Here is a 121,773-nt window from a genome sequence, read left to right as displayed (position 1 = left end):
ATAAAAGAAAATGGGAACTGCTCACCTTTGCAAGTACTGGCAATTAGGATCTACTAATTTTTATAACGTAATGTCAATTGAAACCCAGAAACAATGTGCCATATTTATATCAGCCATGTATACAATTAGTGATAAAAGCAAGCCTTATCTTGGCCACCTCTTTGGCATGGCCTTCTGATGCTACCACAGTTAGTAAAGCAAGCAGTCAAATTCCTTTGGAGTTTAAGGTTGTGATCCAGACAGCCTATTAATAGGCTCTTAACACCTAAGCACACACAATGTAGTTTCTTCCTTTTTTCCTTAGAGCAACTTCTCACAACTGTCAGAGCAGCTTGTGAAGTTCCCTCAACTTCTGAGGGTAATTTGGGGTGAGGGGCTAGAAATAGTAAAGCTGGATTTTGGAAGGAGGATACCCAGTAGCTTCTGTGTGCGTAGTGATAATCCTATGGCCTTTTTTATCAGCACCTATTTCGCATAAAACACATGATGACACTAGAGAAAATTATTGAAGGTTACTGAAATCTGCACTGCTAAGAAACCTGCTTTCTCTGGCTTGACCACAATACACATTCCTAGATATGCACTTTTTCATAACATCCTTTGTTTACAGGCTCTGGAGCTTCAGACTCAGCAACTGACCCACTCTGGCGTGCCTGAGTGGGGGGGAAACCAGCAAGTTTGCCTGCTGGTTGCCATGTTACCAAGGCTAAGCTCAGCGCCTGTGTAGATAACCACTACAGCTCTCCAAAATGGCATGAGGGCTGCACTGTATATCTGACACAGTGTTAGAAACACTGACACGGGGCCAGAAAATAAATAATAAATGTATGGAGAACCACCATGCTGAGAGTTTGAATACAAATAAATGGGTGGGGAGGAAGGAAGAGGGGCACATAAGGCAAAATTGGCTTGTACAGGAAGATGGGGGAATGGATTTTGAAAAACATTAAGCAACCTCTGATGCAAATCATAATTTGCCTCATAAAGTATATCTTTAACATAGACATTCACTTTATATTTATATTCCAGATCTCCCAGCATTGTGTAAATCTTATTCAGCCACTAGATATGCTGAATGTAATGCAATGTAGTGGAATAATTACATTACTGTACAGCACATTCATTCAGCACCTCTAGTGACGGAATGCAGTATATACCCAGAAGTGTGTCTTGGGAGATATTTTTAACTCCCAAGAAAAGCTGGGGGGACCCAGAGAGCCAGATGTTGCTCCTGGGGCAAGGTTTGGAGACCTCTGCTGTAAACCAGTGACCTTGTGCTACTGGTTTCTAAAGAACACCTTGCAAATTTTTCTTGGTGGAATGGTTTTACATCTGTGCTAACCTTTTGCATCCTGTCTTGTATTCTGCCTAATCATAAATGGCTGGTTATTGCACACAAACTGCTATCTGGCAAAGTAGGGAAAATATTGGTGTACAATATTCCTTAGATGGTAAAACTCATTTCCATGAACCATTATGGATTGTTTCACTTAGTTCATGTGTTTACATATTTTATACTGTGTGATTTTGTACTCCTTTGCATGAGACACCCATTAGTTTAATCTTACATTGGAGATGTTATCCACTTCTATTGAAACTGTTGGGCTCCAAATTAGGCAAAAGATGTGAAAGTTATAGCCCCAAATTCTTATACTGACCATGGAAAAATTGGATGGAAATGCATATTTTTACACCTGCAGATGAAAAAAAGAAACATCTGTAGAAAATGTTCAAAGTTTGGTCCAAGGTCTGTAGTGCTAGTGGCTTCCTCAATCCACCATGGAAGAAGAACCCAGATGGAGGAACAAAAATTACTTGAAGCATGTCTTTTCCTGTTTTCCCAATGGCCTGTTGCTGAAGATTGCTTTTGTTCTGTTTAAGAATGATGATTTTAACACAGAATACAAAATCCTTTTGAGACAAATAAAGTCCTTTAATGTCACATTCCATCTAAGCTTTTGCTTAAGGAAGCAATTTGCCTACCTGCTGCTCTGCAGCATCAGCCAACAAAAGGCTCAAACTCAGAATTTTCCCTGTTCATCACTTGGTGCTTCAAAAACTAACTTGGGTCAATGAGTAACCACAGCAACAGGAAACATGTTGTAGCTCCTTATCTAGTGTTAAAGCAGTATGTGTGAGTACTGTGTTGAGCTCAAAATGGTCCCTTATCCTATGGACTACAATATATTATATTAAAAATGCTATTTGGGGTTTATTTAGGAATCAATGTTTGTATTCATTGAAAAAAAATACCTACTTAGGTGGAAATACCTACTTAGGAAAAATTTCTGCCAGGTAAAAGATCTTTTAAAGCCACTGCTTCACCCTTTATAATTTCATGATAGTACTTACAATTTAACATCTGACACACCCATCCCCCTCCACCAATTACTGGGGAGAACACAGGTATTTTTAAACATTCCAACACTGGCTTACGTAGATCAACTACAGGGGTTAGAGACTGCTTTCCCATTTGCATTGAGAACTGTAGAGTCCCTAATTCTCCCTTATTTAGCCTGTTCAATGCTTTTGCTGGTAAAGCAATGTCCTGGACTTTATGATCTTGAAAAACTTTACTCCCACTCTCTGGACATGAAGGTACACCCTCCCATCCTGCAACTGCCTCTTGGGCTAGTTCAGCAGATCTCAGTCCTTCTGGCAATAATACAGTTTCAGTCATTTCATAACTGTAAGGGAACAGTTCTTTTGAAAAGGCTTTTACTTCAGTTTGCCACAAAACAGACTCCAATGGACCATCCACACCTGGAAAAAGTTCTTCTGAGGAGTCCTTTGCTTCAGATTGTGTTAAGGAAAGTCCAGACAAATCATCAGTATCCTGGAATAGATCTTCTTCCACAACTTGCTTTACAAAAGACAAACAAGCAGTTGGGATACATGTCTCTATCTCCTTTAACTCACTGAGCCCTTGAGAGGTACCTTTGTGCCTAGCAGAAGTAGAAGAGAATACTAATAGCTCAACAGCTGCAGCCACTTCCACAGACTCCTTCTCTCCTGCACCCAGCACAATCTGTTTAACCTCTTCTTTCCTGGAAGCCTCCTTCCCACTTTCACTTATGTTCTCTTGGGCCACAACTTGGATCTTAGACACAACCATTCTATTTCTGTAAAAGTTCTTATAGTCAAATTCCAGTTGCATCTCAGGCAGACTTGCCATCTTTTCTGTAAAAACTGCACTCAGTTGCCAACATTTGGTATAGTCTAAACCAGACTTACACATTCTCTCCTTTGCCAACTCCATGGCATGCAGCTTCTTCACTGGTTCCGATTCCCCCTGCTCCACTGGTTGCCTCCAGTTTGCAGAATCAGACACATCCATTCCAGATGCCACTTTTGGTAACTCCAATATATCATTAATTGGTTCCATCTCTCTTTCTTGCCATTGCAACTGTGAGAAAGTAGCTTTGGCAAATTTCCACCACTGGACTAGCATTTGAATTTGATTTTTCAACATCTGCCGCAGAATTTGTACTCTGGCCTCTGACCCTTGCAAACTAGTAGTAGGCATCAAACTGTCCACTGCTGACATCATTACACCACCTTCTTGCTTCTGGGACAGACAAAACTCCAAGCACTCCATTTTGGGTGTAGGAAAATTCCACAACAACTCCCGATCACTGACAGGAAGCTACACTGCTTCTGGGACTACTTCAGCAGCTCCCTTATCTGTCCTAATCTCTTGTTGCATTCCTCACTCCACAAAACAAAAAACAGCTACTGTAAAATGCATGTTAACCAGTGCAAATTGACCAAGGACCATATATCATTGGTTAGCACCACCCAGTTCTATTCCAAGTGACCAGCACCACTATTCCTTCTGTTAGGTACAGGTGTGCATCACCAAACACCGTGACTCACCACACCCACCTAACAACTCACCACTGGAGGTACCCACCACTAATTACCATGCCAGACACTTAGCAGAGTCCACTACTATTTACCATGTCAGGCACTTAAGAACCCTGGCTACCACCTTGTAACAAACATTGCCCTTGGGGTAGGGAAGGACCAGGGGAGACCCCCAAACCAGCCAGGACTCAACCCTCCTCCGCCTACACCACCTTCCACAACCCCCAAGAGCAATGCTTATTTATTTTTGCTCACTCCAAGCCCCAGGTCCCATCATACATGTCCCTGGTCAATCACGGCACCCAATGCTTTATATAAAAGATTTTTATTAAAGCTTAAGGGAGCTTCAATTGCTCCAAAAAGACATAACTACATGCATCACAATAGCTTTAAAAACAAGAAAGATCTTACCTAAATAGAGGCTAAAACTACCATCTTACAGGTATCAGTATTGCTTCCAATATAAAAGCTGTTAACACCCTTCCCCCTGCTCTCTGTTTTCAGGCACCCAAGCCCAGGTTTTATTCTTTAAGTTATTAATACCCTACACCTGGTTAACCAACACCCAGCCTAAACCATCTTAAAGGGAAAGGGACTTGCCCCACCCCGTGACACCTGCTACTTGGGGCAGGGCCTATGAGAGGAATTTTGTCAGGGGGTACAAAATTTCTTCTGGGCCTCTTCTCAAAGGGGGAGGAGGGCAATGGGGACAGTTAAAATGGGGGTTGAGGCAAAATAAAGCAGGGGGAGGTTGCTGACAGCCACAATAGTCTTTGGAACCCAGGTCTACTAGGCTTCTTGATGAAGAGCCCAGGTTTACCTGATCATGCAGCACTGGCAGCTATACAAAGTGATATGGAAAACCAAACACACTCCCAAGTCTCTCTAAAATGTTTGAAATATAGAAAATCAATTGCAGAAAATTAGCATAGTTGTGTTTAGGCTCACACTAGAATGGACCAAAACAAACTTCTGCAGCAGCAGTAGCCCCGCACCTGGGTCACTGAGCTTCTATACACTCCTTCATGTTTATGGGATCCACAAGCCAAAGAGCTCCTGTAGCAAGCCAGCTTCCTTCCAGAAAAGACACTGTGTCCAGGACGGTCATGGATGCATTCCTGAGCCCAGTGTGCATGGCTTGCAGCAGCAGTTAATACTGCATGCACAGCGTTGTGCCCAAGCATCATGCGCAGACAGTGAGTTCAGGCGAGACAGGAAAATGTCTGGTCCCAGGAACTTTCTGGGCCCCCTCTTTTGGCTCCTTGGCCCCCTTTCTGACCCTGTGCCTGGGTACAAATTACCCCCTTTACCCCCCTCTCCTAAGCCCTGACTTGGGGGGGGAGCACTGCTGCCCAGCCACAACTATAGCCACAGAGTCTTGAGTGCCTGATAAAGTGAAACTTTTTGAGGGGTGGGTCCTGATGCCAAAATGTTTGGGAACCACTGGGCCCTAAGCCATTCCAGATGTGGACACACTTAGATATAAGAGGGGTAATATATACTGAACTGCTGCGTGAGTATCCCCTTCTGCTTGCTCTCTGGTTTACTTTTTCCCCTGGTAGCACCAACATCTGGCAAGAGAACGCTCAGAGTTTCCTTGAGGACTACATTTCCCAGAAGGCTACGCGGCAGTGGTTCCAGACGCGCGAGCAGCGGGAGACCATCTTTCAAACCCACCGGCTCTATGGTGGGGCGACTGCCCTTCTAGGCTGCCACTGGCGACTGCCCTTCTTTCAGTAGTCCTCCGGGAGGGACAGCCTGTTGGAGCAGCGCGGTGAGCAGATGCCGGCTGGGTTGGGCTCTGGGGTCGCGATGCAAGGGGGAAAAGGGGGGGTGCTGGTGGCTGGGCGGATCGACTGTTTATGGGGGGGGGCATGAGCACTCCCTTGGCTACAGAGCCCAGGTCAACCTGCTGGGTAGACCTGGGCTCCCATTCTGACTGCCCTCTGGAACCACCTCTTCTAGGTAGGTAGACCTGGGCTCTAGCCTGGACTTGGAGCCCAGATCTACCTGCTGGGTAGACCTGGGCTCCCATTCTGACTGGAGCCATCTCTTCCAGGTGGGTAAACCTGGGCTCTAGCCTGGACTTGAAGCCCAGACCGATCTGCTGGGTAGACCTGGACTCCCGCCTGGACTTGGAGCCCTGACCTGCCTGCTGGGTAGACCAGGACTTCCATTCCAACTCAGCTCCCTCGGCCACCAATGCCCTGCCCAGTGGGCATTCCCCTGTCTCCCGCTGGTGTGACAGTTGGGGGGGGCACAGTTTGGAGCGGCACGGGGGTACCCATGGTTGGTGGTCAGGGTGGTTCCCTAATAATGGAACAACAGCTGCAGTTTGTGGGTGACCCACCCATGTTAGGTATTTTACTAACACCCCCCTACCCCACCCCAACAAGCTTGGGATCCCCTCTGTGGAGAAAGACATTTTCTCCACCTCAGCTGTAAATGTGGCCACAAGTTTTGTCTGTTTGTCTGTGTTCAATTTGTACATTGTGGTGCAACGTGGTTGAAAATCCTGTACAATCCTATTCCCTGTTGTCATAATCAGTTTGGAAATACTCCAACTTATATAGCACGTTAAGTAGAAATTGATCAATTGGATTGTTTTTGGGGAGACCAACTTCTCATTGAAACAAAACCTTGTGCTACAATCTATCTAACAGTGGTTCCCACTGGTCTGTCTCAGTCTAATTTTTGGTGGGTCTTCAAATGGTGTGATGGAGAAATCGGATAACTGTCTCAAACCCTGAGGCTGTTCAAAAATCAGATACTGTAACCAGTACTTACTTTGCAAAGAGCTCAGCTCCTACAGTTTGCAAGTATGTGTCTATATAAGGAAATAAATGTCTGAGGGTTTTTTTTTCCTGGTTATTATTACTTAAATAAATAAAATATTATTTCTTTCTAGATCTCCTTTTTTAAAAGACTGGTAAACCTAGGTGGGTCCTAATAGAGCAGCCATTTTCAACCACTGTGCCGTGGCACATTGGTATGCTATGAGTGGTCCACACATGTGTCACAGGAATTTGGGGGAAGGTCATTTATTAGTAGGGTCAATGGGGATGTGAGCCCCCCACTGTCAGCATGGTATGCCTTGTCAGTTGTCAAAAACCTGATGATGTGCCTTGTCAGTTGTCAAAAACCTGATGATGTGTCTTGACAATTTTAGTGCCTTATCAGTATGCCGTGAGATCACTGAGATAGTGTCATTTTTAAAAGTGGGTCCCAGTGCTAAAAAGTTTGGGAACCACTGGTCTAAAACAATGCAGAGAGTGTCTGAATCTTCGCTTAAGTCTCATAGCCCATTTACATATACTTATGGGTATGACGAGAACTACTCCAATTTGACAGCTGAGCTCCCCTAGGTTACACACATCTTAAATGGTATCTATTCATAGGCCTGGTTTGTGCAAACCTTACCCCTCAGAACATGTGTGTATAAACATCACGTGGTCTCTATAATTGGCGTTTATACATGTAAATCCTAGATGAACTTTCCATCCAGTGCGTTGACATGAAGCATGGCTGAGGGTGATTGCCATTGTTTGTAGACCCTGCACTCCTTAAGCAATAAATCAAGTTTTCTGGAAAAACTTTCTTTTCTGGAAATATTTCACTTTCTGGAAGTATTTAGTAAACAAAACATTTTTTTGATTGATTGATTGATTGATTGGACTTGTAATCCCTCTTTCTCCCCGAAGGGCACCCAAGGCGGCTAACAGCTCTTAAAAACCATAAAATACATAAAATTATAAAATACAGTAATAAAATAAATAATAAAACAGCAAGGCCAGCAGTGTTAAAACAGGCAGAATAAAAGCATAGTTTAACATTCAAAGCATAGCTTGTTAAGATGTACATATTGTACTAAGTACCTCCAGGTTCTCCAGTAACCAAGCATTGATGAACTGAAATAGAAACACATACACTCTGCACAGCAAATCACACAATTTGGTTCCAAAGTTATATCGAAACAAATTCAAAACTGTGCTTGGAAAATTATTGGGGGGGGGGCACCTGAAAATGCTTTAGGACAGTGGTTCTCAAACTTTTAGCACCGGGACACACTTTATAGAATGAGAATCTGTTGGGACCCACTGGAAGTGATGTCATGACTGGAAGTGACATCATCAAGCTGGGAGAATTTTAACAATCCTCGGCTGCAATCCTACCCACACTTGCCCAGGAGTAAGTTCCATTGTCTACCATTGTTAAAAGTATATACATAGTAACCTGTTAGAAGTACATATCTGTATGTAACATTTCCCCAAATACTGTCACATACAGTGGTAGCATCTAGTCTATTATAATAAAATTAAAAAGCTGAATTGACTGGGGACCCACTGAAATTGGCTCACAACCCACCTAGTGCATCCCAACTCACAGTTTGAGAAACACTGTTTTAGGATATAAATTCAGTAGCCCACATTCCTGAGGATAATCACCCGAAATAAGTTAATTGTAAGTTTGGAACTGCACAATGTGACTAGTATTGTATCCATTTAGAAAGGGAAGCTATTCTGCTCCTCATCACTCTTGAAGCCTTTCCATCTGATCTAAAGAAGTCTTCTCCTCTTGCCCTCAACATCGGTGTATTTTAATAGGAGTGGATGGCTATCAAAATTGCCTGTGGGCCCCGAAGGAATGGTTGGCTATGACCCAGAGTCTGAGTGCATATCCCTTTCAGCAGTGGAAATAGCAGCGTCGGGATCTGCATCTGGGTTGGTCACTCGGGCAATGATCAGCCCCTTGGATGTCTTAAAGATTCGTTTTCAGGTACAGTAATACCTCTTATAACGCTGCTTCCTGGAACACTCTGTTATAGCACTGTTTGTAATTTTTATAGTATTATAAAAAGGAAAAAGGCTAAAATCCAAAAACCATTCAAAAGTTAAGTGTGGAGAAGTATAGCTGCATGTGCTGTGCTTTCAGCCAACAGAAGGTGAATATTCTGGCTAGCACTGCTCCATGAGAGCAATATATTCTGTCTAGCTCAGGGCCAGTTGCTTGCTATCATGAAATTTTCCTCCTGGAGAGGAAGAGCGGGAAAGGCTGTTTACCCTTCAGCAAGAAGCCTCAAGTTCCCAAGTATGAGTTACAATCCGGCTTATCCTCCTGGAAGTATCTCTTCCCATCATCTTCCACCGCTGCCAAATAGAAAGAGTGACACCAGCAGTGGTCAGTTACATAGCAGAGTCTGACCTAATGCACTAGTATGGTTCTCAAATGTTTTAGCATCAGGATCCACCTAAAACTTTACCAGCCACTCAAGCCTCTGTGGATGTAATGGAAATTGGGCAGCAGCATTCCCTCCAAGTAGCAGGTTGTTTAACCCTTGATGCACATAACCTTTACCCTTTCAGTTTCATGAACCATCAAAAATTGGTGGTGGGCCACAGACCCACAGTGTGAGAACCACTGCGCTACTATAGATCAACATTAGAACAGTGCTATAATTACCTCCTGTAGTGCTGTCTGCTTTCCAGAAACTTATCCACAGAGTTATAGGCATATAGTAATATCTCCTTTAACACTTTAATATGTTCTGAAAAGCAGAGTGCACTACAGGAAGCACTGCTACTACTTTCTGCAGTTCATATGACATTGGTGTACAGTGGACAAACAAAGGAAGTGTAGGAGGAAAGAAAGTTATCCTACACTATGTAACTAAGATCAAAAGCTATGTTTTTACATTATGTTTTGTTTTACATTATTAATCACTATGGGTGGGCCTGATTTGGTTCGCAGGGAGGTGATATTTAACACCTGTCTCACTGCAGTCCTAACAAAAGCTGCATTGGCCCCAGGAGGTAGGCTTCCCTTGGCTTCAATGGAAGTATCTTATTTTGCTAATGAATTTTTAAATAAAAATGTATTCTTTTTACTTTTGTTGCCTAGCATTTTGAAGGCGACAGGCTAAAAATCTAAATACATGCGTGCTCTGGTATCCACAGGGGTTCTGAACCCCCCCTTGCAGTTATCTGAAACCACGGATACCAGCGAATGCCCCCCCTTCCAGAGGCAACGGGAGTTCCCCTCGCCTCTGGGTGGGTGCGTGGGGGGGGCGCAGATCCAATCATCAAATAATAATAATAATAATAATAATAATAATAATAGGTATTTATATACCGCCTTTCTTGGTCTTTATTCAAGACTTTATTCAAGGCGGTTTACATAGGCAGGCTTTATTTAAATCCCTTATTAAATAGGGATTTTTACAATTTGAAAGAAGGTTCTATCTTTCAAGAACCACAACATTCAGGTGTTTCATTCCGATCTGGCTTCACATTCTGGCCTCCATCCTCCCACGTTCAGAGCAGATGGAATAGCTCGGCTTCAGCTTGTCAGCTGCTTCAAGGTCGCACAGTGCCGGTGGCCTCGAACTGGCGACCTTGTGGATGTTATCTTCAGGCAGACGGAGGCTCTACCCTCTAGACCAGACCTCTTGCCTGGTCAGCGAATTGAATTCGCTGATACAGGCCACCCCCCATATCTAACTTTTGCTGACCAGCACAAACCTTTGCTATCTTATAACCCAGGTGTGCTCAAGACGTCGATCGCGATCGACCGGTCGATTGCGAAGCAAAATCCAGTCGATCGCGCGCCGAGCCTCCCGTCCGCCATGTTGAAAGGGGCAGGAAAGAGCCCCGGAGCTTCCCGATTGGCCCGCCATGTTGAAAGGGGCGGGAATGAGCCCTGGAGTTTCCCGATTGGGTGGCGGGCCTTGCTGGTAGATCTCTGGGCCTTGCTGGGTTTCAAAGTAGCTCTCGAGCCAAAAAAGTGTGAGCACCCCTGTTATAGCCCAATCCAACTCTCAGTTTGTTTCTGAGCTATTTCTAGGCATTTAGCCCTGCATAGTGTGAACAGCAGTGACCTAGCCTAGTGCTATGTGCATAATAGAGCAGCACAATCCTATGCATCTTTACTGGCAAATGGGGAATGATGCAAATGTTTATAGCGTTGCAGTCTTCTATTCATCTGAAATATCATGACCCTAAATCTTTGTGGGTCTTAGGGCGCAATCCTAACCCCTTATGTCAGTATTTTCCAGCACTGGCATAGCAGTACCAATGGGACGTGTGCTGCATCCTGCAGTTGGGGGGCACTCACGGAGGCCTCCTCAATGTAAGGGAATGTTTGTTCCCTTACCTCAGAGCTGCATTGTCCTTATGTCAGTGCTGGAAAGCACTGACAGAAGGGGTTAGGATTGTGCCCTTAGTCTTGCACAAGCTCTGAAACTGTTTGTTGTGCAAATATTAACACTGAAAACTAATTTGTGTCCTGTTTCAGCTTCAGATAGAGCAACTTTCTCCCAAAAACCCACAGGCCAAGTATCATGGTATCCGGCAGGCCGTTGTCAAGATTTTTCAGGAGGAAGGGTCAAAGGCTTTCTGGAAAGGCCACATCCCAGCTCAGCTCCTTTCCGTCACATATGGGGGTGTCCAGGTAAGACTTTGGGAATATTTTGAGTTGACTCTTTACCCTGAAATGTTATAACTTCCACAGCAACCCTTTTTTTCATAGCTGTCTGTCAACAAAGGCTGCCTTCATTTTTTTTGTCAGTTGGTTTTCAGTTGACACAATATTGTTTACTCTTTTGAACAGGGATTGTACTTTGCAAAAGCAGAGTTCTGTTGTCATCTGGGACTATTCATGTTCTTTCTGGCAAATTACTTGGAACTCTTCTCTTTGTAAAACTTAAGGATCAGTTCATTACCATCCCTCCCATGCAGACATGTTTGACACTGAGCCCTCATCTGGCCAGTGACGTCCCTCAGGGGGCACGGGGAGTTCGGGTTGCACCAGGTGACGTGCACAGGTGACACCACTACTGGCCAACATTTGTTAAAATCTTGGTATTTTTTAATAATACCATCATGTTATATATCATTAGGTGTGTAATTTCATGCATAATGCAATGAAACAAACCACATTGAAATATCTCTATTCTATCAAAAGTTATAGCCAAAAAACCTATGGGGGCAGGGCAATGGTGCACTCCCATGCCCAGTGCCCAGGGTGTTGCCCCACCCACTGCATGGGAGGAGGTCCATCATGAGCGTCACGCACTAGCCTCCCACACCGAGTGACACAAACCTTAGTGAGACCACTGCATCTGGCCATGGTGTTGTGATGATCTTTCCATCATTCTCTTTTGGCCTTCTGTGCTGTGGAAAGAGGAGCATCGCTGACCCATAGGATTATCTTGATAATGTACTGATGAACCTACTCCTGGGCTCTAGAATTCCTCTGTGCTATATGATGATGAAAAAGAGGTGTGAAACTCCATCAGGTTGGCCTGGTGTAAGAAGGAAGCTGACATGGAAAGATTACAGTAGAGAGCTTGTGAGAAACACAAGCAGAGCAAGCCAAAGCATGTTTGCTCATAAGTAAATTTAATATTTACTGATATTTCACAGGTGAGTATCTTCTTTATCAAAACATAAAATGAAGTATCCATGTAAGAACCCTTTCCCAAAATTGCCCACTCTGTTCCATAAGGAAGAATTGAGAGACCAAGATCTGTTCAAAAACACATTAAGCAAAGTTTAGAATTATGGGAGCAAGAACCCAATCCTATGCATGTTTAGCTGCAGTTATCTACACTTGGGAGAAAGTCCTGCTTAACAGAGTGGGATTTCCTTCTAAGTAAATGTGCATAAGAGGTTGTGTCTTCATGGATTCTTAAGACCAGTGTCCCAGCTTCGTTTGTTAATAGATCACAGCATCAACACAATATGTATAGCTCTTTGTAATATTTAAAGGGTTTCACATGTGTTGCAGTATCACCCTGTGAGGTGAATGTCATTGTTCCTCTATCATTGATAGGGGGCTGTTCAAATTGGGAACCTGCAGATAGCTCTTTATGCTACTTATGCTTATGCTTATGCTTATGCATATGCTCCTTATGGTCCCTTATGCTACTCCATCCTAGGTGTGATTGCTTCCTTCCCATTGTTTCAAGCTTGCCTTTCAAAAGTCTTCTTGTGTGTGGTGGGAGTTTCATGTGATAGTTTTCATTCTCCACACAACTGAGAGGCTATGAGCCATGGTTATGTTTTCTCAGTTGTTGCCCAGTTGTATCCATTTCTGATGGGTTCTTTTTTCCCCCCATGTAAGTTTCTCAGCTTTGAATTTCTGACCAAGTTGGCGCATTATGACACACCCTACGATGCCCGTGACTTTGCCGTGCAGTTTGTCTGTGGGGGCCTGTCCGCTTGTGCTGCCACTGTAACAGTTCAGCCCCTTGACACACTCCGAACCCGCTTGGCTGCCCAAGGTGAGCCGAAGGTAAGATATGTGTGAGAGGGTTTGTCAGTCTCTCTCTTCTGCTCTGTGGCTATGTGGTTCCATCAGGTAGCGATCTCAGCTACATCTATTTACAGAAGTTCCACTCCTTGGCTCTGCGGTATTGCTGGAATTGTACATTTGCATTTGTCTGCTAGGCCGAGCATGCTCATCCTTGACTTGTCTTAGATTTACAGGAATCTCCGCCATGCTGTGGTCAGCATGTACCAAAATGAAGGGCTGCTGACTTTTTATAAGGGGCTTAGCCCTACCATCATTGCTATTGTCCCCTATGCTGGCCTCCAGTTTTCCTTCTATGGCTTGCTGAAGAGACTATATGACTGGATCATTCCCGGTGAAGGAAAGAAAACAGGTTAGTCCTTGTTTCGCACAAGTTAGTAGCTTTGAGCAAGCAGGGTGGAAAGAAGTGGCAGGTGAGCTCTCTGTGTTATACGGAAAGCTCCTACTAGTACATTCTGTGATGAAGCAGTACACAGGCTGTCCTAGCAATTAAAATAGTAAATCTCTGCATGGAAAGGTACTTTGCGACTAAGTAAAAATGATACAGTGTGAAGGCTTTAATAATTATAAGAGAATCCATAATTCATTACTGTTGTATGTTACCCAGTCGTCTGCTCTTCTCTTTCCAAGTTTTGTGATAGCTTTTCTAATTGTCAATTATTCTCTTTGTGACATAATAAAGTATATAGTTCTGAGGCACATATTCTTCCCCTCCCAACTTCTTTGCTTTTCAGGGAATGTTAAAAACCTGGTGTGCGGCAGTTGCGCTGGAGTCATTAGCAAAACCCTCACTTATCCTTTTGACCTGTTCAAGAAGCGATTGCAAGTGGGCGGCTTTGAGCAAGCCCGGGCAGCGTTTGGGCAGGTGAGAGATGATGCGGATTGCAGGAAGCCTTTTTCCCCCACCTCCCTTTTTGTATACCTAATATACTGGTAAATCCAAAATGATCTACTCTACCATGCGAGTAAGATGTAATTTTCACTTACAGCCCAATCATCCACCCCCTCCCCCCGCTGGTGCAGCTGCTCTGAAAAGGCATGTGCTATATCTGGGCGGGGGAGGCTTTGTTGGGGAAAGGGTTGTTTAAACCCCCATGAGCTTCCTGCTCTGCACTGAGTCTCCTCAGACCTACACACAAGTCCAAGATGGGAAAGGGACAAGGAGGCTCTTGCCAAAGGGGATTGAATCCAGTGTGTGTCATTGCCACCAGCCTTCCTGTCTTCCTTCCTCCCCCCTCCCTGCCATCTTACCTACCTTGGCAGATCATTCTGATATGCTGATGCCTGCAGTCAGGCAGTGAACTACTCAGCATGCTGCTAGAGTGTGCTTTACAGCTGCTTTTCAGCAACCATCATCTGGCAGCTTATTGGAATAGAATTGAGCTGTAAGTGTAGAAAAATAACTTGGCATTTGCAATAAAAAATAACCCATAACAATCTTCTAAAATAATCTACATGCAGTGTAGTTTAAAGTATTTTCCACCATTTATTTGAAACAATGAGATGGCAGAAGGGGTTCACTGAGATCTTACTGGAAAGCTGGTTTTGTGCCTACAACTCAAACAAGTGCCTGGCCAGCTGCACTTCCAGTAGAATGTATTACTTTAAAAAGAGCAGTTTCTCTCTTTCCACCTCTACCCCTGATTGGCAGTTTCTTCAGTCCCTTTGCAGATGTGGTGCATGTGTTGGTCCAGGAGAACCAGGGTGGTGTTGTGGTTTGGGAGGTGGACTTAGACCTGGAAGATCCAGGTTCGAATGCCCCCTCAGCCACGAAGCTTCCTGGGTGACCTTGGGCCAGTCACTTTCTCTCAGCTTCACCTACCTCACAGGGTTGTTGTGAGGACAAAAAGGAGAGGAGCAGCTGTGTACACCGCCCCGAGCTCTTTGGAGGAAGGGTGATATAAAAATGTGAAAAATAAATAAAAATAAAATAAATAAGTTGCTCTGCCTCCACACCATCTTCCCACATAGTTTGATTGCTATCCCTCACTGCAGGAATCTCCAAACCCCAGGGGGCTAGATGCAGCCCGCAGCCAGCCTTTGGCCCCTTGCAAGCCTCTGGCTCACTCAGCTGAACACAACTGGAGCTGTGCTCTGGTTGCATCTGGAGGGTGTTCTGTGTGCAGCCTCCCTGGCTCTCAGAACTCCTAAAACATCTTGATTTTCCTGAAAAACCAGAAGTAACTTTTTGTGCCCTCTGAAGACCTTGGAAGGCTTTCTGAGGGTTGGGGAGGCCTTCCCACACCCCAGAACATGCTCCAGGTATTTCCTGTGATGTGCTGGTTCTGAGGTATTTATTCTTGTATATCTGCTTGGGAGGTGGGGGAATGGGCGTCCATTTGAGTGTGTGCCTTATTTCTGTGTTGTGTGTTGGTGCATGGAGAAATCCTGGAAATTTGAGTCCACTCATTCATTTATTCATTTATCCAAGTTCCATCTCTAATTCATTTATTTAAATTTTATATTTAAAATTTACTTTTTTTCTGGCCCTCATCACCATGCTAGATATTTGATGTGGCCCTCTGGCTGAAACATTTGGAGACCCCTGCTTCCTTCAGAGGGGATGATAGCACCCCGGAGGCCTTTGCAACAAGCCACATTATGTACACTGTGCGTTATGTTGCATTCTTGGCCACATCTCCCAATAATGCCTCTTCAGTGTTCTTTCTGGTTCACATAGGTGTTTTCCCTTTGCGGACAAAAGTACCAAGGGCTTTCTGCAGGGGCTGAAGGTGTGCCATTGCTCACTCCACTTTCCTCTTCCTCAGGTGCAGACGTACAGTAGTTTGGCAGACTGTGCGCAGCAGATTGCCCAGCTCGAGGGAGCCAGAGGATTCTTCAAGGGCCTCTCTCCAAGCCTGCTGAAGGCTGCATTAGCGACAGGCTTCACCTTCTTCTGGTATGAGCTCTTCTGCAGTCTCCTGCGGGCCATGAAAGACTCCAGTGGCTCTACAAAGCAGGAAGGCTGATGTAAGCAAGAGCTATTATCCCAAGCGAACATTGCTGAACCAAAATTCTGTCAGCCTTGCCATTCTGTTGGGGGAGGAGGGAAGCGTGGAGGGGTGTGCAGAATAGAGAAAATTGTATCTTTGCCAAAGCATGGAAGCACATTGCTACTTCACTTGCCCCAAACAGAAGTTGGCTGCCTGCAGCTTCTGTCAAAGGCATTGTGCTCAGTTCTCTCTGTCTGCAACGATTGCACTGAGTGTTTCTTGCCCTGTCTCCCATGGAACAGGCCTTGACTTTGGGAGAAGTTTTACATATATCCCCACTGAATCAGAGGCCCTCTGACAGCAGAGTTTGTTCAGATTTCAGAGGATTTTCCCATTTGCAAAGCTATCTCTGTTCTTTCCAACCGGTGCTATTCTGGTTGCTTTGTCTCAGCACCTAGGTGACGTGTTGACACCCTCTTTAGTTCTCCAGGGACACAGTCTCTCTCTGATAAGCCTCTGCAGTTCATTTAGCTGCTGGCCAGGCTTTCCCGACATTGCCCTTTTTCAGTGTCTGTTGTAAGGCAAAGCTGTAGGTTTCTTGCTACAGGCCCTTTTTTAATGTTGCTGACAGAATATCTGTCTGGTAGGCAGTTGTCTGTATTGGTGGCTCTTCACAGCCTTTGCAGCTGTCCTGGGGCACCTCTAGAGGTCGTTTTGAAGACCACGTTTTGCATCTACTGCCCATCAATATGTCCTCCCCCCACATATATTTTACTGCATAAGTACAACCAGTATTGTAACGGCACAAACCACGGTACCTACGTTTTCTGAATACCGACTTTTGCGCTTCTCCTTGAATGCACAAGCACTGAATCCAAACTGTAGGAAGTTACCTTCTGGACACATCAGAGTCTTTTAATTTTGAATTATTGTAATTAGAGAAGAAAATGCCTATTGATACTAATATATAGTAAAAGTTTTATAATTGAAGATTTATATTAATGCAGTATTTCAGTTACTGCTCTAAAACTGAATGCTATTCCTCTGGCAGCTCCTCTCAGGGCAAAGGTTTCAGCACAGGTGATAACAGACCATTTAGTCCAGTTGAATTTGGCCAATCTATTATGAGGAAATCTGCTCAGAAAACCTGCTTGGAAACTAGTCATTTGTTTGGGCCCCAGTCCTATCCCCTGCCACCAGTGCTGATGCAGCCACACCAAAAGGACACTTGCTGCATCTTTTGGTGGGGTTGATGATCCAAAGGCTAATGGGAGGTCAGTAAAAATATTTATCTCCACATAAGCCCTCGGGATGCCTATGGGTCTCCTCAGATAAAACCACCTTGGTGGCATGTGTCCAAGGAAAGAAACTGGGAAGGAGGGGTTTGAAAGAGGGGATAAGATCCAGCATGCACCACTGCCACCAAATCTGCCCCCTCTCTACCCCTAGTTCCTCCCGTAGAATGTCTGCCTCCACGCCTTCTTGCCCATGAGCCCCCACTGGCTTATCTGCCTTGGAGCAGGTCACAGTCTGTTGCAGTGGGCTACCACCACTGCTGCCATTGGTGATGGTGGCTCCAAAATGGACATGCTGTATACACTGTCACATGGCCTGTTACAACAGTAGAACTCTTTTCCACTATCTTAAAAAGCCCAATAGGATTGGGCTGCTAGTGTGTGTTCAGGATTCTACTATGTTCTTGAAGGAGAAAACTCGTCTTCTGGTAGTTTTAATGAAGAATATATAATATAATAATATTTAGGCACATAGGTTTGCTTTAAGGCTGCATCCAAATAAATTGGATGTATTGGTGCTAATTAAGTCTGCCTGCTATAAGTAGTTCTGATTCCCACTTCAGAGGAAAGATTTTTGTTTTTGCTACGTAGCTTAGGCAGCTGTCTGTTACAAAACGTATGCTGATGAACATTTATCACAGGACATCATCGCTTAAATGGAGGTAGCACTGTAGTAATGCATCCCTGTAGTTTGGTGCAGGAGGAGAATGAAGTTCCTGCACCCTCCCAAGCTGAAGAGGTGCCTGGGTGGGGGATGTAATGCAAGTCACCTAACTGTTAAACAAGGCAGGTTGGTCTACCTTTCACTCTGTGATCTCCCCTTACACTGGACAATACGCATTCATCTACTCAGTTTCAGCCCAAGAAGGAAAGCAGGTGGAAATGTGTTCATGTTCCTTCATCACAAGAGAGATGCAAATGTATGCAGGCAAGGACATTATTTCTGCCATTGTATTAAAGAGATTCTTGTGCGATCTTCAGAGCAAGGAGGATGGATTTTATTTTCAAGATGGATTATGCTGGATCAGGAGAGCAGCATTAGGAGCTACATTAGGAGCTGAGCTACATTAGGAGCAAAGAAATTTGAAGTGGAAGAATATTGCTGGTGGCCTTGGACTTCTTTTCTGCAGGACAGGGTTCTTCCTCATACACTTAGCTGTATTGTTTCTTGTTGGCATAGGCAATGTCATCAGAGATTCATATTCCAGCTACAGTATCTGGTTGTAAGAAAGTTTATTTGTGCATCCCTGTACACCAAGAATGACAATGGTTTGTTCTTCTGAAATGTTTACATTGGTGGACTGGGTCTTTTGCTGGTGGTGTTCCCTTCCTTCTTTTACTCTCAAAGATCTTGACTGACAAGTTAATACTGACTCCTTTGTAGCATTTGCTCAGGGTCGAATGGCATATTACAAGGAAAATGCAGGTTCCCAAATTCAAAATGTTAATATGTGAGGGGTACGTATTCATGGGGAGAACTGGATAGTAGAACATACTTAACTATTTTCCACCTGCTAATTCTGCCTCTCAGTCTCCTTCTGTTTTTTGCCCTTTTTTCTTCCCTGACAAGTTCTGAGACCAGAAACAAGGCTGGCACAGGTTAAAAATGGCCTGGTGTTGCAGGCAGGAAATAGTCGAAGAAGGGTTAATCTCCGACATACATACTCATTCTGCCCTGCAAATGCCTTTGCCCCTCACTTGCATTCATGTTGCCAGGGTAAAATGTCGTTCTACTATCTGAGCTGCTTTATAAGTTAAAAAGCCAACCAGAAGTGCAGCCATGGGTGCAATCGGCAGGTGGCCTTTCTTGTAATGCTCAAAGGACAACATGCACATCTTCCCCATAGTCAAATGCAGAAGCTTCCGAATGTGGAAATAACGTGTATCACCACACATGCTACCTTTACCTCAGCAGTTTTGCATACCTGACCACAAGGCACACCTTCAGTAACCTTCCACACCATCCTCATTTATGGTTCTGCAGTGATAAGACCTATGCAAGGAAGGTCTGAAGAGACGGAGACATTTGGTTCACTGGCTGCTGTGTATCTCTAGGCTTAATGAATATGAGGGTTTTATCTTGATGCAATCCTATTCCCTGCAGCTCTTTCTCCATACTGTGTTTATTTTAATCTTGTGCCTTATGCCACTTCTATATCAAAATGCACTTTATTAAGCGGAGATGTAGGTTCTAGAAGTTTACTCTGGTACTGAACATCAATAGCTCTGCAACCTCTCTCCCACAAAACTGTGGGAAGCTGGAGTCTTTGGAGCCTGCACTGTTGCATCTCAATTCCAGGATCTCTGATGCATTTGTTATTTTTTTAAATAGCTTATTATAACCTGAGTTGCACATTGAGGATTGTGCATCTCCTGATGCTTGCTGGAAGCATTGTATGTGCATGCACACAGAACAAATGTTTCAGGATTGATTATTGAAATGGTTTTGTTTTTCAGCTTATATCAGAATTTTAGCCATTACAACTTTTGTGTTGTATTTTGTATTTGTTCAGAAAAAGACATCTTTTTCAAGTATAGGACCCTTTTAAGGATTTGGACCAGCCTCCATTTTTAACCCTGTATGGAACATATGAGTCTCTTGGAAAAAGCAGAATAAATATATTTAACATAGATCAGCCTAGTGCCTGGTTTTTATTTTCTTCTTTCTTTCTGGACCTATAATCCCTTGCCCCAATGGAGAAACACCTTGCAAGTTCCTTTTTTTTCTCTCTTTTCCCCATATGCAAACAATGGCTTAGAAAAAGTTCAGGTCACAGATTTTCTTATAGGAGAAGTTTATTTACACACTGAGATTTTCTTTTCATTGGCACTCTGTGGGGAGGGGGAGTATTTGGGACTCCACTATTGTGTACAAAATTCTGTGTGTGAAACAGCCCTTGGTAATTGAGAATTTAGGTTGTGGGTTATAAAGCATTGCCAAATGATTCTGCTCTTGAGTAGCATCTTGATGTGAAAAGTTATCTGCTGATTTTTGCGCAGCAAGGATATTAACATGGTCCCTCCCTTATGGTTGCAGTTAATTGTACAGGAGCAGAGAATGGTTGAAAAGTTGGCAACCCTCAGGTTGGTGTGAAAGAAGAACATTTGCTGGGGTGGTAGATTTCAACAGAAATAAGAACTCGCCCCCAGCCCCAGTGAGATTATTTTTCTTGCCTCTGAAGTTCACAATTGAATCACAAGGGGGTGCTATGGCCACTACTCTGGTCACGTTGTCTACAAACACTGGCATCTAATTAGATCAGTCTGAGCTAGATCAGTCCAGGAGACTTGAAAGGACTATTAAAGCAACAGATGGCTGACCTAATTGGCACATCCAGGGCAGCCAGTAGTGCTAGGTGAAATTTTTCCCTCAAAAACAAGTCCAAAGGACTATATAGGAGGATGGTTTTCATGTTTGCTGATAAGGTGAATGCCAAAAGAGTAAACTAGATCACACCCCATGTAATATTGAGAACCAGCAAACTGCCCCTTAGAGGAAGGGTGAAGAGTATGGCACTGATCTGGGTGAATGCATGAAGGATCCTGGCTCATGTGTACAGGGAAGCAAAGTACTTGCTGCTGAAGTTAGTGTGAAAATAGAACTCTGCTGTTTCCCAAAGGTAAGTGTGAATACCCCTGTTTCAATTGTTCTGTGTCCATTTGGAAGCGGCCTCATGCTGACATGCCACGGTATTGGACCAGTTAGCAAAATGGCAGGTGCTTTGAATGGTGATGGCTCTCTATGCCCTTAGGCCACATAATTGTCCAGATTCTTTTGGGTGGAGATGCTGGGGACTTCTGTTTGCCAGGGATATGATCTGTCACCATGCTATTGCCCTCCTCTCCTCCTTTTTAATACTGCCTCTAGTTTCCACTTCCATTCATACTCTCGAGAGATGACTTTTGATGGATGGTTTCACCATAGAGTCACCAATGGATACTTGATATTCCTAGCTTCAGAGCCTCACTGGCAGTTCCAGGCACAGCCAGTTGCTCTTAGGCTGTGTCCTCACCCACAAGACCATCCATTGAGTATCCAGGTTGTGACAAAGCATAGATGAGAAGCAGCCAAAGTGTGTGTGTTGGGGGGAGGGGGGGAATTTAAAGGCTTTTAAATATGTAACAATGGAGGAATGGCCCCAAGATAATATTCAAACACTTGGTACTTGGTACTTATTCAAAAGGGGATTCTTGACAGACATATCCCTCAGTCTCCAATGGCAAGGAGAGAGGAAATCTTGCAGGTGTAATATTTGCTATGTTGAGTGGAAAATGCTTGTGTAGCAGTGATATTTTTGGTCATATTGTGCTCTTCCCTATGTCATACTTATTTTTAATCTGTTGTACTTATTATTGTGCTTGCTTGTTGATGAGTACTGAATTTTGCTGAATGATAAGTATCCTTAACTAAGAAATGTGACAAGGGACGTACCAGTTTTCTCCATTACATAATCTGTCAATGTTGCTATTTCATATCAAATAGCAACATTAATGTTTTTAGCAGCTACAGCCGTTATGACACACACACACACATTGTAGTGCAGAATGTTACATTTTGAAGTTGTGACTTTGTCAGGGTGGCCTCAGTTACCTGGTCCCTAGTGAGAGCCTTCTCTTTTCAGTGTTGTCCCATCAGCACTCTCAAAAGCTAATCTGCCATATTGTGTCAAGCATACTGTTCTGTGGACAAATGTTGAAGGGGATGGAATAAGTTGAAAAGGAACAGTATGGGCATGCAGGGAAGAGAGGAGGTATCTCTCCTACTCATTTACACTCTTTATCTGTCCCTTGTTTTCTTTTAGATCACCTACATCTTGAGCCAGCCAGTTTTACATACAGAGCTAGTATAGTTTAGTGTTGAAGTAGGACCAGTAGACTCAGGTCCAAATGCCCGCACAGCCATGAATGGTCACTGAATAACTTTGGCCTAGTCACTCACCTCTCAGGCGTGTGGTGAGGAGAAAATGCTGGAGGAAAAACCATAAATGCTGCTCTGAGCTACTCAGAGCAAGAAGGAAGAATATGTGATAAATACACATATTCTTGTACAGTACAATAAGACAATCACGGTTATCCTTAAAACATCCCTGTAAGCACTAGTGGTCTCAATCGGGGCCATATTAACCCAAGGCTGGACCCTTACTTAGGCTTTTAGGTACTTCGGGACCCTCTTCAGCACTTCAGTCTTTCACTCCACTACAGCTGACAATGAAATGCCAATAAATGCCTACTGCTACTACTACAGCTGACAGTATATATGTCACTATATATGATATATATGGATAAGCATATATGTACACATATTGCTACGGTGCAGAAGTGCCTTTAACCACTGAAGGCCCAGGCCATGTTAACTATCCTGGGACTTCTTGATTTGCAGTTCAAATTCTTAGCCATCAATCTCCAGGAGCATGACATTCACGGGATGATCTTGTGCCAGTTACTATGGGATCAGTCAGCCTAGTTTACTTTCCAGAGATATTTGGGGTGGGGAGGCGTATGTGCTCTCCTGAGCTCATAAAGGGAAGGCAGGACATCAGTGAAAATGTAGTTTAGGGATGCAGGCTCAAGTCACAGGATGCTTTTCTTTAAAAGGGTGACTAATACTGGGAGCATCCTTATAGTTGTGCTTTATTGATCTTAAAATCCACCGGGGGTCTTTTTGCCATTTAATCTGGATTACTGGGGCTTTACACGTGAGTGAGAGAAACTTCTCCCCGCTAGGGCATTGTCAGTCTTCCGTGTCCTGGCCGACGTGGGAGTTGGCACCATCGGGTGTGCTGGTTTGGTGAACTCTGCCCAAGGTGGGGAAGACTAAAACGTCAGAGCGCTTCACCCATTCGTCCAGCAGGTGGCGCTGCTGCTGCCGCTTTCCCCGTGGCTGCGCACTCACGATCTCCTCCTCCTTCGCCCAGCCTGCTAGGAAATGACCTAAGAGGAAACCCTGGCGGTTGGTAAGCCATGGAAAGAAAGGATCCCTCTTGCAAGAGTCGCTGCCTGACACCAGAAGCCTTCAAGTAGGAGCAGCAGCTGGAAGGTCTGGTCTGCTGTGCCTAGCTGGGTGCTTTTGCTGCTGCTGGTGGTGGTGGAGGAGCCAGGAGACCAAGGATGCCCATCCTGCATTTGCATTCCATGCTTGAGCTGCTGCCTTTCCTGCTCCTGCTCCTGCTGTTCTGGGCTGTGGGTTTTTTCCTGATCTACCGCCAACAGCCCCAACCAGAAACCAAAAAGCATTAGGAGAGAGAGAAGGGTGTGGAGGTTGGTTGGGAGCAGCTATTTCTCTCCCACCTAAAGATGCAAGTGCTCCAGTCCTGAAAGAGAGGAAAGGGAAAGTGGAGGCAGAGGAGCCAAAGCAGGTTGGTGACCTTTGAACATCTCTCTTTCTCAGGGCTGCCTGGTAGTCAGGCTCAAAAAGGACCTTGTGGCTCTGATGGTGGTAGAGCAGTCCGTCCCCCCCTTACTGACATGACTGGACTTCTCCTGGCACAGTCTCGCCTGTGCATGGCACACTGCATTCTGCAGATGTGTCAGCAAAACCAAGCAACCAGATGTGGTGTGCAAAATACATTCCCCTTCCCATCTACAAGGTAGTTTGTAGCTTCAGCAGCTGGCAATCCAGTACATGCTGTGGGGCATCCTAACCATGCATGGTCCTCTCTCAGTAATGGGTGACCTCAGGCATATATAGACACTGCTCATCTTGGCAGTCAGTCCCCAAAAAAGGGAGGATCACAGAAACTGGGCAGGCACATAAAGATGGATCTTGTACACGTGGCAAGGGCCCTGTGCAAAATTTGAATACACCACTGCATATACAGGCTTTGCAGCCAGCATAAGTATCAACCAGGCCTATGTAACAGTATTTAAAACAGCAATAGCAGCAATACCCTTAGATTGTTGTCCTAGGAGCCTAATGGATTTGTGCTGGTGGAAAGGCTGGTGGTTGGAATCTGCCACAATTAACACATCCTAATGAAATTGCCCAAGAGTCAAAACATGGCATGAACTGTAAAACCAAAAAGTAACACTCAAGCCTGCTATCTCCAAAGTCCAGCATAACTATCCTTAAGACCTGTACAGAGATCTCGTATGAAACTGGCTTATGCTAAGTCAGACCATTGGTCCACCTGGCCCAGTACTGGCAGTAGATCTCCAATGGTCCAGGTGTGACCTTTACTAGTTGAGATCATTTTTAATCAAGGTGCTTGGGATGTCCTAGGAAGATCTGTCTGCAAAGCATGTGCTCCGTCAGTGAACCATGGATCAAACTGACACCCCTGCCAACTGGGCTAAAGTCAGCACACCACTGATCAATCCCCTTTGATCAGTGTAAGAGAAGTCGAAATCCACTCTGTGATTGTCAGCGAAATCGAACAGCCACTTCTGTACATGGTGAATGATAGGTACTGTGCACATTAGTGAATCTAGTGATCCTAAAGCTTGATCACATTTATTTTATACATGTAAGTGGAGTCATTTACCATGTACAGACTTACTCATGTGATCACTCTAGTAAGTGCAGAAACTGGATTGGGCTGATTTGGAACCTGGTGTCATATAAACATGCTTGTGTTTCTTTTTTCATTGTGCAGTAGCCACAAAGAGGAAGAGCCATTAATGTCGGGGTCCTCCCCTACCTGGCTTTCATTTAGGAATTTCACTTAGGAATGATCCTGTTCATTTAGGAAACGTTTCTCCCACCTTGTTGTTCAAAGAAGTATCAAAACAGTTTTCCTAAAATCACAAACCAGCAACAGTTATCAAAATTAAAGCAAATACCCTTTCCCCTGCACATGCCTAATCTCGTCTGATCTTAGAAGCTAAGCAGGGTCAGGCCTGGTTAGGACTTGGAAGGGAGACCGCCTGGGAATACCGGGTGCTGTAGGCTTATACCATAGTCTTTCAAGACTGAAGGTTGCCAACCAGTTCAACTTAAAAAATACAAGAGCAGGGAGAAGAAACCAAATACAGCAACCAAGAGCCAGCTAGGAACAAAAATCCGGAACAATAATAATCCTACTTAACATTTGTATAGCTGGGTGTTCTGCTTGTATACTCTGGTGTGCAAAGGTGCTTTGCGTGTGTTGTCTTGATATCCCTGCAACAACCCTGTAATGTGAGTTTTGTATTATTATTCCCGTATTGTAGATGGGAAGCCGGATGCTGTAAGGCTACCTAGTAGAAATTCATGGTAGAGGTAAGATTAATTTATAACCTGTTGAATCGGTCAGGTCTTTACTGAAAGCAGACTGGGAGCAAAACTGAGCTCTCAGGGCAGGGTGTTCCACGTCTGGGGGCTACCATAGAGAAGACTGTCTCCCGTATCACTGCTGGCCAAACACAGGAGATCTGCATCATGTCATTGTATATTTCTGGCCAGCTTGCTGGCTCAGCACAAACAGTCTGTATTGATGATATACCAGCAGCCAACTTTCACAAAAGGGGGAAAAAAAACCCCTAACAATCCTGCTCACATGATCTGTCTTCTCACTGTGATCCCATGTGAGACTGTGAATTCTCTTTTGTTATCACAAAAATGGAAGCTTGTGATTTCTAGTTGAGAGCAATCACAACAGAGTGGATTTGCCCATGTGAGCGTCTCTGTTCACGTAAATAGACCATGTTTGTGAGCGGATTGTTGTTGTTTTTTTGCACAAGTCTGCAGCAGACATATCATAGGAACTTAGTTGTATGTGTACCCTAGACACCAATCCCTTTGCTCAAAAAAAAAGATGCATGTTGCATTGTGATAACATTGATATGCCTGTTGTGAAGTCCTGAGAGTAATTGTTAAAATTACTCTTAAAAATTGTTTTTTTGTGCATTAACCTGAAAGGTATCTATAAGAGCTGGCCTTGGAACTGTGCTGAATTGTTTTCCAGCTTGTTTATTAAGTTATTTGTGCGCCTTTCCACTGAAATTAGGCTCCTGATTGGAAGCTTGTTGCTCCTGATTGTGGTCAAACCCTGCCAGAAGGTTTATGTGCTGTGTTGTGTAAATGCAAGGGAGAGGGAGGAATATCACGGGCTGATATGTAGAGTTGGGGACACATAGGTGATGGTCAGGAGTGCTGAAGATGCAGACAAGAGGACTGAGGAAAAGTATTACTGAAGACTGGAATTTTAAAGGAAAGACTGCAGTCCAAGTAAGGAGATAGCTTGATAAATGAAGAGAAAGCAGCAGTTGGTAATGTGGGAAAGGAGTGACAAACAGATGAGCTTGAATGTGAGCTTGAAGGGGGCATGGGAGATGGAGGGAACTAAGAACCTGAAGTGAGACTCAAGAACTCTTGTGTAGCTGTAGCTAAGACTTAAATATAGTTCTTCTCTTTTGAGTGCACATTCTCTTTATTTTGAGTGGATCCCAGGTTATTACACATTCTCCCTGGATTGACGCCTTTTTTTGTCAGCCTGCCTTTGGCCGATTTCAGTGAAATGTGTGTCAAAGCTGTGGAATTCTGATGAGTGAGCAATGTGTTTGGCCACTTGTCAATTCAGTGTTTTTAGAGACTGTGCAACAATCATTTGGTCTGGCACCAAACAGACTAGACAGGTAGGGCTGGATTTTTGTGCAAAACACGAGCACCCCCTCAATTTTCACAAGAGTGCAAAGTAACAATTTCCTTGTAGAACTGGTAGGATCCAGAGAGGAATGTGACTCAGAAAGTGATGTCCTCAACTGAAGGGACTTTGCTCCCTGGTTTCCTTTGTTACGCGTGTTCAGTTTCATTTCTGTAGCTCCAGTGTGACTGGCAATGCTGCATCCTGTTTGGTGAAGAAACAGAGTGTCTGAAAACCAGGATTAATACTACCTCCTTCCCTTTCCTGAATAACCTCTGCACTCCCCACAGGTACCACTAACCCAGCCTGACACCACTGAAGCAGGGAAAGAGATGGGAGAGGCTGGCAAAGAAGAGTATAAAATACACTTGTTTGATACCGAGATTCAGCAGTTGTTGAAAACAGCCCTCAAAGGTCAGCACCTTTCTCTTTCTCTCCATTGCTTTCCTCCTGCGTGATCCAACAGTGAGACTGCCGAATGTGGAGCCCGCTAATGTGATAAAGGGCCATCGGCTCCCAAGGTAACCTGCCCATTCTAAAGCTTCTTGAGTGTTCCCATCCTTGGAAGGCAGGTGGGTAGAAATGGAGACAGGATCTTTCCTGTGGTTGCATCCTGGTTGCAGAATACTGAATTCCTACTGAAAGATTAATTTACTTCATTTGGATGCCAAATTAAGACAGATTTGTTTTCCTGGGCTTTTAAGAAGTTTCTTATTAAAAATAAGGGGGGGGGGGAGAAAGAAAAAACTTATTATTTCTGATTCTTCTTTTTGTCTGCTACTACTATTTTAGTATAGTGTTTTAGATATTGGTTATTATCAACTGATGTTTGTAGGTGAAAGTTTATAACTGAAAACATTTGGAATAAATAAATCAGTGTAAATGAATTCAAAACAAGTAGCTGTTATAGCCTGCTATCCCTGCTAACTAGGCTCTTGAAAGTGGTGCTCCTCTTATATTTAGCAAGGGAAGAATAGCTGTCCCTTTTCACCCTAGCACAGTGTCTTTTCTAGTGGCTGTTTGCTGGCATTTCTTCAGCAACTTTTTAGATTGTGAGCCCTTTTAGTTAGTTAGTACAGGGGGCCATTTAGTTATTTGGTTTTATCTGTAAACCGCTTTGTGAACTTTTTGGTGAAAAGCAATATATAAATATTCTTAATAGTCCTTATTAATAATATTAGTTCTCCCCTCATTTGCACAAAGAACCCAAATTGTGTGCTTTGTTTGAATTCCTTATCACTTCATAGAATTTCACTTCCCAGGAGTCCTGGAAGTTCAACCACTATGCAACTGGATTAAATTTGTGGTGCTGATTTAACACTTTTTAAAAAATGACACATTTGTGCAGCCTTATGCTTATCACTTATGCTTATTTGGCTTCATGTACTCCCCATCCTTAAACTTGGAATAATGAACTGTTTTCCTCGCAGATTTGCAATGAGGTAAGGTTTTTTGAATACCATTCCCTCCAGATAGTTTTGATCTGTAAATTAAACCTCCAGCAACAATTAAGGAATCCAGGCATAAAGGCAATGTTTGCTGCACAATTTTAAACATATAGAAAGCTACAAGTGTGTATTTGTTGTGGCCAGTACTGATAGTGTCTTGACTTCTGTAGATCCCAGCAGTGTGGACCTGGAAAAAGTGGCCAATGTAATTGTGGACCAGTCCCTCAAGGACTGTGTGTTCAGCAAAGAGGCAGGGCGCATCTGCTACAGCATCATCCAGGTGAGAAACTGAATATACTATGTTCCTACAACTTGCAACCTTTTCCGAATGCTCAAGCAGATAGCAGTTTTGTGGATTCCGTTTGCATTTACTCTAGATAAATAATCTTCAGAATGTACCTGTAAGTGATCAAAATAAATCATACCTTACCACAAGTCTTCTAGCTACCTAAGTGACCCCTGGTATTACTAGTTCCGCATTTGGGGTGGGGTGGGGGGCTGGTACAGACTCATTAAAATCCTGAGGTGGGGGTTATAAATCCTAAGATCTGAAAACAAAATATCATAGTTCTCCTATGGTTTGCTTCTAGCTATAGAGGCTTTTCAGTGTGATACCTCCATTATAATTCAAAAATTAGACTCGTTTACCATGAGGACTACAACCTTTTTTTACAACATAAACTGATAAATATAGTTGATGGAGGGATGGGAGGTGGTATTGTTTATTTCATTAAAAAGCTCAAATAACCTAAAAACAATTGAATTTAATGAATCTGAGTCTGTGGGTTGTATAAAACCCCTTCTGTGTGTGTGTGTGTTCATCTTGGCTCTACCACCAGCCATGGTTCCTTTCCTGCTGAATATTTGGGGTATCCTGCCCAGCTGAGAGGATATAAGGTAAATCCTATCCCTTCAGCTACTACCCAGACTTGGTGATCAAAGCTCATTCATTAGGGACCCATCTCAGTTTTGCTGTCTCACTTGCACCTTTATGCACCTATAGGTACCTCATTCAGCCAGATCTTTTTCTGGGGCTTGAACAATGGAGAGATTTGAATAGTGCACTAGAGAAATGCACCACTGCTACAGTTAAGTTCATGTACAGTGTCCTCCTTGGCTCCACATTTTTAATTTTTTTTACAGACAGAGAGCAAACAGGTTGGCCAGAGTGTCTTCCGCCGGGGCCTTCTCAACCGACTTCAGCAGGAGTACAAGGACCGGGATGAATTGCGAGCCCGCTCCCTCCAGGCCTGGATCTGCTACGTCACGTTTATCTGCAACATCTTTGATTATCTTCGGGTAAGGGCTGAGAACAGCTTGGCCCTCTTTCACCATGTCTACAAACCAAACTCCTAGTGTTGGTATTGTTTCTGGAGCTGGGGCTGATCTATGTATTACCATCCTTGTGAAGGAATACGTGCATTTGAGTCTGCCCCCATCCATCCTGCAATGCGGGAAGAGGGAGCAGTCTCCAGGCAGACACAGCTAGGGAGGCCTGCATGGCTGGCTTACTGTGTCTTGCCCTCTGCTCCCAGGCATGACAGTGGAGTCCTGACAGGAACAGCAGTAGCAGCCCCTGGCTTTGTTGAAAGTGACTGTATGTCACTAAATCTGGCAGAAGCTGCCTCTGCCTACTGAAAGAGAGAATTTGCTGCCAGCATGACAGATTGTAGCTTAAAATCATGCTTGGGCGCTGGAGGAGACTTCTCTTTCCCTCTAGGAACACAGAATGTTTCTGGTGGTTTCTTTAACTTGAATGGCGAGCCAATCTAGATGTTGTAGTAGTAGAGTGGAGAGTCACCTTGCACCTTGCCTTGGGGATATGTTGATATGTCATTGGCCCTTTCTAGGATCCAAGCTCATTATTTACCATTTGGGTGGTGTTGGGGACAACCTCCTTCCATCCAATCCAACCCAATCTCTCAGGTTATTAGAGGGGCCCTTCTACTTATGTTGCCACCAGCAGAGGTGAGGGAGATGGCGGCAAGAAATAGGACCTTCTTGGTGGTGGTGCCCCACCTGTGGAATTCTCTCCACCTGGAACTGAGAACAGCTTCCTCTCTGGAGTCCTTTCAGCAGGGTCTTAAAACCTTTTTATTCAGGGAAGCTTTTATATGCTGACACCAGGGGGCTGGGGCTTTTTTATGAAATGTATTTTAATTGCGATCCAAGTTTATTGTGTTTTATTGTTTTTAGTCTATATATCAATGTTTTAATATTGTTTTATCTGTAAACCACCTACAGTGCCCTGAGTGGGGTAGAAAGGCAGGGCATAAATTCTATAAATAAATAAATCAGCACTGGCTGAGGGCTTTTGCTCATCTATTCCAGCAAACCAACCTCTGACCCTTCATTACTGGTGGAGGGGCACTGAAAGCACCACAAAGGAGCTGGCAGGGGGCACCACAGGGGCTCAGTGCAGGGCTTTTCCCCAGAACCCCCAGCAACCAGATGCCAGTATGTGGAATATGGCTTGGATCAAAAAGACCATGAATGGAAAGAGAAAATGTACAAGTGAATATCTTTTCACAGTAGGCTTCTGAGTATAAGAAGCACAGTGAATAAGGAGGATTCCCACTGTGGCATGTTTTAATATTGTTTTATTTGTAAACCACCTTGAGTGGATTCCAACTGTGGCTAGAAAGAAGCATAGAAAAGAGCTGGTACAAAGGAAAGAGCTCCCCGGACTTGGGGGCCAGGCCACAGTCTTCTGCTCAGTTGGAAATAGCCATTTAGTGAATGGAAGAGGCTTTCCATCTTTTTTGGATCCATGTGGAAGAGTTTCCTTTTCTCCTTCTAGGCTATACAAACAGATCAAAAACAATACAAGAGTATTCTGTTGGATTAATACGTGTTATGGCATGAGGATTTATAGGCAAAAACCTACTAGGCTGTAATCCTATATGCATTTACCTGGGACTAAGTTTCACTGGCTTCTGAGTAGACATGTACAGGGATGCATTGCTAGCCTATAAAGGCTCAATGCCACAAGCCATGTGTTGTCCTTCAGGTAGCCACAGAACTCTTAGTTGCTTGTTGCAACATACAGGTACTTAGTGCGGCTACTTTTTCTAGAATTGTTGCAAAAAGTCAGGTATATAAATTCCAAAAATTATTCTAAACAGTTTTTGACAAGTTGACCGTGCATGTTAACAGGTAAACAACATGCCCATGATGGCGCTGGTGAACCCAGTTTATGATTGCCTATTCCAACTGGCCCAACCAGATAGCCTGAAGAAAGAGGAAGAGGTGAGTGCTCTGGGGACCTGACAGTGGGGCAAAGAGCAGTCTGCAGAGTGAAAGTGCCGTTGGGGACACAGGTGACCTGGTACAAAAGGTGTATTACACTTTTGTGACTTTGGGGGAGAGTGTCAAGGAACTTGGGTTGTCCTGTAGGACAGCATAGGACCAAGATGGTTAGGAGAGATTGTTACTGAAAGTGTGGGAATCTGACTCATGAAATGACTGCTTTTGTGATGGCTTCTCCTGGGACAAATAGCAGCCATGGGATGTGTGTGTGTGTGTGTGTGTGTGTGTGTGTGTGTGGAATTAGGACCACAGGGGGCCAAAGGGTTAAGAGAGCCAGAATGGTGTAGTGGCTCTGGAAGATCCAGGTTCAAATCCTCACTCAGCCATGAGGCATCCTGGGTGACTGTGGACCAATAATTATCTACCTTTACCAGCCTAACTGATATCTACCAGCCTAACTTACCTCACAGAGTGGTTGTGAAGACAAAACTATGTACACCACCCTAAGATCCTTGGAGGAAGGGTGGTATAAAAATGTGAAAAATAAATAATTCCCCTTTTCCCTCATAGTCCCAATCTAGATTGGGGTCCCCGTGGCTGCTATTTACAGAAAGACAAACAGAAGTTCAGAATTGTAGGTTGAAGCAAGTCTGGTCTTTAGTCACAAATCCTGGAGACACCCCTGGCATATAGAGGTCTCTGGGCTGGAAGTGCCCCTGGTCCTATCACCAGTTGCCACAGACTGTAATTGCTTCTGGCTTCTAGAGCTCAACCAGTAAGGCTACAGGTGTGGTTCCCTTTCAGGAATTTTGCAGAGCATGTTCCCAGGATCTGTTCTGTCTTCCAAATGAATGAATGTTACCTTCTGGGTTTATTCTCATACTCTTTAAGATGGGGTGATAGCACTCATAGAAAGGAGCATGTATCTTTTCATGGCATTTCAGTACCTCCCTTTTCCCCCCTCCTTGGGCTTAGTGCCAAAATGCCAGCCTGAGGAGTGTTTATGCAGCAGAAACACCTTCACAACCCCTGGACTTTTTCCTCTGATAGATGATGTCCTCATTTCCTTCTGTTAAGGTGGACTGCCTAGTGCTGCAGCTGCACCGCATTGGGGAACAGCTTGAGAAGATGAACTCACAGAGGATGGATGAGCTCTTCTCTCTCCTGAGAGACGGCTTCCTTTTGCAAGAGGGCCTCAGCTCCCTTTCCCAGCTGCTGCTGCTCGAGATCATTGAGTTCCGGGCTGCTGACTGGAAGATGACGGATGCGGCCCAGAAATACTATTACAGCGAGGTCACAGATTGAATGGGGGATTTGCTTTCACCACCTGATGCTGGTGAGGGCCAGAGATTGCTGTCCGCACCCCTTTCACCAGCCAACTTCATACAAAACAAAGCAAAGCTGCCACTATTTTTCTTAATGCTTTTTCTAGCACTTTTTTGGTACAGTATATAGATTCTACAGTGTGTGCTCCCTTCGCTGTGCTGCGTTAACCACAGGCTGAAACAGGGAGCTGATGGCAGTTTGATTTGGGAGCAGAAGGAGGCTATTTGGAAACCGCTGCTCCTGTTGTGTTGCACTAAAAAGGGACTTGCAATCACTATCACAAGCTGGCATCTTGCGCAAGGCTGTAATGCTGCTCCTAGGGGCTGATTTGCATACAGTCATTTCAGTGTATGTACATTAAAAGCAATGGCAATAGTTTGAAACCAACCACATCCTAATTTTACTCACCCTGAAACACAGGCACTGAGAGCTTGTCTCTCACCAGTCTCTTTGATAAATTCTTGACCAGATGAAGCTGCCTTATTCCCAGGTCGAGCCTTTGGTCCAGCTTAGCGCAGTATCATTCCCTTGTCTGGCAGCAGCTCTCCAGGGTCATTGCATCACCTGATCTTTTCACTGCAGGCGCCCAGGATTGACCTTTGGGTCTCTCCATGTAGAACATAGACTCTACCACCAATCTATGGCATCTCCTGTTTTTATGGTCTTGGAACCTTCCATAGCTGCCATTACTTTGCCCCTTTGGTCAGATGATTCTGTCACTGATGCACAAGCATCAAAGGTCAATTTGCTTCTTTGTAAGCCACTTTGTGCCCAGTCCCAATTACCGTTCCAGCACCAGTGCAGCTGTACCAACAGGACACATGCTGCATCTTGCAGTGGCGGGGGGGGGGGGCAGAGTCATGGAGACCTCCTCAGAGCTGCATTGGCTCTGAAAAGTTGGCTAGAATTGGGTCTTTTGAGTGCTTTCTGGAATCATGTTTGCTCCCTATCAGTCAGTATAAGGCATGTGGTGTCTGGTCAACTTGAATACTGTTCTGAAATCAAAAGATGCTTTTGATTTCAGATGCCAATTTTTCTTCCATCATTCAATAACCTCCAATGGCAGATGAGAGAGTTGCATATTTTTACCACACTTCCTATTTCTGGTTCTCCAATAATGAGAAAAATATATACTTTCTAGACCTCCTTGTCACTTCTAGCTTGCATACAGAGGTAGAAATATCTTTGTTGCAGATTAGCATTAGATTAAAAATCACTCTTGCCACAAACAAATGGCATTCTTAGACTGGCAGGGTGTGCTGTCTGTCTTTTTGTGAAAGGAGAGCAAGAAGGCCTAAAGATTTTGTGCATGCTTATAGTTTCAGAAACACAGGGTACATACCTTCCCACACCGTGCTACTTCTGCAAGAATTATGTGCAGGTTTGAATGTTTGTTGATGCAAAAACAGAAAAGAGAACCACTCCAAAACCAACCTTCCCTAAATGATGAAAACTAGCATGGCAGGGGCTTTATTCTACCATGCTTACTTTGCACAAGCAGGGTGTTTTAGATAGTAAGCATTCAATTATGTTATCTTCCACTGGCAGTCTGAAGTTGTCCAGTCCTAGGAAGGCTGTACCATGCCACATTTCTGAATACCTATTTTCATTTATTACTTTCCTGGAAGTAACTTCCATTGAAATCAAGGGGCCTTATTTTCAAGAAAATATATTAAGGATTGGAGGTTAGGCAGTGTCCCTGTTTCCTATTGGGAGGGCATGGCCACACAACCTTGTTAAATTTCTTAGGGCTTTGCATTCCTAAGGGGCTGCAGAACACTCACCCAAGTTTCAGGGACAAAAACCTCATGACTGTAGTGTAATTTATAGTCCCAGAGCATGGAGGGTTTGTAAAAAGTGCTGCCAAGCTATTGGCTCCATGAGTGGTGCTCTGTGCTTCTGGAAAGGCATACTGGAGTTCATAGACTCCACCCGTAGCAGGTTAGGATGCCATCATGAATACACTGGCCCTGCCACTGCTGCAGGAAGGTGCTATATACATGATTTCAATTGCAGTTGTCAGTATGTTCTTCCCCAGACCTAGCTGGGATTCAGCAAACAGTAAAGGCAGTCTGTTCTATGCGTTGGAGGTATGATGCCAGCAGGCCTGTTTCAAAACCTCATTCTGCACCAGGACTATTCCTTAAGAGAACATAAAGCTAGAAACCAATTTTGTATCTTTTGGACAATAACAACTTTCAACTACAGTATTGTATATTGCTTAATGACTGGTTCTCTTTGGACCTTTTTTTTAAAAATAAATGTTTTACACTTCTGCACATGCTTAGCCTTTACTTCCTCACTGATCAAGGAGCTATACTGTTACCCTGCACATGTCCAATCTTGTCTGATCTCAGAAGCTAAGCAGGGTCAGGCCTGGTTAGTACTTGGATGGGAGACAACCTGGGAATACTGGGTGCTGTAGGCTTATACCATAGTCTTTCGAGACTGAAGGTTGCCAACCAACCAACCACTAGTCAAAACATTCCTTTATGGCAGTTAGTATACAGTAATTCAGCTGGTCACATGTAATGAAGAACATCTGGCTCCATGTGACAATACAAGAAAACTTTTACAAAAGCTTATTCTTTGTTTTCTTTTAGCCCACAAATGAGTACCAGGTATATGAAGGCAGAGGAGCTAGTAAAATAAAGTTGGAGGTTACTAAGACCGCAATCCTATACACTCTTACCTGGGAGTAAGTTCCATTGAAGTCAGTGGGCCTTACTTCTGAGTAGACATGCATAGGATTGTGCTGTAAGAACTGGAGAAAAGCAGGAGACAGTTTTCACCTATGACAACTTTAGCTATAAATGCATGTGTAAGTATAAATGTAAATGACCCAGAAAACTGAACCATATCTACTTGTGATAATCATTCATATAGCTATAGAGCTCTGTTGCAACAGTCCTGCAATCCTATCTTATCATGCACCAGAACAAATGTAGGCAAGTCATTCTCACCTCATTTTAGAGATGGAGGTATTGAGCTAAGAGAGAAGTGAAGCCACAGCTGAGGTGCAACATGAACCTATTCATCATGGCCCACTAGGCTACACTGGCTCTCAGGTGGCTAATATATTTGCATAGATAAGAAAGCTGCAGTTCTGGGGTTAAGAAAGCTGCAGTTCTGTGGTGGTAGCTTTCCATAAGGGTGATTTCACAAAAGTATGTATATAACTTGACAACTGCAACATCAACTGACGGATTGCAAGAGTGAATTTCCATCTTTATTCCCATTGATGCTCAGGTCTTATCAGTTTTGAAATGGGATGTTTCAAGACGTGTCTGCACAACCATTACAAAAGCCTAATATGACCCTTTTACAGCCACTCTAAAGATTAAGATAGCCTGCATCACAAACCTCCTGACTGAAACAGTACAGAGAATGAGATGCAAAGCAGCAGAAGCTTGTACTGATTGAAGTCATTTAGGAATTGCAGGATCAAGAAATATACCTTATGACAGTCAGAAAATTACCCAATATTTTCTTTAGGTCATTCGTTTGGAAAACAAACTAAGAAGCTAGCCATAGTCCTCTCAGGTTGGTGATGTGTTAAGAAAGGCATATGAAACCATGTTCTTTTCCCATCTTGCAGCAGAGTCTCAGTCATATGCTCCGCTTGCCACAGCGGTGTACTCTCTACCACCACCGAAAGTGAGCAAAGGCCCGATTAGCCTCGGCTGTCTTGTGCATTTCGTGTTTTTTCTTTATGACAGGGCCCTGGTTGTTGAAGGCCTCCAGCAGCTCTTGGGAGAGCTTTTCTGGCATATGTGTCCGCCTGTGTTTGTGTTCCCTGCACTCCGTGATCATCCATTTCATGGCTAGAAAGCGCCGGTAACTATCCTTCAGAGGGGTTGGGACCTAGAAGAGAAAAAGATCAAGGCTAGCTGTACATTGCAAAAAATATATTATACCCTGATTCTACCCTAGAGAAAGTTAAAATACCCTGAAAAGGTTTATTTGAAATTTTTAATTCTATGTTCAAGATTTGGTTTCCAAAAGTGTTGGCTCTTTTTTGGGCAATGATTGTAATGGAAAAGTCAAACTGTTGAGACTGGTACACTGTCCAGCCAACATTTTCCCCTCAGCAACTTCATGGGCTTCTTCAGACTAAAAGCTGAAGTTTTCAGGATGTTTCAAGTTTGTGTGTAGAATATTTATTACATATTTATTCATATAGAGAGGGCCCAAGATCATCCACTACCATTCAATACAACTTCAAAGTAACTCACAAGAAAAAATTACTCAAATCATTCTGCTTATAGAAAGCTGTCATCCTAATATGAATACAGGAAACTGCCTTGTACTCAGTCAGAGCACTGGTCTGCCTAGCCCAGGGTGGGCAACCATCCAATGTTAGGGCTCCTGGACCTTTAACAATTGTACAGAAGAGGGAATTTCAGCAGGTGCAGCTTGTCATCTCACAGATGCTGAAATTCCCTTCTCTTCTCTAAACAATTATTAAAGACCCAGGAGCCCCAACGTTGACTGGTTGGCCACCCCTGGCCTAGCCAGTATTGTTAACACTGGCTGACAGCATCTCTCCAGGGTTTCAGGGAGGGGTCCTTCTCTGGGATTGAACCTGAGGCCTTCTGCATGCAAAGTGTGCACTCTAGCACTGAGCTACAAGTCCGTCTTGTCTCACTCCAGTTACAGCCAAATCCTGATCTGCAACTACATAGAAGGAAACTGAAGTGGCACCTCTTCCAATGTTGCTCTGATAGGCTGAAATAGAACTGCAGAATGCATCATCCCAATGATGATGACAAATGACAATTTGGATAGAGGGAAGACAATGACAGTGACATTACTGTTTTATAATTCTTGAATGAGTTGGTCCTCCCTTTTATAAGGGGGTTTACCTGGTAGGTTCGACCTCCTCTCGGGATATTCACAAGTCCAATGGCGGGTTCACAGTTCTTCAGGGCCTGGTGAAAGATGGTGTAAGGGTTGCACTCAATGCTTTCCTTTTCCTTCTCATTGGCTTTATGGTACTTCTCAAGCTGCTTTCTTTTGATGGTTTCTAAAGTCTTAATGACAAAACAAAAATCAAAGTACAGACTCCAGCAACAGAATTTGCCTTGGTCCAAAAGACAGTCACTGTTACCCATACACATTGCCTTGACTGCCTTTGAGCAGAAAGCAATTAATAAATGCAGACCATGATATTTGACAACCCTTCACCCTATGCAGACTCTCTACTCCTCAGTTTCCTTCCTGGTTACTAACTGGGAGCCTAGCCTAAATCCACCCATGTAGAAATGGGTGGATTAGCATTAGCAGGCCTGGCCTTCCGCTTTAAAATGATCTTAGCTTAGCAACAGTCAGGGCTCTTTAAAAAGTTGCAGGATTTCCCAGCCTCCACCAGACTGAATGCTTAAAACCAGATTCCTTGATTTGATGCATGATGCAAACATGCACTCTCTCTCCCTCCCACAGAGATAAATTAAAAAACCTATATACCATTTGTGATATTTGCATAATATGGCACTTTTGTTTGCAAGGACTCTACTGGGAAGGCGATGACAAGAAAAACAGGATGCAGAAAAACTGGGGTGCATGCTGGAGCTTCTAACAACCTAATCATATCCAGGACTGGGCTGGAATTCCACTGACAGCCATTTTGTACGTGCTGCTGCAACTGGTGGCAACGTGCGAGACCGGCTGCCAGACTGTGAAAAGTGAATCTAGCAAAATGGGGTGGGAGAGTTCCTGGGTGGGGCAGAAGGCAGGGAGGGAGGTGGGACAGGGGCAGGATTGGTGGCTCTCATGTTTTCCCATATCATAGCCCCTTCCCACCACTGTTACATGCCTCAGACCTACATCTGTGAAATAGCAGGGATAGATCCGAGGAGTCTCATGGTGACAGTGGAAGCTTTCCCTGGGATAAGTGAACAACACTTACCCCAAACCTCTCCAACCCCCAACCCACCGCGGATGCAGCACACACACTTTATTGGCACAGCTGCATCTGCAGAGAGGATTTAGGTAAATTTGCATTAAGAGATAGGCAATTTGCATTAAAACAATAAACAGGAATATACTTCCCTCTGCCATACTAGTAATAAAGAAAAGCATCAAAAATCCAAAGCAATGCATTTCTTACCTTATTCATGATGGAGCGTGACAAAATTTTATCCCCTCCCTTCATCATCATGCTAGTGAATTTGCTGAAATTACAAAACACAAGCATGATCTTACTGGCATTTTGGTTTTACTGGCACTCCCAGGATTCTCATGACAAGCTCTGCCATTATATTCTTATATACATTATAATGACATATTTTGTGCCATTCTTACATTACATTCTAAATCAGGCACAAGACAATTTAGCAACATATTAAAAATTGCATCAATTTTTATTAATGTATATCTCCTCACAATTGTGGATGACACACATTTTCCTCAGGATTAGAAGAGGTGCGGTATGGGTGTTGAGCCACTTCTTTCCTCTGCTTTGCACCCAGCCATCCTCATCTAAGGCTGCAGCTGAGGTTTCAAACTCTTGGTTGCATTCCACTCATGACCCTTTTGCAGCTCCACCCCGTCCTTCCTATTTGGCATCCTTGTTGCTATGGAAGCAGGGACGCCATTTTCTGCATTGCTAAGCTGCTCCAGGAGTCCCTGAGTGGCTCCTGGCACTTGAGCCTGGCTTGGCTTCAACACATTAGGCAGGCAAGGTAAACCTGTGGCTTTGGGGACTCTCAATTGGAGAAGACAAATCACCCACAGGCTGAATCTGGCCCATGGGCCATAGTTTGGAGACTCTGTTCCAGAGCCAAGCCTGGAAAAGAGAAGTGAAAGACTTCTATTGCTCCAGTGTTTTTGGATCTATCCTCAGGTTTTGAAGGACACTTATGAAAAACTATGGGGGATTGAGTCAAGTAACCACAAATAAATATCAACAAAACCTGGAGATGTGGAAATTTCCTGCCAACAATGTTGTACTTCCCAGCTATTTTTCAACTAATAGTTGCTATTTCTATCTAATATACACCAAGGGCCATCTAAATTACTCTGGGAAATCAGTGAGATGTTTCTTTGTTAAGCAGTAGACAAAGCTTCAAGGACTACATTTACAACAGACCTGATCAAAGGATCGTAGAACACAGAACTGGTGACATTAGCAGGTGTGGCTTTTATGGGTTGGACTAGTTTGAGCTCCCGTTCAACATTTTCTTTCTCCGACAGTTGCTCTGGAGTTTTTTTGTACACTTCTTTGTCTACTTCTGGCTCAAGATAAAAGGGATTGTACCGGCTCCACCTGACCTGGATATACCTGCAAAGAAGTACATGAACAGTAATACACAATTTCAGTTCCACATTTTCAGTTCCAGGAAACCTTACAGAACTTTAGGTGCAAATGCCTTTCCTGCATCTAGTCTGTGACCCGATTCCATGAGGGTAATTTTTCCCACTTTCAACACAATTCTATGTAGTGAAACATGCCAAACATGATTTGTAGAATGCATTTCAGTTCCTAGCCTATCCTGCACATGTCACTATACAAAACTGAAAGAACAATCATAATACAGCTAGATTATCCCTTATCCAGTCATCTGAAATTCAGACTATTCAAAATCCAGACATTTTTGTCAAAGACTTTTTTTTTAAGTGCAGAAAGCACCAAAGTGCAGAGCCAAGCAGGCAGCACATTGTGGACTGCAGAAAGAATGCTTGTGAAGTGTGAACAGAGGAAATGTGAATGCAGTGTAAATACAAGAAGCACTTGTGTAGTGTTTTCTGTAGTGTGAACACTACAGAAGGTCTTGTGTTCATTCCCATGTACAATGCAGGTACAGGCTGCAAGTTCTGTTCTATGCTTTGTGGTGTGTACCTGGACAGAGATTGTTGGAATATGTCAAAGAGGCCAGCAGACATCCATATGGGTAACAGTGAAAAGACCAAGAGCAAGCGTTTCTCCCTCCCAAACAGAGTTTACAAATGTTGACAAGTTTCAGTTGGCAACCTTCAGCCTCGAAAGACTATGGTATCGCACTAAAAATGGTGGTTCTGGAACAGCATCTAGTGTGACTGAAAAGGCCGATTTGGGAGGCTTTTTACAAATGAGGGATGCTTTAATAACCACTTAATGAACTCCCCATGTGGCATCCGCTCAACTTGTGGCACACTGCTTTCCAGATAGCATATGTTGATCGCAGTGAGTCTGATCAATCATCCTTCCTTTTTGGCAGGGGGTAAACGTAATGGCTTTGCCATTTTTTTCTTATTTTGGAAACACTGATAGAACAGTTACAAAACCAAAAATTGCTGTATCAATCCTAAGGAACACCCCAGAATTGTAGTGCCTAAATCCATTGTGCCATGCAGCACAAATACTGAGGCTGCAACCCCTAACCACGCTTACCTGGGAGTAAGACTCAATGACTACAATAGGACTTACTTCTGAGTAGACATGCATAGAATTGGGCTGTAAGGCAGCAATCCTATTCACACTTGCCTGGGAGTAAACCCCATTGACCAAAATGGGACTTACTTCCGAGTAGACTTGCCTAGGCTTGGGCTATATGGCTGCAATTCTGTCCACATGTATCTGAGAGTAAGACCCATTGACCACAATGGGACTTACTTCTGAGTAGACAGGCATGGGATTGGGCAGTACAGATCAGGTCTGCCTGATCGCTGCAAGTCCCTCCGTGAAGCCCCCCTGCTTACTCACCCAGGCAGCCAGGCCTTGCAGGGGCCACATACCCGCTGCCCCACTGCCCCGACCTGCTCCACTAAGGAGGCGGCCATCTTGATTCCGTCCTCAGGCCCCCGTCGAGGGCTGCCCGAGGAGGCCGCCTGAGCAATTGTGCGGGGCTTTCTTCTGCTTGTGCCGCTAACAGGCGTCTGCGCAGCCACCTTTGGCTTGCCAGCGGAGAGCAGGGAGACGACTCTCTCAAGACGGAGAAGAGCTAGGGCCAGGCTCACAGGCGGAGTTGATTGCACAGACGGATGGGGCGAGCACTACCTCACCGCAGCAAAATGCGCAGAACAAATGCAGACCCTCACCACTGCCAGAAACGACTCCCGCCCCAGGCACAGACTGGGCAGACAATGTGACACTGACATGCTCTACCTTCGAGCCCAAGCCTATGCATGCCTACTCAGAAGCCAGTCCCATTAGAGTCAATGGGGCTTACTCCCAGGAAAGCGTGGAGAGGATTGGGCTGTAAGCTGCTTGTAATTACCTAATTTAAAATTAATTATTGTTGACAATTATCATGATTAACCAGATTTTTCACTGCCATTCAGTTTTTGAGTAGGCTTTTAAAATACAACCTTCAGCTATCAGCATTCTAGTTCGAGTGAACAAATTAGCAATCAAAACAACATTTTCACTCTATTTCACTATATTCTAAATTTCACTGTAATGTCACTATAATTCACTAAATTTCACTATAATTCTAAAGGATCATATTTGGGGATTGTATATTACTGCAGTAGTTTGATTGCACAACTCAAAATCTCCCCTCTACTCAGTATGCTTACTCCCTGGTAAGTGTGAAGAAGACAAATTCATGTTAGTTAGTAAATGGAAAGGACATTACAATAAAACCACCAGTGTTGTAATGTAGATTATGTGCAGTAGACATATGAATACATGGTGCCGCATTTGGAATACTGTGTACAGTTCTGGCCACCCCATCTTAAAAAGGATTTCATAAAGCCAAAAAAGGTGCAGAAAAGAGCAACCAGAATGATTAAGGGGTTGGAATACTGCCCCATAAGGAAAGGCTAAAATGCTTGGAAATACTCAGCTTAGATAAAAAGGTAACAAGGGGGGATATGCTAGAAGTTTGTAAAATTATTGTAGTATGAAAAAGTGGATAGAGCAGTTTTAGGCTGCAATCCTAACCTCACTTTCCTGGCAGTAAGTTTCCATTGAACACAATAGGACTTACTTCTGAGTAGACCTGGTTAGGCTAATGCCCTTAATTGACTGGCAATAGATATAAGACAGACTTCTATTCTACTTCTGATGCTGGGACTATATACATGGTTGGCACAAGACCTTCTGTCGTCTGAGGCAGTGTGCCAAATGATGATCTGTCCTTACCAGGTGATGTGTTCACCTCTCTTCCTCCAACATCCTTGTCTGAAAAAGGAAAAGGAAGAGGAAGACGGAGTGGAAGAAGAAGTGTGGAGGACACCAGGGCTGGTCCATCCATGAGGCCAACTGAAGCTATTGCCTCAGGTAGCAGACTATCAGGGGGTGCCTGCAGAGCCAGGCCTCTTACTGCTGTTTGTCATGTTGCATTGCTGGTCTCACTTCTGGGCAGCAGATGTCCAGGGGTCCCACGTGTACCACTTGTGGTCCCCACACCACTGGTTGAGAAACACTAGTCTAGAAATCACCAGCCCTTTGCACTAGTACCAGGACAGTGATCTGACAGGCACATGCCCAACCTAAAAGGAAATTTAGTAACAGGATAATGAGCTGGCTGTGTATAGTTGGGAAGTTCTCCCCCCCCCTTCTGAGTAGACATGCACAGGATTGGGCTCTAAGGCTGCAATCCTAGCCACACTTTCCTGGGAGTCTGCCCCATTGAATCCAGTGGGACTTACTTCTGAGTAGACATGCCTAGGAGGAGGACTGCAGCCTGACATCGTAGTCCCGGCTTGGCTGCTCCTCCTTGCCGAGCAGCGCTCAGGCGCCTCCTCTCCTCTCTGCAAGCCGCGAGGGGGAGGCAGCGGCCGCAGAAGCCGGCCTGGGAGACGCTGGACTTCTGGACGCCCTTCCTTCACCCTGCCAGCCCGCCCATCCTTCGGATGCAGAAGGGTGGAAGCTGCTCAGCAGGCGGGTGCAGCACAGAAGCGAGCAGGGCGCCTGCGATCACCTCTGGAGTGGAAGGAAGACGGGAAACGGAGGTCGCGGCGCCAGGCTGTCCCCCCAAGCGTGGAGCCCGTGCAGTTGATGCCCGCGGGCCCCCCTTAGTGATCTAGCACTTTATTGGTCCGCTTCCAGTCTCCTCTCACCCGAGCCGTCAAGTGGCAGGCCGTTCCGTATGTGCATTCCGTACCTGCAGGAATTTGTGTGTGTGCAAAGCCTCCCCCTGATGCAGGGGCTGCTCGGAAGCTGGTTTAGGGTGCCTGTGTGCGTGTCAGGGGGTGGAAGCTCAGCCCAGGCCAGGCCCACGTGGGCACCTGGGGGATGCCCAGTCGAGGGCAGGCGGGCGGGCTGGCGGAGGATGGAAGGGGCGGTGCGTGTGCCTAAATGGGGCAGGCAGGCAAAACGGGGGTGGCGGACTCCCGGGGTCCTGGCTCCTGGCGCTTCTTGCCTGGGGGGCCAGTGGCTCCCTCCCGAGACAGCCCAAGGTGCTTGCCTGCTGGCAGCCAGCGTCACACTCCCGCTGGTCTTGCGCTGCCTTGGCGGCCACCAAGGGTCGCGCTGCTGTGCCCTCTGCCTGCCCAGGCGGCCAGGGCAGCGAGACAACGCCGCCCGCCGTTCCTCCAGCCTCTGCGGACTCCCCTTTACCTGTGGCGGAGGGCGGGGCCTCCATCCTCCAATGGGCTCTGCGCATGCTAATGAGGGCGCTGCCTGCCTGCATCCCCACCAGCATACCTGCTGCTGCGCCCTCATCCCTCTGGCCGTGCATCCCCAGGACCCCTGGCTGGGCAGCAAGTGAAAGGTTGGGGGCTTCACGCTCTTTCCTTTGTTGCCATGAGAAGGGAGGGGGGTCTGGACTCTGCTCCGCCTGCATGTCCTGGAGTTGGTGCCTTAATCCATTGGCGTGAAGGGGAACCATGTGGCTTCAATAACAGTAGAACCCAAGTTGCCTCCAGGTTGCCCCAACAGGCAACTAAAGTGGCCCCTCCCCCTTGCCTTCAGAGCCATTTGGGCAGAGAGAGCAACAGGGAGCTGTGGTGGTGAGCGGGAGGGGGCACTTTTGCCTGAAAAACTTAGCAGCGTATTGACCACCCTCTAGCTATGCAGCTGAAGAGGAGCACCACTTGAAAAGGTGCCTCTTTGCCTGGTTGGCAGTACTAACTGCTAACTAAACCACTAAATAATCAGTGAACAGAGCAAGGCAAATATTTAAAGTGTTGGCAGCCTTCAGTCTTGGAAGACTATGGTATCGCGCTCTGAAAGGTGGTTCTGGCACAGCGTCTAGTGTGGCTGAAAAGGCCGATTCGGGAGTGACAATCCCTTCCACACTGGGAGCAAGTGCAGTCTGTCCCTGGTCTGTCTCCCTGGCTGTGGGCCTTCCTTCTTTGCCTCTTTGCCTCAGCCTGTTGGCCAAGTGTCTCTTCAAACTGGGAAAGGCCCCAAAGAAAGGGGAAGGAAAGAAAATCAGGAAGAAGTGGACAGAATGAATCTTTGGAGAACTATTCTCAAATACTGTACAGCAGTGTTTCTCAGACTGTGGGTCGCAAGCCCATTTCAGGTGGGTCCCCATTCATTTCAATATTTTATTTTTAATCTGTTAAGACTTGATGCTCCCATGGTATGTGACTGCATCTGGGGAAACGTTACAGAACTGTACTTTTAACAAGCTACTCTGTGTATTCTTTTGACAATGTTAGTAAATGGATTTACTCCTGAGTAAGTGTGGGTAAGATTGCAGTCTAAGAGTTTCCTGCTTGATGTTGTCACTTTCGGTCATGACATCACTTCTGGTGGGTCCTGACAGATTCTTCTTCTAAAAAGTGGGTCCCTGTGCTAAATGTGTAAGAACCACTGCTGTAGTGTTGAAATTGGATGCAGTTATGGAAAATGTCCAGCAGAGGGAGCCAAGGGAGCTAGTTAAAAGAAAAGGGAGAGAAACAACACAGACCAAAAACCAATGGATTTAGGCAAGAAAACAAAAATGTTCCGTGAAAGTGAAGATGAGGTCTCAGATTCTAGCTATTGGTCTTACTACAGAATTACAGCAATGAACCTTGCGAGAACCATTCTGCCTCCTGATCAGGGGATCTTGCAGCTCTCCAGTTCTCCCACACTCCCTCCTTTAGGGCCCAGGAGAGGAGGTGCAGAAGGTACATCATACTTGGGCCCCAGGATCAAAAAGGGGGCCCAGGAGCCAAAGGAGGGAAGCCAGAGATTTCCTGGGATCTCAGAAAAGGTTTGCATATATTGGGTGAAGACTAGCATTCATATTTTGCTAAAGTCTACATGGTTTTATATGCTGCAAGAAATTATGATCCACTGGAAAAGGGAAGGGGCCCCAAAAGAAACTGTGTACCTCAAAAACATTGCACCCCCCCCAAAGGGGCCCAAAAGAAACTGTGTACCCCCTGATAAAATTCCTTTCAGAGGCCCTGCTGGGGTGGCTCAGAACTGTGGCTATGACCATAGCCCTTTCCAGTCGCCTGAAGACAGAGGCCCTCAGGAGAATTGTTGTTGGCAACCTTCAGTCACTCAGGACTGAAGTCCCTTCAGACCTTCAGGCCCTCAGGAGAAGAACAGCCCAATCCTCTGCATGTCTGCTCAGAAGTCAGTCCCATCAGAGTCAATGGGGCTTCCTCCCAGGAGAGTGTGGCTGGGACTGCAGCCCCAGAGCCCCCTCCTCTGCATGTCTGCTCAGAAGTCAGTCCCATCACAGCCTATGGGGCTGGGGAGGGCCTGCAGGAGGAGCGGCTGCCCCTTCGCGCTCCCTCCCCCGGGGCGGGCCTGGCTCAGCGGGGCGCTGGCGTCGCCCGAGCGGGGGCGGGGGGCGGAGTCTCCAGGCCGGCCGGCAACATGGCGGAGGCGGAAGGGGAAAGCCTGGAGTCCTGGCTGAGTGAGTAACCCCGGCCCGTCCTCCCCTTTTCCGCCGAGCACGGGGGGCGGCAGCGAGACGCGACCCTCCCTTCGCGGGGTGGGGGCAAGGAAAGGGGCCGGGGAGGCGCGCAGGGCCCGGAGGGGCGTGAGTGGGGCTGGGCTGGAGGCAGCGAGCGGGGCTCAGCCCGCAGACAAAGCCTGGGCTGCAGCTGCCCGGGAGGCGGCCCGGTGACAGGCGCAGCCTCTCTCGGCGCGCTGGACCGGCCGACCTCCCTTCGCTGTGCGGCTGCTGGAGGCGGAGGTGCCTGCCCACTGCAGCCCTACCTGTGGCTGCCCCCCGCCTCTGCCCGGGCCGTGCCCTTCCCTCTCACCTGAGCGACTCCAGCCCGCCCTGAGTAGGCTCACCCCTCGCTTGGGGCTCCAAGGCTAGGCTTGCTGCTCACCTGTGCAGCATGTAGCCCAACCATTTTCAACCGCTGTGCCTTGGCACACTGGTGTGCCGCCAGTGGTCCACAGGTGTGCCACAGGAGTTTGGGGGAAGGTCATTGATTAGTATGGCAGATGTGAGCCCCTCACTGGCAGCAGCGTGTGCCTTGTTGGTTTTCCAAAACCTGATGGTGTGCCCTGACCATTTTAGTGCCTTGTCAGTGTGCTGTGAAAGGCGAATGAAAGAGGCTAAAGATCACTGTAGTCTCTTGCCTCTCTTTAGGCCGGGCAGATAATTCTCCTTGCCCCAATCACTGATGCACCCAGTGAACCTCCCTCTTCTTCATGGGGGATGGAAATCCACATTTTACTCCCCCTCTCTCTTGTCACTCTCTGCCCTTACCTACTTTTAGATAGCTATTTAGAAAGACTTGGCATCTTTTCCGCAAGCTGACCCATTATTTCCTCTTCCTCCTGCTTTTTCCAATTTCCCTTTTAAGGTTAGTACTCCTTTTTAGGAAATCAAAGGACGGCAGAGGGCAAAGTATTACCTATGAGCCAGGAAGGCCCTGCTTCTGATCTCATGTCAGCTGTGAACTCATCAAATAACCTTAGGCAAGTTATTGTCTCTCAACCTTAGGACCACCTCTATAAGATAGGGATAACAATGCTCACCTTTCTCACAGGGCTGTTTGTGACAGTACTGTGAGAATATTTGGGATATCTTCTGAAGAACTGAATTGTACCAGTATCACTACCACTGATTGTGTCCCTCTGTGTGACCATCATCATTTCTGTATTTCCAATATATGTCAATGTCCCTTCTAGCACTTCCTCTACCCTTGCATTGCTCTGATGATGTTAAAATATTTCACAATTAGCAATTAGTAATACAAGCACAACCTGTAATGAGTAATACACATTTCCTGTTTGTAAATAGGATGCTGCCTCTCCAGTCTGGTAACTTGCGCAGAGTACTTGTTTTGTGCTACATCTCAGTTGTCAGTATGGCCCATCCTGCTGTTCCTGAAAGGCTTCTTCACATTATGATGCCAACTGTGCTAATTTCATTGGCTCCTGATCATGTCCAGGTTACATTTCCTCCGTTTGCAGTGCCTGTTTTCTCAAGAGTACCATTGTGTTCAATGGGGTTAAGCCTCTAGGAAGTGTGTTGAGGACTGTAGTCTTGGTTTGTGTGGGAAAAATTTGCCAGTTGCTGAAAGAAGTACCTGACTTACACTCACCTTATTTTTTCCTTGCTCTCTGCATCTGCCCAGTAAGCTGCTTGCCTTGCTGCTTGACTAGTCTACATCACTGTTCTGTTTTATTTCCTGTCTACCTTCCTCTTTTACTGTGCAGTCTACAGCTCCTAAATGCTACTAGTGAAAATGAATACAGTTATTTCCTTGGTTGCTTTTAAATAGAGATGGGAGTTAGACCATGTTCTTTGCCATTTGCAAATGGGTGAGCTCTTTCTCTAATGTGGATCTAGCAAAACTCCATGCATTTCGCTTGACCTATCTAAGCAGAAACTTGGAGCTGCAGTTGCAATGGATGCAAACAGCCTAAAGTCTGGCACCTTTACCAAGCAATTCATTTCTAAAAAGAGGAAGGTCATGAAATTCTAAGCATATCCTTTTCATATTGGATGAACTGAATTGATGTCTGGAGTTACTGAGGAGCTGGATGAGGGTGAACAGACTGAAATTAAATCTGGATGAGACAGAGGTTTTTCTGGGCTGGCGATGGTATGGCAACTTGTTCTTGATGGGTCAGCAGATCAGGTGTGCAGCTTAGGGTGCAATCCTAACTTGCGCTGGAAGCAGGCAGGCCAGTAGGTCTTCATTGTATCCCACATAAGTTTGAGGCCAAAAGCAGCGTAGCCCGAGGCGATGGGAAATGTTTCCCCTTACCCTGTGTTGCGCTGCAGCGGCCTCAGTGGGTCTACTTGGTTCTGTGCCACCTGACAATGTGATGCAATCTGAGCAGCCCAGGTCTGCCCTGGGCCTCCTGGGAACAGGGTCAGGATTCAGCATAACTGCGGGGTCCTGGTCCCACCTCCCACTCCTGATTGCCCCCAGGAACACCCACTGCACATCCTCCCCCTGCCCCAAAATCTCCCTCTCACTTACTCCCTGCCCCTCCATGCACCTCCATACCCTTGCGTTGGCCGAGCTCATCCAATGCAACTCACCTTGACCTGGGGTTTGCAGCAGTGCACTCCCCTTTGAGTGGTGCAAAAGTACTTTATGGCACTTTTGTGATACTCCCGGACCATTGCAGGGGACTTGCATTGAACCAAGTACAAGTCTGGATTGGGCCCTTAGGGGGTATTTCTAGACCTGACTTTACTCCTGGATTGCTATATCCTGGGGTACCAACTGGGACTCCAGCTGCACCCATTTCTGTCGCAGTGAGACCTAGTCACAGTTACCCATGCCCTAGTTACCTTGGGCAGAAATTACTGCAGTGTTCTCATGGAAGAACTTCCCATGAAAGACCCCCATCAGAAATTTCAGCTGATGCAAAGTGCAGTTGCTTGGCTGCAGATGGGTTCCTGTTTGCATGACCATGTAGTACCATTGTTGATGCACCTGCTTTGGTTACTTCTGTAGAAGGCCTCCAGGAGTGATTCAAGGTGCTGGTTATTACTTTTAGATCTAGGCCATGTAGGGCTTAAAAGAGTCCCAGACACTGCCTCCCCCCCATGCAAAGCTGCTCGGTAATGTCTTTTAGAGAGGTCTTTTTATATGGTCTGTCTCCTTCAGAGTTATGGTTGGCAGTAACCCTGCCCTGTGAGCTGTGATGGGCTCCCTCACTGCCAGTCGTCCAGTGGCAATGAGTTATCTTTTGCAGCTAGCCTTTGCTACTCTTTAATGAGCTACACTAGATAGTTTTTATCTATTTTTTGATTTGTCGTTTCTGCTGTTGTTGTTGGTGGTTCCCCCCCCCCTTAAATTGTATTATTTTTACAGTGTAAGCTGCTTAAATCTCTGGAGAAGAGGAGACATAAATCTTTTACCTACTGGTCAGAACTTCCCCTGCCTCTCGTCCCTAGTTTTACCAATGGTTTGCATTCTGGTCTTACATTCTTCAATTTCCCTAGTAAATTACATTCTGGTTGTTCAGCCTATACCAAACATATAAGATTTGATAATCAATGTTTTGGGTTATAGAATGCATTACAAAGGGAGGAAATAATATCACAAGTTTTATTTTTGCTAAAATAAATTGGTTTAAAGTGAGTTTGCTTTATTATTTATACAGTTCTTTGAGTACTTCACATATATTATAGAAAGACTATCTAGCAGTGCATGGTAGAGGTAAGATTTGAATCAAGGGCTTCTTAGTATAGTACAGGGGTGCCCAAACTCCAGCCCTGGGACCACTTGCATCCCTTGAGGCCTCTCAGTGTGGCCCTCAGAGAGCCCCCAGTCTCCAAGGAGCCTCTGGCCCTCCGGAGATTTGTTGGAGCCCGCACTGGCCGATGCAACTGCTCTCAGTGTGAGGGCAATTGTTTGACCGCTCACATGAGCTGTGGGATGAGGGCTCCCTCCACTGCTTGTTGTTTCACGTCTGTGATGCTGTTGCGGCAGCAAAGGAAAGGCCAGCCTTGCTTTGTGCAAGGCCTTTTATGGGCCTTGAGCTATTGCAAGACTTTCATTAATTCATATAAGTTCATCTTTAATACATTCATTTATGTAAACTTATGTAAATTTATTCAAATTTTAAAAGTGAATTAATTCTTTTTTCCCCGGCCGCCAACCCTCTGAGAGACGGTGGCCCTCCTGCCAAAAACTTTGGCCACCCCTGGTATGGTATATAGTTCAGCCTGTTAGCCATTGCACTGTAGCAGCTTTTTAAGACATTGTTTCAAGGGCAAGGTGATAAATGTTTTTAATGTACCTTTGTTAAAATTATGTTGCTGTGTTGGACATAACACCAAAGGCATTAAGTAGAACAGTGTTACCGTTTGCTGGACAATTGTGTTGTGGTGAGAACAATGCAAGTAAACCTCAAGTTTCAAAGGACTTCTCTTAGGGAAAACTCTTTGGAATTCAGAAGCTGGTGAAAGCCTCTTTCCATCAACAGAAGTGCAAGAAATGGGGCTAATAACTGGTAAAACCGAACCAAACTACTGTTAAAAATAACATATGCCACACTAACCAAGTTGCAGAAGTCCAATGTGGAAAGGATATCGAGGGTCTAGTCAACTGAAATATGTTTCCCAATATTGTGTGTTTAGCAACCCTGCTTGAGCTATTTTCTGTAGGTTAGGGAAGCAGGGCATAATTTAATCAACAGAATGGGGAACAGCAAGTAATGTTGCTAGTAATTTTCCTGTTTTTACGTCTATGCTACAGTATGAATGTATTGGATATCAGGTTAGGCCTAGTGAGCACGTAGCACCTTATATGAACCCTTGTGAAAGTGCTGATACAGTATACTATACTCATAGTTATTAGGCTTTTGAAGATGTTCTTCAGACAAAGACCTTCATTTGCAATTGAATTTGAGCAATGAATATTAAAGCCTGCAAACAACATATTGCCAAAGGAAAATAAACTGATTTGCATGCATGTGGGACCGTTATGGTGTATTTTTGACTACCCAAAGACTTTCTGTAGTTATTTTTTTCAAAATAATGAATCAAAATCATGAAGCTTTCCGAGATATCATGAAGCATGGAAATTTGCACTTAGGGCTAGTTCATGTTTACTTATTCATCACCTGATGATTGCAACACGCAAGTTGTGACTTCAGTGTGTGAATGAGCTATTACAGATCAAATGACACACATAGACTGTTCATAGCACCTCAAGCACAATTCTTCTTGGTGGAATCTGTTCATATACATTCAGCGGTGACTCATCCAGTGTTGAGTGATCAAGCCCTGCATTAGAGGAACTAGAGTTTGCTGCTTTAGGCTCTGTTATTTTGTTTTCTTTCTATTTTACTCAGTTTCTAATTAAGTTTTTAACCCCTTTGAATTGTTACAGAGGTGGAGTAGATTTTAAAAATAGTTTATAAGGTAGGAACCAAGCATTCTTCCATAAATATGCCAGCTGAACCCTTTATTTTTATGTTTATTTTTTTGATGGTAAAAATGGAGACTTTTGAGTTTCAACAAGCATCTCTAGGGTTTACCAAAGTGCATTATGCTCTGATCACAACTGGGCACAACCTTTTCTTGTACCAGGTGCAGCACCAGGGTGGGATCTCCCTAGCCCTAGTTTTTCCCTTTGCCACATGGACACAAATAGTCAGTGTGCTAGGCTGCTCTGCTCCAAGGTCTGTGTGCATCACCTAGATCTTGCGTTCCCCATAAAGGTTGACACACTTGTGGTCCTGATGTGTGTGCTGACATGGAAAGGGGAAAACAGTTATGTGGAAACCTGGTGACACTGCATTTCTTTGGGAAAGGATCATGCCCATTGTGGAGACATCATTTCATTGAAACAGTGGAATGCACTTTCAAGTAATGTATGAGAGGTCATATTGTAGGCCATCTTTGTTTTAGGGAAAGTACCATGCATGGATGCATTTTCTAATTTTCTAGCTTCTTAACTTTCCTTTTTCTTGTTTGAATCTCCAACTGATACCTCTATAGAGGTCCATACTATTAGTTCTTTGAAACTGTTATACAGATTTCAACTTGCCACTAAGAGGTCTAGTGGCTACGGCTTGATGTGTCTTGAATTCAGCTTCTATAACAGCAATGGGGCTTGCTTGTAAGCACTGTGAGTATGGTTTGTGTAGGTGGTGTACTTCTGAAATAAATTGTTGCCACTAAGTAAGTATTGTACTTGCAGTACTGAATCAAGCATGGGCAAAAGCATTTCCAGAATCAAAACTTTCAGTATATCACATTCTTATTCATGTGGAATGCTATCATATATTGCCATAATTTCCACTTGGCCAAATAAATATTAAAATGTTCTTAAGCTTTTCATACTTGCTTTGATCATCTTCTTGCTTTTAAAACATTCTTTCCCATTTCTGTATATAATTTCGTAGTAATGTATTCAATACGTGCAGACCTCCTTTCTATCTGTCCCTGAGGCAGTCATTCACTGAATATCACCCATGCATGAAGGAAATTTCTAGCTGAAGAGCAGAGAAGTATTCTTGGCTCTGAGATGCTGAAAGTTTAATTGGAAGGTCATTTGAAACTAGAAAATATAAATATACTCAGGGAACAACTCTGTAGAGACTCTACTATTATGTAGATCCTGAACATACAAGGATTATCATTGTTTAGTAAAAGTATGAAAATCATTCATTTCCCCCCCCCCCCCCAGATAGTTCAGAAAGGATTTATCTTCCAGGGGTTTGGTAAGTCTATAATCCTATAATGCATTTACCTGAGAGTAAATCTTATTGAATACAGTGGACTTTCTTCTGAGCAACACATATAGGATTGCCCTGTAACTCTTCTGTAGTCTGCTTTCCAAGTATAATGTAGCAAATACATCAACTTCTTTCTCCTTCTTGCTTTTGATTGCTGTGAGGTACACAAATACTGTACCTCTCTGCTAGAGCTTCCATTTCTACCTTTTAACCAAAAAATCAATGGCTGAAAATGGAATACTCAGTTGTTCCCACACAGTCAACTATTCGTACAGTTTCATGTTACATGCAAAACATTGCAAAAAGATACATAATATGTTGTCAGTTATTCTCGCACATATCACTGGGACCCACTTTTTAGAATGAGAATCTGTCAGGACCCACTGGAAGTGATGTCGTGACTGGAAGTGACATCATCAGGCAAGAAAATTTTTAACAATTCTAGGCTGCAATCCTACCCACACTTGCCAGGAATAAGTCCCATTTATTGTCATTATTACAAGAATAAACATAGTAGCTTGTTAAAAGTATAGGTCTGTAACATTTCCCCAGATGCAGTCACATACTATGGTAGCATCTAATATATTAAAAATAAAATATTGAAATGAATGGGGACCCACCTGAAATTGGCTCACAACCCACCTAGTGGGTCCCGACCCACAGTTTGAGAAACACTGCATTATCTTCATTTCTTCCAAATTGATGGAGTATTTGGTAAGGCCCCCAGGGTCCACAAAAGTGCTTGGGGTGGACTGGGGGATATCTGGCCATAGGCCACTAGCTGGGCCTTCCTGACATATATGCAAGCTATTACACTGGCTGCTTTAAAAAGGTCTTGAAGGCATTTTTATTCTGCCTAGCCTCTGATTGTTGATCTTTTAGGGATTTGAATGCTGGTTTTAATTCCTGATGTGTTTGTGGAAATTCTTATTCTCCTATTTGTGAGAATTGCTTTGTGAAAGAACCTCTTTGTGAACTTTTAGTTGAAAAGCAGTATATAAATACTGTTAATAATTAATAATTAATTTGTTTCACATTTATTTTATCACATTTATCTTTTTACTCTGGTTTTATGTTTGTTTTCATAAACTACTTTGTGAAGACTTGATCCTTGGATGTGGTGTATAAATAAATAATGTCTGTTTATGATTTGGCATTCTGTTTGCTCCACACAAGTGTGAAGAACCACTTCTTGATCTGGATGTGCAATCCAGTATTTGGTCTCTGTGTTTTGTATTTGGATGTTTATCACTTTTTTCTCTTTCATTGAAGAGGCTGCTATATTATCCCATCAGTTAGTGTCTCTTAAAGATCAAAAGGATGAATGAAAGCCACTCTTGGTTTATATGAAAGATATATCTGAATGTTGCCTCATTAATGTTTCAGAACTGGAGGTAACAAAGGGATGTTACACTGTATATATGATGCTGTGTAAGTCTACTACAGGATGTGGCCAAGATGTTTTGGTGTCCAGTGTCCTGGAGCTGTGTTCTGACAGGATAGTGAATGTGTTATAAAGCATCAGCCGCTATTTTCTGGTTCATGTCACTCAAAGTCTCTTTTGTGCTCCTGGAGAATGAACTGGCAAGCTTCCATCCCTGAGGATAAGATCTCTGGGAATAAGAACATAGTAACTGCAATTAGACCTGCTGGCAGTGTAATCTGTCCACTTTGAGAATGAATATTATGATAAGGAAAAGAGGAATGTCCACCTCTACAGTTTTTCTTCTTCTTCTTAGGCTATGAGATCATACTCATGATAATGAGTATACAGTATTAGATTCTTTAGTGTTAAGAGACAGTACAGCTTCATTGTTCTGCATGAGTGCAGAATTCAAACGATTTGGGTGGTCAGAAGCATTGTTTACCCAGGATTATACTGCTCTGTCATTATCGTATATGGGGCTCAGTGGACTTGTATCTGCAGAATCCATAGTCACCATGGACCTGTTTTAGAATTCAGCATCCTGAGAGATTTTCAGAGGCTACAGAGTTCTGCTACATTGATAAGCATGAAAGCATGTGGGTAATGCCATTGGACCATTCCAGTGACGTGGAGAGGGGGGATTTGCTGCATGGGTAACAGCATATCCTCCATACCTTCTTTACCCAGGCTTCACGCACTGGAGAGGACACTCCAACTTCGCCATACGGCGTCGGCACAACACGGGAAGCAGCAGTTTACCGGTTATAAGTCTTCGCTCGATTGGCGTAGAGCGTGACGCCAGGGGCTGCTTCCGACGGTGGGAGAGATCATTGCATCTCATTGGGCAGCTACTGCCCGCCTTAAGCTGGGCAGTCCCCAGCCAGTAAGGTGTTGCCTCGCCACGGTCCGTTAACCTCATGGGGTGCATGGGGTTTAGGGTGAAAACCGACAAGCGGATCGACAACTCTGCACCATGCAACAGAAAACAGAAAACTCCTGCCCTAAAAGTGGGCACCTGGAACGTAAGGACAATGACACCTGGCTTCTCTGACGACCTGCAAGAAATAGACGATGCACGCAAAACAGCTGTCATCGACATGGAGCTGAGCAGACTGCAGATGGACATCGTCGCCCTTCAAGAGACAAGTCTGCCAGATTCCGGATCTGTCAAGGAGAGAAATTTCTCATTTTTCTGGCAGGGAAAACCACCAAACGAAACCAGGGAACATGGCGTTGGCTTTGCGGTCAGAAATACCCTGCTGGAATCCATCATCCCACCTACTGTGGGAAGTGAAAGAATTTTGTCCCTGCAGCTCCAGTCATCAGCAGGACCTGTCACACTCATCAGTGCTTATGCACCGACTCTGTCGTCTCCAGCAGAAGCCAAAGACAAATTCTGCGATGACCTGGCCACCACTATCAAGAAGATCCCTGTAAAAGAGCTATTGTTCATCCTCGGCGATTTCAATGCTAGAGTTGGTGCTGATCACAGTTCGTGGCCCACTTGCTTAGGTCAGTTCGGCACTGGAAAGATGAATGAAAATGGCCAACGCCTGCTAGAGTTTTGCTGTCATCACGGTCTCTGTGTCAGCAACACATTCTTCAACATGAAGCCCCAACATAGAGTCTCTTGGAGACACCCAAGATCAAAGCACTGGCACCAGCTCGACCTGATTCTCTCCAGACGCTCCAGCCTTCCCAGCATCAAGATCACACGCAGTTATCACGGTGCTGCCTGCGACACTGACCACTCTCTGGTGTGCAGCAGAGTGAAACTGCAAGCAAAGTGACTGTATCACACGAAAAAGGAAGGAAGACCTCGCATTGATACCAGCAAGATCTGGGATCAGAGGAAAGTGGAGGAATTTGCACGAGCACTTGAGGAATCTCTTCCAGGCCCGGCCGATGCAAACGCATCCAACAGATGGGAACATTTCAAGAATACCATTTACAACACCGCCTTGTCCATATTTGGCAAGAAGACCAACAAGACGGCAGACTGGTTTGAAGCCCACTCTGAGGAGTTGACACCACTCATTGAGGAAAAGACGAGAGCTCAAGCAGCATACAAGGCCTGTCCCAGTGAGCGTAACCTGCAGGTCCTCCGAGCTGCTCGCAGCAAAGTCCAGCAGGCTGCCAGGAGATGTGCTAACGACTACTGGCTCCAGCTCTGTTCCGAGATACAGATAGCAGCTGACACGGGCAACATCAAGGGGATGTATGATGGTATCAAGCAGGCCCTAGGTCCAACACAGAAGAAAATTGCCCCTCTGAAGTCTGCCACAGGCGAGGTCATCCAGGATCGGGCGCAGCAGATGGAACGCTGGGTGCAGCACTACTCTGAGCTATATTCCAGAGAAAATGTAGTCACCGAAGAAGCGCTGAACAACATTGAGTGCCTGCCTGTGTTGGAGGAGCTTGACAGTGAACCAACCCTAGAAGAACTTCACGTGGCCCTGGACTCCCTTGCCTTTGGCAAGGCACCAGAAAAGACAGCATCCCTGCTGAAGTCCTAAAGTGCTGCAAAAAGATCATTGTCACTGAGCTGCATGAAATCCTCTGTCTTTGCTGGAGAGAAGGTGGAGTACCTCAAGACATGAGGGATGCAAACATCATCACGCTGTACAAGAACAAAGGCGACAGGGGTGACTGCAACAACTACCGCGGCATCTCTCTCCTTAGCGTAGTAGGAAAGCTGTTTGCCCGAGTTGCACTAAAGAGGCTCCAGGTACTTGCAGAGAGCGTCTATCCGGAATCGCAGTGCGGATTCCGAGCCAACAGGTCCACCACTGATATGGTATTCTCCCTTAGACAACTGCAGGAGAAATGCAGGGAACAACGACAGCCACTCTTTATAGCCTTCATAGATCTCATGAAGGCTTTCGACCTGGTCAGCAGGGATGGCCTCTTCAAGATTCTCCCCAAGATTGGATGTCCACCCAGGCTCCTCAGCATCATCAGATCTTTCCACAAGGACATGAAAGGCACTGTTGTCTTCGATGGCTCCACATCAGACCCCTTTGACATCCGAAGCGGAGTGAAGCAGGGCTGTGTTCTTGCGCCAACCTTGTTTGGGATTTTCTTCAGCTGTCCTGCTGAAGCATGCCTTTGGAACTGCAACAGAAGGCATCTATCTCCGGACCAGATCAGACGGAAAGCTCTTCAACCTCTCCAGACTGAGAGCAAAGTCCAAAGTCCAGCTGAAATGTCTGCGTGACTTCCTCTTTGCCGACGATGCAGCTGTCACTACCCACTCTGCCAAAGATCTCCAGCAGCTCATGGATTGTTTTAGCAAGGCCTGCCAAGATTTTGGACTGACAATCAGCCTGAAGAAAACACAGGTTCAGGATGTGAACTCACCTCCCTGCATTACAATCTCTGCGCATGAACTGGAGGTTGTCCATGACTTTGTGTACCTTGGCTCAACGATCTCCAACACTCTTTCTCTCTATACCGAGCTAAACAAACGCATCGGTAAAGCAGCTACCACGTTTTCCAGACTCACAAAGAGAGTCTGGTCCAACAAGAAGCTGACGGAACATACCAACATCCAGGTCTACAGAGCTTGCGTCCTGAGTACACTTCTGTACTGCAGCGAGTCATGGACTCTTCGCTCACAACAGGAGAGGAAACTGAACGCATTCCACATGCGCTGCCTCAGACGCATCCTCGGCATCACCTGGCAGGACAAAGTTCCAAACAACACAGTCCTGGAACGAGCTGGAATCCCTAGCATGTATGCACTGCTGAAACAGACGCCTGCGATGGCTTGGTCATGTTGTGAGAATGGATGATGGCCGGATCCCAAAGGATCTCCTCTATGGAGAACTCGAGCAAGGAAAGCGCCCTACAGGTAGACCACAGCTGCAATACAAGGACATCTGCAAGAGGGATCTGAAGGCCTTAGGAGTGGACCTCAACAAGTGGGAAACCCTGGCCTCTGAGCGGCCTGCTTGGAGGCAGGCTGTGCAGCATGGCCTTTCCCAGTTTGAAGAGACACTTTGCCAACAGTCTGAGGCAAAGAGGCAAAGAAGGAAGGCCCATAGCCAGGGAGACAGACCAGGGACACACTACACTTGCTCCCAGTGTGGAAGGGATTGTCACTCCCGAATCGGCCTTTTCAGCCACACTAGACGCTGTTCCAGAACCACCATCCAGAGCGCGATACCATAGTCTTCCGAGACTGAAGGTTGCCAACAATGAATGCCAGAGTGGGGGCTAAGCAGTGTTTCCACCATTGATAGGGCAGGGTTCAATTACCCTAAACCAGGGGTGCTCAATAGGTGGATCACGATCTACCAGTAGATCACAAAGCAAAATGAGTAGATTGCGTAGTGCCGACCCCCCCTTCAGGTGCCTCTGGGAGGAAACGCCGGGAGTAAGGCCCATTGTACTCAATGGGACTTACTCCCAGGTAAGTGTGGCTAGGATTACAGCCTCACAGCCTAATCCTAGGCATGTCTACTCAGGAGTAAGTCCTGTTATACTCAGTGGGGCTCAAGGTACACCAACATACATTGTACACATAAATGTTATATGTTATGATGGCACGAACATTGTAAAAAAAACTCTGGTAGATCTCCGGGCCTTGCTGGGTTTCAAAGTAGCTCTCGAGCCAAAAAAGTGTGAGCACCCCTGCCCTAAACTGTTCCTTGCCTTTCTTTATGAACAGCAGAACAGAATAAATTATGCAAAACAATTACAGATATACAGATACCCTCTCTGCAACATGGGTGGAGGTTGAATTTGAGCTGCCTTGATTTTGAATTCTGCTTTAATTGTCCCTTCTTTATTTAGTAGACACTGCCCTATAGCAAGGTACTACACAGTAAATGTGACAGACAAAATTTGGAGTTGGAGTGTCACGTCCATAGCGGGAGGTGGCCCCTTCCCTGGGGTTGTAGGTGAGTGCGAGGGGCTTACCCGGTCCTTGAGCGATGGTCGGCAACAGATTAACGGGCGGGAGGCGGGTGCAGTTGTTCAATACAAGCGGTTTAATAACGTCAACCGTTTCACATTTATGAGGCCTGTTCCTTCACAGGCCTACGTACATTATGCCGACTTGTGGCGACGACGTTGGCTGGTCCCTGACCCTCCCCGTTTCTGGGTGTTCTCAGCCCCAGGCTTCAGCTCCGCACCCCTTGCCCCGAGGTCTGGGCACTTGTCAGATATAACCCTACTGGTCAGGGTCAGGCTGCCTGGCCTCAGGAGGGCCCCTGCTGTCTCTGTGCTGGTTCTCCAGCCAACTGGCCCCCTTGGGGTATAGTGGGCTTCAATGCCCCGTTTCCGTGATCCCATCTCTCTAGGGGTCGCCCTCTGTGTCCAGGAGGGTCATGGAAGTCTTCCCCCCCAGCCTCCTTTCTCCAGGGCAGATCCCCGTCCCCTGCCTCTGGAGGCCTCTCTCCTATCCCTTAGGCAGGGAAGCTGCTTTCCCTCTGGCTTGCCTTGGGCCTTACTCCCCTCTGGAGAGGAGTGACCTCCCTCTTCCCTCTCCAGGCTCCTTATGAGGCCTCTTCCCTCTTGGGCCGGCCCCACCCCTCCTAACCATGTGCCTGCCTGATGTTCCCAGCTGGTCCTTATTCCTCCTCCCGGGTTGGTGCTCTGTAAGGGACCCCAGTCCTGCGAGTACTCGGGTTTTACTTCCGAGTAGGCCTCTACCCCAGGGGAGACCCTTGTTCCTGGGGAGCTCCCAGCTGCCTGGGCTGGATCCAGGTGACATGGAGTCTCTGCTATTGTTGCAGAAAATACCACCAAAATCGTTTACCTCAGGTTTGGAGAGAAATCTGCCAGGGGTTGAAGGCAGATATAAAAAATGTTGCCCCCTGGCTTTTGCAGTGTGTCATGTATCTTGTGGCAGTTGTGACCAGTAGGCTGGGCACTTCATTTCAATAATAGGGGCCACCTGAGTAAATCTTGGTTTGCTCAGGATGATCATGGATCTACCCCATGTTGAGTTGGGGAGGTAAACCCAAACTAATGAAGAGGAGAAAAAAGACTAAATGAATATAATTAGTGGGGGTGGTAGGAAGACTTGTTACATGTATTTGATGTTCCATATGAGCTAATGTAAAATACTAGTTGTAAAACACTGTGAACCATATTTGTGCAATATTAAGTCGCAGAATGACATCTTCCACCTTCAGAAGCAAAGCCCGAAACTGTAGTAAAGTGGAATTCTAGTGTACATTTGTGTGTTTATATATCATGAATGCATTAGTACTTACAACAAAATGCTTGTGAGTAGCTACTCTCCTAGTCACCTGTGGCAAATAAGTGCCTCCAGGTGACTGGATGAACGTTGTTTTAGGCACAGATTATTAATATGAGTATATATGGGATAATTCAAAAACATATTTGCTAATAACTTATATGGATAACTGACAAAGAACTGGAGCCCCAAGAACTTGAAACTTCCATGTCACCTACCCAAATACTTGGGGTGTATGCAAACATTCTAGGTAAGAGGGGTCAGAAGGTAAGCTGTGGTGCAATGCAGGATTGGTCAGTTTTTGGAGGCCCACTCTCAATGTATGCTCATGGTTGGAATTTTTAGAATGAATCTAGACAGCATGAAGCATGATTAGATCTATCAAGGCACTACTTATGTTCATAAATAAGAGTTCATGCTTAAAAGCACAACACAGATTAGTCATGCATGATAAGTGAAGAATTCCTGAGTATCCCCTCCTGTTTTGTAAATTTAACTCCGTGGACCACAGAGAGCCTAATACAATAAAATAGTCCATGCTTAGCTGAAATCACTGCACTTTGTTCTAGCTTGTGCTTGCACATACATGCATAGTTAAGATTTTAAAGCAATTTGGTAGTCACTGTATTTCAGCTTGTCTGGTAAGATTTTTCTTTTCCTTGTCCTCTGTTCTTAGTAATTGCTTGTTTATATAATACATCCAGACTGTTATTGCTCTGTACCTAGAATGAGTACTGTTTCATTTTCCCATATTTTGCTCTGGTCAGTTGTATGGCAAAAATTAGGTTAAAGCAGGCATCTCAGTGACAGGCAGTCTAGTGCTATGAATCTGAGCGGATCTATCTAGAGCAGATAGAACATGAAACACAAATCTGTCTTGATATCTTCTGGCTTTTGCAATCTGCTGCTTTCAAAACTGGAAAATATTAGATAGGCATGTATAGAGATGATAAATTGTGATTCTCTTGCCTGTGATAAATATGAAAACCTCCAGTGAGTGCCACAATATTTACCACAACTTATCTGCACATGACTGCAGGCCCAATCCTATCCAGCTTTCCAGGAATGATGGATCTGTGCCAGCAGGGCATGTGCTACACCCTGTTGTGAGGGGGACAACAGCCACGGAGGGGTTCTCAAGGCAAGAGAACGTTTGTTCCTTTTCCTTGAGATTGCATTGCAGCTGCATCGGTACTGGATAATTGGATAGGATTAGGTCCAAAGTAACTGTGCTCAAGAGAACCTTGGGCTTCCTCAGTTAGACCAGTAATGGGGGATAAGCTTTCCTGAAAGGCACCTTGTCCACCAGTATGGATTTTCCCCTGCCATGTGCATCTGCAGGATGGTATGTTTAGGACACATTTGCAGTTCAAGTAGGGCAATAATGAAGCACAACATACTTGGCCAGTGCTACTCACAAATCCCAGAATATGCCCTAGAATCCTGTGCAACATGCAGGACTACCATGGTAGATGAGTCAATGTGGAAAGGGTTCCCCAAAGACAGAAAGTTTGAAAATCATTATCTGGAAGATGGCACTGTCGTTTCAGAGATTTAAGCACATGCCCAACATCCAAATGCCACAAGTGTTTCCATGTATAGGATCTCCTCAAAATAGCCTAAAAGGCAAATGGGAAAGAACCCTCTTAAACTCATTTCACCCAGAAAAAATGTGCAGAAGCTAGCATATTTTAATTCTCTTCTTTGAACTTCTAAATATTAATAGTAGGACCCAATTCTGAAACGGTTTATTTATGATGACATCTTTTTGAAGAGTAGCCATGTTAGACTGGAGGAACAGGGAGAGAAAAGCACTATCTCTAGAGATGAGATGAGTTGGTTGATTGGGGCAAGAACTTTCATGGATGAAGGCTTTCCTCAGAAAATACAGGAAGGTACAGATGTGCTGAAATCAGTGGACTGACCTTTTGGTGCGAAGCAGCCAAAACGAAAACTAAAGTTGAATTGAATAGGACAACAGTGCTTAACTTTGATTGGTTTTGCATCCTTGCTACCCTTGACAGACTTTGGTACTTTTAACTAGGCCGAGAGTACTCCCCATGGAATAAAATTAACTGTGAATCTGCTGGTTCATTGCTTGAGAATTTGGCAGGCATGGACTAAAATATAAGTAGTAAGAATTTTTTGCTTCGCTCTTGCTACATCATTAGAGTATTGTTTATGTATTTGTTTATGTATTTTATGTTTATTATAGTTAAATAAATAATAAGAATTTGGCAGGCATGGGGCAAGGGAATAGTGAAAAATGGCTGTTTGCTTAACTTCCTTGGGGGACACTTTTGTAATGTGTTCTCCATGCAGAGCTAGTTTGGTGCAGGTTTTGTGACATGCACTGTTTGACACTCATTTTTTTACTGATCTGAAGTACAGTGGTGCCTCGCATAATGAATGCCCCGCGCAGCGAAAAACCCGCAGAACGAAAGCGGTGTGCGAAGTTTGGTAACTCGCATAACGAATTTTTATGACTTATGCTTCGCATAACGAATTTTTTTTTTGTCCTGGTTTGTCTTAAGGGGGGGGATCTTCATGTCCCTTTATGATCCCGTCCACCCTAGTAAGGGGCGGATCTTCATGTCAGCTTGCTCCCAGGAACGTGTGCACAGGATTACAGCCTTCAAACTCCCCACTCAGCATCCCCCCCATCGCTCATTCACCCTCTCACTGCCCCATTTCCTTCACGTTTCCCCCCATGATCACAGCGAAAGCAAGCAATTGAATGCAACTGCTGTGTCCTCCCCAGCTTAGAGCACAATCCTGTGCGTGTCTCCTCAGAAGTAAGTCCCATTGTGCTTGCTCCCAGGAAAGTGTGCATAGGATTACAGCCTTCAAGCTCCCGACTCAGCATCCCCCCCGTTTTTGAAATCCTCTGTACAGTATGTATGCCTTTAAAGAGCACTTAATAAACACTTTGTAAACCAAATTTGACTTTGTTCTGACTTTTCTTGCCCATAGGAACGCATTAATTAAATTTCAATGCATTCCTATGGGAAAACGCACTTCGCAAAATGAAAAATTCGCATAACAAAAGGACTCGCGGAACGGATTAATTTCGTTATGCGAAGCACCACTGTATCCTGAAAGCTTGGAATATGTGTTAGATCCTGGTCCCCACTGAGCAGTAGTTTCTCAAGGTGTTTTCCTAAAGGGGAAAAAAATAGCATAACATGGCACTTCTAAATCACTACCCTGTCCAGGAGAAACAGGAGGTCTTTTGTTTGCATCCTGAATTAAGGCACTTATTTTTTTCTCTTCCTCAGATAAAGCTACCAACCCTCTGAATAGACAAGAAGACTGGGAGTACATCATTGGCTTCTGTGATCAGATCAACAAAGAACTTGAAGGGTGTGTGTCCAAAACCATTCAAGCTGCATCACAAGGTTTTATAAAAGAAACAATTTTATTAACACTTGTAGGTCTTGCTGCTTAATTTAATACGACTCATGTTATAATGAGTAACATAACATATATTTGATAAATTTTGATATTTTGCGTGCTTCTAAACCATAAAAACGTTGCAAGAAAGTTCTGAATATAAAATAGGCATGCTGTTTTGACAGGCTGTGATAAAGCAATTAAATGAAAAGGCTAAATATGAGGAAGGGGACTGTCTTTATAAATGGTTATTTTCAGGTTTCTGAGTGCTTTGGAAATATGAGAAATGTCAGTTAACTTTTCTAAGATTTCAGTTTCCTATAAAATGACCATCATAGTAATTGTGACCTAGCATTCCTTTAGGGTCCTTATATTTCTAAAACAGTTTTCAGGTTTTTATAATTAAATGTTGTGAATCACAACCATCTGGTAAAACTAGAAAGTATGTTTTTCCTTGCATTGAGGAAATGAAGGTTAAGGAAATTATAAGCTACCCTGGTTACTCAGTGAATTTTGGATAGCAGCTGATATTGGTGGAAACGGGGCTGGCCCATTCATGAGGCCAACTGAAGCGATCTCCTCAAGTAGCAGCTTGGTGGGGGGGTGCCCATCTCTGTCTCCCCATTTGCCACCACTGACGCTGCTGTCTCAGATGTTGAGAGTTCTAGGGCTGGCCCTGGATGAAAGGTTTTGAGGTTATACAAGTGCCACTCTTTTTTTTTCTATTGCATCATTTTGTGTTTCTTGTGTACCTTATGTACCACATAAGAGTGTTTTGTGAAGACTTACACTTCTGACACCCCATGGATCACATTGTCAAACATTTTGCTTCACATGAAAGTCCATCATAAAATTTTAGGAGTTTCTTTTTTTTCTTTTCAAAGTTTTTTGCGTTTACATTTACAGAGGAAATCTTGAAGATTTGATTGCTACGTGTGCAGTAATGTTGCAAAATAGAATGGAAAATTAAAGTTTCCTTCTCATTTATGTCAGTCCACAGATAGCTGTAAGATTGCTGGCTCATAAGATCCAGTCACCGCAGGAATGGGAAGCCATCCAGGCCTTGACGGTAGGTCTCCTTAGCTTTTTTAAAATTGTACATTTACCTGCAGATCAGTGTCTTTGCTAGACTCATGGGTGAGATACAGGCATTAAAAGAAGATGGCATATGTTCAACCTTTATAGATGGGTGAATGGACTACTCTTGTGCTAAGGTTTGGATCAGATTACCTGTTGATTCCTTCCAGCTCTGTGATTGTAGAATACAAGTTCAGAATGGATGATCCATGTTGCATCTCCATGGGTTTGCCTGGTCCCATCAGTCCTCAGAGTTGATGCAAGGCACTCTGCTGCATGAGGCCATGATGCCCCTCCATTACCAAAGATAGTTATGTGCTTCCCCAGTTCAGAAGCAGACATATGGCCAGGTTCTTTTAGCAAACCCATAAGAATTAATACCCAGGAGTTTTGTGCTTTCCCCCAGTTCAGAAATACAGGCACCTGGAGTTTTTTTTCTCCAAACACAAGATAACCCAGGATTTTACTTTTTCTCCCAGTTCAGAAGCAAGGACCCACTTTCAACCATTTTAAACAAACACACATAATACATGAATAACCTCCCCAGTTCAGAAGTGAAAAAATAGTAAAGAAAGTTGAATAATTCCCCTCCACTTAAAAGAATACATGCCCACACACACACATGAAGAGAGAGATTAAAAGACTAAAATTAAAATAAATGTTGTGTTAGTTTAACAGTTTCCCGTTTATAATGCTTCCCCTTTCTTTTTGTGAGATTTCATTTGACTCACTGACTCTGAGAGTGGGAAGGAGGAAAAAATAGACAAGAATGGAAGGGGTGGGGAGAGGAGGGAGGAAAGAACAATGGCTTCCTCCAATGCAAGCAAGAAAGTTAGTGTGCCTATGCAGGAGTTCTAGTTCAGATTGATACTAGACTGGCCAAAAAAACTCTCAGAAAGCGGTTGCCGCACTCAAAAGTGCACACAGGACCACTTCGTTCTCCTCCCCTCCCTCAGACTTGAAACCCTCTTTTGAAACCCCACTTTGGTATGCATGCCAAACACATTCATACACTCTTACAGTGGACTGTGTCCATGTTTGGAGGGTGGTTGACCCTCAAGACTTTGATGCTGGCAGGCTGCTGGCATGGCAGGGTGGCAACATAGGGAGAGCAGCAGCATGGCCAGTGGGCAAAAGAGGCTGGTCTCCACCTGCTCTGCTGCTGCCCACTGAGACCAGATAGTGCTCCTGGAAGAGCTGACATGCTACACATATAAGGAATGGGGGACTGACACTCAGGAGGACATGACATGATGCAGGCAAGAAGGTTCAGTAATCTCTGATTTGTCGCCTTTGCAGCTATAGTTGCCTTGTCAGCATGGCCTCAGAGCAGTGTGGTGTGTTTTTCCACTTCCCTGAATGTGCTGCCTTAAACCACTGGTCTCAAGGCCAATTAGGTGGTTGGCTTAGTCGGTCCTTTTTGCTCAAAGAATGATGTTTATGACTTCCGAAGAGTGTAGTGGGAGTAGTCCAATTTGTCACTTCCATAGCTCTGAAGTGGTGTGGTTTCTGCTAAAGGCCTTGAGCAGGGTTTTTCGGGCCTAATCTTATCCCACCTTCCAGCACTGATGCAGCTGCAATGCAACCTAATGCAATGTAAGAGAACAAATATTCCCTGACCTTGAGGAAGCCTCCATGACTACCTCCCCACTGCAAGATGCAGCGCACACCCCATTGGATAGGTTAGGCCCTTAGTGAGTGGGGGAAGGGGTGTATATGCCTCAGACAGCTTCCAGTTAATCCCCATGACAATCTGTTGCTGCCCCTCCACCCTTATTGCTTACCTTTCTGAAAACCAAAGTCTTAGGGAATAGGTACTGGTCTCTAGAGAGAGCCCCCTTAAGCCCTAGTGACATAAATGACATGTGAGGGGTTCTTGGGCAACCCATGACCATTCAGGTTGGTTTGTCCTGATCATTGGATTTATGTTGTCAATTTGTTGCTTAACTGCAGGTGCTGGAAGCTTGTATGAAGAACTGTGGGCGAAGGTTTCATAACGAAGTGGGGAAATTTCGTTTTTTAAATGAGTTAATTAAAGTTGTGTCTCCAAAGGTTAGTATGGAGTTTGTTTGTCCTCTGCCTGTATGCCGTGTATCTGTTCGTTCAAACTGATGACACATACTATTGCTCATGCAGATCCCGCTGGAGTAAGGCAGGCTATACACAAACAAAAACCCTATGCTTTAAAAAAAATGTCCCACTTCATCAGGGTTAGTTATTTGAATAGCCTGATATGCTAGTATGGTATTGTCCAGCATGTTTGAGAAGAGTTCTATACAAATAGGGCTTACACCAGGGGCCTCCAACTTTTCTGTACAAGGGTCACATCATATATTTTAAACATTTTCGTGGGCCGAAAAAAATCAGTTTTATGAACGAATGAATGAATGAATGGATTTTAAATTAATAAATAAGGGTCCAATTCTATCCCAATATTCCAGCACTGATGCAGCTGCAATGCAGTCCTGCAGTAAGGGAACAAACATTCCCTTACCATGAGGGGGCCTTTGTGACAGGTCCCCCACCATATAATGCAATGCACACCCCATTGGCATGGCGGCATCAGTGCTGCAAAGTTGTATAGGATTGGACCCTAGTTTTATTTGGATCTTTTTTTGTACCAACATGATATGATTCAGAACAAATGAAAATGTGACAATTACAAAGAAAAAATGCTAAACTTAGAAATGATATATAATGAGCTACAATGTCAAACATTAGCAGTTAAAAATATTTACTGAGGGTCCGGTAAAATTTTGTGGGGGGCTGGACAAGGCTCTTGAGCTGTAGTTTGGAGACCTCTGACTTACACAAAGATACAGAAATCTGAATTCAAATTAACTAGAAGTTTTAGATAACCACGGTTGTATGATATTGATTTCCTGTTACCAGTAAGCATGCTTTGGATGGCTGTAAAAGTGAAAAACAAAGTTTATTTTTAAATCTCAAAACTCATACAGTCTCTGAAGGGGTTCCTGGAAAATGGTTTTTGGCCTACTAAATTTCCTAATGATCAATTGCTTCTGACCGTTAAGAAAATAGTATAATAGTAATAATAATACAGGTATTTATATACCACCTTTCTTGGTCGTCAGATTTCTCCTCAGACTTTAATTCAAGGCAGTTCACATAGGCAGGCTGTTCTAAATCCCCGTAGGGATTTTTACAATTGAAGAAAGGTTCTATCTTTCAAGAACCACACAACATGTCAGATGGATCTTTTCTGATCTGGTATCACATTCTCGCCTCCAGTTTCCTCCCACGCAGGCTGACAAGCAGCTCCTTCATCTCTCACTTGAAGGGCTGCCAAGACGCTTCTTTGCTCACACCAAAGCGCAGGTGGAATAACTCGGCTTGGCTTGTCAGCTGCTTCAAGGTCTCACCATTCTTGGTGCCGGTGGCCTCAAACCGGCGATGTTCGGATGTTATCTTCAGGCAAACAGAGGCTCTACCCTCTGCCAGCACTGTAAAGCACTTGTTGCACTATAGTTTTCATCACAACTCATATATCTAATAGCTCACGGTTGATTCTTTTATCTGAGAGTAGAGGAAACTAAACCTTTTCCCCTTCTTGATTATTCTTGTAGTACCTGGGAGACAGAGTGTCGGAGAAGGTCAAAAGCAAAATCATTGAGCTGCTATACAGCTGGACGGTGGCCCTGCCAGATGAGTCCAAAATCAAAGATGCTTACTACATGTTGAAAAGACAAGGTGGAGAGTTATGTCCTTAGCCTTTTGTTCTTTGTCTTTGTATTTAGATTAGGACTTCATGGTATTGAGTTCACCAAAGCAGAGAACTGGCTCAGTCAGAAATCAGACCCTACCGTAGAATTCCTGGCTTTACTGTGGAATATTTTGTATTGTGATGATGTAGTGCTATTTTATTCAGCATTCACATTTCATCTTAGCTACTCAGTCCCAATACTTTTTTGAGTACAGTCAAGTCAGTTGATATCAGGAAGCCTTGGGCAAGTAACATAATTCACAGTACTCTCACAGGGGTCAAGGGCAAAAATGTACTTACGTGTTGGGAAGAAGCATGTCTTAAAGGCAAGAACATTCTGTGGTTTATGTTTTAGAGGAATGCCTAGATCTTGCTTGCTAATTACTGTATATAACACATGGTAGCCTATGCCAACCCCAAACTGGGTTAGCAGTCTGAGCATCATCAGCATACAGCAAACCCTGATTCAAGATTCCGTGTATCAGTGGGATGGAGTTGTCTATTCTTTGGATAGACAACTTCTAGTGAACAATAAAGTTCAGAAAGCGGGCCTGCAAGGAGTGACCTTCTTTTTCCTTTTTGCTTTCAGGCATTGTTTTGTCTGATCCTGTAATTCCTGTGGAGAGAACCTTAATCCCCTCTCCACCACCTCGCCCCAAAAACCCTGTGTTTGATGATGATGAGAAATCCAAGGTAACGTGAAAGCTACACCTGCAATAAGCAACAACCAGGTTACCTTGTGAAGTTTGCCATGGGTTAATGAAGCCTTCAGTCTAAGAACTTCTTTTCTGCTCACAATGGCAGTGTATTACAGTAAAGAAAAATCTATTGAAGGTTCAAAATCTTAAGTAGTTCTTAGTTCCCTGCAATGCTGTAGAATAGCATCTTACATTTTGGAAAATTTGACAGGTGCTTTTGCATTTTCCAGAAAGCATTCCTCTTGTTTGCTCCCTTTTTCTAAAGCAGAATGAGCTGAGGGCAGAGACTGAGAGTTGCTCCTTCTAAATATAGAATGCAACTCAGCTGAAGTCCTCCTGCATTAGTTTCCTCAGTTGAGCAAACCGTTAATTTCCTGTAATGTATTTTAGTTTTTGCTGAAAGTAGCACTAAAGTGACAAAGGGGTAGGAGTGATCCTTTTTAAATTATGACAGAATGCAACAGGAGTGAAGTCTGGGAAAGCTCTGCAAGATCTCACCGAGGCTGATCCTCCCTGTGAAGAAATGTAGGGCATAGGATGTATGTCGGAACAATAGAAGTCAGTCATTAATAACAATTCTTGGTATTCATGTAACATTTTTGCTGAGTACTTAAGGCTGCAAACATTAATAAGGATTTGTGGTAAATGAGGATAAATGAGGGATTAAGCCCCACAAGACATAATAGAATTTGCCTTGGAGTAAGTGTGTATAGTCTTGCTTTCTCGGTGCTTCCCTTGCTTTATCTTTATTTTTCCTCTAATAACCTTATAAGGAACCTAAAATTATTGTCCCTGTTTTGCCAGTGGGGAGGATAAGGAATGATGATTTGTCAAAGGCCAGTGAGTTCAAAGCTGAACTGAGATGTGAATTTGGGATCTTCAGTTCACAGCTCTCACTGCTGAGCTTTATGCTAACACCAGCTCTGACACATAGAGATGTACTATTACTGTTGACTATTGTTTTTTTTAAAAGAGGGACAGTTAAATGTACGCTCTGAAACAGAGACAAGTCATTCAGAGAGGACAGTGTGGAAGAAAACATGTGTACTGAGTCCACATAAAACTAAATTTATCTTGCTGCGATGTGAAATCCAGCCCTAATTTAACTGTCCCCAGGTTAAGTCCCCCACACCCATTGAACTGTGGTTGGAGGAAACCAGTGGAGATCTAGCATTGGCCCTTTTAGCCCCAGTACTGATTCTGGGGTTGTTGGCGATTACCTGCCTTAGGTTTCCCAGTCACGACCCTAAGCATATTGGCATGAAATACAGGGTGTCTCAAGTAAATGCACACACACACCGTGTGGTGTCAAATGTATTCTTTAATTCACACATATACTGCATATGTTGCACACAGACGCAGTTGCTTGGCCCAGTTAGGGCGCAATCTTAAAGCGCCCTTGGGCTGACGCAGGTCCCTTGTGCCGGAGGGTCACAAACATTCCATAAAGCACGTTTGCACCTCCACAAGAGCAGGCCGCAGTAGCACATGAAGGTGTGCTGCTCCAGGTAGGTTGCGTCAGCCGTCGCAGGGGTCTGAGGAGGGCAGAAAGGAAGTGGGAGAGAGGCATTCTGGGGTGGGAGAGGGTGGTCCTGGGGGTAGGCAGGCAGAGAGTGGAAGGCAGGGCTGGGACCCAGCAGATATGTTGGATCCTAGCCCCCGTTCCTAAGCAGTGCAGAGTGGCTGCAAGCCGCTTCGCTCTCCTCAGACTTTTGCCATTTCCAGAGATGGTGCAAGTCCAGGCAGACCCATTGGGGTTGCAGTGGCTTACCCAGGGGTAAGGGGAAGTGTCCCCTTGACTCTGGCTGAGCCACTTTGGGCCCCTATCTTGCACTGGTTAAAGCACAGGCCTCCTGGCCTACCTGTTCCAGCGCAAGATAGGATTGTGTTGTTAATTAGTTAATGAATTAGACCAGCATTTCTCAAAATTTGTCCTCTGCCATGTCACTTCACACGGTCCATCTATTTGAAGTACCACCAGAAGTAACTGGTAATGACATCATTGCCAGTTACATGAGACACACTGAATTAAACCAACTGCTTGAAATATTGCCCATTGGCATCTGTACGCCACTGACATCGTGGACTAAGGGATCTGCAGACATCTACCAACATGTGCACTGGGGTGGTTCCACACATCTCTTCAATTGCTCCCTTAGAAGTTTAGATATTGGAGGTTTTCTACAATGAAGTATGTATAAATTAGAGCTTGTTAAAATGTGTGTACCTTTTTTTTTTTTTTGAGACACCCTGTGTGTTTCAGTAGCGTGGTTCTTGCATGGCTGGAATCCCAAGGACCTAGAGTTGTTTGCTCCTTTCATGAACGTAAACATAAAGGTTAGCAGTTCCTCAAATGAAGCTTACAAAAGCAAGACAAATGTTATTAATCCTAAATACCCTTTCCACTTTTTTAATACAGCTTTTAGCTAAACTGTTGAAAAGCAAAAATCCAGAAGATTTACAAGAGGCAAACAAGCTTATTAAATCTATGGTGAAAGAGGTGAGATTCAGCACCTTTGTGGAGAGTATAATTGTTTTGTTTTGTAATTATTTTGTACTTTTTTTGGAGCCATACTGTTAAGCTCAAAAGAGCCAAATGGATATCCACATGTCTTTGCTCTCTGTAAGCTGTACTCTGATTTTCTTCATCAACAAGACCAAGGTTCTTCTCTGGGTTTGACGCTGCGACTAGAGTCTGGGTAGCAAGCTAAGACAAGCCAATAAGTGATTTATAGCTCTGCTCTGGCTCCCAGCTCTGGGCTTTCTTTGGGTTATTGAGTTGGATCACTTCTCTTGTCTTAGGTTTACCTGATTGTTCTCCCACTAGCAGTCCTATCCTATGCAGAGTTGGATGTGTCTTAGTCATCTGGAATTGATCTTTGTCTTCTAACCTTAAATCAATCTTAGATCAACATTGAAATTTAGCTTTTAGCTTTGCTTTACCTAAGTTAGCACCTAATCTAACCTAAGGGAGGGATTCTAAGGTCCAGCAGGTTGGGGCACAGGAGCTAGGTGAGGGCAATAAAAATAAATACGTAAGTACGTACAGAGGTCTACTCTGAGCAGGAGCAGGCACTTGGAAAAGTAAATAAAACGGAGGAGGATAAAATGGAAAGCAAGTTTTTCTACTTGGTTTAAATTAACCCTATACTTAACCCAAGTTACTTAATCTAAATTAGAACATAATCTAAAGGTTCAGTAAATTAGGACACAGGGTCTAGGTGAGAGTAATAAATAAATAAATAAATAAAATAAAGGTGCACACTTAATAAAAGCAGGCGTTTAGCAGGGCTAAACAGGATTTAAACCTTAGTGTGTAAGTTCTGCCATCCAAAAAACTCTAAACCAGTGCAGTTTAAACTCAAATAAAAAACCAGCTTGAGTTTAAAAAACAGTCCAACCTCAGAGAACTGAAGTAGGAGGGTAAGAACCTAGGAAGGGCCAGTTCCCACCCAACCAGGGCAATTTAGCATAGTCATTGTCCTTTAGGTCATAGCAATTGACCTTTAGGAGTTGATAAGAGCTCCATTAGGCAAATCCAAGCACCCCATTCAGGGAAATCTCACCTGGGAAGACCAGCCCCTTTTCAATCAGCAAGGAGGGAGGGAGGAGGAGCTAGCTAGGAGTATAAAGCTAGTGCCTGCCACCGTGCGAGCCTCTCTGCAGAAGCGTGCGTGGCCTCTGGGACACCCAGTGCCTTGGGAACAAAGTGCCAGGTAAGGCACCGCGAGTTTAGCATCTGTGCGAGTTCAGCAGCAGGGCGAGAAAGCCAGGGCCCCAGATACCGCCCTTTCTCTTCCCTTGAGAAGAGGGTTGCTAACCAGTGTAGGGTTTTGTTTAAGTACCCCTAAACAAAAACAAACAAAATAAAAAAAGTTTTGCAGTCAGACAGCCAGCAGCAGGGTGGGGGCTATCCAGTGTTTTGCATCGAGTGCCACATGTATGACTATATCCTCTGGGTCATGGGTATGTCCTCGGCGCAGGCTCCTCAGCTGTCCGGGTGGGAAGTCTCGGGGCTGGAGGACGTCATCCTGGAGAGGAGGGAAACAATCCCCTAGGGGGGACCCCATCTCCAGGGGACGGGTCTGTATCCGAACGCACTCAGGATACTCCGTGGTAGGAGGGGGGTCGGGGGCTTCTTGTAGTAGGGGATTTTATTATTAGAAACATAGAGAGGGGGGTTTACGACGGATGTGAGGACCGCATGGCGACTTGCCTGCCTGGTGCGAAGGTTGCAGACATCACTTCTCGCCCAGACAGGCTGGTAGATAGTGCTGGGGAGGAGGTAGCAGTTGTGGTGCATGTCGGCACCAACGATGTGGGCAAGTGTAGCCGGGAGGTCCTATAGGCCAAATTTAAGCTATTAGGTGGGAAGCTGAAAGCCAGAACCTCAAAGGTAGTGTTCTCTGAAGTGCTACCTGTTCCACGTGCAGGGGCCAGCAAGGCAGGTGGAGATCAGGGGTCTCAATGCATGGATGAGACGGTGGTGTAGGGAGGAAGGGTTTAGATTCGTTAGGCACTGGGGAACTTTTTGGGACAAGCGGGGCCTGTACAAGAGGGACGGGCTTCACTTGAACCAGAATGGAACTAGACTGCTGGCGCATAACATTAAAAAGGTGGCAGAGCAGCTTTTAAACTGACCCCTGGGGGAAAGCCGACAGGAGCCGAGGGGCATCCGGTTCGGGACTCCTCATCCCTTTGGGATGAGGATGGGGAGGTTAGAGAACAGCAAGGCAAAGGCAGAGTAGGAGAAGAAGTTGAGAATGGTAGCGTGATGGGATGTGATAGACGGTTTGGCACAATGAGAGGATTCAGGGATAAAGGAGCTAATAAGCAGCCCATCCTGTGGCATTCCATGTACAAATGCTTTTATGCAAATGCCCAAAGTCTCTGAGCAAAGATGGGAGAACTGGAATGCCTGGTAACTAGGGAAAACATTGACATAGTGGGCATAACGGAAACCTGGTGGAATGCGGAGAATCAGTGGGATACCGCAATCCTGGACTATAAACTCTACAGGAGGGACAGGGAGGGGCATGTTGGAGGTGGGGTGGCCATTTATGTTAAGGAAGGGATAGAATCCAGCAAAGTAGAAATTGAAGGTGGGTCCAACTCCATAGAATCTCTATGGGTTAAATTACCAGGCCTGAGGAGTGATGTAATACTGGGGGCGTACTATCGTCCTCCAGACCAGAAACCGGAAGGGGACCTTGATATGAGGAAACAGATCAGGGAGGTGACAAGGAGGGACAGGGTTGTAATCACGGGGGACCTCAATTATCCTCATATAGACTGTGTCAATTTGTGTTCTGGTCACAAAAAGGAGACCGGATTCCTTGACATGCTAAATGACTGTGCAGCTAGTCATGGAGCCCACCAGAGGACAGGTGACTCTGGATTTAATATTTTGCGGTGCTCAGGATCTGGTTAGAGATGTCAGTGTTACGGAGCCACTGGGGAACAGTGATCATGCTGCGATCCATTTCGACATGCATGTTGGGGGAAGAATACCGGGCAAATCTCTCACAAAAACCCTTGACTTCCGACAAGCGGACTTCCCTCAAATGAGGAGGCTGGTTAGAAGGAGGTTGAAAGGGAAGGTAAAAAGAGTCCAGTTTCTCCAGAGAGCATGGAGGTTGCTCAAATCAACAATAATAGAGGCCCAGTGGAAGTGTATACCACAAAGGAAGAAGGGCTTGACTAAGTCCAGGAGGGTGCCCGCATGGCTAACCAGCCAAGTTAGAGAAGCTGTAAAGGGCAAGGAAGCTTCCTTCTGTAAATGGAAGTCTTGCCCTAATGAGGAGAATAAAAAGGAACATAAACTGTGACAAAAGAAATATAAGAAGGTGATACAGGAGGCCAAGAGAGACTATGAGGAACACATTGCCAGCAGCATTAAGGGGAATAATAAAAGCTTCTTCAAATATGTTAGAAGCAGGAAACCCGCCAGAGAAGCGGTTGGTCCTCTGGATGGTGAGGGAGGGAAAGGGGAAATAAAAGGAAACTTAGAGATGGCAGAGAAATTAAATGAGTTCTTTGCATCTGTCTTCACAGCAGAAGACCTCGGGCAGATACCGCTGCCCAAATGGCCCCTCCTGACCAAGGAATTAAATCAGATAGAGGTTAAAAGAGAAGATGTTTCAGACCTCATTGATAAATTAAAGATCAATTAGTCACCTGGCCCTGATGGCATCCACCCAAGATTTATTAAGGAATTGAAGAATGAAGTTGCTGATCTCTTGACTAAAATATGCAATTTGTCCCTCAAAACGGCCACAGTGGCAGAGGATTGGAGGATAGCAGATGTCACGCTGATCTTTAAAAAGGGAAAGGGGGGGGGGGACCCGGGAAACTATAGGCTGATCAACCTAACATCTATACCGGGTAAGATGATGGAATACCTCCTCAAATATAGAATCTCAAAACACATAGACGAACAAGCCTTGCTGAGGGAGAATTAGCATGGCTTCTGTAAGGGTACCTCTTGCCTCACAAACCTTATAGAATTCTTTGAAAAGGTCAACAGGCATGTGGATGCGGGAGAACCCGCATTATATATCTGGACTTTCAGAAGGCGTTTGACACGGTCCCTCACCAAAGGCTACTGAAAAATCTCCACAGTCAGGGAATTAGAGGGCAGGTCCTCTCCTGGATTGAGACCTGATTGAAGACCAGGAAACAGAGAGTGGGTGTCAATGGGCAATTTTCACAATGGAGAGAGGTGAAAAGCGGTATGTCCCAAGGATCTGTCCTGGGACCGGTGCTATTCAACCTCTTCATAAATGACCTGGAGACAGGGTTGAGCAGTGAGGTGGCTACGTTTGCAGACGACACCAAACTTTTCTGAGTGGTGAAGACCAGATGTGATTGTGAGGAGCTCCAGAAGGATCTCTCCAAACTGGCAGAATGGGCAGCAAAATGGCAGATGTGTTTCAATGTCAGTAAGTGTAAAGTCATGCACATTGGGGCAAAAAATCAAAACTTCACATATAGGCTAATAGGTTCTGAGCTGTCTGTGACAGATCAGGAGAGAGATCTTGGGGTGATGGTGGACAAGTTGATGAAAGTGTCAACCTAATGTGCGGCGGCAGTGAAGAAGGCCAATTCTATGCTTGGGATCCTTAGAAAAGGTATTGAGAACAAAACAGCTAATATTATAATGCCGTTATAAAAATCGATGGTAAGGCCAAACCTGGAGTATTGTGTCCAGTTCTGGTCGCCGCATCTCAAAAAGGATGTAGTGGAAATGGAAAAGGTGCAAAAGAGAGTGACTAAGATGATTACTGGGTTGGGGCACCTTCCTTATGAGGAAAGGCTCTGGCGTTTGGGCCTCTTCAGCCTCGAAAAGAGACGCCTGAGGGGGGCCATGATTGAGACATACAAAATTATGCATGGGAAGGATAAAGTGGATAAAGAGATGCTCTTTACACTCTCACATAACACCAGAACCAGGAGACATCCACTAAAATTGAGTGTTGGGAGAGTTAGGACAGACAAAAGAAAATATTTCATTACTCAGCGTGTGGTCAGTCTGTGGAACTCCTTGCTGCAGGATGTGGTGACGGCATCTGGCCTGGATGCCTTTAAAAGGGGATTGGACAAGTTTCTGGAGGAAAAATCCATTACAGGTTACAAGCCATGATGTGTATGCGCAACCTCCTGATTTTAGAAATGGGCTATGTTAGATGAAGGGAGGGCACCAGGATGAGGTCTCTTGTTATCTGGTGTGCTCCCTGGGGCATTTGGTGGGCCGCTGTGAGATACAGGAAGCTGGACTAGATGGGCCTATGGCCTGATCCAGTGAGGCTGTTCTTATGATCGGCTCAGGCATGCCAAGCTCTGCCTAGAATGGAGTTGTAAGTTGAAAGGATAGAGGTTCCCTATTCCCCTAGTTTTTCCCCCACTCTTGCTTCATTGGGTGTGGGATACTGGCCTATGGCTCTCTCTGATCACACCTCACATACTCAAAAAATGCTAGCCTTCACTTTTACAGAGCAAAGTTTGAAAATTTATTTGAAATTTGGCAGGATTTCACAAAAGCTCTGAAAGCAGCAGGAGCATAATAAGTCTTCAGATCAGGCAGTCCTAAACCTCCTCTTTCTTTTGCATCTTGCAAAATCTTAAATTTCACTCTTGGTTTTTTCCCTTGCCATATAAAACCTGTCACATCTTTCTGCCACTCTTTAAAAGGTTTATCAGAAAGTAATATTGGTATATTCTGGAAAAGAAAAAGCATTTTTGGTAGTACGTTGATTTTAATTACAGATATTCTTCCCAAAAAAGATAATTTCAACCTTTCCCATCTTGCAAAATCTTTTTTGATTTCACCCCAAACTTTAACATAATTATTTTGAAATAACATACAATTCGTGTTTGTCAAAATAATACCTAAATACTTAATCTTCTTCTCCACTTTGAATCAGTCTTATTCATCAACTTCGATTGGTCTTGTTCGTTCATATTTTTAGATAAAATTTTAGTTTTCTGTTTATTAATCTTAAATCCTGCTAATGATTCAAACTTCTTCAACAACTCTATGTCTTTTAAAGGTTTTTCTAAGATCAAAACCATATCATCTGCAAATGCTCTTAATTTAAAACATTCATTTTTAATCTTTGCACCATGTAGTCTTTCATCTTGTCTAATATCTCTACATAACAATTCTAAGGCATGTTGTTTTCTGTGGCTTAAAGAATGGATATTGTTGCAAAACAAAAAATTGTTGAAGTTAGAAGGATATGATTTAAGATTTGGTTGGCATGGATATCTTTGGTATGATAAGTTGAAAGTGAATATGGAATTCAAGAATCATTATGTTATTATTATTAACAGTATTTAGACATGCACTGTGGAAGATATGGAATCGTTATAAGAAAAGGTTTTACAACAAAATTCCACTCTTAGCTTCACCACAAGAAGCACATTTTGGTTTGGGAACTGTACCAGGAGATAAATGGTTATTGTATAAGAACTTATTGAAATGTAATCAAGGTCAATGTATTTTGAAGTCTAGAGAGGATTTGATTGTAGAGGGTTTTGACTGCCAACGGTTTATGTATTTACAATTATTAGAAAGATTTAAAATTGATAAAAAATTATATGGTTTTGAAGAGGGAGAGACAATATTGGAGAAACAATTAAGATCAGATGAGCAGGTAATATCTAAAATATATAAATTGATTTTGAAGTGTGAAACAGAAAATGAACAGGTTAAGGAATGCATGATCCAGTGGGCAAAAAATGTGGGCTATGAACTTTCAATGGACAGATGGGAGAAATTATGGATAAAACAGACAAAATTTACTTTGAATGTTAACATTAAGGAAAATATATATAAGATGATTTATCGTTGGTATGTGACACCAAGTAAATTAGCCAAAATGTATGAAACTATGTCCAATAGTTGTTGGAAATGTAAGAAACAAGAGGGAACATTTTACCACATGTGGTGGACGTGTTCAAAAGTTAAAAAATATTGGTCACAAATTCACGCACAGCTACAGTTGATCTTAAAAACAAATATACAATTGAAGCCAGAAGTATTTTTATTAGGTATGACAGATGAGTATGTGGAAAGAAAAAATGAAGTTTTATTTTTGTATATGATAAGCGCTGCCAGAATACTTTATGCTCAAAATTGGAAGACTATGAATATACCTTCGGTGGAGGAATGGTGGATAAGACTTATGGATTATGCAGAGATGGATAAATTAACAATTTTGCTTAGGGAGAATTCAACAGAAAACATTTTGAAGACTTGGAGTCCAGTTATTGATTTTTTGAATCAGAGAGAGGATGGGGATTTGAGGTATTTAGGATTTGAAGATTGATTTTGAAGTATTAGTGGTATAGATTAATATTTGTTAATGTTTGGACTGTATGTATTTGGGTTATGAGTATGGGAATGTTTTGGCTTCGCTCGTGCTGCTTTATTAGAATTTTGTTTATGCATGTATTTGTTTTTCTATTTTATGTTTATTATAGTTAAATAAATAAATAAACAGTGAAAGCAGCAGGAGCAATATGACTATCTGGTAGTTGTGGGACCGATTTGTGCAACTGTGCATAGGATTGGCCTGCAGTTGAGATTTTGGCTAATATGTATTCCAAAAAATTTTACTTTTCTGATAGCAAAATACAGAGACTTTGTCGCCACAATTCTAAAACTTTACTGGTAAGATGCTTGGACTATTGGGCTCTTCAAGCCACCCTGCTTTGTCTTGCGATGGAAGAAAAAAGGGAAGACTTATTTTATTTCTTTGCTTTCAAACTTGAAGGATGAGGCACGAATCCAGAAGGTAACAAAGCGCATGCATACTTTGGAGGAGGTAAACAACAATGTGAAACTGTTGAATGAGATGTTGGTGCACTACAGCAAAGAAGAGTCTTCAGAGGCAGATAAAGAACTCATGAAGGTGGGTGTGAGATTTTTTCTCTAAAATTGTCAATGCATGTTACCGCCTGCTTCTGTTGACTTCTCCTTCCAGAGCAAAGGAATCTAATACTGCAGCTTTTCGTCTAGTTAGTACTCCAACTAATTTAGTTCCCCAGTAAACAAAGCTCAGAACACACACAGGAGAAAGCAATCCCTCCATTTGACTCAAAACATGGATTTTTTTGAGTGAATTAGCAGGGAATGAGGAACAGAGTTCTCTCTTGTTGTCAGTGTTGACTTACTGGTCCCTTTCGTTCCTCTTTTCCTTCAGGAGCTCTGTGACAGATGTGAAACTAAGAGGCGGACACTGTTCAAGCTGGCCAGTGAAACAGAGGATAATGACAGCAGTTTGGGTAAAACAGGAAACATCTTTTTGCTGGGGAGAAGGTGACTGTGGGCATGCTGGTTGTAACTGACTTTTCCATGGAGCAGTGGAAAAATCCAGCTTAATGACCAGTGTTGAGGGCACTTAGAAACAAGGTGAAAAAGGAAAGAGGCAGAATTTTGGAAGCTTTGCATTACATAACCTAAAGGTTGTACTATATTTATCTTTTTCTAATTCCACACTCGCCCTTAAACCAATTAATAAAGTGCCATAAAATCTGCATGCCCATCTGTCTTTATCCCCTTACCGAATCTACAGTTCTAAGTCTCCCAAGTGCTTTTCTGAAATATTAGCCTAGTCTCAGGATTCAGTACACAGTGAATAGAGCTGACAGTCTCATATCCTCACTAGCCACTCATTGCTCATTGACTTCCCTATTCATCTTAATATTGACCATCTTTAAATCCTTTCCTATTTCCACTCAATGTGTCACCATTTCCAATGACTGCAGATGAGATGGCAAAACAGTCTTTCCTAACTTACATCCTATCTTGGCATGCCATGTAGGGTAGGATGAAGAAAATACGACTTTTAATATAAATTCTGGGTTGATAATCATGGTATGGATGGAAAAAAAATTTTAATCCTAGAAAAAGCAGTATAGTAGTCCCTCTTTATCCGGGGGGATCTGTTCTCAGACCTCCACCAGATACCGATATCCGTGAATACTGGGGTCTGCGTTAAAAATGTTTTAAACATTTAAAAATAGTTTTAAAAAGTGTTCCTTAGCACTGCAAACTGTGCTGGCTGCAGAGCAGTCTCTTGGTGATCCCAGAGGGTTGCACAAGGGCCCACGACCCTCTCCTTTGGCTCTGGCACGCCTCAGAATGGATGCATTCTAAGGTGTGCCAGGGCTAAGGGAGTGGGTCACAGGCCTTGGCACAACCCAGAAGTGGCTTTTGGGAGCACCAGAGACTGCTTTGCAGCCGGCGCAGTCTGCAGTTCTAAGGTAAAGAACACTTTTTTTCAAAGAATCATAGAGTTGGAAGGGGCCTAATAGGTCATCTAGTCCAACCCCCTGCCTTAGGCAGGAAATCCTCTTAGAGCATCTCCAACAGGTGCTTGTCGAGCCTCTGCTTGAATATCTCTAGTGAAGTAGAGTCCACCACCTCTCTCGGCAAACTGTTCCACTGCCGAACTGCCCTGACTGTCATGAATTTTGTCCTGATGTCTAATCAAAATCTCCTCTCTTGCAGTTTGTACCCATTGGTTCTAGGTCTAACTTTTAAAACTAGTTTTAGCTCTAGTTTTAACTTTTAAAAACATTTTTAAAGAGACCACTTTTTTTAAGCATCTGGTGTGACCTGAAAGTGGCTTCTGGGAGACTGTCCCCTGCCATCTGTGAATAGTCAAATATGAAGATGCTGAGACCGTGGATGGTGAAGGACCACTGCAATTGTGTATGCGTAAAGAAAAGCAAGTGTTTTTGAATAATGGGTGGTTAAAACCTAGATACCACCTATAATCAGATAGTAACATCTTGAAGGCTGTAATCACATTTACACTTAGCTGGAAGTAAGTTCAGTTGAACTAAATGGGGTTTACTTCTGAATATACATGTGTACGATTGCACTGTAATAACATTGTTTAGTTGATGGTACTGCTTTGAATACAGCAAAATCTTTCTGTATCTCATATTTTTTTATATACAGGTTGTAAATTGTGAGAGCAGAAATGGGTGAGGTGAGAGCTAGGGAAGTACATTATATAACTGCCAATATACACAAGTTCAGCGTAAGAGCGCTGTTAGGTGGTGGTTGTATTTGTGATACGAATGAATCATGTGAGTCAATCATGTTCCTAGATTAAGAAAGGATTGCTGAGAATGAAATGATTTACATTTCTGTGGTATTTGTATTTCTCTGCTATAGGAGATATCTTGCAGGCCAGTGACAACTTGTCAAGAGTAATAAATTCCTATAAAAGAATTATTGAGGGACAAGTCATCAATGGTGAAGTGGATGTTGCTGTGCTGCCTTCAACAGATGGTGAGTTGCATTCCTCAGATACCATAGCAAGGCTAGAGAGACTGAGTCCAGGTTGCACTGGTTGAGAGTGTTGGTTGACTTGCAGCTGGCCTGACCACAAAGTATGGTGCAGCAAGCAGGTTGTATCAAATTACATTCCCCCTTCAGGCCCTACTGCCCTTCATGGCACACCCTGCGTAGCTCACTACTCTTGCTCATCTTGTGGCTGGGAAGAAGATGCCAAGATAAAACCAATGTGTAGCAATATTTTAGATGACACCATCTTGGACAAGTTAGCACCATCATAAGAGAACTGAGTATGTTACTCCCACATCACATCTGTTTTTGCCCCTTGGAGATCCACTTGTAAAGAACTGGTTTTGATGAAAGTGGATTACAGATTTTTCCATACTCTGCAACTCTGCTTCAGATATTAACTCAGTCATAATTAAAGTGTGTTTGTCACCCTGTGTGCATGTGGCAAAGGGCTAGGGCAGTAATTCTCAAACTCTCAGGAAGAGTTTGAGCTGCAGACTGTGGGGGGCGACCACTTCCAGTTTTGAGTTTGCAAAACCAAAGTGGTTGCGATCACAATTTTGTGGATCTCCGCAGCATGAGGAGCCCTGCGGAGGCTGGTGCATGGACTCCCCACACCCCCAGGAGGCTGCTGCAGGCTCTGGTAAGTGGTAGCAAGCCCCTGCGCCCCTCCAAAGTGGTGCGATCCAGTGGATTGCTTCACTGCCTTTCCCTCTCTCTGCCCCTTAAGGGGGCAGAGGCCAGCACTCTCTGGCAGGGGCGTTGTGGTGCCCTAGTTTGAGAACCACTGGGGTAGAGTTATTTGATAAAGGTGGCCATGTTTCAGGCTTTGAGCCTAAGAATTGGAGGCTACATATAGTGTGCATTCTCATGGCAGCCTAAAGGCCTGGGAATGCACACTGGATAATATTCAAAAAGGAATGTGGCTTTGAACATTTGAAAACTGACACCTCACTTAAGACTGTCTCTGCATTAGAACCACTTTTGCCCTCCTTGATGGCAGGCTTTGTTATATAATGACCCACTGGCTGGTTTGTGAGCTTCCGCTCTGGCTTTTTGTGTCCCTTGCCATCTTTTCTGTTTTCTCCTGACATTGCAGGAAGTGATTCTGCCAATAACATCAACACACTCATTGACTTGACGGGATTGGACGTTTCTAGTGCCCCGCCACCACCAATGCCTCCTACAAAGCTGACACCAGCACCCACACTAACACCAGCCCTGGCCTCGTCAGAAATCCCCATCCTCCCCCCACCACCACAGACCAGCATTCACTCCCGGAGTCGTTCATCCAGTCAGGCTGAAGCCACTCCTGCTCAACCAGCCATTACGGCCAATTCCTTCTCCTTGCTTGATGAAGAATTGCTGTGCTTAGGTAAGATTGATGGGAGTTGGGTGTGCTTGCTATGGAAGGTAGTACCAGGGAACTGCACTATTGTTGCTTTTGCATGTCTGTCCTGAAAAAGCCTTTCCATCTGAGTTCAGTGAACCGCAGTGTCATGGGAAGTTGCAGAAATGGCATGCCCATCACTGCCTGTTCTGGATGAGGAAGTTGAGATGGATGGAATGTTAGAAGCTTGGCTTAAAGGCACGTATTTTAGGGTTGGGAAGGAACTTCTTTTGCTTATGTCTCCTCTGTACTTCCTTTTGTAATGAATGTAATCTGAATAGGCTAATATGTTTAGAAGTGCCTCCAGGCAGGAACATTGTGAGCGGGATGCCTGGATCTCCCTTGACCCCTGGGGTCTGGAGTAGTAGATGAAGGGAGTTGCTGGCTGGATGGCAGGGATCCAATTGGGCCTCAAAGTGGGGCAGTGGAGAGTGGGTTGCTTCACCTTCCTACCTCCTCCAAAGTCTTCTGGCTTCTTTAGGTTGAGCCTGGTCTCAGTCACAGGGGAGCTGCTACTGGACAGCCCTCATGTATCCTCTCCAGAGACTTCTGATGTCTTATGTAGCTCTGAGTCCTCCCCTACCCCTTCCTGGGCCATCTCTTCCCTAGTGCCCTCCCCCCACTTTACCTGGCTCTGCCTTGTGCTAAAATAAGGAGAGCCCCTCCTCCTGTGGTGAGCAGATGGAGAGGAAGTCCCTGGTTACTCCTTCTTGCATATCAAGGGTACACTGACAGTCCTCCCCATCTGCTGCCATGTCTGTTGCCAGCCAGCTGACATCTGTCGGCACAGCCCCTTCCGTGAGATGTGGTGCGTACTTGGGTGGATTCTCAGGAAGCCGCGAGTTGTCTCTAGCATTGTGCTGTGGTGGGCTGGGTGCGTATCCAGGCTTTGGTGGTGCGGCAGCATTTGCTGTTCCCCAACCTAGGGTTTGATGGGACATCTGGAGCCCTGGGGCTTTGCAGTGAGTTCAGAAGTGATCAGTGTTGGCATGAAGGATCTTGTCTTATTACAGACAAAAAGATATTTAGGTGGAACTAAATGGCCTTCTGTGGACGGCTACAATAAGTGCTGCCTCTGTCTTGGCGAGGAGCACAAGAGTTGGCCGTGACCATTTTCTGTTCCTTGCATTCCCTAACATTGTCTCTTGTTCCCAGGACTGAATGACCCACCTCCTACTACATCAAAAGAACCAGCTGAGAACAACCAATGGAACATGTTTCAGGTACTTTGCTTTATGCTAGATACGAACAAACTTACACTCAGGATGATGTACTTCAGAAAGATCTCTGGACTGGGCGACTGGTAGAATGTGTGAACCTGCAGTGAAATGAACTGTGCCTCTTTTGGGTTCTGCTACCATGAGGCATGCAGCGATAAAACTGGCCTGCCTTTTCCGCTGCATAGAGAGCAGCACCCCCCCCCCAATAATAGCTTCTCTGGGTGGTAAGGCCAACCTAGAATGGGATAGTGCCTTTTGTGATGTCTAGATGGCTTATACCATGTCCCACCTCATAGAATCCCAATCTAGAAAGTTGTAATGATTGGGAAGTAAAACATTCGTCAGTGTGTTAGAAAGCACTGTAAGGGTTGTTGTGGTTCATCTACTATCTCTGTTGCAGAATGAACCAGTAGACTTGGACTTCTTGAATTCAAAGCCAGTTTCCATTACCTGCAACTCTGCAATGAATCCTCTCCTTCCTGCTGTGTCGCAACCCATGTGTGGGACTTCAGCACCTCTGGCTTCCACATTCACAACTCCTCAGCCTGTGCCCAGTATCCCTACCCCTGCCTCAGCCCCTTTCATATTTTCTGCTGGACCACCACTGGGCCCTCCTAATGTGATGCCAGTGGCCCCAGGATACCTTGGCTCTGCCATGGGAAGCAATGGTCTGCACAAGATAGATCCATTGGGACACCTTCTGGATGAGACCAAAGGGTAAGACATTTTTCTTAGTGTCTCTGCTTGAAAATAATCACTGTTACTACATGAACAGATCTCTTGTCTCCCTATTTGATTAAAAAAGGGAGTGTGGGTGGTTTCTCTTATATCATGTAACTGAGCCAACTAGATCATTTTACTGCTTTTTTTTTTAACAGGTAAGCTTTTTTGGGACTGACACATCATGGTCATTCTTGTTCTTTGATGGTGGCAAACTAATTGGAATAAAGTGGGTAGTTCTGCAGAAGAGTAGATGAAGTTTCATTGATAGGCACTATTGTCCAAGGACAAAAGTGTTGTTTTGTTTTGTTTTTGGATACATTTGATCCTATAAACAGATTTTTTTTAAGTGCAAGTTTATTAAGAACTAATAAGCTGGTGTGTTATGTGTGGTGTGTAGTATATTTAGATAACCTGAATGGTTGGATATTGGTGAGAGGGTGTTGGATGAAAGCATTTTGAACTATACTATCTTACCCTCATTAAAAAACGCAACGCCCAGACACACACATGCAATTTTGTAAAATTATAGCCATGGGGAAAATGGTATTTTGTTCATCTCCTGGACTTCTGTGTAGTTCCACATTACGGGAGCTGTGGAGGCCAATGTTTGGCTGCACAGAGAGCACTTAATGAGTGTTAGTTATAGGCAAACACTACTGTCCTTTGTCATTACCTTGCATGTACCTGTATGATAGAGCACAGTTGCCTATTTCACAGCATGTGGCAGTAAGTATAGGTAAGTGTATATTAAGCTGTATCCCAGGCTTCTGCTCTTGGAAGAAGGGTGCCATATCCAGGGCTTTGACTTTTCACTTCATTTCCCAGTGCTGTGCTGTCCCAGTACTATGCTACTGGAGGTAAAGTTTGGAGGAGTGTCAACAAACTGGTACTTGGCGCAGCTGCTAAATCAGAACGTATTTATTCATTCAGCACCGCCTGTATATGTGTATATTACAGAGCATAGGTGAGCATCCCTAAATTTTCCAAAGACAGTTGCGATATCTAACAGGGATTACTGGCACATGCACAATCTGAATGGTTGATACAAAGCAAGAAAAAAAGCAGGCAGTAAGATTGAGAGTAAGGTTTTTATGTTTAGTTTCTATTGCTGTATATGGAATGTTTTAACCTATATTTATCCTCTTCTCAATTCCAGGCCTTCAGCTCCTGCAAATATAGCAGCCTCTGTATTCCATGCAGGAGCTGTGTTGCCTGCTAGTACTTCCGCGCCTCTGACAGTTGCTCCAGGAGGCCCTACAATCCCATACCCCAGCAGCTGCACTACAGGGTCAGGAAGCCCTCTCTTCCAGCCAGCCTCATTCCAGCAGCAAGGAAGTCCTCTGAAAGGACCGGAGATCTCCTTAGCCAATGTCCATGTTCCACTGGAGTCCATTAAGCCCAGTAGGCATCACAGATCTTTTTTTATTCTCCCACTTGAGACTGAGCTATGTGTTTCAATTCATTAAGTACATTTTACTTTTGTAGTTTAGAGATTTAGGGACACCTTTTAATATTCAAACAAACTCTGGACATTGAGAAAACATATGCACAGCTGCCTCACTCACATCATGTACTCTGGTGATGCTGGCAGTATGTACGGTTTAAACTCCAGTGCAGTGTCCCAGGTTCCCTGTCTGAGAATATGTGAGGGTCATATCTATGGTGAGTGTACAGTTTAACTTATCAGGGGTGAAGTGATGGGTACAGGAATCTGGGTTTTCGACCAGGTCTGCTCTAGATATGGAGGGTATGTAAACGGGAAATGGTTGCTACATCTGACTTTATGGTGAGCTACTCAGAATTACTGTTATTTTGAAAATGTGTTAGCCAGCCTTCAGTATAAAGCTCCCAGTACAATAGTGCTGCAGCAGTGCAATTCAGTTGTTCAAAGTAGATACTGTGCAACTTGTCTAGCAAAGAGATGAGCATTCCAAGGGTAATCCCATGTACATCCATGACTTCAATTTTAGTCTTTTGCCATGGTGTCAGTTTGGTTAGATAGCCTGGCTCTGTGCTGCTTTTGCTCCTATTTTTGCACCTTGTACTCCTTTAAATTGTATTATATTTTTATTCTTCTTGCATGCTGCTTCAGGGGTCTTTCTTGGGCAGAAAACTGGTGTATCTCTTTTAATATGAGTAAATAAAGCAGTGTGTTTTTTTCTTTGTAGGCAGTGCTCTTCCTGTAACTGCCTATGACAAGAATGGTTTGCGCATCCTACTGCACTTTGCCAAAGAGTGCCCCCCTGGACGGCCAGATGTGCTGGTAGTGGTGGTATCCATGATAAATACAGCGCCGCTTCCACTCAAGAACATTGTGCTCCAAGCTGCAGTGCCAAAGGTAAGGGCACCAGGATAGGAGTTGCCAGGAGCCAGTGGGGAGAAACCAGTCATCTTGGTGCAGGAGGCCGGAGAGAATTGTGGTGTCAGTTTTCTCCTTGCTGGAGTCCGTTTGAGAAGTATTTATTTTTATGGGTTGATCAATGCTCAGATCTGTTCCAATAGGGAGAAACAAAAACCTTCCTTTTGCTGGAAATAATTTAATTATACTTGTATTCAGTCACACAGTTCAAGTTCTCTGTTATTTTTGGTCAAATACTACCTAAGACTTTGGTCTTTGTTTCTTACCTGCAGTCCATGAAAGTGAAGTTGCAGCCACCTTCTGGAACAGAGCTGGCGCCATTCAACCCTATCCAGGCACCAGCTGCAATCACCCAGGTCATGCTGCTGGCAAATCCTAGAAAGGTGAGAGAGGCCCTGACTTGCAGTCAGTCACTCCGTCTGTTCTTGTGGGATATTTCCATCATGTCTCTACAGATCAGTTGCTATCTCTCTGTCTTTGCTCATTGTTGTCTTGGACAAGATAAAACGATTTGGTAGCAGACAGATTTTTTAATCCTAATGTCCATGTTTGAAAGCATTGTACAAATCACAGGGGCTGATGATGGCTAACCTCTTCATATTCTTTTTTTGTGAGCTTCCAGAGGCCTCTAGGAATCCACTTTTGGAAACAGAATACAGTACTGCTTCTAGGATCAGATGAACAATCCAACAATATAATTAATGCTTCTTAGAGCTCAGTACTAACAGGCAACCCAATCCTGTGCTGCCCAGGGTGCCCCAGCTCGGCGGCACCACGAGGGCTGCCGTCGAATCCAGCGCCTCCCACGCTACCGCAGAAGGCACCTTGGGAGTAGGGGATGTTTGTCCCCTTCCCCCTGGTAAGGGAGTCCTGCAATGGGACTACTCTCTTTAGTGGCAACCAAAAGGTCGCCGCTAAAGTAAAGGCGCTTGTGTAAGGCAGCCTTCTCAAGCGCCTAGGATCCTGCGAGGAGCTCTGCAGGTCCTCCTCCCACGGACCCCCTCCCTGCATCACGCTGGCATCAGCCCGGCGCTAGCCCAGCACCAGTCGGCGCTGAGCTAGCACCGGTGCTACCTTGGCGGTGAGCCCCACAAACGTGCGTTATAGCATGTTTGCAACTGTTCTCAGTGGCGCAGGGCCGTGCCACCGGGTTCAGGATCGGGCTGCCCATCATTTTTGGATTTGAAGCCATTGCTCATTTGTGATAGAGGCAGTAAGTTTCCAAGTGTAATTTAAGGTGCTGGTTATTACCTTGAAAGCCCTGAATGGATTAGAACTGTGATATCAGCCTGCCCTGAGGTCACTTGGAGGGAACCTCCTGCAGGTTCCCCCATTAACTGAAGCTCAGTTGGTAGTAACCTGGTGGCACCTTGCATGTGGAACTCCTTGCCATTAGAGATCATGTTGGCACATTCTGCTCATGTTAGTGTATTATTTAAATAAGTGCATTATTGTTTGTTACATTTTGCTGTGAGCCTCCCTGGATGCTTCCTGATGGGAAGGAGAAAGGCAGGATATAAATATTTTAAAATAATTTTTTAGATAAAGATTGGCACATAGGTGGTGTCAGTTCGGTATCCCTTGATACAGCTATGTAATTCAGTGCCTTATGAAGGTACCATAAGAGGTAGAGAGTTGCATGTTGGTATCACATATCTCTGTAACAAACCTTTGTGTCAGCAGATTTATTTTCTCTATGCTTCCAAGCTAAAGGAACATGAAAAGGTAGCCAGAGCTTGCTTTGTCTCTTCCCCAGTGTTCGGTCTTCTATTGATCAAGAACTGGATATAGGTTTTTTGTATAGTTCTTTCTCCAAGAATAGGATAAGCCATTGTTTAATCCTGCTGCTACTCTGATACTGTATCTTAATCGTGGTCTCCAAAGTATCATTCAGTTTTTGCAACATGCATCAAACTAATGCCACACTCATGTTTTTCTGCTGTGTTTTGTGCTTGGCTGCTTTATTGTGATTTTTCTTCTTTGTTGCAGGAGAAAGTGAGGCTGAGGTATCGACTGACTTTTGCCTTGGGAGACCAGCCCAGCACAGAAGTGGGGGAAGTAGATCAGTTTCCTCCTGTTGAACAGTGGGGGAATCTATGACCCAAAGGCATTTCAAAAGGACTGGAATGAATGTGAAGCAGAAGGGGCATATGCGGTATCCAGCAGTGATATTTAGCTTTGTTTACATGTCCTGTCCACTCCACATGTAGCTGTAGTTCAGAATGTTTCCTGCACTGTGGCGTGCAGTGGTCCGGGGCATGAATGCCAAGCATGAACAAGTGCGGGCAGCCAGGAACAGAGGCCTGGCTTCTTTACCTTGGCCAATCTGATTCTATCTTCCACTTTGTTAAACTTGAATCTGATCATTCTGGAGAGCATTGTCAGCACAAAAGGGAGCATGTTGTTGCTCTCTTGATGTTGGCCAGGTGTCTACAAAGGGCTATGATGCCTTCATAAGTTCATTTGGGGTAGAGCCCTAGCAGATGTTCCTATGCTCAGTTTTTTTTTTACCTCCTTGGTGCCAGAACTAGGACAACCTGTAGGCTTGCTGAGCAATAACATGGGCTCCAAAAAAGGCGATTTCTGCCATGACCTGACACTCCATTTTCTTTCTTAGGCAACATTTATCCTAACAGCCAGCACAGGCCATACAGGTAAATAACAGCTGTGTATTTTACACTTGCCACATGTGACCATAACACACAGCTCTTAAACTGCTGCCTTTTATTTTATACTTCCAGCTGACTCTGCAGTGTGTGCTTTCCAGGCAGCTGCTAAAATTTGTATGCACACAGCGTTATGGTGATTTTTCCTTGACATTCAACAATCACCTTCTGCTAGGTAAAACTGCTAAGAGTCACAAGGGCACAGTTTAGCCAAGTTGGAAGCTTGGAGAGAAGTCAGAATGGGCATCCACTCTTGGAGCAACTATAAATCAGGGTCAGAGAGAGAGGAAGTGATGCAGCTAAGGCTGTGATCCTTATGAAGGCAGTATTATTTGTTAGGAATAGACAAAGTGCATAGTTGTACGAAAGTGTCAAAAGGAACATGTAGCTAAGGGAAAGGGGAAGCCATGGCAGTGCATGTGCTGGATTGTTTATACTCTTTCTTCTTACAAGTATTAAGTGGCTAAGTGCAATTGTCTCCAGTTGGAGAGCTCCCTGTGCTCAGACAGACCTTTCTAATACTAGTGGTATTCACGCAAGTGAATATCACTGCTTTGGGTTTAGTCATTGCTGCTTCCTATCCACCCCAATGTGATTTTTGATCTAAATGTCCACTCAGACTTTAAGCAGATTGCCTTTATGAAACATATACTTGTGTTCTGACAATTTTGCTAGGTCTGGAGGAGGAAGCCCTGTGGAAAAGTCTACAAAAGGTTGAGAATTGCTAAAGTGTCTTTTTTAGTCCTCATTGCTACACTGATAGAGATCTTGCTAGTGTTGAGTTAGTGACCTTTTAAAAGGTCATTAAGCCTCAGATATGTACATAATATCAACTGTCTTAAAAGGATCAGCCATGCAAGATGTGGTGGGATAGCATCAGCTATATTTAAAAAATGAGAACAGTCCTAACTAGTACTTTAGTCTCTCCACCATCAGTTTTTTGCTTAGGCTGCTGAAGTCTGCCCAAATACCATAGTCTATCCATAGAGTAGGTTTCACTACTGTAGCTTGCTTCCAAGCAGCTCACATTCTTTCTGACTGGGGAAACCAGAAAAAAGCACAAGTGCTTTCTACCGACTGGCTTTCTCGGTGTCAGCAGTGCTGCCATGCCCGTACTGTATAATCCAGCAGAAAGATTTCATTGTCTCACCCTGTGGAAACGTACTGTTATAAGCTTCAGAAATTATTTATGAATGTTGTTTGTTCATAGGCTGAAGTTGCAGCTTCTTACCAAACACTCAATACTGTAAATATAGCTCAGAAGCATTTGTTTTTCTGCACGTTCAATAAAGCTGCTTTCCTTACTCTATTCTAGCTCTCTTTAAGTCACTGGTACCAGAGGACGGTTTTCTTCCAAACTAGATTTGAGCATTCGCTCTATTACAACTGTTGCTATTGAAACTATGAAGGCATATACTATCACTAGTGTGTAAGTAGAAAGATTCTGTAACTAATGCTCAGGAAATCTCAAGTCATGTTTAATTTGTCTACTACATATTCAGGAGGGAGAAGGATGAAAATACCTAGGTTCTGTTAAAGAGTGCAGCAACTTATAGGTTGCAAGGATACATTTGTGGGACTAAAGTAGTTTATGGGCAAAGCGAGACAATGTTTAGGATTATAGCTATCTCTTGGGATAGAAGATTACTTGGAAAACTGAGTACTACATAAGGACATGTTTCTTTGGTATACATTGTAGATATGAATCTGTTACAGATGACTTAAACAGGCCACCATAAAAACTGTTTGTGGTAAGCTCAAATGCAGGGCAGCACATACCTGATTTCTGTTGAATTCACTACAAAAGAATGGAATAGTATACAAAAGTCAATTTTACAAGAGATGCAAAAGATGACATTTATTCCTAGAAAAAAATGCTATGGTATGTACAATAGTCAATGAAGCCAGAGTTTTGCGTGTGACTCTATAAGCTAGTTTCATGAGTCTTCCAGAGTGCCTTCTTTTACAATGGCTCTTGCAAGGTTGCGTGCCAGAGCAAGTCTCAACATTTCCACCTTGATGATCTCAGTGTCATCATCCTAGAACCAAAAAGAATATTTGACTTCATCCAATTATTTTTTGCATTTGTATCCCACCCTTCCCCCAAGGATCTCAGGCTTGGTACACACTACTCCTCCCCCTTATTTCACAACTATCCTATGAAGTAGATGTGATGGGCAGGGCAATGTCCCTCTAATCCAATTGTCTTCCACTCAGGGATAAAAGGCAGATGGCTTGAGTGCCCAACCAGGGAAGTGCATTTGAAGCTCAGAGCAGGGAAAAAAAACAGTTAATTCAGCTGAAGGTTGGTGTTAAGGAGTGGGAATAGAAGAGTTTTAGGTCTGCTGGAATTGCATGGGGACTGGAATCTGGAAGCATCATATTTGCCAGGCTTGTGTGTCATTATACAAATGCAGTCTTGAGTAGGAATGATTTTATCCAAACCACTTCTTGTAACAGTCCTAGGAGGGGCACTCTGAGGTCTTGCCAGATTCATATTCCCAGGGGGGCTATAACACTTAATACTGGCAATCACAGTGTAATAGCAAGCTCTAACAAGTAAAAGGTCAGAAATACATTTTGAGTTGTTAGCTCTCATGGTCCAAATATGCAAAAAAGGCATGTGTACACTAGTACAGAAAATGGGAAAAATTAAGTTTCCCCATATTTAAATCCCAGAGCCAAGTGTTCCTTCAGCATTAGAGTCCATTCAGCTAGATATAATCCCTTTAGTTCCAAGCCTCTTCTTCACTTTCAAATCCACAATGTTGCCACTTGTTTATAAAAAAGTTTTCTAGGCCAAGGCTTGTAAATATGCATTGGGAAGTTTTCTAGTAATTTTTGCTAAAACCATGTGGGCACTCTGCCCACCGAACCAAGCCTCCTACCACTGTTTAATGTCATGTGATGGTTTTGCATCCAGATAGCAGTACAATACACTCAGTGCTAAATGCATCTTATATGCATAACATATTTTTATAGGTATAAGTCAAAGTTTAAGTTCTCACTGAATAGTTTCAGTGAGAAAGCTAAGCATATGCTTTAACTCCCACTGAAACATGATATTCAGCTTTGGTTCACTTCTGCTCTGAAAAAATAATATGTCAGATTCCCCCATAGTCATTGTCCTCATAGTATGAGCATTTGTCCTGGAATTAAGTTACCTGGAGCTTCTGGTTTTTGGCTTTTGCTGCTGTAACATCTTCCAAACATTTCATCAGTTCATATGTCTGATCAGCAGAGAATATCACCTAGAAAAAAAAGTAGCAGTTGCATCATACAATTGCAATTTTTCTCAAAATTCATTTCCTGAAAGTGAGCTTCCAAGGCATGCCTCTGTGGTAGGTCAGGCCTCTTTAGCATGAGCGTGCTATTTAGCATGTAACAACCTTTAGCATGTTATTTTCAAGATTCTTTCTCCAGCAGCCACTAAAATTTACACAGAGTGCACCTTCTGTGTGTCTCTGACTAGTAGTGACTTTTAAGTCCAGTGTAACACTATGCACAAACATGACAACCACCCCTTTAGCATCTTTCTACAGTTATGTGCCATAGGCTAGAACCAGACAGAATTGTTTTCTGTAATCCAAGGACAGATAGTAGAGTAGATCAGGAAATTGCTAGATTATTGCAGCAGAAGATCAGCAAGGGTTTCTGAGTCTCTGCTGTTTATCAATGACACTGTCATCAGGTTGTTAGTCTTCTAATCTGTAGTAACTCAGAAGTAGATTAGTACTTTTATATACAGGTTATTCCATTATATAGCTCATAGGGGTGTAGTGAGCAATTGGCTCTGTCCCTGGAGTCACCATTTCGTATCTGGTTCCTTGGGCAACCACCCCCACTACAGGTCATCTGTTCAGAAATATCCAACTTACCTCTTTTTGCTCCAGGAGAGGAAGCGCATCAGTCAACAGAGTCATCCAGAATGAGCAAGGGGCAATACGAGCTGTCATCAACATTAACAAAAGCTTCGCTGCTGCAAAGAACTGCTCCTCGCCATATAGCCGATGAAATTCCCGATATTTCCCTGTATCCAAACGTTAAGTCAGTTGTCTTATTTGCAGGATGCCACCTTATTGGCTAGCAAAGTCATGTATCTAGCCTTTTGAAACACGGACAAATAAAAGGCTACCCAACATTTTTGCCATTAGATGAGCAGAAATCAAATGCTTAAATCCCAAACTAAATTCAGGCAAGTCATAACTAACCAATTCTGTCCAAAATATACAGAAAATTATATTCAGTGATGTCTAATAAAAAATCTATTCACACATTGAAACAAATTTCAGAGTTCTGAGAATAAATCTCTATTCAGAAAGCAAAGGCATTAAACTTCTGATCATGGAGAAGGTAAAAAAATAAAGACAGGGAGAAGTCAGCAGTGATTGAGTTAAGAGTTCTCAATTACAACTTCACAGTGACTTCAGCATTAGCTGCTGTACCAGGTGCAAACATACTTCTATTGATACTAATTTTTCCTCAAAGTGCCTCCATGTTGAGAAAAAGGCTTTATAGGGCTATGCCATATTTCTTTTACCCAAATATTTCTGTTAAAATACGACAATATTTATGCAATCCCAGATGTATCCCCACTGCCTTCTTTTAATGCTGGATTCCTCTGAATGCTTGAAATTACTTCAGGATGATAACTACACAGATTTAATGTCAAACCAATGCAGGACCATTGCAGTAGAATAATTTCCAGAGACAATTTGAGCTAAGCCAACAATATATACAGTTAGTACATCTGGACACAGTGGTTTCTTGTGAAGGTATCTTTAAAGCAAAAGTATCCTTTGTGATATAAAGCAAAAATAGCTCTGAAGGCCACATGTGAACTTAAATATAGGGTGCTTCTTCTAGAAACTCACCATTACAGTCACATATTTAAACTGTTGGTTTTTCTGAGCAGTGAGACTCACTACTTCACACATGCACAGGTGCATGGCCCACACATCAGAGTACACTAGTCAGGTTGCACAAGGGGTACCATCACAAAACTGTCAAATACTACAGTGTGTGCATTTTAAGGTAGTGTATAATAGTGCTCACCAAGAAATGTCAATCGATCACTAAGCAGCATGGATGGTCCCAAGTTGTCAATGAGGTCCAAGTCTGAAAAAGTGCCCCTTTCACAGTAATCTTTCAGAAACCTAGAAAGCAGAGTAGGGAAAACGAGATTTGTACTCATATAAATCAATGAGCAAGTATTGCTCCTTCATTTCTACAGACTCTCTCATTACAAGCAAGTATTGCACGGATTCAAAATTTGCTTTTGACATGTAGAACAGTGCTTACCAAACTTTTGATAGTCAATGCACACTTTTATTCCTGTGTTTAAATTGGAGGCACACTTGACTCTTGCATTCCAAAAGGTTTAAATTTAGGAGTGTTGAAGAGTACAAAAATTGCCCTCTCCTCCCATGTTCCTCCAAGAGTCATTAAGTATGGTTCCCAATTCAAGAAGTGCTAACACATGTGGAGTTGCAACAGACAGCCCCTTTCAGGGCCAAAGTGTTACTGCATTTTGCACACTTGAATGATCAGGAGAGGTTAACTGGAAGGAAAATATACTGAAGCAATAAATCAGGCAACGATTAGCTGCCTCTGAAGGTAGATACTTTGGACCGACAGGAGTCTTTAATTTCTGAAGCAATTCATTTCCTTGTCCCCTTGGCAGCTTTCTTGAATGCAGTTCGGGAATTAGCAACCAAGAATGCCCCCTTGGGCATTGTATTAGATACTGGGAAGGATCTTGGTTGTACCCAGAAGAGTTTTGCTATTAAACAAAATAAGGCAGTATGGCATTCTTGCCTTCTGGAAGGTGCTTCATGCCCTTCAAGTTGCACCATCTCCTAAAATTGTAGACAGGGCTCTTCACTTTGCTCATCCTCTGCAGGGGGAGGGGCTATCCCATCCACCACACCAGCCCTGCCTTGTGGCAGTAAGCAAGGTTCCTTTGCAGCTCCACAGAATCTGAGTTTTTCCCTCTATTAAAAAGAGAAGCTGAACTGACTATCCCAACAGTTGGCCTGTGCACAGGTAACTGCAACACCCTGGAAAACACAAGATGGAGATTCCTTCCCAGCTGCCCTGGCTGATGTTCCATTCTGCACTGTGTTCCTCTTGTGTGAACATAACCCTAACTGTGGGCATTCACAATCAATTTCTAATAGCCAAACTTCAGTCAACTACCACAATTGCAAAGGCAGTTCTAAAAAGGAGTGTTTATTATCTGCCAACAGCAAAATTCTCCCCAAAACCTTTAGATGACTCTAATCCTTTGCTGCTAAAGCAATTTGACAGAGCAGTCCAAAGCCAACCTGTCTGATATGAGTGTGGCGAAAGCAGCATCCTTTGCTCGGATACTCCAGGAGAGTGCTGAACCAAGGCGATTGTTCCGGACAGCTTTCATAGCCATGATTTTACAGATGCTACGAACTATATAAAGATGTCCGGAGGAAAACAAAAAAGAAGATACAGTTAGTGACTGGTATTTACATCAACACATTTTACACACTTACAAACACTCCCAATAAATAAATTCAGGAAGAGTCACCTTGTTCACTCATCATTCTCTGCTCACAGATCCGCAGTACTTTGAGGGCTTTGTGTTCTGTGTCCAGAGGAATCCGTTCAATGTGAAGCTCCAAGTATGCTCGACCATACTCTGGACAGTAGTCAAAATAGTCTACTGCAAGTTGCCACAAGCTACAAGATGAGAAGAGAGAATAACTAAATTCCCAGCATATGAGAAGCAGCTCTTGTTAACAGAAGCCACTAAAAATCAGACTACATGTGACCATAACAATGCGTGTTTCTTTTCAAGTTATGAGTATTTTAAATAAACAGCAGTTGGGAGGAGAGTTTGATGAAACAGGCCAGAACCACAGTGGGGTGGAGAGGCTTTGCTCTTGCTGCACTTGCCATCTTGTTTAAGTCCATTTTTAAAATAAGAAAAAGTATTCACTGAAGGCCAAAGGAAGCTTTTCTTCTCCATTAAAAATAGCACACAAGGATCCATGATCAAGATTGGAATCAAGATAAAGGAAAAGACCCTTCAAAATCAGGAAGGTAAAGTTGCACATTTAGGGTCACCCTAGTTTGACCCTAAATCAATGGTTCTCAAAATATAGGTTGGGACCCACCAGTGAGTTGCAACCCAATTTTGGGTGGGTTGCGAAACTGAGAAGCAGATAGTTGGAAAGGAAAATGTATTGACATGTGCAATACATGTGCATGTTTACTTACAAGTAGGTGACCATGCCTTGGCTCTTACTGAATGCAAGGCCACCAGAATGGCTCCAATCTGATGAACATGTAGCTCAACAAATGCTCCAGAAGGCAGTATCCCCCCAACCATAGTAAAAATCAGGGGTTTGAGAGGCTGGTAAAGTAAAACTTTTTTTGGTCTCCTAGGTAGGTTCTGATAGAATGTCATTTTAAAAAGTGGGTCCTGCTGCTAAAAAGTTTGGGAAGCGCTACTCCAAATTATAGCAACACAACAAAATGGTTGTGAGCCAGAAGGATGCCAATACATATACTGAGCCTGCACATCCAACTCTTAGCATAGCAGCTTTCACAAAATGGCCAAGACTACAAAGCAGTTTGACAATTTTGTGCAAGAGCATTTGAAGAGGAGGAACTGAGCAAAAAAGTTCATGAGCACCCTTCTAAAACTCACAACAATTCTCCCAGTTTGTTTCTTCTTTGTAATTCAAGTGAGTTTTAAAGGGTAGTTTGATGTTTCTGGGGGAACAATTATTGAAATGAAAGTCTGCATACAAGGAGCGTGACATGTGCATGCCTCCTTAGATCATAGTCCTCATCCAAGTAATCTTAATAATTAATCTTAGTAATAATATTGCTTGGTCCATAGGCTTCATTGGTTACAGGAATAATAAATCAGACAGCATCATTACTCTAAAAAAACTCTTAGAGAAATCAGATGGGTGGTTAAGAGCCACCAAAAACAATTCCACCAAAACCAAGTGAAGTCTTGAAGTTAGCGGCCCCAATTCAGGTAAAGTTAGTTGGAAATACATCTCCAACAATTGTTGGGACAACAGTGATCCAAACAAAAGCATTTCAGTCAGTCATAATCGACTTGTGGTATTTCAACAGGCCTTAGTCATGACTAATTTTTGTTGGATTAGAGCCATTACATTTAAAGTTCTGACTCTCAAGTTTTGATAAACTGGACTCCTTGATCTCTCAAGACCCCGATATATTCCCATGTTGTTCCAGCATCAAGTGATTCAAAATTAAGAAACATTCTAGCCACAGGAGATTACAATTCCCTCATCACTACCTTTCCTTACATGAAGTGTTAAGAGGAAGATATCAGTTTGTCTTTTTAAATTTCCTTCCTCTCCCTTACTTGGAAATCACTTATGGTAGGAAAATCAAGAGTCTGAAATTGAAAATGCAATATTACTAACACACAATGAGTAAATAAAAAAAAATGGCAAATTGTGTACTTTAGTGAATATTTACATACATTGCATGTGTTAATGCAACAGGAGAGTAGTTGCGTTTAAACTAGTTTTTCTTCTTCTCTAGAAGCCATCTAGAGACAATTCTGGCATCTTTTTTTGTACACTTAAACTTGACATACTTGGGCAAAATGAAAAAGGTTACTACCTATGATGAGAGAAGAGTCCGGATGCATACTCCAGCAGAAGGTATTCACGCATATTGGAACCAAAACTGAAAGAAGAACACATTGTAATAAGTTCCCATGTTTATGTAATCACTTGCAAAGAGTTTAGGACTGTCTCAGTTAGAGCCTTTTTTTTTTTAAATGTCAAAGCCCAATCCTCTTCTGTGCCCACATCCCTTCTAAACAGAATTCACATTTGTATTTAGCCAACAGCTGTTCTTATGAATACACAACAGAGGTGACAAATTTAAAGGTTTAGATTTGGCAGACAGAGTGCCTGGAGAACTAGCAACAAGAACCAACCCTAAGGAAAAGAAATGCAAGAAAGCAAAATGGCTGTCTGCTTTACAAATTGCTGAGGAAAGAAGGAAAGCGAAAGGTATACCCAACAGAATGCAGATTTTCAGAGAATAGCAAGGAGAGATAGAAAGACCTTCTTAAATGAGCAATGCAGAAAAATAGAGGAAAACAATAGATGGGGAAAGACTAGAGCTCTTTTCAAGAAAATTGGAGATATCAAAGGAACATTCCATGCAAAGACAGGCATGATAAAGGACATGAATGATAGGGACTTAAGGGAAGAAGGCAAGATTAAGAAGAGATGGCAGGAATACACAGAGGAACTCTACAAGAAAGATCTTAATGTCCCTGATAACCATGCTTGTGTGATTGATGAACTTGAGTCAGACATCCTGGAGTGAGAAGTCAAGTGGGCCCAAGAAAGCATCATTAACATCAAAGCTAGCAGAGGTGACAGTATTCCAGTTGAGCTCCTTAAAAGTTTAAAAGATGATGCTGTAAGAGTGCTGCACTCCATCTGCCAGCAATTTTGGAAAATTCTGTAGTGGCCTCAGGATTGGAAAAAACCGGTTTACATCCCAATCCCAAAGGAAGGCAATACCAAAGAATGTTCAAACTACCGCAGAATTGTGCTTATTTCATGCTCAAAATCCTGCAAGCTAGGCTCCAGCAGTACGTGGACCAAGAACTACCAGAAGTTCAAGCTGATTTTTGAAGAGGCAGAGAAACTAGAGATCAAATTGCCAACATTTGCTGGATTATAGAGAAAGCCAGGGAGTTCGAGAAAAACATCTACTTCTGCTTCATCAACTATACCAAAGCCTTTGACTGCGTGGATCACAACAAACTGTGACAAGTTCTTAAAGAGATGGCAGTACCAGACCACCTCATCTGTCTCCTGAGAAATCTCTATGCAGGTCTAGAAGCAACCATTAGAACCGGATATGGAACAACTGATTGGTTTAAAATTGGGAAAGGAGTACGACAATATATTGTATATTGTCACCTTGCTTATTTAACTTATATGCAGAGCACATCGTGAGAAAGGCTGGACTGGATGAATCACACGCCGGAGTTATGATCACCAAGAGAAATACCAATAACCTTAGATATGCAGATGATACCACTCTAATGGCAGAAAATGAGGAGGATCTAAAGAACCTCCTGATGAGGGTGAAGGAGGAAAGCGCAAAATGTGGCCTGAAATTTATCATTAAAAAAACCACGATCATGGCATCCAGTCCCATCAAATAGAAGGGGAAGAAATAGAAGCCATGACAGAGTTTATCTTCTTGGGCTCCAAGATCACTGCAGACAGAGATTGTAGCCAGGAAATTAAAAGACGCTTGCTTATTGGGAGGAAAGCTATGGTAAGCCTAGACAACTTAATTAAAAGCCGAGACATCACCTTGTTGACAAAGGTCTATAGTCAAAGCTATGGTTTTCCCAGTAGTAATGTATGGCTGTGAGAGCTGGACCATAAGGAGGGCTGAGTACTGAAGAATAGACGCTTTTGAATTATGGTGTTGGAGAAGATTTTTGAGAGTCCCCTGGACCGCAAATCAATCCTGACTGTTCACTGGAAGGACAGATGATGAAGTTGAAGCTTAAATACTTTGGTCATCTCATGAGAAGGGAAGACTCTTTAGAAAAGACCCTGATGCTGGGAAAAATTGAAGGGGACAGCAGAAGATGAGATGGTTAGATAGTGTCACGGAGGCAATGAACATAAATTTGGACACACGCCAGAAGTTAGTGGTAGACAAGGAAGCCTGGCATGATGTGGTCCATGGGGTCACGAAGAGTTGGACACGACTGAACAACAGCAACAGCTGTTCTGGCCATATGAAATTGGCATGAAGTTGACCTCAAACTCAGGAGTCCGTGGCAAGAGCCAGACTCAGGCTGAAAGTTATGAAGCAGTAGCTTCTACTTGTATAGTCACATATATTTTGTGCCACAGGGATAGTTTAAAAAGGAAATTTTCTTCTCTGCATATCACTCTGAGGAGAAGCCCTGGTACAAGGCTGAGCTTATAGAGAAAGCTTCCTCAGTTAAGTGGTACAAGGCACACAACTTTGTGCGAAGGAGAGCAGCTAAATACACCTTTAACTAAATACACCTTTCTAAACTGCCAGCCAGAACCTGCCACAACACTGAAATCAGAGAAGTCATACAAAATAGAAGGGGAAGAACTAGCCTGCCAGATAATGAATATTTTCCCTTTGTGGCAAGTCACAAGGCAACTGTCACCACCCGCTGGGCTGCCTTACCACTGAACAATAAAAATAAAAATACCGCAAGAGGACTCACTAAAGGTTGTGAGACTGGAGGAGATTGCAGTGATCCAGCAGGTCTGTTAGATGGGATACAAACCACCAGTTGCTCAGAGCAATGCTGCATGTACAAAGAAGGAAATATACAAATTATACATTTATGGCACAATTCAAGGTTTCTTTCTGTTGTCACAGGAGATAGCCTCCCCACCTAATTTAGCTAACTTTAATTGCATCTAACAGAATTTCACTGATTTGTTCTGCACATTCTTTTGCCACAGTTTTTTTAAAGGTTTTCCTATTTTTCCATATGCATGAACATAAACAATCCCTTTCTCCCTCAAATACATTTGAGATTTCAGACTGCAAAGCTAACAGAATATATATCAAGTGCTCCAAAAACAAAGATGAGTCACCTGCATTCTTTAATGACCTGATGAATGTCAAACTCAAATGCTGCCAGCAAGATGGTGTCTAAGGGCTCAGGGCTGTTCTCTCCTCCCAAAAACAGGTCCAGGCTGGACTGCAGAACACATAGAGAGGAAAGATAGATGTTGAAATATATGCGACTGCACCAGCCTTAATTATGCTCTTGAAAGACACACAGCAACACAGAAAGGGTCAACAAAAGGCCAACAGAATTTCCTTCACTCTCTTAGCCAACAACAGCTGACTAAACATAAAGAAACCTAACAAAAAAACTCTGCCACCATTATCTAGCCGCCCTGGGTCCCGTTAGGGAGAAGGGCGGGATAAAAATAAAGTTTTATTATTATTATCTGGCCTATTTAAGCCAAGCAATGCATATCCATAAGCATCCCAGACAGAGTTTGCCATTTAAAATTGGTAGCGAAGTCATAGCAGCAACAGTCCTTTCCAAGTCAAGGTTAGTCCAAATGGTGAAACAGGCTGGAGGCCCTGCTTTATATTAGGAAGTGTGTGGTGCATCTTAAACCTCTCTGAACTACGGACAGCAAAATGGGAAGGATGGTATTTGTCTTTGAGTTGCCAAATGTACATGCGCATTGCTCACATGTACTCCCTTTAACATCACTCTCCCTTTCAGTGTCACAAGAGAAGGCAAAATGCACAGAGGCAAGTAAGGGGCATCGCTGTCAGTTGCCTTCCTGTTTGGGTGACAGAAAGGGTGAGTCTAGATCTACTCTCAAAGCAGCGCTTCCCGAGTCACCTGTGCATAAAGATGGAGTTCCACATGCTTCACGGTTGGATGACAGTACAACAGCTTGGTTACTAGAAAATGGTACCAGGTACTCATGAGATCTTTCTTCTCTAAAAGGGTGTTCTCATCTCCCAGAAGGATCTAACAACAAAGAGAAAAACTTAAGTGCCATCACCAAAGAGAATACTAGTTTGATCTTCTGACTTCTAGAAAATTCTGTTTCCTGGGACAGGGAGTATCACCCTTGGCACCCATGACGTACTGGGCACTAACAGATTCCCATAATAGTGACTATATTTTAGATCAGTACTTCTCAAACTGTGGTCTGTGGGCCAGGGCCGGTTCGCCAGCCATCAGCTACCAGTCCACTGTGCAGCTCCTGCCTAGCTTAAGGCTTCTTGAGAAATTAGAGCCATGCCATCTCCTGAGGCTTGCCGCAGGACTTGGATGCAAGAGTCAGACACTGGCACATTTTGGGGAAAAAACTGCTGGTCTGCTACAGCAGAAACTTTGAGAAGCTACAACAGATATGCTAGTTGAGTGGAAAATGATTTTTTCCTAGGAACAAAATATTGTGGCTCATGTGGCAAGAGATTTCCCTACAAGAGATGCACTAGGTAGAAGACAATAAACAACTGCAGGTACACAAGTAAAGTGCAGAGCTACTAGTCTTTTGTATGCTGTTGTGCCAGAACTGCAACCAAATGACCATAACTGTATTAGTAAGGCAACCTTCCAGCAAAGGTTCTCACTTACTAAGCAGCCATTAGTGGATACATCTCAGAATATACTAGCTCCTGAACATTCAAACTTTAGAAACATTAAATAAATTTATAGCCTAATCTCTGAACCATTATTCTCCAAACCCCAGAACAAGTCAGATCAAATATAGCCCCATCCCCCCCACACGCCCTTTCACTGGATGCCTTACAAATGCCCAGGATCAAACAATATTCAAAAAATACTCACACAAAAGACAAAAAAAAACAAGCTAAAGAATTTTCAGTCATCTTTCTTGAATACCTCAGAACACACTCATTGCAGAATCTCCATCCCAAATGGCTTAAACCCATCAATGGTTCACCTGCACCCCTACACACCTTGCAGAGGGTTTCCATATGGTGGTTAGAAGCAAACGTTCCATCTTGCAGGAACCGCTGGCACTCCTCATGCCAATGCTGCCATTTCAGCTCCATCTCTGTCAAAGTTTGGGTGTTGCCAGGCTGGAAAGGGGTTACAGAAATATCCAAATTCTTTTTCCTTCTGAAAGAATTATCTAAAATCATCACTGCGCTGCTTTCAAACATACCATGACAACTAGAATGTCTTACATACAAATTGAGAGCTCTTAAAATCTTTTTTAGAAAAGGGACATATGAGTTGAAACTCTAGACACTGTAAGACAACCTCTCTCTAAAAAAAATAAAATAAAAATAAAAACAGTGAATCAGGTCAGTGTTCTGCCAATCAATACTACAGTCCACATTTCACACAGAATGACTTTCATTGGGTTGGATCCCTATATTTCTTTCCTCTGGAGCAAGAAAACCTTGGGATGTAACCCATTCATTTTAACTGGACTTCCTTGCAAACCTGTAGGTTTAGGATCACGACTGAAGTCCAGATGCAACACTTGAAGCAATATAAAAGAGGTTTATAAAACGACTTCCACAGAGGCAAGCAATTTGTGTACCCACAGTAGAGAAACTAATATGACAACTCTAACCCTCGTTAGTGCTCCATAATAGTGTGGAGCACGTACTTTGATTGTAGAAGGTCCCAGCCTGAATTCCTAGCACCCTCAGTTTTAAAAGATTTCAGCATGGCTGTGGAAAGACTTCTGCTGCTGAACTGCTGCCAGTCAAAGGAGATAGGAATGACTTATCCAGATGGCTTGCCTTACTATAGCTTCATAAAATTAAACCAAAAATTCAAAAAGCCATCTTTATGAACACACCACTGCAAATAATTGCAAAATACACATAGAACTGTATAAGAAACAGACAGCCTACATACATTGATAACAGGCATCTTCTTCATCAACTCATCCAAAATTTTGCACATGTTTACAGAGGCGGGATTTGTATTAGCTTCCTTAGAGAGCAGCTGTCGAGCTTCATCCATCCGGCCCTGAAGCACAAATATAGTTATCTGCAAAAAACAAAAAAACCAAAATATCAAGCTGTATTGTTGTAAAGAATAGAATTCAACTTGAGAAACCTCCTATGTATTAACACTTACACTCCATATCTCTCTGTATATCATTGCGTGAACCATCACAGTTGCATGTGTCAAGATGTTTAAAGATACTGCTTTATTTAGGGCAAGAAGGCCTAGTCCATCCTAGCAGAACAAACGTTCTACTGGCAAACAACAGAGGCTGAAAAGACTCCAGTAATGTTTTTACCAGAAAACAAACTTAGCACCTTGCTGTTAAGCACAGCTGACAGCAACAACTGTTGCTAGAACAGCAACAGTGCAGCTTTGACAAGCACCTTGGACCTACACACTGCAGCCGCAAAGCTTTAAGCTACAGTTTTGTATTCAGTCCTTCGAAGGCAAGAGGCCCCACAACATCAGACCATAAAAATGCTTGGTGTATAGGGTTTATAATCCACATATACAGATACCTTCCCTCCTCAGGTTTTCATTTAAATTTTCATTTCATTTAAATGATCTTACTGTTTTATATAGTAACACAGAGTAGCCCTTCCTTTGTCTCAGTATTTGCTTGTAAAAATGTCTCATGGGAGACAAAATAAAACTACAGAGAGCAGGCACACATACTTTTAAAACTGTATTTAAGGAATTTATACCCCACAGCCTAAGGGCCCTCAAGGCAGCTTACAAAATATTTAAAAACAATTAAAACAATACTAATAATGCATTAATATAAAACAATTAAAAGCATAACAATAAGACACAATTGGATCACAGTTAAAAGATGCTTAATAAAAAGCATCAGGCCCCAATGAGAATATTTACGTTTCTCTAAATAAAAACGGTCTAGAGACCCTGTGTGATAGGACCCCAGAGGGAGCTGTTCTATTCCAGAGGAAGGAAATTCCATAGATGGGGTGTCACCACCAAGACGGCCCTATTTCTTGCCGCCATCCCCCTCACCTCTACTGGTGGCAGCAGTTAGAAGACCTGATACTTTATTTTTTAAACAAGGAAATTCCTCACTCACCACATTCCAAAAGTTTTCATGTTTTGCTGGACTCTCACTCCTCAGAACGTCACAAACCATGTTGTCTACATCACACACATGAAGACGAACCCAGTCAAGGAGATGACGGAGGAGAAGACCAGCTGGGAAGAGAAATACAGGTTTTTTTATCTGTTCTGGGCCTCCAATAAGAACAAATTCTATCTGATCCAGCTTCGTCACCATTGTCGGAGAAAGCCACTCTTACATACATATTCATGTTGGGGTCACTAAGAGTCACAATGAATTTCCTAATAGATATCACTTTATACAGAAGCTTCATGTACCTAATTCACCATCAGCTGTAATGAATTCACATGATAGGTAAACATGCTACGGGGAAACCACTGCTTGTACTATCATGATGTACAAAGGTAGACATGCAGGGTATACATGGAAGCAAATGCAGATTTAAAAAATTAAATCTTGTGGAAGTGGCTTCTGTCAGTATGCTCTGAAAACATGGGCCAGGGAGAATTCAGAGAATTCAGTCCCCATTAGGTATAAAATACCAAATTCTCTATAATTACCATTACAGATTAGATAACATTTTAGTGTAGTAGATCTCACTGAACTCAGTGGGACATACTTTTGAGTAGACATACAGGGAACATGCCGTTAGTGTTGTTGGTATACACTTGACAACATTCAATAAACATTTTAACAACGTAGGATGAGGGAGCACTGAAGATCAAACTTTTGAAGGCATTCCCTCACATGGTTTTTATAAAGAAAACCAACTGTTAATGTAGCACACACATTTCTGAAATATAAATATGGCTTTGGCCGAATATGGCCAAAGCCATTTTGGCTTCGTTACAGTCCGGTTTTCACCTGGTGCTGCTTCAATAAACATGATCTCGCACAGGTTCCAGATCAACTCCATGGCAGACAGAATGGAAACCTGAAAGAGACACCAATTTAACGGTAACAATCATTCTAACCTTCCAAACTGTAAGTTATCACAAATATGACCCTTTTAAAAACAGTTTGGGCCCCTTTATACTACATCTGAATTCAGAAAGTTCCTAGTTTTAAAACAAGGAAAATAAATGGTCAAGGGACTGTAGATTCACTAGCCATGGTGAGTGGAGAGTGTCCCCCATCTCTGGCAAGCATGAAACTGACATGCCAATTCTTTCCTCCCTTCCCAGCTGGGGAGGGCCTCATCTGTAGTTGTGCTGGGCTTTGGACATGGTCCAAGTGCCACTGAAGTTTATTTGTTGTCAGGGGCAGGGTGGAGTCAGTGGTAAGCACAATTTTTGGCTGGTTACCAAGGACAGCCAAAATTGGTGAATCCCTGAACATGGTAGAACATCAACACAAAAGCGCACAAACGGCACAGAGGCTAACGGGCATCCCCAGTATCCATGGATCCAGTACATACTGTTTCCGCTATCTGGTTATCAGGGCACCCACTTGAAACATGTTAAGAAAAAAAGACCCCCAGTAACTTGCTGGATTGTCACTGGATTGTCACAGCACTTTTGCTGCATTTGCAGGGCTCCAAGCAGTCTCTTCTGCTTCTTCCAGCCTCTTCCTGGTCACACCAAGGCCCTCATTTCCACCCAGGTTTACACCAGAATGCATCTCCAGGCCTCAGAACACCTCCAGATGCGACTGGTAGGTGCTTCCAGCCATGTCTGAAGGTCTAAGTGCCCAAACCTGCAGATTTGCTTTTCCATGGGTTTTGGCATGTGTGGTGGTTCCAGGAACAGAACCCCCACAGATACCAAAGGCAAACTGTATTTCAAAGTCAGTATTGGAACAGGAGTAATAATATTTGGCCTACATTCCAATAAATACAATAAAGCTAATTCACTAGAACATATCAAACACTGGAAAGAGAAGCAATGAGGGGCTGCTTCTGTAGACTGGAATAGTTAACAGCCAGGCTCCAGCTCCCTTGGCCCCTCTAATGGGAAAAGCACAGAATTACTGGGAGGATTCCATCAGGGAACAGAAGACCCTGCAAAGAAGAGGAACAGTTGTTTCTGTGAGCCAGCAGTATTAACAGCAACCAGCCCTCCAGGCCATCTGTCATTACTGCCACTGCTGCCTCCTCCAAAGGGGGGGCTTCACCTCCAGGGGTGGGTTTGGAATGCTATGAATAGATGACTTGTGTTGCCTGGAGTGCTTTGTTGGCAAAAGGGGTAACAGAAAAAGGGAAGGAGGGCTGTCCCTCCTCTTGCTGGACTGCCTTCAGCCTTGCTCTACTTTGAGAGATGCACTTCTGACTGAGTTTAAGTAAAAGCTACTTAAGGTGGAGAGAGTTCCAAAGTGGGCCTGCAGGGGTATATGAGCTTCCAAGCCACCTGCTGGCTTCTGATAGTTCCCAGATCCTGTCCAGGGATAGGGAGCAGGTCCCTTCACATCCTATCCTTGGTTCACCCCTGAAGAGATAAGGATCTGAGCTGGTTGTTTCCCTTTCCTCCCAAGGTTGTCCGCCTGGTCCCTGCGGCAGGCTTCCCTTGGGCACCTCTCCAATCTCTTCCCCCATTTTCAGGCTCTGATTGGCCCCCAAATCCTCTCTCTCCTCCTCTCCTGAGCTTGGGCTTTCCCTTGCCTTTTCCTCCTTACCTCTTCTTTTACGCCCCTCCAGCCTACAATGTCAGTCTCCACTCCTGTCTTCTATCCTGCTCTTGCCTTGCCTCCTTTACTCCCACACTCTCCATCCCATCTCTGCTGCAGGATGCCTTTCAAGGGCTGGAGCTGGCCCTGCCCTGCCCTTGCCAGCTGTCCTTCATCAGCCAGGTCAACTGACAATTGAGAGCAGGAGACAGCCAGTGATGTCCCCAGCTGTTGCTCTGCAGCCCAGCAGATTGACTGAGCCATGTTTCTCAGCCAAGGGATTGCCATGCTCACACCATCTGGGGGCTCAAACCATCTGTAGCTCCTTCTGCATAGGGATGGCCCACGGTAAGTCTCTGTATGAAGCATTTGCCACTCCCAAATTGTGTCACCAACCCCCTACCTAACAGTGCACACTGGCATGGGTAGATGCACACCACCCCAGCACACGCCACTAACACAATATGTTACTCCCCCATTGATGGTGCACACTGGGAGGTTGCATGTCCACCCACCACCTCCTCTGGGCTAATACCTGCTAGAAGGCCCCATCCTCTGATGGGGAAGGCTTACTTCCTCCAACTCCATCATAGTTTTCTCCTTTAAAGTGGCTTGGCTGAGTGAATGCTGAGAGCAGAATCTCTCTACTTCCAGCATTCTCCCCACCAATCTATCATACAAGAAGTGACAAACAGAGCTAGAGATCAGAGGTTGTAAGCCGTCCCCATTCCAAGCACATGAGAAGATAGGGCCATTGGTAGGCCAAGGGAGGTGACGGGTATGGGACTAGGGCACCCCTGCCAGCTTGCTGCCTGCCCTAGCCTGTTGTTTGAGGTGAAGGGTTTAATCAACCTCATGGCAGGGCCACCCCAGATTCTGCCCTTTCCCTCTGAAAGACATTTATGCCAAGTGCTAACAACAGTTTATTCTCAAATGTGACTAGGTTTCAACAACAACAACTCTACATTACCTGAGTACTGTGCTGTATATGCATGGCTGGGTCCCGTGTAGAAACTAACAAAAGAAAAGTAAAGATGACATATGGTTCTTTGTCCAATTTGACCAACAAGGACAGTGTCAGGGGTTGGCCAGGTTAAGCAAGCCAGAGATCTTGAGCCCTAGAGCCCATCAAAGAACCCATCTGGGAGGTCAACTCCTGAGCTCTCAACACCAGAGAGCAGTAGTGTGGAGTTTGCTGAAAAATTTATACTGCTACTGCACCCAGCCCTCCCATCTCCAAATGGGAATGTCCTCCAGAGGCCCCCAAAGTCACTGCAGGGCCTCTGGGGTGTTCCCATTGACTTTTGGTGAGGACAAGACTTGCACGGCAGCTCTTCCTGCCATGCGCCCGACCAGCAAGAAGAATTTCTTCCAAAAGCCACTGCTTCCTTCCCAAGTCAATAATGGTGAGAATGGGAGGAGCTGCCACCGCCACTTCCCATCATCATCTGCTGCTGGTAAACAGAATGGGGGAGCAATACAGGGTTTTTCCCCAGGGCCTGCACAACCTGGTGTCAGCACTACTGACTGATATTAAATGCGAGTTGCTTAGCTCCAAAAACGGTTCAAGCATGCCCTGCGGAATCTCTGACTTCTTCCTTTTAAGTAGCAGATCCCCATGCCAGATCAAAACCACTTTTTCAAATTTCTCTCATTCAAAAGGGGTTTGCCAAACAGAATGGAAGGCTGTCACTCAAGAAAACAAGTCTGAATCTCTCTTGAGAGCCTGGAACTAGATAAGCAGCTCTTTGGATACAGAAAACATTTCCAGGCCAAACCAACAACTGGAGAGGTAAAAAACCACTATTGCCAACTCCACCTGCTGAGTGTGTATTTAAGCTTGGACTGTGTCCCTTCCCCCTCACAATGGCCACACAAACACCAACTGCCCCCTGGGGAGGAGAAAAAATTAAAAGGTGTATCCTCTCCCATATATTTTTCTGTTGCAATTTTTTCCCAGCGTTTGATTTTATATAAGCTGCTGTAGAAACCTTGTTGGTTGAACACATAAACAGATCTTCTACCCCACTCAGAGATTTGTACACAACTTGGTGCATTTACTTAATTTGCACTTATATCAGCCACAATCAAAAGGCTGTAGTTCTGGGTCTAGCCCACTATCACTGCAATCATCCAAGTCTTTCTGGGCTGATTTGTGATAGAATCCTGAAATCAAACCTTAATCCAAAAGATTGAGGAAGTGATTTGACTTTTGGAAGACACATTTGTTGATATCTGTTCAATTTCATGAGCCTTTCAGAATACTCTTAAAAAGTAATTTTATGAACTCAAAAACTTGCCTATTTCAAATTGCACAGAATCACTTACTAGCCATCTGGTGAGAATCTTCCATACAGGCTCTTATAACTGAACGATAGTTTTTGCTCACTCGAACCAACCTGGTAGAAGAAAAATAACTTTAGAATTTTTTTTAACATTATGATAAGCTCCTTTACAAAACACAATTTGCTTAAATAGAAGGTGTTGGTCCTTGTGTGGGGGCAGGGTGGTTGTCATCCATGGAGCTTTATTCCCCGCCTCCCAGGCCTTCCCAGCAAGGGAGAGGAGGCCTAACAAAGGGTGGAGGGAAGTGCCTCAGGAGCCTCAGCTGGGTGACCAGAGAGAGGGGGGGTTACAGCACCCTCCTCCTCTCTGTCTCTTGAGAGTAGTGTTCACCAGTGGCAGCAGGAATTGCTCCATGCCCTCCTCACCCTCATCACAGGCTTCCCTTATGAAGCCCTCTCTGCTCCATCCTTCCTCCCTCACCCTCCGCCCACTTCCTTTGTGAGAACCTTAAAGGGGCCTGGGGCTCTGGTCCCTGGCTCCCTTCTTTCCCTTGTGTTTGGTAGAACAGGCAGGCCTCTCCTCCTCCTTGGGCTTTTGCTGCCAGTCTGGGGACCCTCCCCCAGCCTCTCCAGGTAAGTCAGGGTGGAAGGGAAGCAGCTGACCCCAACAGAAGGCTACTTAATGTTACTCTCCTTTGCAGTCCCAAGCATCACATGGATGTTTCTGTTCTATCACATGTAAACCAGAACTGTGGAGTCAGTACACAAAACCTCTGACTCCACCCAAAATTGCTTCCAACCCCAACTCCATCTCCAAAGTCCTGCTCAGTCAGAGTCATGGAATCAGAACTGGAAGCAATTTTGGGTGGAGTATGTATGGTCTCTACAACCCTATGAATAAGCATTCATCAAGAAAAGGCTACAGTCAAATAAATATCCAGGTCAAGAAACCTCCAATAAACTGACTGCAATCCTACGTATACTCACTTAAAGCTAAGCCTCACTGAATATAGTATAACTTAATTCTGATTAACCTTACTTAGGATTGCACTGCATTTCAACAAACAAAAAACTACAGATCCCTGATCATGTTCGAACAGTTTCATAGCATCAGAGTCTTTAGATCCTTACTGGGCAGTCCTCGACTTTCCAGTCTTTTCCTTCTCATCCTTCTGAAGCCCAACAAAAATCCCATGTGATTCATTGAAAAGCTTCCTCAAGGTTTGAGAATATACATCTTGATCTTTGCGAACAATGTAGATGTTGGGGCAGCCTGGTCTTTTCTCTTTGCACTCTGAAACAAATGGCAGAGAAACTTTAGTGTGAAAAGTAGGGTTTTGCCTATTAGTTCACAATACTAATAGGGTTATGGCTATTCGTTTGAATAACGCATATCAACCCCATTACATAGTAGGGCATATTTTGGAATTATGGTGAAGCATAACTGCATTTCAAAATGGTTAAACATTTCCAAATGGTTCTACATACTGACTGAATGAAAAACCTTCTATAAAATGTACATTTTGTGAAGAAACACCCACAGCAATGCAAGAAGGAGGTGGCAGAAGTGACAACAGAGAGGCAAACCCTTTCACTTTACTTTTGTGTTTTACTAATACCCGGTGGGGGGAGGGAAAAACTGCCTTGTGTATCTTCTGATGGGAAGAGAAAAGGTGGGATAGAAAGATTTTAAATAAATGCTCTAACAATTATGGGCAGGGGTTGCTGAACTTTCTCCCTCAAGCCACTGCAATTACTTAAACTGTGAGCACCATGGAGACAAAAATACTTGTATTTGGGAAACTGCTGCAAGTTGCTCCAAGCTGGTGAGCAGCATATACACCTAAACAAACAACCTAACCAAGTAACTGACTTTCCTCAAGTGCCTTGAAATGCTTCTGTCCATCTCATGCAGCTCCTCACTAAGCTTTCAAAAGGGAAAGGGCATTACACCACCTTGCTCTGGTGAAGGAATCGGACCAAAGATATGCATACTATTCATAGCAGTTACCAACCTGCTGATCCCAGGAGTGTTTCACACACCAGCATCTCCCCAGGTCCCCACTCAAAACATAACTGTCTCTTGTCAGAGTCCACGCCTGGAATCAGCTGTTTTGTTGAAAAAGAGGGGAGAGCATTATTGGACGAAGACACAAACACTGTTTACAACAAAGAGTGTTTAGATGAGGGGTGTCAAACTTGTTTCATACAGCAGGCTGGATAGCATTCAAGATGCCTGCTGAGGGCCAAGAGTTATGTTATTAGACAGGAAGTGATGTCATTAAACAGGTCATGACCACAAATAAGCATCTTTTTATCATATAGGAACATTAGCTACAAATGACAGAAGAAAAAATACACAAATCTTGATAATATTTCAAGATATGGGAGAACCCAATTATCATGCGGCCATCCTTTCAGCAGAGACAGTTCAGCAACTGAGAGCTTAAGGGTTGAATAAAAAGCTTCTGTGGGCCACATCTGGCCCCCAGGCCTTATGTTTGACATCCCTGGTTTAGATCAGTGGTAGGTCATCACCTCACTTTTGGTGGGTTGCCAAAGGGTGATGGAAAGACCAGATAACCAATTACCTCAAGCCCTGAGCTATTCAAAAAACCAGATACAACAGGTGCTAGTAATTACCCTGCAAAGAGCTCAACTCCTGCAGCTTGCAAGATAGCTGTTAACAGTCCTGCATGTTAACACAGCTACAGTGCAATCCTATGCACATCCACTCAGAAATAAGTCTCATTGTGTTCAATGGGGCTTACTCTCAGGAAAGTGTGGATAGGATTGCAGTCCGAATACCCTGCAGTTTGCAAGCATGTGTACATAGAGGAAGATAAGTGTTTGAGGGTTATTATAACTTATGAATGAATGGATGAAATGTTATTTCTTTCTAGTTTTCCTTTTTTTAAAAGTCTGGTAGACCCAGGTGGGTCCTGGCAGAGTGTTGATTTAGAGAGTGGGTCCTGGTGCTAAAAAGTTTGGGGCCACTGGTCTAGATCTTCACCAAATTCTGCTTTCAAAAAAAGTCTGCAGTGGATGCAGAGGGCAGCTCCTTCCCCAGCCCACCCCTCATCGGTTCGCTTGACCCCACTTCCTCTGAGGGTGCAGCACTGCCAAGTCTCCCGCAGCAGCTGTCACGAGTAGCCCAGGAGCAGCTACTCCACGGTTAGGGGCAGGTTGCACCAGACTTGCACCGAGGCTTCCTGGTGTATTTGCACAGGCTCGGCAAACACTCCTTCAAGCCCGCCTAGCCAGGTAGCTGCACACGAGAGCAACGCACAGTGACCGAGGGCTCCACGTCCAGCTCCTCCATGTCGCCCAGGCGGACCCTCGCCGCTCCCTCCAGGCGCCTGTGCCGCGACCGAACCCTCCTACTCCACAGCCATGCAGACCGCACAGCCGCGCGCACGTTCGGAGGAAGACCCCCTTTCCACCCATAGACATAGGAAACAACCGGAGTAACCCGCTCCACCGTCATGCGGTGGAACTTCCGGGTTTCCTTGTAGCTCCCTTCCCTTTTTTTTCTCCCTTCCAACTGGTATTGGGGGGGGGGAGGAAAATCTATGATTTTCAAGACACCTGAACCAGGGGACACCCACTAGTGTTAGGAGAGTTAGGACACACAAAATAACTCCTACTTAGTCTGCGGAACTCCTTGCCACAAGATGTACTGATGGCATCTGGCCTGGGCGCCTTTAAAAAGAGATTGGACAGCATCAGTCCAATTCCTTTTTAAAGGCATTCTGCATGTCTGCTCAGAATTAAGTACTATTACAGCCAATGGAGTTTACTCCCAGGAAGGTGTGGATAGGAGTGCAACCTTAGAGCTCCAGCCTATGCATGTCTACTCAGAAGTCAGTCCCATTACACTCACTGGGGCTTCCTCCCAGGTCAGTGTGGAGGGGAGTGCGGCCCCAGTCAGTCGCGTGCAGACACCAGTCTGACTGTGTAGAGGCGCTCCCTGCCCACGAGGGCGGGTGCAAAGAGCCTCGCTGCTCCTTCCGTTCCCGGCTGGACCTGCTTCTTCTCCCTCTTCACAGCAGTGCCTGTTGCTGTAGTCAGCGCCCCTTCTCCTGCAGAGTCCAAATGGCGTCCAAAGTCGGGCACCGTGTGTGACTCTATGACTGCCAAGTCTGCGTTCCGCTCTCCAGAATACGGGCCTCCTCTCTGGGGCCCGCTCCTCGCCTCCTGCAAGGGTTTACATCCACCCCTCCCCCAACTGTTCACCTCCAGCTGCGGCTGCGCGTCCTGCACGCGCTTCCCAACTAAGGGGACAAGAACGACCTGCTGCCGGAAAGGGCTCCAATTCAGTGCGCCCTGGAGACAGGCACTGCGTGGGGCGCCCGGGCCAGCTCGAGGAAGGCCCCTGTTCAGGGAGCGAAGGGGCGGGAAACGGGGCAGTCGCTGAAATGGCAGCGCCAGGCTTTTGAGAGCCCGTGCCTAGCCACGCTTACCTGGGAGTAAGCCCCACTGACTAGGATGGGACTTGCTTCTGAGTAGGCATGCATAGGAGTGGGCTTTAAGGCTGCAATCCTATCCACACTTTCCTGGGAGTAAGCCCCCTTTCACTGTAATGGAACTTACTTCTGAGTAGACATGCATAGGATTGGGCTCTAGGGTTGCAATCCTGTCCACACTTACCTGGGTGTAAGCCCCACGGACTAGAATGGGACTTACTTCTGCGTAGACATGCATGGAATTGGCCTGAGCCTGCTGCCTTGAGAGGAAGAGCTATGAGGGTAGCTGCAGGAAAGGAAAGAGCAGTAGTAATGGATGGTTTATTTTCTGGGGTGTCTGTTGTCTGGTGTGGTCATTTATTTATAGGCCAGTTGCTTATAAATAAGCAGCAAGATATCTTCCTACCCCCTTCCCCTGGTCTTCACTGTTAGACCTGGCAGACTAAACCCATAGGCTCTGTCCTTAGACCTGCCCTCACACTTCTTTGAGGGCTTTACCTATCAGCTCTGATTCTACCCACATGGCAGAATGTGTTTTAAACACTGTTGTTTCAAGAGTGTTGTTCCAACAACAGTGTTGTTCCAAGAGCTGGAAGTTAGTTGTCTTGAATGCTGTGGGCTTGGATTTAAAATGAGTCATTGCTAGTATGTACTTTTGGTTTACCTGTAGATTCTATTGCTATCTAGAAATAACGTGCTTTTTTTCAGTGGTCTTATACTGACTCGTTTATGTGATGATCCCTAGCCTAGGCAAGAAAAGATGGAGCATGGAGATTACATGGTTTAGACTAGAGCCCTTTTTCTCAGTCAGTGGTACTTGAGGTGGTACATGGGGGATCCACAGGCCCCTGCCACCTGGCAGTGAGACCAGCAATGCAACAGGACAAACAGCAGTAGGAGGCTTGAATTGGCAGACAGAGCTCCAGTGTGCACTTTTTGCATTAAAAAAGCAGTCTCCTGCTTGCCCTGAGCCTCTTACAGTGTATGTTGCATTGGTCCTGGCCTCCCCATCCAGAAGTAAATGGAAGTAATCATTACCAGTTCCTGTGGTAATTCCAGTACATGGACTATGCAAAGTGATAGAACGGGACAAATGTTGAGAAACACTGATTTAGAGACCATGTTATGTGTACAATGGAGGCAAATAGCTCCCAAGGGGAGGGGCTGCTTGCAAGCTGCAGGGAGGCTCCTTGCAAAACTTGGTGCCCCGCCCCCTCTAGCTATGCCAGTGCTCTGCAGATGATCCATCCTGTGGTCATTGGGGGTGTGATGCTGATATTTTTATTTATTTAATATGTTTCTTGTCTTGCCTTTCCACCCACCCACCCCAGTGCTACCAAAACAACTTACAACATATTAAAAGCAAACAAAACAATTAAAGCTGGTAGTACAATAAAAAACATCCCCAAAGAAACTTACCAAGAAATAGAAGAGACGTAGACACAGTTAACAGGTAGAGCAGATCATGAGGAGCGTTAATAAAGTCCAGGGACCAGGCTATATGGGGAAGAGAGTTTTGTATGCTGGATGCTACTATTGAAAAGGCCATGCCCAACCAAACCTTGTCAGGCAGAGGCATGTGCACCAGAGTCTCCAGTGATGAATATAGTGCTGGGCAAATTCATATTTGGAGATGGAAGTCCCTCAAGTATGCACACCCCAAGCCATATATGGCATTAAAGGTAATAATCAGCATCTCAAACTGGACCTAAAAGTGTACTGGCAGCCAGTGCAGATGGAAAAGCACAGGAATAATGTAGTGATACCAGTGGGCCCCAGAAAGGACCCAGGCCACTGCATTTTGAACCAGCTGAAGCTTCTGAACCATTTTCAAGGGCAGCCCCACAGGGCCAGCTCTAAGCCAATTAGGCCAATTTCTCCCAATTGGCCCCCCTCCCCGTGCTAATGTATGCAATTTTATATTAAAAATGCTTAGATTCATTTTTTCCATTAACTTGTGTGCACTTTTTAACCACACATTTGATTGCTTTTTATTCTATAATAGAGGCATTAAGTTAAGTTGTTGGCAACCTTCAGTCTCGGAAGACTATGGTATCACGCTCTGGATGGTGGTTCTGGCACAGTGTCTAGTGTGGCTGAAAAGGCCGATTTGGGAGTGACAATCCCTTCCACACTGGGAGCAGCAAGTGTAGTATGTCCCTGGTCTGTCTCCCTGGCTATGGGCCTTCCTTCTTTGCCTCTTTGCCTCAGACTGTTGGCCAAGTGTCTCTTCAAACTGGGAAAGGCCATGCTGCACAGCCTGCCTCCAAACAGGCCGCTCAGAGAGGCATAAGAGATATAAATAAAATTATAGAAAAGATTTTACTGCCTTGACTGTGAACACAGGGCCCTGAAAAAAATGTTTTCAATGGGACCCTGCAGCTCCTATGGATAGCCACATAGCACCACATAGAGTGTGTTGCTCTGTTGCTCTATCAAGGTGTGATATGATTGGGGTATGAGCACTGTGGCCAGATCCTTTTTCAATAATGAACATATGCTTTCTGGCAACAGCTGACATCTTGTTCTCCAAGGTCAAGGAGCACTCTTAAAACTGAACCCGATTCTTCAAAGGAGAGTGCCACACTGTCCAGTATCAGCTGTAACTCCAAATATGAATCAGCTTTCCTCTTGATTAAAAGCATATCTGTCTTACTTGGATTTTGTTTATTAGTCCATAGCTAGTCCATTGTAGAACACAGGAATCTACCTTATACTGTATCAGAACTACATCTGTCTAGATTAGTGTTCTCAAAACAGACTGGCAGTGGCTCTCCAGAGTTTCAAATAGGAGTTTTGCTTCCCCCATACTTGGAGATGCCAGAGGCCTTCTGCATACGAAGTATGTGCTCTAACATTGAGCCACATCCCTTACTTATGGAAAGGAGAGATGGAGCTGGGTGTCATTAGCATCTTGATGGTGCTGAATTCCAGGTCCCTGGATGATGTCTCCCAGTGGCCAGTGTACAAAATCTGTACATTTTGTACAGATAATTTTTTCTCCCAATCATATTATCAATGTTCCAAGGACAGTCACCAGAGTTGATTGACAGTTGGTTGAGGACAGACAAAAGAAAGTCTTTTTACAGAGTGCGTGATTAACTTATTTATTTTTAATACATTATTTATATACCACCTTTCTCGATGGTGTCATTAGCATCTTGATGGTGCTGAATTCCAGGTCCCTGGATGACCTCTCCCAGTGGCTTCATATAGATGTTAAACAGCATGGGGGACAGGATGGGATCTTGTGGGATTGCGTAGGCCAAAGTCTAAGGAATTGAGCAACCTCCCCCCAATAATCTTGTGTAACATCCCTGACAGATAAGAGTGGAACCACTAACACTGTGCCTTCCAGACCCCTTCCTACCAGCTGGCCCAGAAGGATACTATGGTTGATTATCTTGAAATCTACCAAGAGGTTTAGAAGAACCAACAGAGATACACTGCTCCTGCCCACTTCCCAGCATAAATTGTCAACTAAGGCAGCCAATTCAGTTCAATCTGCAAAGGGCCACACTGATGATAACCAGTATCATAAAGGAAAGCCTGGTGTTGAAACACCATTCCCTGCTTGATCACAGTACCCAAGCAAAGGTGGCAATGATCTACTGGTGTGGGATCTAAAGGTGCCTTTATTTAATGGTCTCTTTCAACAATGGAACCTCCCCCTTCTTGAGGGAAGCATTTATTTTGCCAAATTCCCTTTCCAAACTTGGTCTAGAGAACTTACGCTCACTTTAAGCTAATTAGTTCCCCTCTTCATTTGAAATAGCCCTAGTTCTGCAGAAAGCACTGCTAGATACTGCCACACCACCAGGGTGGCTTGCCTGTCCAAACTGCAGAGGTCCCCCTTCCTTCCCTCTTCCCCAGCAGCTTCTCTGGCCACTGCAGCAACATCTTGGTCCTCAGTAGCTCTTGAGCATGGCAATCACATACTAGTCTCCAGCAGTCTATCAGCTCATCCATCCTCTTCCTTCCAAGCACCTTCCTCTTTCTCTCTCAGGGTCATATCCTATCCAATTTTCCAGTGCCAGTGCAGCTGTGTCAATGGGGTGTGCACCCATCCTGTGGTGGGGAGGCAGTCACAGAGGCCTCTGCAAGGTATGGGAACATTTGTTGCCTTACCTCCAAGCTGCATCCTGCTGGAAAGTTGGATAGGATTGGGTCCTCAGTCTCTCCAAGCCCTTTTACACCCACACCCTTTTCCTTCCTCCAGGTGCTGCTTTTAACCCTGAGGGCATTGTTGTCTCCAAGTGGCTGTAGCTGTGCTGCACACTCACTGCAATCTAAGGCCTTGGTTTAAACCCCATGTTTTCCAGATCTGCCAGAGCTGGGGCCACTGTACTCATCACACCCTATCTCTTTGAGGGATTTTGTGCATTTCCATTAGCATTTACTATCTCCCAATCAGCCAGTTCCATCCCCCCAACTGCTTTAATCAGCCAGGATGGGCAAGGGTTGAGCAGGCATGTAGTCAGCCTTAGGGCTCCAAGCAACCTGTCCACATCCTTAGGTGGAAAGAGCTGAAATATATCCATTAAAGCAGTGAAAGCAGATATGCAGCACACCCTCCACTACATCCAAAGAAGACTCCAAGTCAGAATGATTGCAGGTAAAAATTCATCACTGATAATCTTGTCACAGTAGGCCACCAACACCTTCTCCCCATTCTCAATAGGATCAAGGTCCTGTAGCACAAGGCAGTGTTTATCAAATTGTGGGTCAGGACCCACTAGGTGGGTTGTAAACCAATTTCAGCTGGGTCCCCGTTCAATTCAATGTTTTATGTGTTGGCAACCTTCAGTCTTGAAAGACTATGGTGTTCTGTCAGCTTCTTGTTGGACCAGAGTCTCTTTGTGAGTCTGGAAAACGTGGTAGCTGCTTTACCGATGCGCTTGTTTAGCTCGGTATCGAGAGAAAGAGTGTCGGAGATCATTGAGCCAAGGTACACAAAGTCATGGACAACCTCCAGTTCATGTGCAGAGATTGTAATGCAGGGAGGTGAGTCCACATCCTGAACCATGACCTGTGTTTTCTTCAGGCTGATTGTCAGTCCAAAATCTTGGCAGGCCTTGGTAAAACGATCCATGAGCTGCTGAAGATCTTTGGCAGAGTGGGTAGTGATAGCTGCATCGTCGGCAAAGAGGAAGTCATGCAGACATTTCAGCTGGACTTTGGACTTTGCTCTCAGTCTGGAGAGGTTGAAGAGCTTTCCGTCAATGTTTTATTTTTAATATATTAGACGATGCTATCATGGTATGTGACTGCATTTGGGGAAATGTTACAGATCTGTACTTTGAACAGGCTACTATGTACATGCTTTTAACAATGATAGTCAATTGGACTTACTCATGGGTAAGTGTGGGTAGGATTGCAGCCTAGGATTGTTAAAAATTTCCTGCTTGATGATGTCACTTCTGGTGATGACATCACTTCCGGTGGGGTCCTGACAGATTCTCATTCTAAAAAATGGGTCTTGGTGCGAAACATTTGAGAACCACTGCCATAAAGAATAGCTCTGCTGGATGATTGTGCTGATGCAGTGGTGAAGAAGTACGCTTTCTCGGCTGTCATCACTGCCACAGAGTCGGCTCTTAATGTCTGAAATGAGCTGTAACCTGTGTCAGGTTTTAACTT

At 44.3% G+C, this 121,773-nt stretch overlaps 5 protein-coding genes across 10 annotated transcripts; 3 read left to right on the top strand and 2 right to left on the bottom strand.

The window, feature by feature from the left end:
• Positions 1–5,576: 5,576 nt before the first annotated feature.
• Positions 5,577–20,037, top strand: SLC25A19 (solute carrier family 25 member 19). 2 transcript variants are annotated; one of them, XM_066618144.1, is made up of 8 exons: positions 5,577–5,641; positions 8,374–8,643; positions 11,158–11,313; positions 12,988–13,158; positions 13,345–13,528; positions 13,911–14,041; positions 15,945–16,146; positions 19,918–20,037. In XM_066618144.1, the coding sequence occupies exons 2-7, from the start codon at positions 8,512–8,514 to the stop codon at positions 16,143–16,145; spliced, it is 975 nt and encodes a 324-aa protein (XP_066474241.1). In that variant the 5' UTR covers positions 5,577–5,641; positions 8,374–8,511; the 3' UTR covers position 16,146; positions 19,918–20,037. The 2 variants fall into 2 exon arrangements, with proteins under 2 accessions (XP_066474241.1, XP_066474240.1); XM_066618143.1 differs by having other exon boundaries at positions 5,587–5,641; positions 8,472–8,643; positions 15,945–20,037.
• Positions 20,038–23,338: 3,301 nt separating this feature from the next.
• MIF4GD (MIF4G domain containing) lies at positions 23,339–35,266 on the top strand. 4 transcript variants are annotated; one of them, XM_066615947.1, is made up of 7 exons: positions 23,339–23,358; positions 25,553–25,601; positions 27,255–27,378; positions 28,583–28,692; positions 29,556–29,711; positions 31,569–31,661; positions 32,739–35,266. In XM_066615947.1, the coding sequence occupies exons 2-7, from the start codon at positions 25,593–25,595 to the stop codon at positions 32,964–32,966; spliced, it is 720 nt and encodes a 239-aa protein (XP_066472044.1). In that variant the 5' UTR covers positions 23,339–23,358; positions 25,553–25,592; the 3' UTR covers positions 32,967–35,266. The 4 variants fall into 4 exon arrangements, with proteins under 4 accessions (XP_066472044.1, XP_066472043.1, XP_066472042.1 ...); XM_066615946.1 differs by lacking the exon at positions 23,339–23,358 and adding an exon at positions 23,363–23,441; XM_066615945.1 differs by lacking the exon at positions 23,339–23,358 and adding an exon at positions 23,368–23,760.
• A 928-nt stretch (positions 35,267–36,194) lies between these two features.
• On the bottom strand, positions 36,195–41,765 carry MRPS7 (mitochondrial ribosomal protein S7). Its single transcript, XM_066615944.1, has 5 exons — positions 41,671–41,765; positions 40,078–40,269; positions 39,097–39,160; positions 37,853–38,020; positions 36,195–36,851 (listed from the first exon to the last, which is right to left on the bottom strand). Exons 1-5 carry the CDS (start codon positions 41,745–41,747, stop codon positions 36,630–36,632), a joined length of 723 nt encoding a protein of 240 aa, XP_066472041.1. The 5' UTR covers positions 41,748–41,765; the 3' UTR covers positions 36,195–36,629.
• A 4,889-nt stretch (positions 41,766–46,654) lies between these two features.
• GGA3 (golgi associated, gamma adaptin ear containing, ARF binding protein 3) lies at positions 46,655–92,491 on the top strand. Of its 2 annotated transcripts, XM_066616998.1 has the most exons (17): positions 46,655–46,717; positions 64,388–64,472; positions 65,496–65,571; positions 67,533–67,631; positions 69,167–69,290; positions 69,893–69,996; positions 72,421–72,501; positions 80,279–80,416; positions 80,708–80,789; positions 82,693–82,809; positions 83,924–84,199; positions 85,370–85,437; positions 85,835–86,151; positions 87,314–87,558; positions 88,326–88,495; positions 88,789–88,899; positions 90,506–92,491. In XM_066616998.1, exons 1-17 carry the CDS (start codon positions 46,678–46,680, stop codon positions 90,614–90,616), a joined length of 2,244 nt encoding a protein of 747 aa, XP_066473095.1. In that variant the 5' UTR covers positions 46,655–46,677; the 3' UTR covers positions 90,617–92,491. The 2 variants fall into 2 exon arrangements, with proteins under 2 accessions (XP_066473095.1, XP_066473096.1); XM_066616999.1 differs by lacking the exon at positions 72,421–72,501.
• A 522-nt stretch (positions 92,492–93,013) lies between these two features.
• On the bottom strand, positions 93,014–115,075 carry NUP85 (nucleoporin 85). Its single transcript, XM_066615083.1, has 19 exons — positions 114,957–115,075; positions 113,683–113,776; positions 112,799–112,961; positions 111,711–111,781; positions 110,353–110,396; positions 107,646–107,715; positions 106,794–106,915; positions 105,620–105,754; positions 104,704–104,826; positions 103,613–103,744; positions 102,840–102,946; positions 102,461–102,544; positions 99,829–99,894; positions 97,745–97,896; positions 97,509–97,626; positions 96,238–96,338; positions 95,061–95,212; positions 94,347–94,433; positions 93,014–93,221 (listed from the first exon to the last, which is right to left on the bottom strand). The coding sequence occupies exons 1-19, from the start codon at positions 114,987–114,989 to the stop codon at positions 93,120–93,122; spliced, it is 1,956 nt and encodes a 651-aa protein (XP_066471180.1). The 5' UTR covers positions 114,990–115,075; the 3' UTR covers positions 93,014–93,119.
• Between the last annotated feature and the right edge of the window lie 6,698 nt (positions 115,076–121,773).

The sequence above is a fragment of the Tiliqua scincoides genome, chromosome 2 (assembly GCF_035046505.1).
Source record: "Tiliqua scincoides isolate rTilSci1 chromosome 2, rTilSci1.hap2, whole genome shotgun sequence".
Taxonomy (NCBI): Eukaryota; Metazoa; Chordata; class Lepidosauria; order Squamata; family Scincidae; genus Tiliqua; species Tiliqua scincoides.
Note: the sequence above shows the minus strand (reverse complement) of the source record. Positions and strands in the feature narration are given on the sequence as shown.

Coding starts and splice junctions, on each gene's coding strand:
- SLC25A19 (XM_066618144.1), top strand. CDS start 8,512: ATGGTTGGCTATGACCCAGAGTCTGAGTGCATATCCCTTTCAGCAGTG. Junction 13,159..13,344: donor CTGCCCAAGGTGAGCCGAAG/GTAAGATATGTG, acceptor GACTTGTCTTAG/ATTTACAGGAATCTCCGCCA. Junction 13,529..13,910: donor CGGTGAAGGAAAGAAAACAG/GTTAGTCCTTGT, acceptor TTTGCTTTTCAG/GGAATGTTAAAAACCTGGTG.
- MIF4GD (XM_066615947.1), top strand. Junction 28,693..29,555: donor TCTGCTACAGCATCATCCAG/GTGAGAAACTGA, acceptor TTTTTTTTACAG/ACAGAGAGCAAACAGGTTGG. Junction 31,662..32,738: donor GCCTGAAGAAAGAGGAAGAG/GTGAGTGCTCTG, acceptor CCTTCTGTTAAG/GTGGACTGCCTAGTGCTGCA.
- MRPS7 (XM_066615944.1), bottom strand. CDS start 41,747: ATGGCCGCCTCCTTAGTGGAGCAGGTCGGGGCAGTGGGGCAGCGGGTA. Junction 39,161..40,077: donor TTCTACGATCCTTTGATCAG/GTCTGTTGTAAA, acceptor TTGTAATTTCAG/CAAATTCACTAGCATGATGA. Junction 38,021..39,096: donor CACGCTCCATCATGAATAAG/GTAAGAAATGCA, acceptor TTTGTCATTAAG/ACTTTAGAAACCATCAAAAG.
- GGA3 (XM_066616998.1), top strand. CDS start 46,678: ATGGCGGAGGCGGAAGGGGAAAGCCTGGAGTCCTGGCTGA. Junction 65,572..67,532: donor AAGCCATCCAGGCCTTGACG/GTAGGTCTCCTT, acceptor GCTTAACTGCAG/GTGCTGGAAGCTTGTATGAA. Junction 88,900..90,505: donor TGCTGGCAAATCCTAGAAAG/GTGAGAGAGGCC, acceptor TCTTTGTTGCAG/GAGAAAGTGAGGCTGAGGTA.
- NUP85 (XM_066615083.1), bottom strand. CDS start 114,989: ATGGAGGAGCTGGACGTGGAGCCCTCGGTCACT. Junction 112,962..113,682: donor AACACTCCTGGGATCAGCAG/GTTGGTAACTGC, acceptor CATTTGTTTCAG/AGTGCAAAGAGAAAAGACCA. Junction 99,895..102,460: donor CTCCAGTCTCACAACCTTTA/GTGAGTCCTCTT, acceptor TTCTTCTTTCAG/TTTTGGTTCCAATATGCGTG.